Raw genomic sequence first — 131,481 nt, 5'->3', positions numbered from 1 at the left:
CTTACGCTCAAGACACCAGCAGATTCGTTTTCTGATGAGGACCTGGGGTTTTCTTCTAGGATGATACCTGTTGACGTAGCCTTCAGGGGGGATGAAGGCTGAGTCTTGGTGAGGTGAAAGGGACAGAAGAGCAAAAATGGACAGACTCACTCTCTCAAGCCTAACTCAGCTCCTGAAGACCACAGCTCTTAACTACTGCTGCACTGGAAATTCAGTCTCCACGTGAATTTTGGAGGAGAAACAAACATTCCCAACATAGCACAGTGTCAAAGACTTTATGAATCTATTTTTCAAACCACACTTCCTTAACTTGGAAAACAGGTCTTGATACTTCATGCTACAAATAGGATTCCTAACGTATTGAACAGCTTCACTGAAGAAGGTGTCTGGGGGACACCTCAACTTACTCTGTCTGAGGTATCCTAATTGTGAAGGCCCTCAACAGTCGTAGATAACTGTCAACCATGTAATCCAAAGTGGAAAACAAACAAAAATAACAGCAAAACAGAAAAAAGACAAAGTCCAAACACAATAGATTCATCATTCAAATTATCTTCCCTGAATTTCTGAAGAAAGGACAATTTTTGAAACTCAAGCTTTCATCTCAGAGGAGGGGAAAAGCCCTCCCTCGTTCCTAGGAGTACAAATTGCAAGAGACAGCATTGTGGCCATTGGATAATCATTAGGAATCAGGAAAAATAAACCCATCTGGAAAACTGAAACATCATTAGAACCAAACAAGAACTATTTGACATTTAGCTAAGTGAAAGGAAAAAAAGAAAAATGTTCTAGACTTCGAGAATGCGGTCTAGAATCCAAGCTCAGTACCCTGATTGCCTTGGTAGCTTTCCACCTTTATTAGTTTGGCAATCGAACCTGCAGCCTTGATCTCTTTTACTACTCCTACTGCTTTTCCTTTTGGAAGATCTGTTTCTTGTTTGTCTTTTAGTTCTAAAAGATGGGTAACCATTATCTTCCCTCCTTGGTTTGATTCTCGGATCTCAGGAATTTCTTTTGAGTCCACACTGGAATCTAGAGTCAGCTTCAGAGAACAAACCTCAGCAAGTCTAGCTAAAAAGAAAAATAATACTTTGTAAATAGCAGCAATATTAACAAGGGCTCTCTCCAACCAGTTTCACTTCCTTCCCTTAGGAGTAGACAGGCAAACCTAAATCCAAGCCTATTGCTCTCTCAAGAGAAAGAAGAAAAATCATAAATTAAGTGTCGGGGGGAAATTCTGCATCTTGGGAACCTGAAAAGGAAGAAGGAAATGCATTTAGAGAAATGTAGCCACGACTGTCCAGCCCTGGCTATAAAAGGGGATGCCTGCTGTGGACCCAGGACCTGATGGCAAGAGCACCGTGGTATTCGCTGCAACCCTGTAGCATGGAGTCGAGCAGACCCAAGTCTAAGAGCTTTCGGCTTATGAGCGTGGTGGGATCCTGGAGGCATCCCTTCCCACTTGGCCTCTACACCTGAATTTGTTCTAGAAGAATAAATACAGTGTTGATCCAAGTCAAATTAATCCTCTACCTCCCCAAACAAGACTGATTTATAACTTTACACCATCTGTTGGTGTTAGCGGTGTGATTCTCTCTAACGCTCATTAACAGCTCTTAAAGGACTCTACATACAGCTGAGGCAAACAATAACTTCAAGGATCCAGACATGAAATTCTGGAAGTTTCCACTGTGAAGGGATTAAGAGTTCATCTTGATCTAAACTTGTTTCCTTTTACATGTCCCCAAACCTGAAGGGATCCACCTGCTCACTTTGGGGACATTCAGGTCTCTCCCTTTTTATCACACCCCTGCTTGACTGTCATGTATCTACTCAAGTCTTCAGGGAAAGCTGTCAGGTCCCCTCACACTGGAAGGCAAGTTTAATAATATTTTTGAAGAGTGAGAAGTACAGTGTGGAAAGAAGATCAAATTAACACACACACACACACACACACACACACACAAAAGAAATTTCTTTTTCAGAATAAACATCCCACAGTATGGTGCAATAACCACAAAACTCAAGAGTCCTGATTAACTTCTGAAGTATGTATGACGCAGGAAAGGCACTTGACTTTCTGGTTCTTAGTTTCCTCATCTCCAATGAACCCTAAGGCATGTTGTCATTCTAAAATGACATGATTCTCTGTCAACATGCCCCAAAAGTTCCTGGCCATGTGATATCTGTCACTGTCCCTGAAGAACAACCAAATTATATTTAGCCATGGACATGACTCCTTTTGAGACCAATATGAGAACCTTCAAAAGGTACTTGAGAAATAGGCTGTCCAACGGCTGTGTGTCCAGGTGCCTGGGACCTGCGCTCTTCCCCTCCCCCCCCACCACTCTGTCCCCTCTACCCCTCAGACCTTCCCTGGCCCACATTCCCAGCACCCTTCTAGACCCTGAGTGGCAGGCAGAGTCACCAGTTTGTGCCGAGCCCTCCAGATCGGCTAGCCTCTGCATCCTGCCTTCTAGCTGGTGGAGGTGGCAGAATATCTTACACAATACAAGTCGGATCATCTGGTGGGAGAGGTAGGATTGTTTTTGGACATATTTAGTTAGTCCCTTTTGCTTCTCAAAATAAACATCTTTGTGCTCAGTTAAAAGCTTTCCAAGATGTTCACAAGGGAAAAGGGAATTCTTGCCAAAATCTTAAGCCCAGCCAGACAGGGATACTAAAATTTTGCTGCCTGTGGAAACACGTGACCAGGCAGGACTTTGGCACAAGAGCAGTAGTCTGTGCTTAAATGATGGCAGCGTGGACTTCGGGTGGTCCCGAGGCTGTGTTCAGGCCCGCAGGCTCAGTGCATAGGGTCTGACAACTGCTTTGACAGGTCCGTTCAACTACAGTTCACAGCTCACACTTGTCTATTTACAGACTTACAACTCAACAAACTTGAGTCCTTATGGTTGGAGGGGTAAAGAGAAGCACTTCTCTCATTCCTCTTTCAGTTTTCGTTCTGCTTCCAATTTTTTAAAAATAATTTTTTAGTTGTTGATAGACTTTTTCAATTTTATTTTATTTATTTATTTGTGGTGCTGAGAATCGAACCCAGTACCTCACACATGCCAGGCAAGTGTGCTTCTGCTGAGCTCCAGCCCCAGCCCCTTCACTTCCAATCTTTAACAGTTGCAAATGCTTCAGGAAATCGAGGACCCAGAGCTTTGCTGTGCCATGATCTTGGGCAAGATCCTTAACCACCTCAGCATTATGACATCTCATCAGCAAGACAGGGACAATGTGCGGCTTCCACTTCCTCCTGTGATCCTCAGTTTTCTGTGGCTGTAACAAACACCTGAGACAATTAAAAAGAAAAGGTTGATCTTGGCTTCCTGTCCTGGGGATCCCAGCCTGTGACTGGTGGGCTCTCGGCTTGGGCTTGAGACAGGCAGTGCCGTGGTCCGGCTGCAGCAAAATAACTGGGGGGTGACGAACAACTTGTGTAGATTGATACAGCAGGAGTGGGAGCCGTTTATTGTAGGACAGGAGGGGTATATATACATCCCACACAGCTTATCTTAATTAGCATAAACTAGATACAGCAGTCAACCAATAAGGAATCTCCACACTTAATGGCTCGCTGGCGTTACTTCACAAACCACTCCCTCTGCAAAATGCCAGGCGCCATCTTGACTTGTTTACAGACCCTAACAAGGCAGGACCTCAGGGTGGGAGGGTAGTGGAGTTAAATCACTCCAACCTGGAGGCAAGGAGCAAAGAGGGGAGGAGGCAAGACTGGGTTCCCACATCCTGCCAGGGGCATGCCCCTCAGGACCCAGAGACCTCCCCACCTCTTAAAGTTTCTACACCTCCCAGTAGCACCCCAGGGTGACCCCCAAGCCCTTAACACAAGAGCCTTTGGGGCACATTTAAGATCCAAACTCTGCACCTACAAGAGTGTGGTGACGCTCTAAGGTAATAATGTAAGTGAAAACACTTTGTACATTTAAAGGTGCTGTGTAAATACAAGCTATTCTAAGTCACCAGGTGTCTCCTCTTCCCGGTTAGTGCTTTATCTCACCTGTTTCTGTGTCCTTTGAGCATCTTCAGGGCCTTGTCTTAGTCCAAGATTCTCAGTGTGGTTATCCCTCAGCTACTCAAACATGGGCTCTTTGTTCACCAGTCAAACGTGTACTCCACAGCCCCATCCAGAGAGCGGTCTACAGCTTCTACCACGGCCTCTCCCAGCTCAGCACTATGGATCCAAGACTCCATGGCTCTGTGGCCCATGCTGAGGATACAAACCTCAGAGAGCAGGTCCAGCCCTGAAAGCACACACCACAAAATATAAGCGGCTTAGGCCCATCAGATGGGTCTGGAGAAGGGCAGAGTCTCCTCTCCCTGCAAGAGAATGCTGCTTCCTGGCTCTGATGGTCCTGGACAGTTTAAGGCAAAAGCAGCCCTTCAATGTCCCTCAGCCCTGCTGCTCTGGAGAAGGCAGGCTCCTTGATGCTGTGTGACACATCCTTTTGTTGACTCGCCCATACCTCCCTCTGTTTTCCTTGACTCAACACCTAATTCAACGTTGAGAGTTCACTGGTATTGGATTTCACGTGAGGCAACGAAAGCTAATTCCATTTCCATCCACGAAGCTTATCAGGACAGAGAATGGAGACCACCTATAATAACACCACTATTTGTTCTAGGAGAGTCTCGCCTACAGAGATAAACTGGTAGAGCAGTAAATAATTTCACTGTTTCATCAGGAAATTCCTGAAAAGCAATTTATTTGAACAATGAATTTACTCATATGGGCAAACTGCTCTTCTCAGGGCAATAGATTACTCACCTGGGCAAATGGTTCTCTTTTCAAACTCTTCACTTATCAAAAATTGCTTCAAGATCTTCTCAATTCTGGTGCCCATCAATACCAAACTATTGCAATTTTTCCCAGCCTTTCCTAGGTCCCCATTTGGAAGACTCCCATCTAGCTCAATGGTACAGCACGTGCTTAGCATGTGTGAGGCACTGAGCTCCAATCTACAGATGGGAAAAAAAAAAACAAACCTAACCCTAACCTCTACTTTTTACCCTCTTCTGAGGTACCACAAGGGCTCTGTCAAGGTGAGTGCTTGCAGTATGTTTAATAAATATAGCCACACTTAATCAACACAGTATTCTGGTAGCTTCTTGGGGAATTTTCATTTTACAACTTAGTGCGCCAATCAGTAAAGCAAAGGAAACAGATACAATTATTTTAAATTTAACATTTGTCATTTCTTTAAAAAGACTTCTATAGTCACCATGATGTGGAAGATTAGAATTTTCTTGGAGTTCCTTATTATGTGGTTTGGAATAGCTTTTATTCTGAATTGCACATGAAGTGGTATACCGTAAGTGTTTTATTACTTGGAGCTTCCAGAATGTTCCATTCAGCCCTGGTTACCTCCAAAGGTCTTTCCATCACAAAGCACATCCTTTTCTATCCACTATATCTCTCATGTTTGTTAAAAGTGATCACCTAGTTGTGTTCAAGGAAAAGTAACTGGCTAACACTTGAGGACTTTGACTGAAAGTCTTGAGAAGGGTTTTATTGGGCCTGGTTTGCTGTGTCCCGGTTATCTTGTAAGTGGGCATCCCATGGTAAGTGGAGTCTTAATATTGCCCCTCATATGTGCCTTTTATTTTTAGGTGTGTTTCATGAATTCCCAAGGTGGTACCATTTTAAGTGAGGATATTTTTGCACACAGGAAGCCACACAAGTTGTTTCCTAGACAGGTAAGCTGGGAATGCAAATGCTTCTTCAATACCGATGTGCTTTCCAGAGACCAAGATGCTGTCAGATGCGTTCATTTTGATGACAACCATGTAAGAGAGTATCTAAAAATCTCCCTATTTCAAAGCTGGTGAAGCCAAAGTAGGTTATTAAGACTTTAGGAGTAAGGGACAGAGTCTGCATGTACCTAGGTCCACTCGATTTCAAGGCCTCATCTTATTTATATCATACCACGTTGTCACAGACTAATTTCTAACCACTATTGATTGATTGCCTTCATCTTGAAATTTTATCATTAATAAGCATTAGTGAATAAGTCAGTTTCAAAGAATGTATAAGAGTTTTTTTAAAAGCGGGCACTTGGACTCAAATGATATCCTTATATACTGATATGCTCATCAAGACCTAGGATTAAGCAAACAGTTATCCCAAGATGTTGCTATGAACAGAACTCCCGTCTTACATGTGCTCATCTAATTGTCTTTGTATTACTGATGAGCACATGTCCATCTTAATGTTGCCAGGAAAAGAACGATTTCTTCCTCACCCATCGCTAGGTTCATGGCTGAGAAGCCTGTAACAAAAGGCAGATAAACAGGAGAAAAGCATATGCATTTATTCAATACCCATGGCACGGGAGCCCTCATACGACAATGAAGACAAAGAAAGAAGTGAACTTGTGTGTTTTTATGCCTTGGTTTGACGAAAAATGGGCGGTTGTGGAGAACTATAACTGGTAGACATAGAGTGTGCTCTCATAGCGAGAAACTGGGGGAACCTGACAGGACCCGTGTGGAGTCTGCTCTGTGTCCCACGTCTTCAGAGATAAGGACACTCCTTCCTTCCAGGAACCTCTTCGAGGGAGGGCACCTCTCAAACAGGGTCCTGCCCTGGGGAAAAGGGTGGGAGGTGAGAGTGCCCTTCCTGCTCCACCATGCTCAAGTTCCTTTAACTTAAAATATTCGATGGGCTAGGGTGGACTTCAGTGGGAGAGCACTTGCCCAGTGTGTGCAAATCCCCAGGTTCAATGCCCAGGACTGAAAAGAAAAAAAAGAAAAATCTCCATATGCCAGGACCTCCTATTTTAGGGTCATGTATCCTGAGCTGTTCAATGTAATTTCAGGTATTCCACCTCTGGAGGTATTAAAAGTGTTCTTTATCTTATCAAAAAGTCATTTTTCTAGGTTAGAAATTATATTTTACATCTTAATACATCTGGCCAAAGTATTATTTTTCAAAACTCTATTAATAATATAGTAGGAACCTATAGCATCTTTATTTAAAAAGAAAAGCATTTTTGATACATTCAGCACATCTGCATTTTTTAAAAAGTAAAGGTTCAAGATCCTGAAGGGAGGTGGTCGTATTGGACTCTTTCTCTTTTTAAATGATTTCTCACAAGTTCTGAGTGATGCAAAGGGCTTCTCTGGTGACACTTATTTCCGTCTTGTGCTTTTTTCCCTCTTGCTCTGTCTTCTATCCCATCTGATTCTCACACCTTCTTACTTTTAAGGACATTTATCACACCCTGCAAGTGCTGCTTCGCGTCTCCGTTCTGTTGACGAGAGGGGAATGTCACTGGCATTTAGTATTTCACAGCAGCCATCGTGAGCACGCGCCTCTCCGCCGGTTTCCTCTTCCCTTACCACTCCTTCCTCTTCACTTTGTGTTTTTCTGAAGCCTGAACAGGGAACCCACAAGACATTGAACACAGCTGACAGCTAGCGAGGGGTGGCCACAGTTTCGGGTGGGGAGAGTCCCACCTGGCCTGCAGCACTGGCCTGCAGCTGGGACCCGGACACTCTGGGTGGGAAGAGGGGAGCTGGCTCCCTTGGGAAGGGTGGGGGAGCGGGAAAACCCGACCTTCCCAGAGAGGAGGAATGTCCCTGGGGATTGACAAAGAGAGGCTCCCTGGTCACCCGTGCGGTTCTATTGGAGATCCAGAGAGGCGGTGCTCTTTTGGTTATTCGTTGGTATACTTCTTCAAAGCACATAAACAGGTGGCCTTCCAGAGGTAGAGTTAGGGTAGTGTCTCTGAATGGACAAAATAACGCAGCTGCTGCTACAACTCTTGCTCAGCACCGAGGTGATGGTGCCACCGAGCAGAGCACGTCTTTGTTCATGCAGGGCCACTCCAGCCCCTCTTCAGCCTCTCTCCCCTGTAAACTTCACAAGCCTCCGTAGTAGCTGTGACGGGTGGCTTAGGGAAAGCCAGCTTGACAAGGGCCACTAGAGAACTTCCAAGGCTCTAAATTACCACCACTAAGAGAACCTGGTGCATTTTTAAATTTTTCACAGTACCGCCCAAACTGTTCATACTTGTTTGTCAACAAGTATATATGTGGCGGGAAGTGTTGGGTGCAGATGGACACAGCAACACACAGGTGAACAAGGCTCCCCTGGTGGCTCCTGTTCTGGAAGAGTGTAGGATGAAAGTGACCACGAGTGAAGGGAATATTTCCAGGTAATGGATAGATACACAAAGACAACAAAGTGTTGCCACAGAAAATGACTCCAGAGAGGAGAGGGATCAGTCTGAGTGGTCACAGGGAACCTCTGTAAAGAGAAAATGGCCAAGATTTCCTAGAGTTGGTGCCAAACTTAAAATCCTATCTATTCCAGTGTCCTTACCTTTTAGACAAGAACACATAGGTCCTGGGAATGAGGGGGGAAAACGCATACATATATATGTACACAAACTAAAACTAATACAGGTTAAAGTCTTGTTGCCACAGGTACACGACTATCCCATTCAATGCCCGGGCAAGTACCATCCTCTAGGCAATCACTTGGCCATCAGGCAGCACCCTTGTGAGACGGTGCCCCTTTCTCAGGGCAAATGCCTTATTAAGGCATAATCTACACAAATGTATGTGACATTCTGGTTCATAAAACTCGTAAAGCTGGAACTTTGAGGTGACCCTGCTTCTCTGAGCAGGTAGAAGAGCAAATCGTGTAGGAACAGACAGACTTTCTTTAGGGAGCATGCAGGGGACTGGGGTCCCCCAGGTAGGTGACTTAGGGTGAATAAGTGCCGCTGCTCTGGGTAAGGGAACAGGGGAAATGTGGGGAATCTTTCAAAGACAAGCTCCTCATAATACCCCTTGGTATGCAGAGGGTTTGCCAAAAAAGAAACTCCTCTTTAACGAACCTCCCCAGGGAAAGGACTGACTCTTCTTACCTTAGATTTAAAATCAGAGAAACCTATTAATATGGACTGAAGAATCCTAAGCCTCAGTGTTGGACAGAAGCAAACATGAAATAAAATTGGCTTGAGGTATAAAAAGAGGGTACTTAGGTAGAAGGGAGGAAGAAAATTCATGGGTGTGTGTCCATCAGTGGCAGATCCCATGCATATGCCAGTCAAGAGCAGGTTAATGTGCAGGAAGAAAGACCCAGACAGTGGTTTAAATTAGACATGTTATGTTTTACTCATAAGAAGGAGAAGAAGTCTGTGGTGATAGTTCATGTCAGGGACCCAGGCTATTTCCGTCTCTCTGTTCTGCCATGTTTAACTATTGCTCCCGGGATAGCATCGAGGCTTGAACTTATATTCATATTCTAGGCAGCACTAAGGAGAAAGGGGACAAGAAGCACAGCTGAGTTCCAAGCATTTTCAGGTAACTGGATGGAGTGGAGAATATCATGCTAAGCAAAGTAAGCCAATCCCAAAAAACCAAAGCCGATGTTCTCTCTGATATGTGGATGCTAATCCATAAAGGAGAAGGGAATTTCCACATGGCACTTCTGCTCATATCACAATGAAGTCATGTGACTGACCTTGGTGCAGAGGAGGCTGGGAATTGTAGTCTGTTAGCTGAGCAGCCAAGTACTCAGGTAAATCAGAGGTCTGCCTTTAAAATGAAGGGAGAATGGATACTGGAAGGTAGCCAGTAGTCTCCACCATCCAGACCCAGGTCTCCCGGGTTGGACCTGAAGACTGTCAAGGGGTGATAACTGAAACAACTGGTCATTAGGAGACATCAGGATGAGGGTTGACTCTACCACCGACCAGCCTCGTGACCTCAAGCAATTTATTTATTTTTTAATTAATCTACTTATTTTAACTAGGTGTATATGACAGCAGGATGCATTTTGATTCATTGTACATAACTGCAACACAACTTTTCATTTCTCTGATGGTACACCATGTAGCATCGCACCATATGTGCAGTCACACATGTACCTAGAGTAAAGATGTGCATCACATTCCACTGTCTTTCCTGCCTCCATACTCCTTCCGCTCTACTCCCTCCCCTTTGCCCAATCAAGATTCCTCCATTTTTCCCATGCTCTTCTCCATTATGGATTAGCATCCACATATCAGAGAGAACATTCAGCCTTTGGTTTTTTGGGGATTGACTTACTTCACTTAGCATGATATTCTCCAACTCCATCCATTTACCTGAAAATGCCATAATTGTATTCTCTTTTAATGCTGAGTAATATTAAATTGTGTATATATTCCATGGTTTCTTTATCCAAGCATCTATTGAAGGGCATCTAGGTTGCTTCCACAGTTTAGCTATTGTGAATTGAGCTGCTATAAACATTGATGTGGCTGTGTTACTATTGATCAACAAATATATGAAAAAATGTTCAACATCTCTAGTAATTAGAGAAATGCAAATAAAAACTGCTCTCCAGTCAGAATGACAGCTATCAAGAATACAAAAAACAGAGCTGGGGATGTGGCTCAAACAGTAGTGCGCTCACCTGGCATGCACGGGGCACTGGGTTCGATCCTCAGCACCATATAAAAATAAAATAAAAATGTTGTGTCCACCAAAAACTAAAAAATAAATATTAAAAAATTCTCTCTGTTAGGAAAAAAAGAATACAAACAACAATAAGTGTTGACGAGGATGTGGGGAAAAGGTACACTCATACATTACTGGTGGGATTGCAAACTGGTACAGCCAATCTGGAAAGTAGTGTGGAGATTCCTTGGAAATCTGGGAATGGAACCACCATGTGACCCAGCTATCCCACTCCTCAGTCTATACCCAAAGGACTTAAAATCAGCATACTATAGTGATGCAGCCAAATCGAGCAATTTACATACCTTCCTTTTGCTTAAGATTACTTACCCAATGGGAGAATGAAGGCGATGACTATTGTTTACTGTTTCTAATGACTAAAGAGGGAATATCTGTAAGAAGTAAAGAATCTGGCAGTACCTGGCCTGTGAGGAGATTTTAGTAAATGATATCCTGTCCTTCAGCTTTGTCTACTGCACAAAGCTGAAGGACAGAATATCATTTACTAAGATGCTGTTTGGGGGACTTTTCTAAGCATCGAATCTAGAGATGAGCCTATGTATGTCCATCTTACCCTGTCCCCTTCTCCAACAATCCCAAAGTAGGTACTCAGGGAGATGCTTGTTCCTCAGAAGTCCTGCCCCAACAAGGCCATATCTGATGGCTCGGACATCACCTGGACCAATGTCCCTTTGGTGGACAGCCAGAAGACCAGCAACTAAAGACTGCCATGTGGTAATGGAGAGAGCTATGGTGTCCTGCACGGAGCACCCCCCGGGGGGCTGGAGCAGGGGCTGACCTCAAGCTAAGGTCCTCTCATGTTAATGGAAGAAAAAGGGAGACTTTCCTACCAGGTCTACCCGAGGGCAGCTCACACACCTGCAGGGGCCCTGTTTTCTGAACTCCAGAAAAGAATCTTCCCTGCCGCCCCGCGTCCTGCAGGTAGGGAAGCTGGTCCCGTCACAGCAGATCCCAACTTCAGCCTGTCCCCTTGCCCTCAGGGACCTGGCGGCCTTCCCCACTGCACAAACTGCCAAGCGGCCCAGCACAGACCCGCTGTTCCTGCTGGACCTGTCTCTGCAGCCCCCATTACCTGTGAGTGGCGAGGAGGCAGAGTGGTCATTGAGCTCCAACATTTTTTTTTCCTTTGAAAAAGGAAAAGGCAAAAACTTTGCGGGTTAAAAGTAGAAGTGTCAAGATGGTGTTACAATTATAGCACCAAAGTCTGGAGAGATGCCTCAGACATGGAAAGCATTAAAATATAGAAAGCTGGTTTTCTAAAATAGTTTTATGGCACCGATTTAAATGGTTGGGATTTTTCCCCTTTCAAGTTTATTTTACTTTTTTTCTTCTTTTGATTATAATCAGTCATCTAAAAGACAACTGGGCGAGGCCTTTGGAACAGGAGTTCCTAAATAATAAGATATCAAAATGACTATAGGAGGGGTCAAAAATGGAAGTGGCAAGTACATGTGACCCAGAAAGTAGCTATGAGAATGTTCAGGGGTGAAAGACTCTGAAGCTTAGGTTCAAGGTCATTTCCCATTGCTTAAAGGCTTGAAAACAACGAAGAAGAAAATTGCACAACCCCAAACAAAAGCAACATAAAAAGTGTCACCGAAAATCTCTTCCCAGAGGAAAAATGTCAAGGATGTTTCTAAGTTAATTGCACAAACCATCAAACACGACCGCCTCAGATGCTTCTCCTCTGAAAGCCTTCTGGGTGGATATCTCTAAACCATCTCTCCACAGAGGAATTTAATCATCGGGGCAAGTGTGCACTAAGCCACATGTTATCTCCAATTCTTGAAGTTTTTAGAGCACATGCTTTTGAGTTACCTGCTTAGGAAGACTGCTAACATAAGCAGTCACCCAGTCGTGTCCTGGAACGCCCTGGGACTCCACCGGGTGGGCCACTTTGTCAGAGTTCCTAACTTCATGCACATTTGTGATTTTTTTTTCCTCCGGTTCCACATCTTCTCATTACATTAATGAATGCCACCCACAATGAAAAAGCCACATTTTCTGAATTAAAGTAAGGTAAGATCCTAATATTGCTCATCAGTTCTCTTAACGACATATCGGCACCTGCAGCATATGCCATAGCATTTCCCGTTTCACGTAAATAGAGCCTCAAGAAGTGCTCTTTTTTGTCCTACGCCCACGTTGCAAAAAGATAAAAGTCAAAAATTTTAGTTTAAAGTTCATTTCTTTAAGTTTATGTAACCAATTTGTGGGGAGCTCGTATTATAGCCAGAGATAATTCAAGAAAGAACGTCTCGTTACAGTATACAGTACTGGAAAAAGAGGAGCCGGCAGATAAGTGTGGAATGTGCTCTCCCTGATAAATGATTCTTTGAGCAAAAGTGTCAGGCAGTTCACAAAGCAAAAAAGGCCAGCCATGAACAGCAGAGCCAGGGCAGCCTTAATATGCACGTGGCTGTTGGAAAAGCCTGCAGGGCATCAATCACATCCGTTGTACACACAGATACATAATATTGGGAACCTCTGTGATACAAGGAAATTGACAAATGTGCATAAACAAAGATTTCAGGCGCCACAAAACATACTAATGTGAATGGGTGGGCACTGGGTCCTGAAAAAACCACCACCCACGGAAGTCACCTATTCACTCATTCATTTAGCAAAGAGTCATTGGGTATCTACTAAGTGCCAGGCACTGGAAACTCACAGGACCACAAAGATAGAGAAAATATGACCGGGCACTATGAAACTCGGGTTTTCTTAAAACAAATACCATGTGCATGTTCTCAACAGACATGCATTCATATGTGTACCAAAAGACAGCACAAGAATCTCACCACAGCTCTATTTACACTTCCCAACCTGGAAATACCAATGCCCGTGGGTCTCAGCCTTGATAAACAGGCTAGTCTCACAGTGGAATACTACTGAGCGATGAAAATCCCATGGCCACAGCAATACGGGTGAATTTTACAAACAACACAGACAAATATCACACTGCGTGATTCCATTTATATAAAGTATAAAAGCAGCAAAAATAAAGTGTGGTGCCACGGGTCAGAGCAGGGCTTGCCATTCAGGTGAGGGAGGGGAGTAACTGGTAGGGGTTCCAGGAGGCTGCTGAGGGCTGCCCATGCTCTGATCTGGGTGGAAGGCACACATGCAATGTCCATGATTTATAAACTGAGAATTTTTTTTCAGTTTTTTCACATATTTTTTTCACATATTCTCCACTGATTTTACATTGAAAAGCAAGCTTGAACAATAACTAACAGCTGTTTTAAGGCAACCGTCTTGGGGGTGTTGTTGGTAGTGCTGTCACCCCAGAGGCCAGGGACAGGCCTCTCTGTGACTTGCCTCAGTGTCTCCATGTCTGACCTCTGTTCAAAAGAGAATGAGCGTTTGGAGAGTCATCATTGAAGATGTCGTTAAAGACATTTAAAGAATTACCGCTGGTCTTGCACTTTTGAAAAATTAATCACATTTTGGTAACGGCTACTCTAGAACGTCTATAATTCTGCTAAGAATTTACCCTAATGACAAATTAATTTACAAAAATTTGGCTAATTTTTTAAAATCAAATTCAGATCTCAAGTTAAAAGCTGGAGCTGTGGCTCAATGGTAGAGCACTTGCCTAGCATGTGTGAGGCACTGGGTTCGGTTCTTAGCACTGAATATAAATAAATAAAATAATGGTTCATTGAAAACTAAAAAAAAAAAAAATTAAAAAAGCTTATTTGAGGTTTGCTTCTTTCATATTAAAAACACATGGGGAAGCCGGGCACAATGGCTCACACTTTTAATCGTAGTGACTAGGGAGGCTAAGGCAGGAGGATCACAAGTTTGAGCCTAGCCTCAGCAACTTAGCAAGATCCTAAGCAACTTAGTGAGTCTGGGGATGTAGCTCAGTGGCAAAGCATCCCTGAGTTCAATCCTAAATACCAGGGGGTGGGGAAGGCATGGGGAGGATTTTTGTCAGGATTTTGGGGGTCTAAAGATATCTGGTGTGGGCGCAAGGAAGTCACAGCCTGCTGTGCACTACTTGGTAACTTTTGCTGGTGTGGGCAGAGGCTTTTGATAAAACCAAAATCCATCATCAAATGAGGTCACATTCTTCAGGCAGCTAAGGTCTGGGCAGAGCACAAAGATTTCTGTTTGCCCGGGCAAGGACCTTAAGTTGACAGGTTTCATCCACCTTAATTAATAAAGAAGAAAATGTCCACAGGGATTGTTCAGCTATCTGTGAACGTGTTCTCAGAATGAAATGACTTTCGTGGGCATTCTGGAGTTAACAAAAAAAAAAAAAAAAATAGAAAAGAAAACTATTTTGGTCTCATTTGTTTTCTAAATGGCCTGGCGTGGGGACTCATGCAGTGTTTAATTTATAATGCTGTCTACGTGGCACAGAATTCAAGAGCTAGAAAATGTTGTGTTACAGAAACAGTGAATAAGGAGGAAATAAACAGTCCTTCAACAACAGCGAATTATGATTCGGAAGCAGTGCTAGAGCTGGCCTAGCCTAATCAGGGCTGCATGTGGCCTTTAAAAGCCACTACTTTGCTGTACAACAGGAAGAAAAATTCTCAGTTTATAAATCCCAGGAAGCAGGCAGACTGACATCCATACCATAGCGCCCTAAATGCACCAAACCTTTTAAAAATATGTTTAATTATGGAAATTTCCAACACACGTGAGAGTAGAGAGAAAAAGCTGAACGGGACCCCAGGGCCCAAAGTCTTCGTTTCAACAAACATTAGCCTGGTGCCAGCCTGGCGTCCTGTGTCCCTTCCCGTGTACTCTTCTGGTCTCCTTCCTATTTTTCTTCTTCTCTTTCCTCCTCCCTCCTTCCCCCCTTCTTCCCTCCTTCCTTCCTTGTAGCTGAAAACTTCTAAAGAAAGTCTCAGACGCCAGGTTATTGCTCTTGTAAATACCTCCTCCGTCTACATCTCCAGCAAGACCTGTTTAAGATAGGATCACCGTAGGTATTATCATTCCTAACAAAATCACCACTGGTTCCTCCACGTCTGGCCCCGGCCATCCTCAGGCTGCCCAGGCTGTCTTTTGCAGTTGCTTGTTGGAATCAAGATCCACCAAGCATTTGGTCAGGATGGGTCTTAAGCCTCTAGGATCCCACTGGAGCCCCCACCCCACCTTTTCCTTCTGACACAACCATTTCCTTATAGGAACTGGTTCCTTCCTTTCTGTAAGATGTCCCCAATCTGCACTCAGCAGACTGTTCCCTGAGGTTAACTTGTTCCTCTGTCCTCTATAAAGGATGATCAAATCTAGAGGTAGATTAGCTTCAGGTTCAGGTTTTTTAATCCTTTTAATCCTTGATCTGCCCTAGTTTAATATGCTTCTGGACTCTGCGTCCTTTCCTGCTGTACCATGTTTTGGCTTTAGCTCCTACTTTATGAGGTGCTGTCTTCCGACAGTGGCCTCCTTTTCTGCTGATGGTCACCTGGCCACTCAAACCCGCAGCTAAGGCAACAGGACTGTTGCTGTTGCTGCAGCTGCTGCTGAGAATGTCTTTCCCGTTCAGTATCAAAGAACATGGAGGATGTGGCCAGAGGAGAGCACTTTCCAGCAGCTGCCCGCCGTCCGTTTAGCCCTCCCCTGGTCGGTGTTTCAGATCAGCCTGTGTGGCGTCGTTGCGACAGTCTCCACTCCTGTCCTTCTCCCGGTGTTAAAATTCCTTTTCCCCAAAGCTGGCAAAATGTTGGTAATTAGTGAAGTTAGATAAGAAGTCGTGGGGTTTGGTACAATAATCTCTTTTAAAATGAAATAATAATACTGAAGAGTACTTACGTTTTCTCCTCTCATTATGCCTGAATCAGGAGTCTAGGAGGCGGCAAAACCTTCAGGTGGATCATTGTCACATTGATTCAGAGGGTTTGGACGCTGTCTTTTGACTCCATGATTCAAACAAGCTCAGACCTCTTTCGGTGTAGAAAGACCACTGTATTTGATGCTATTTATTACAACCGAGCTCTGTTCCTCTGCTCCTTGTCTCTTGGAATCCCATTGATTATCAAAAGCTGCAACACACTTTATTTTCAAAGCACTCCACCATGGACAGGAAGTCTGCACTGTCCTAGATCAGGGGACTGTTGCTGGGCCCGAAAGCTGCAGGAAGACTGTACAAGGCCCCTCTCGGCGCTCTGCGTCGTCCTACCGGTGTGAAGCAATAAAACTCATCAGGCACATTTTTCCAAGTGACAAAAACATGTCATTTTGCATGCCTTCCCAGATCTTCAAGGGAGGATAAACAGGCATTAGAGAAGCAGCAGAGTTCGTTAACAGGTACCGAAGACCCTTAGAAGCAACGTGGGAAGAAACTCCAACGCCATCCCCTAAATGGAGCTGAATTTCAGAGAAGAGTCATTAAAAAGTAAAAAAACAAGTGTAAGTAATCAAATCTTTCCTAACCAAAAACATTATTCTGGGGGTTCTGGAATTTTCTTCATTTTACTTGTTTATTTTTTAACTCCTATTTTATATGGTGCTTTATTCTGGTTAGTAGTCTCTTCACAATTAAGTAGCTTTATGTTGGATAAGTTTGGAGCAAATCTTACTTTCTCCAGGATCTTTCGGGGCTTTTAAGATTAGATTCAGCCAGGTGCTGTGTTGCACACCTGTAGTCCCAGACTCGGGAGGCTGAGGAAGTAGGATGGCAGTTTTGAGGTCAGTCTTAGCAACTTAGCAAGGCCCTAAGCAACTTAGCAAGAACTTGTTTCAAAATTTAAAAAGGGGGAGGAGGTACTGGGGAAGTAGCTCAGTGGTAAAGCACCCTTGGGTTCAGTCTCTGGTACTATAAATAAATAAATAACCAGGTTCAGCTTCTGAATTTCTAATATTCAACAGCAAAGAAACAAGTTAACCACAAGGGAACAGTCTGCCAATTCAGAATGGGGACATCTTACAGGGAAAAAAAAAAGAGCCAGTTTCTATAACTAATTGGTATGTAAACAGAAAAAAGGTGGGGTTGAGGCTTTTATAGAATAAAAAAGACTTAAGCACCATAAGGAACAAATGCATTGCATAGAAAAATTTTAGATCCTGATTTCAACAAATCAACTATAAATTTTGTTGTAACCAGCATGGTGGCACCTTTCTGTTGTTTTATTGTACCTGTATCACACTACAGTGAATGTCGAGCTAGAAGTCATACTCTCATTTTAAAAAGAGTGAATGAAACATTGATAGCTTAGGTGTGATCTTGCTGTGTTTGTTGTGATCTTTGGGGTGGAGAGAAAATGAGCAAGTTAAAAGAAAATGAACCTGTTGGAAGAAAAATTGCTGTGTGCCAAGGCCGCTCATCTCCCCTCTTCTCACATACAATATTAATAACATCTAGCCAGGGACTTGTGGTGGGCAGCCAGGTTTTCCTGGACAGAGACCACAGTAAACAAGCATGGCCAAGGTTGCTTATTGTGACCAGAACAGCAAACGCTTTGATCCACTCAAAAATGGAATTGTTTGGGGTTGGGGACATGGCTCATTTGCTAGGGTGCTGGCCGTGCATGTACAAGGCCCCGGGCTCCATCCCCAGCACGGGGGGTGGGGGAGGTGGGGTGGTGTTGATCCAATTAAAATTCTACCTGTATTTGTTTTGGACTTGAAGATCTACACTTTCCTGGCATTTTTACTTAGATGAACATAAGTTTGCTGAAATTGGATGTTTGAGAATATGTTCATATTTGGGCAAGAGTTTATGACACTGGCTTACTTCAAAAATGTATTTTGCAGTGTTAAAATATTTGTATTAGCATTTAGAAGTATTTCAACAAATTCCTATAATTACTGATCAGATGTGATCATTACAGTTATTATTCATGTTTTTCTTCTAATTTAGCTGCCACTGGGTATATTTCAGAACAAGTTTAATAAACCTGTATTCTATTGGCTGGTTTTAATTTAACATGTATTTTGTTTTTCTATGCATTTTATATGTTCAATACACAGCAGCAAGAAACCATGGGTAATTTTCTTTCCCTGTGCAAAACTGAGAAATTTGAGATTGCATAAACCAAAGTGTAAATAACTGGAGTCTTAAAGCAGTTGCTGTGTGTAACCAGCATATGAGTGTCAACATACACATATAGTATATAAATATATACTGACATATTTGCTATAATAAAATAATCATTAGGGCTGGGACTGTAGCTCAGTGGTAGAACGCTTGCCTAGCATGCCTGAGGCACTGGGTTTGATCCTCAGCACATTAAAAATAAATAAATAATATAAATGCATTCTGTCCATCTACCACTACAAAAAAAATTAATCATCTTTACCTCTAACAAGGATATCAAGTGAAGAGTTTGGAGGTTCTTATTATGAATGGAGACTCTCATGAACTTAAGCTCTGGTGAATAAAAATAATAGAATCAAAGTGTAAGAGTTGTTCTCTAATATCACCAAAAACAGAGGCAAGGCAAGGAAAATACAAGCCAACTTTTGTCCAGATCTTGATAAACAATGGATATTTTAAGAATTAACTAAATTGTTCATAATATTTACAGTTTTTGCACTATACCTTTTACTATTTCATTTACTGCACTTAAACTATTAAAACAAAAGGGGCTCTTTGCAGAAGAAGAAAAAAAGAGAAATGGAAATATTTATTTCATGTGCACCATAAAGATGAAATTTTAAGAGGCAGGACAGGTGGTAACAGCTGCAGAAAAGAGGCCCCCTAGCCAAATCCCAAGGGCTTTGGGAAGAAAGAGCTGTTGGCTTGAGTTGAAGAAGTGCTCAGGAAGCTTTAAGTAGCGAGAGTCCTAATGTGTGTTCCTTAGGTGATGGTTTAAGGCAGTGATCCCAGTGCTGACTGTGCATCACCTGCGGAGCCTGCACAACAGACCCTGCTAGAGCAGAGCCCTTGGAGAGCCTGGTGTAACGAGGTTGAGGTGGGGCTAGGGACCGGGGGCTTTAATGCTCCCAGGTGTTTCTTGTATGGTATAAGGGTTTAGAACCACTGAGGTAAGGTTTTTCTCACTTATTATGTTTATTTTTGCAAGTTCAGCATCTGAAGATGTTTCCTTCCGTTTTCTTCTGTGTAATTACTGCATCCTGCTGTTACGTGAATGCTGAGCCTTAGTTCTGTGGACCACTGTCTAGGCTAAAAGTATAATAAACAGAAAAAATATTTAGCACACTTAAAATTGTAAGGGAAAAGTAGAACAAATGTACTTTAGCAAAACAGTTAAATGCAATTGCAATTGTTGAACCCATTTTAAACTAATATTTTAAATAAGCTTTAAAGAAATAAGTACTGAAAACTGATGAGACTCTTCTCACTAATCTGCAATTGTTAGCAATCAGTGTTTATTCTGAGTGAGGTTATTCATAATCACACTTCTTTAAAATGTTTCTTTTTACTGTCTTCTTATCTTGGAGATGGGCCTTATATTAAACACTGATGTCATCTTACATGACTCTTTTTGTTTCAATGCATTGTATATTTTATATATGTTATATATGTTCAATACACAGACACTGCCTGGTTTCTTGCTGCTGCGTATTGAACATTTATAAAGAGATGTTTCTACTTTTCAAAAAGAAAGAAAATTGAAATACTCATCCACTTGCAGTCTTGTGTGGGTCAAAACTTTAGCAGCTATGGAAAAAAAATTATTTTCACAATAATAGTCATGAAACAAATTCATTTCTATGCTATCTGCCATAAAAACTAATACATTTATTTGCTACAAACCACATTTTAAAAAAATCATTAAAGAAATAATAGAAAATTACCACTTTGAAACTGTCAGAGAAATAATTGATTCAGGCAAGAATCATCAGTGAATGCAAAAACCTCTGAGTTCAAGTTAGACGGTATTATTTACTTAAAGTTACTTCCCCACAAATAACACTGACAAAGGGGAAAGTGGGGAGGCCTGGCAGACCCCTCTCAACCAGGAAAGGGCATGTGCCTCCTGATGGGAAGCACCTGGAGGACACGGCCACCTGCCGCCTCCTGGAGGCTAGCTGGAACCTCCCCATGAAAAAGGAGGCCAGTGCCAGGCCCGGCACTCAGGGGACCTGCACTAGGAAAGGCCGTCAAAGAGCGCGGCCAAGAACGCAGCCCACCATCCTGCACCAGATTCTGGAGAGAAAAGTCCCTTTTCCTAGAAGGGACATGGCAGCAGCTGGTTGATGCAAATTTGCATATTTTTCGTGTCGATGTGGAATTTCCAAATTTGATCATTGTGCTGTAGACGTGTGATGTAAAGCCATGGCTCTCACAAGGTACATGCTAAGATTACTTAGGGGTGAAGAATCTGAAATTCATCCTCTAATTGTTAATATTGCATCAAAAGTCATAAAATTATATATGTGTGTTTTATATATATATATAGAGAGAGAGAGAGAGAAAGAGAGAGAGAGGGAATTTCTTTTATTTCTTTTTCTTTCATTAACAGATGAGGAGTATGAGGAAGTTCATTGGACTCTATCTGTAAGTTTTAATGATTTCTTTCAAAACAAAACATCTGTGAAACCCATATCAACAGAACACTCAGTGGCTTCTTAGGAGACAGATGTGGCTTTGCCGAGGTCCTTCTGTTTGCTTTTCTCCTCCGCTTCTTCTTTTATCCTCCCTCAAACAAACCTTCACTGATTAGTGGAGGACAGTGGAGCTCCAGGTGGAGTTCAATTTAAAGAAAGTCATTTAAAAATTGGGGCTGGGGTTGTGACTCAGCGGTAGAGCACTTGCCTAGCACGTGCGAGGCCCTGGCCTCAATCCTCAGCACCACATAAATAAATAAATAAAATAAAGGTATTGTGTCAACTACAACTAAAAAATATTTAAAAAATAAAAATTAAAAAATGGACAAATCTATTTATAGTTCAACAACCATCTTCTAAATTATTGATTCAATAAATTCAGGGTTTTGTTAGTTAGACTTTTTATTGTACTAAACACCCCTAGCATGGAAGTTACCATTTGAGCTGTGGGAATGGCGGTAAGTTAGTTCCCACCACTGGGCAGCCCTTGCTGGGTCCATCTCCAGGACCTGCTCACACCCACGCTAAGCCCTGCACCCACTCAACACCAACTCCCCACCCCATTTTGTACCTTTGTGTACTCTGTAGTATAGGAAACCTCATCAGATATGTGATTTTGCTGATATTTTCTCCCTTCCTGAAAGGCAATTTTTATGAAGTCTATTTTTTCCCCTTTGTTCCCTGGGCTTTTGGTATTTTTCCAAGAAATCGTGTCTATATTTTATTTTATTTCTTACGGGGCTGAAATTTGAACCCAGGGCCTCACACATGCGAGGCACTTGCTCTATCATGGAGCTACATCCCCAGAGCCCCTCTATTTTGATCTTTAAAGTGGTGAATGGCTGTAGATTTTTTCTTTTGCATTTTAGAAAAGGAAGGATAATCCAGTTGTTCCTGGTTGGTGAAAGGTGCAACTGATACATTTTGGCCTTTTTTTGTAACTAAATTCTTGCTGACCTATTTGCTGAAACTGGTTTTTTAAGTCTCCCAGTTGGCTATTTTGGGAAGTTTCTCAGGAGATTTCTTCACCATGCTCCACAACAAATTCCTCAGTTTGTTTGTTTTTCTGCTCAGGTCTCTTCATTTTACCTGAGCTGCCTTTGAGGCTTGTGAGAGATCTACTGGGCACAGGTGTCCCCCAGTTGTCTGCTACTGAGGCTCTGGCTTGCTGTCTCCCCCAGAGGGAAGAGGAGGCGGCGGTAGAGAGACCCCCCCCCCCTCACCCAGTCCCGGACCCTGGAGCTCCCAAGCTCCCCAGCACAGGCTCCAGCCTCAACTTCCCTTCCTTGTGGCAGATGCTGAGTGTGGCAGGTGCAGGAAGGGGACCTGATGGGCCATGTCCTGAGTTGCAGATAGAAGCATGGAGTACTGTTAAAGAAAATATTGACACTTGTTAAAACAATAAGGAATACTGTATTCAGAACAAGTGTGAGAAGTGTCAAGACTATCACAAAAAGCGAGAGAGATCGGGCTCCGCTCCAAGCACAGCAGGGATGAGTGGGAATTATAAGCACAGAACAAGAGTGTGCAAAGGGAGGTTGGAGAATGGAAAATTACCAAGAGGAGGCCCCGCCGGGTGGAGGGATGCTTGTTAAACCCACTGGATAGGATGCTTCCTGAGGTTGGCCAGGGTGATCCAGTGTCAAAGGTGGGGGAGGAGAAGTTTGATCCCATATGGAGAGTGATCCCCATCAAGGATAGGATACTTCCTCTAAACTGATTTAGCAAGCTTCATGCTGCAAATGGGATTTGCAGACCCAGGAGGAACCAGGCCACAGCCAAGGTCTAGCCCAGACCAGAGCCCAGAGGAGCCTGATTGGCTTTGGTCCTGGAGACTCTCCTTTAGTTCAAAGAAAGAACACATAATACAAGTTCATGTCTCCTCCAATTTTTGTTACTGCTATTTTTGTTTATTAAGCACTTGCTGAACCATCTGTGAAGACTCAGGAGTTAGTGTAGCCAACCCGAACCTCGACACCAGGACATCTTTTGATGTTGAAGTGAGAGCTGGAAACGGACCAACTTCTGGTTTGTAGTGGGAAAGTCTTGGGTGACATTATAGACACCAGTGTTTGTCAGGACACTTTCATGAAGAGCAGAGAAGATGCAGGTGACCAGTTAACACCCTGAGTGGGACACATAGCAGAGACTCCTGGCACTAAGGCCGCCCTCCTCCATTTCCAGCAGGGGCACTCGACCACTGAGCCACATCCCTAGCCCTATATTGTATTTTATTTAGAGACAGGGTCTTAGTTGCTTAGTGCCTCAGAACTGCTGAGGCTGGCTTTGAACTCACGATTCTCCTGCCTCAGCCTCCCAAACCCCTGGGATTACAGGCATGTGCCACCGGGCCCAGCTGGGCCTGGCTCTCTTAAAGACATGACAAACTATAACCCCAGTAATGGTCTGGGCAGGCAGGTTTTAGTTCTCAGTGACTCCAAGTTAGCAGTGTGAGAAAATTAATTCAGAGAGCTACAGCCAGATAGGTGAGAAGACAAAAAGAATAGAAATTTTGGTAAGGACTAACAAAATATGCAAAATAAAAAGTCAAAATACAAGGTACAGAATAGATCACAAAATTTCACAATGAACACCAGAATCTGATAACCCACAAGGGGTGCTAGAGTTTCTCACTGAAACCTGACATCTTTTTGTAGGGTCACTCACTTTCGGATCCTCTTTACACATAGGCTGGGCTCCCTGGCTCTGGCCTGTGGCTTACACGAGTGGAGCATGAATGGTAACTATTGCTTGGAATGGGATGTGTTGGCATTGAAAGTTTGCAAGTACTCACAAGGAATCTCAGTACAGAATTTTTAAAAGCCTCTGGAGGCCTGAAGGCCAAGCCAAGTCCCCTGACTACCTTCTTGCCCCACAATTTTACCTGCAAGGACCGTGCATTTCAGGCAATTCCTCTCATCTGAGGTCTTAGGGATACCCTAGTGCCCTCCACCTGTCAGAAGTGACCTTCCTTACTCACCTGGGTGGCTGGGAACCACGTGAACTACGGATCAAGCCACTTTTCCCAAGAAGGCTTCACAAGCATTGGCTCCATGAAGTCCCTCTTGGTTCCTCCAAGCCACGTGCTCACATGGGATCCCATCTCCATGTTCTCAAATGCGACCCTCCAATCAAATCTTGGTCATGTAATAACTTCCTACCGTATCCTGTTTCAAAGAAAACAGATCCACACTGAACTCATGTCAACAATTATACTGACATGGAAATAAGAATACTCAATAGGAATGTCTGTATTTTGAAAGGACAATGCAAGCAAAAAAATAAGTGTTTTGTTCCTGTTTACAAAAATAAATTGTTGTAACTTATAGATAACTTAAAAGAGAAAGGGGTTCTTATATCCAAAAAGGAGAACATGAATGTACAGACAACTTTCCAGACCCAAAGCCATAGTCATCCTTTATCAGTTCACTCAGTCCCATGTCATTGATTCCTGTCCTGCTTGATCTTGAACTAGCAGCTTCTCGACTAGACTTCTGGAGATCCTGGTTCAGTCTAGTGGTACAGTCTAGTGGTACGATCTCACAGTCTTGTAAGCCAGCCACCAGAAGCCTCTATACCAGGTACCTGTTGTGCCCCTTTCCTTGGTCTTTGAAACAGTCCTTTGGTTAAAATGAGCACTCTGGCATGCAGCTCATTGCAAACTCTCTCAGGAGGAAATCAGCGTAGAACCACAGCTAACTGTGGGTGATGAGACCTTTCACACAGCCATGACTAAAGGTCACCTGACAGTCTGTCCAACCAGGAAGTTGGGGTATTTCTGTGGCATGCAACTTTTTAAAGTAATAACTGGAATTGATATGAAACCAAACAGGTCACGGACAATGAGAACATTAACAGTTTTCTACGAGCTTCCTATAATTTCTGGAATATTTATATCACTGATGTTTAGCACATAAATAAAACCTGGAGATTAAAAATCTCTTTTTATTTGGTGTTTTTCATGAAAGTCAACATATTAGATAATCCTGATTTTTAAAAATGTCTCTCTTTTGCTGGGGTGTAGCTCAGCAGTACAGCATGTGCTTAGCAGGTACAAGGCTCTGGGTTCAATTCTCAGCATTAAAAAACTTTAATTTTAAAATGAAATAAGCACAGCTGGGCTTGTGGCTCAGTGGCAGAGTGCTTGCCTCATATGTATGAGGCACTGGGTTGGATCCTCAACACCACATAAAAATAAATAAATAAATAAATAAATAAGTAAAGGTGTTATGTCCATCTACAACATAAAAAAAGTAAAATAAAATAAGCAGCTGGACACGTTGGCACACGGGAGGGAGCGGCTTGGGAGGCTGAGGCAGGAGGATCACAAGTTCAAAGCCAGCCTCAGCAATTTAGGAAGGCCCTAAGCAACTCAGAGAGATCCTGTCTCTAAATAAAAAACAAAATAGGGTGGGGATGTGGCTCAGTGGTCGAGTGCCCCTGAGTTCAATCCCCAGTACCCTCCCCAAAAAATGAAATAAGAAAAAATGAAAACCTCTCTCTTTTTACAAAGGATAAGAACAAATTATTTGAGGTTGCTCAAGACTGATTTCATTTGTAATTCTATTTTGGGAAGGAAAAATTGTCAAAAATACACCTTAGATTAAATAAGACCCATAGCTACTGAGAAACAATATTTAGTCACTTATTTACCCAAGGTGCCATTAGAAGAATTGAAAAGTAAGTATAGGACTTAACATGACTATAAAACACTGTGGCAGTTTAAAAAGTGACATGATTCAAGTATCTTAAGCATTCAAAGACAGGACTAGTTAGCATCGAGCGTAGAAATGACTCAGGTCCTTCACAAAATCTTGGTTTCCAAGACAGATTCCACCAAAGATTAAGAACAATTTACAATCTCTTATTAAAATCAGTTTGATAAACCAAGGAAACATTTTCATTTTTCCCTGAGAGAAAATCAAATTCAGTTTTACGTCAGTGTGCTTTTGGTGGTAGACTTTCACTTTTTTAGGGCATCTTTAAAAACCTTATAAATAATAAATTCATCTGATCTTAGTCATTTTTGGCCACACAAGATAAGATTTCTCTTTGCAAATTCCTTTTCCATGAACCTTCTACAACTTTTGACATTCTTTCTGATTTTTTCCTTCACTTCTCCACTTTCTCATTCTGGAAAGGCCAGTCATTTCAATCTAGGACAATATTCCTCTCTCTTCTCTCAGCAAAGACATATCCTATGTTCCTCGAATACTTTACACACTCAGTTGTTTTTCTTCACCCTTATTTTTTCTAGTTTTATTTAAATATGTGGATTATAATTTTGAACCATGAGTAATCTTTACTTTTTTCACAGAAAAAAAACCTAAGAAGTGGACAATCGTGAATTGTCTGTCACATATCAGCATTCTGTGGCAGACAAGAAAATCTTATGAATATATACCATCTGACAATTTTTATAGGCATATGTTTCTTCATAGTACAATTTTCCAGTGTGGCGAAAGAACATGTTTATGAATAGATCCAAAACATTTAACCTCTCTATACTATGTAAAAAGCCAAAAGCACGTAAACTTAAACTTATGCTTAGTAAAGAATGTCTTAGCAGTTGCTTTACTTGGGAGTAATCTATATATTTAGTGAATATCTATTACTTAATATAACATTTTTATTATACCAACAGTGCCAAACTAGTCTTATTTATCAAGGATTCACTCAATTCATGTGAACTAAAAAAAAAAAAAAAAAAAAAGAAAAAAGTTTGGGTTAAGTTAGTTTCTTTCTCAAAGCTTTAGGAATATTTAATTTATACAAACACTTATTTATCTTTTTTAATTTTTAATTTGTTTTAATTATACATGTTATACATGACAGTAGAATGCACTTATGCACTTTGATATATTATAATTTCCCATTTTTCTGAATGTACCTGTTGCAGAATCATATTGGTCATGCAGTCACATATATACATAGAGTAATAATGTCTGTTTCATTCTACTCTCTTTCCTATCCCCATGTTCCCTCCCCTCCCCTCCCATCACTTCCCTCTACCTAATCTAAGCTAACACTATTCTCTCCTAGTGCCCACCCCCACCTTATTTTGAATTGGCATCCACATATTAGAGAAAACATTCTGCCTTTGGTTTTGTGGGATTGGCTTATTTCACTTAGCATGATGTTCTCCAACTCCAGCCATCTACTGGCAAATGTCATAATTTCACTCTTCTTTAAAGCTGAGTACATTGAGTATATATACCACATTTTCTTTAAGTTTGAATAGAACTTCTAAATCCTTTATGGGATTTTAGAAATTAACTTGATAATGCCATTTATTGGTCGAAAATATCATATCTACATAACATATACATTCACATATACACATATGGACAAGTACACAAATAGAAACCCCATAGCTTCATCTTAAATATTTGACCACGAGGGCTGGGATTGTAGCTCTGCAGGACAGTGCTTGCCTAGCACTGGGTTTGATCCTCAGCACCACATAAAAATAAAATAAATAAAATAAAAGTAAATAAAAGCAAAAAAAAAAAGTCACCAAGAGTTGGGTAAATGCAATATTTCACAATTTGCTGGCTTATGAGAAATAGTTGGCTGTCACCAGGGCTCCACTCTATGTTTTTATCTGAATTATGTTTCTGGCAAATGGGACAAGTGGAGGTTAACGGCTCAATAGAAGGCTAACGTGTTTTACCAGTATCTATGCAAGAAACTTATGGATTTTAGAATCTCAGCTTTTAGATGTTAAACTTTTAGAAGCTGTGGACTAGATTTAGGGGAGGGACTGGGGGAAGATCAAGAAGCGGTTTGGAGTCTCCAAAGCCCCCTGGAAGGATAAAATGTCCCGTCTGTTTTCTTTTCAGCTTTAGGGGGTGGCCTTCAAGGCCCCCTGTCTTGGAACCCCTAACAGGGTAAGGGACCTAAAGCTTAATGACAGTGGTTACTGAAGGCCAGGGGTGGCTGGGGAAGGGGATGGTGTAGTTTGAAGAGGAACTATCAGAGGCTTCACGGGAGTTGCCAGGAGGCTAAAGGGATAGAGGAGGAAGGAGGAGCAGATGGTATGGGAAGGGAAGGGCCTTAGGGGAGCCAGTCGGGGGAGATTCTAAGTTCCCTTAGTAAAATCACACCAGGAAGAGAAGAAGCAGAGCTGGTGCAGGGTAGCCGCCAGGCACAGAACCACCAGGGGTTGAGAAAAAGGTCCTGTCCACTGAGATGTTCCCATGGGAGAGGCAGGAACCAGCAGAGAACAGAGGCTTCTCAAGGAGCCAGTAAGCTGTTTCCAGCCCAAGAGTCAAGCAGCACCTCCCAACTTGAAACAAATGACAGGAAGAAGGACTTCCAGCCCAGGAGGTACCTCAAACAAGTATATTCAGCATCTTAAGAGTCAAAATCTGCCCTGACCTGCTCAGCAGGCTGTCCTCTGCCGAACCAGCTAGAAGCAGGACTCACCAAGGTGACCTCCAGTCAGTCTGTGAAGGCTGGAGACCAAGGCTTAGGTTCTGGGGAGACGGCCAGGCGCCCAGGGAGTCCTCTGATGCCATCAGAGTTACAGAACCTGACTATGCCGGAGGAGAAACTTACTCTGACACTTAAAATGACAGGGAGGGCTGTTTAGGAAGACTGTGCTGGGCTTCAAGAGTATGTCAACAGAGGGGAAAAGACAGGACCTGGCTCAAAATATTGCAAGGCCAAGTGCAGGCTCATGGTCAAGTGGCAGGGTCAGAGAGTGGGCGGTGGAAAGGCGCAGGGGGCCGACACTATTAGGGGTAGAGGCAGGCCAGGAAGACAGACATCAAGGGTGAGGATTCCCTCTCCACTGACTTAGCAGGATTCTTGCTACCATTGGGTAATGTAGGCCCAGAAAGCACAGGGGTCAGGTTGAAGCCTAGTGGAGAAGAGGGCTCAGAGGACCCTGTTCAAAATCTGGTCAAGGAGAAAGTCTTTGTCCGTCCCTACAAGAATTTGCATTTGCCCCATGACTGTCCTTCTGTCAGAGGGAGTGAGACAGACAAAAGAAAGATTGATATTTTAGTACAGTGTATTTAATGGCATTTTCCCCCTGCTTTTTGACAATGTCCCCTGCATTTTTATTTCTCACTGGGCCCTGCAAACTGTGTTGCCAGTCCTCTGTGCACAGCCCAGTTATGGCCTATTTCCTTGGGGCTCTATTTCCTTAAGCGTAAGCTCAAGAAAAGTTTACCCAAGCATCCTTTTGCCACAGTCCGGTCTCCTGACCACCATATGAACAAATGGTTGGACATATCTCCCAAGAATGAAATCATTTTTAGGCCTTGAGTCATTAAAATCCAGATTATACAGAAAAATATTTTCTGCCTCTGTAGAGGCACATGCAGCAGAGAATATACCGACCAACCTGAGCAGCACGCAGAGGGTTAGCCACCCTGAAGGGTCTGAAGTTGTGCTTCACGTCTTCCCTGGAGATCTGGGGACTAACTGGCCTTGGATTCATATTTGTAAAAAGACTTACCAACGTGAACAGAAGTAAGTAGTTGAGGGCTGGGGTTGTGGCTCAGTGGCAGAGTACTTGCCTCGAACGCATGAGGCCCTGGGTTCAAAACCTCAACACCACATAAAGATAAATAAATAAAAATAAAGATATTGTGTCCATCTACAACTAAAAAAGAAGTGAGGAGTTAACCTAAGGACAATCTTCAGTTCCTGCCCCCACCCAGAATGCAGACTCCAACCCTCAGATTGAAGTCTTCCAACTTCGGATACTTGAAGATCCAGCCTCTGCGTGTCCCTGAAGCAAAATCTTTTGCTGCTACGATTGTACTAAAATTCTTTGATTTTTATCTTCACGAGGTTTTATATTACGCACTTTGTCTTTGGGTCTTACTTTTTTCTGGCTTCTAAACTTGACCTTCAACTACTTCTCCACTTTCTCATTTGTAGAACAGAACAAATTTCACAGAAGTGAGAATGGGTAAGCAATTAAAATTATTTCCTCTCTCTCTCCTTTCTGGCTACATTTTAAATATTTATAAAAATGCATCCTTTTCCAGTTTCTGATTAAGTAAAACAGGGTAACAAATGGATTCAAAGTCTAGTGTTTTTGTTCTAAAAACACTACTGCTTTATGAAAACTTCATCTGCACCAACAGATAGTGTACTGAGTGACTATTCATTTTGCAAGCTAATCTTTGCTTTTCCAGAATATTTTGTTCCTTGCCCTAAATTCTTGCGCCAGTCTCTCCTGCCTCTCTACCAACATTTTCCCATTTTATCAGGCCTACCTACCGTTCAGTTGACATGAACATTGAGCTTTACAGTTTTTATGCCTGAGAATGGCACTGTGCTTGACATTTCATTTAGTTTCAAAGACTTCAGGGCCTTAACATCAGGGTAGCAAATACTAGAAGACTAACACCAACAGTTGATAGTGGCTCTCTGGAGAGCATTGGAAGTATTATAAGGCCACATCTGAGTTTAGCAAGACAGAAAATCAGTAGATCAGCTCTGTCTGCCCTGAGAATGGGACAGAAAGTGACGGCATGAAGGCCAGGTATTTCCTAACCCTGCATTGCCCAAAGGAAAAAACCTTTAGCAGAGACCCATAAGGAAGATAGTTTGGCTGGGTGCCTGGGTGCTGTGGTGCAGGCCTGTATTTCCAGCCATTCAGGAGGCTGAGGCAGGAGATTGCAGGTTCAAGTACAGCCTTGGGTGACTTATTGAGACCCTGCCTGAAAATGAAAAATATAAAGGGCTAGGGATGTAGCTGAGTGGTAGATCAATGCTGGGTTCAATCCCTAATATCAAAGCAACAGCAACAAAACTACTTTTTTAAAAAAAGAGTTCAGTTTGAGAAGACCTTCAATATCTTTAAAATCTCACTTGTGTCCAGACCTTGGGCTCCAGTTATGCACACTTGTGGCTTTGCTTCTCTCTGGTTGGGCACCTATGGTTGATTTTCCTGTTATCATTCATAACCCTCAATGGAATGGATGATAGAACTGCTTAGATAAGGTGTAATATAAATCTGTCAAATGTTATTTTTTTAATATTTATGTTTTTAGTTTTAGGTGGACACAATATCTTTATTTTACATTTATGTGGTGCTGAGGATCGAACTCAGTGCCTCATGCATGGTAGGTGAGCACTCTACCTCTGAGCCACAATCCCAGCCCCTCAAATGTTATTTTTTAAATGAGCCAAGATGGCCCATTTAATAGACCCCAAAGCCTCTTTGAAAATGCACATTTCTGCTGGATGTGGGGGCGCACGCCTGTAATCCCAGCAGCTTGGAAAGCTGAGGCAGGAGAATCATGAGTTCAAAGCCAGGCTCAGCAATGGCAAGGCCCTAAGCAACTCAGTGAGACCCTGTCTCTAAATAAAGTATAAAATAGTGCTGGGGATGTGGCTCAGTGGTCGGGTACCCCTGAGTTCAATCCCCAGTACAAAAGAAAGAAAGAAAGGCATGTTTTTCTAGAGTTTTGTATTAGAGGAGATAGAATGACCAGAGATCAAGACCAGAGGGTAGATTAACACGTGTATTTGAAGATTCTAGAATACTGTTCAAACTAGTGGTGGGTGATCTGATTAAAGTGGAAGGGAAAAGGGGGAATCAAGAGCCTGTGATAACTGGAAGACAGACAGAGGATGAGTTTAAATCTGGGATGAGGTTTGTGCTGGGCATGATGGCACACATCTATAATCCCGTGGGCTCAGGAGGCTGAGGCAGGAGGATCTCAAGTTCAAAGCCAGCCTCAGCAACTTAGTGAGGCCCTAGGCAACTCAGTGAGACTCTGTCTCTAAACAAAATACAAAAAAATAGGTCTGGGGATATGGCTGAGTAGGTAAGTGCCGCCTGGGTTCAATCCCCAGTACATCCCCCTGAAAAAAAAAAACAAAAAAAAATGAGGTTTGTGAGACAAAGTGATTGCATTGTGAGGTGTAATCTAGTCTATCCTAGTTTGAAGAAACTGACTGGGTGGGAATTGTAGGCAAGTGGGGTGTGGCTGGAAGTGATTAGTGACCTAGAGCTTCACGATATTTAAAAATAAGTGGCCTGTCAATTTTCTTGAATATCTTGGCTTATCATTTGGTTGTCATTTTAACCTATCAAGATGGTGATGTTTCTCTGACATGAGATTTGCTTAAATCTGGCCATCTCATGACTCCTTTTGACATTGCGGTCACTCGGGTGCTCACCAGTCTTCAGTGGCAAAGCCGTGACATGTAAACCCAAGTTCTTGCACAGCCTTCTGCTGACTTTGAAGACCTAAAAGGAGTGGGGAAGGGAGAAGTCTGGTTTTGTTTAAAGACTTTGCAGGAATTAAAAGCCAGGCCAGGTTCTCCGCAGACTGCCTTTGAATAAGGTTCTGATCTGAGAATGGATTCATTCACATTAACTCTAGAGACCTCAAGATTGCTGAGACCAAATCAGAGTGAGCCCAGAGTAGACGGAACAACTAAGGCAGGACCTGAAGTTCTCCACGCTCAAGGCTGCCTCAGTTTCCCCCGCATGAAAGCAAGCTGCCCAGTGAGTGTGTATCTAACTCATGTGTTGAGTGAACTCTGGGAGTGTGGTGTTGGGTTAAAGGGCATAAGCCATCCTTTTACTCATGTGTGACGGCTCTTCCTTTTAGACTCCTCAAGTAGAGAGGACCCCGAGGCAACCTCTCCACAAGGTGAGGCCTGAGAAAGGCCGTGTTGCTCAACTCTCAGGCTTCTGAGCCATATATCAAAGTATTGGTGTAAGTTACTTCCAGGAATCCCTCATGCAAAGATGTCTATAAACATTTTCATTTTCTTATAAATGCTTTCTGTAAGGAGAAAAAAAAACAAAACAGAAGAAAACATTTCAGCATCCTAGATTCTTGGGCCCATCCAAATCTGCTTTATAAAGTCTCCATGGAAGAACCAGGAGTCTGATTTTAATGGGGCTGGGTGTGTTCTTGCATTTTAAGTGTACAAAGCAGTGTGTTGAGAAAGCTTAGTGCTCTGAATCACCCAATGTACTTTATACATTTATTTAGAGAAGAATAGTTTAGTTTTAATTATTTATGATAATAGCTCTCAACGCACTAGTAAATGTCCTTTGGTGCATATTTTGTAAAAGTAATGAAGTCTTTGTAATGCGAGCTTTCTCTTCTCTTCAGCTCTGAGCTGCCCTCTCTTTGCTAAAGAACCAGGGCAGCAGAGTGTGTTTGTGTTGGATATAAGTGTGTACATAAATTACCAGGCTTAAGGTTTAGCAAGGTGCCATTGAATTGGACTGAGGATTTCCCAGAATTATTCCTGAATGTACTCACTGCCCCCATCCCCCAATCGCTCTCCCAGCCATAAAAGTAGCAAAGAAAATATCACCATGAAGGAGACCGGCAGACTGTCCCTAGTACCTGTTTTTGGTTTTTTCTTGTTGCTCTGTTGCTATAATCTTATGATATTCACTCAAACGGAAAGCAAGAAAGAACTTTCTATATTTCCCTCTGGCCCACATTATACCTACTGTACTTTATGGATTCTTCTCATTGTGTCAAGGAACCTTGTCTCTTCTTTTGCATCTGTCTTTTGCCCCATTCTCCTCTGCTGCCTAGGATTAAACGGTTCTTCTCCTCTAGGAAAAAATCAGGAAGTGTCCAGACGCAGAGTCAGTGTCCTGGTTTGGATGTGACGTGTCCTCCCAAAGTTCCTGTGTTAATGCAGGAATGTTCCAAGATAGTGATTGCATTGTGAGGTGTAATCTAATCGTCTATCCTAGTTTGAAGAAACTGAATAGGTGGGAATTGTAGGCAGGTAGGGTGTGGCTGGAGGAGGTGGGTCACTGAGGATGTGCCCTGGAAGGGCCCATCTGCCCTGTGGCCCTCCCCCACCCCCTGCTTCCTGTCACTCTCACAGCTGAGCACCTTTCCTCCTCTGGGCCCTTCTGCCATGATATTCACCTTGGGCCCAGAAGAATGGAGTAAGACCACCATGGACTGAACCTCGGATACCATGAGCCCAAATAAACTTTCCCTCCTCTAAGTTGCTCCTGTTGGGTATTTTGGTCACAGCAACAAAAGACTGACTAAAATAGCCTGTGTGTGTCATTCAGTTAACTCATAATTTTAATTTGAAGGAGTGAGACAGGTTCTGTTATATACTTTTTTTTTTCTTTTTTGCAGTACTGGGGACTGAACCCAGGGGTTCTCCACCACTGAGCAACATCCCCAGGTCTTTTTATGCTGTGTTTTGAGACAGGGTCTCACTAACTTGCCCAGTCAGGCCTCAAACTTGCGATCCTTCTGACTCTTAGAAGAGTTGGGATCACAGGTGTGCACCTCCATGCCCAGCTTTCTTACCCTTTATTTTTAGTAGCCCTCAGAATGTCGTTAGGGGTCTAGCAAACCTAGACAGCCATAGTAACCGGTGATCCCAGTAAGTGAACACGGCCAGCCCTCGGACCCTTTGAAGCCACGTTTGCAGCGTTAGCCAGGCACCGCCGCCCACACCTGTGATCCCAGCAACTGAGCAGATGGAGGCAGGAGGGATGCAAGTTTGAGGCCACCCTCTGCATCAGTGTGAGAACCTGTCTCAAGATCAAAAATTAAAAATAACCAGGGATGTAGCTGAGTGCTAAAGCACCCCTGAGTTCAACCCCAAGTCCCAAAAAAGCAAAACAAAACATTGACAGCGTTGCTATTTGTGGGGGAACTAACGGGTCCCAGTGTGTTGCGATATGCAATAGGAATCTCTGTTTCATAGAGGTTTTATAAGAATTATATGAGATGATGCTTGTAAAGTACTTTATAGGAAAGAATCAGCCAAGCTTGAGAACTGGTGGGTGAGAGTCACTGAGTGCACAAACGCAGACATCGCTTAATGACTGATGTTGGAATGTGGGTCCTCATGAAGCCTCGAGGAATATCCCTTACAATCTTGCTATAAAAACTATTCCATTTAGTCTTACTATCACTTACTGTCACTTTGTAAGCTCCAAAGATAGAGACTCATTATTTGAAGGGCTTTATGAAAGTGTCTCATTTTCAAATGAGATTCCAAACAAATCATACTGTCCAGTCAGGAAGCCAGCTCTGGTCATTCAGGATCATCCACCTTGGAGTCCCTGTGGCTTCTGTGCCAGTGAAACGTGCTGACGGATTCTGCTTCAAGTTCTTCTGTCTCCGTTGGTAGGGTGCTTGCCTCGCATTCACAAGGCCCTGGGCTCCATCCCCAGCACCACCAAGACACTTCTTCTGTCTTGGGGGGTGAACTCTTGGGGAGCCTACAAAGCATGGGGTCCATGAGGCTCTGCCAGGAGGGACGAGGACAGGCACAAAATGGGCGGCAGCTTCTCCAACAAATGGCACTGCCCACCTGCTCCTCAAGTTGGAATGTCAGTCACGGAGACAACAGAAAGGCAACGAGAATGACTTTAAAAATGCTCCAGCACTCCATTCATGAAGTACGCTGCTGCGGTCATGTACTGCCATGGAACTCCTCCAAAAACCGATGGCCTCAACCACACCATTTCACTTATTTGCTTACAATTAATGTTTAATCCATGAGGTCACAGTGAGATCTCCCCCCCACAAACGCAGACACACAGACTTCTTAACCATCTCTGGAAGATGCTAGGAAAACTGACTGTCTAAAATCTGGTTAATAGACTTAAGAATGTATCCTATTCTTTCCTATGATCTACATCTCGGTATAACTGAATATGTGATGAGGAGACATTTTCTCCACAAAAGTACCCCAACTAATAAAGAAGCAATAAAAAAATTACCATTTATAACCCCTGATCAACTACTGACTCTGTTGCCAAAAGCTCTGCCGTTGTCCCTGATGCCAATTCAATAACAAGGACATGGTTTTGAGAAAAATGAAAAAGAAGGTTTATTGCTTTTCTAGCAAAGGAAAAACACAGGAGCCTGCTGTCCCAAAGGCTGGGATTCTGCCCCTCTGTGTGAACAGGTGAGGTGACTCAGAGAAAATGAGATGAGGGAGAAGAGATCAGGGAGGAGAAGAGAGGGAGAGAAGTTTAGAGAAAATAAGATCGGGAAAGACTAGGGAAAGAACAGGGAGGAGAAGGTCAGGGGAAAGAAGACCAGGGAGAAGTTTAAGGAACAGACCATCGGGGAGAGTTTAGGTAAAAGAAGACCAGGGAGGAGAAGGTTAGATAAAAGAAGATCAGGGAGAAGTTTAAGGAAAAGAAGATTGGGAAAAAGAAAAAAAAAAAAAAAAACGTAAGCTTCAAAGCCACAAGGGATAGAGTCCAAGCATCCAGTGAACCCGTGACAACTGCAGGAGAAATGGAAGCCCCAAAATAATGTTTATAAGAGGAACCTAAGTTACCCTGGAGGGGGAAATTTTGTGACCAGATCTTGAACTCTGGGAGATAAGGATAGTTCCTCTCCACCATAAAATCTGTAAGAATGTATGGTTAAGAATCCAGTTACAACCGGTCAGCAGGGGTCAAGGTGACCTAGAGTTGCCATGACAACGAGGACTTGAAAGTCTGATGTCACCATGCTATCAGTCAAAAGTCAAGAGGCAAGGCTGGGGACAGAGCTCAGTTGGTCGAGTGCTGGCCTCGAATACACAAGGCCGTGGGTTCAATCCCAACACCACCAAAAAGTCAAGAAGTGGACCTGGGTGGAACTTCCCGGAAGCTTCTCTGGAGGGCAGGAGAGGCCTGTGTTCCTTGGAGAGTGCCTACTTTCCCTTTCTTACTATTATAAGAACTTATTCCTATTGCTCAGAGTGATAGTCTGAAACCTTCTCACTGATCACAAGAATTGTGGTTTGAAGAGGGTGTTCTGACGGTGCCTCAGCTTCTCAGAAGTCCCCAGCTCCATAACTCATGTGATACAATATTCTGTGTAAGATTTCTTCAAAATGATCAAGGATGGGGTCAGAGATGGGAATGTAGATGAAAGACAATTGGCTACTTATTGATACCTGGTAGAGCTAGGCAATAGGTGCATTGGGAAATTCATACTTATCTCTACTTGTCAGTGTTTGAGAAATTCTGTGGAAATTTGGTTTAATCAATAAAAACCACTGAAGGAAATAAAATATCATAGCTTCCAAACTGAGGGAGGGAGGACAGAGAAGGCAGGGGAAAAAAAAACAGAAAACTATGAACCTAATAGCTGGCAAGAAAGAAGGGAGAGAGAAGTTGCCCAGGAGTCTGCTCCTCCCTGCACCTGGCATGGCCTGCTTAGACGTCCAAAATCCAGGCTGGAGTGAGCTGCCCTCTAAGCCAGGGCCTGGGCGCCAACCTGGCCTCCCTGAGGGAAGTCGCAGGGGCTCCCGAGCGAGCGGAGGGGAGCCCTGCAGGATCCTCAGGCTGTATTAGGAGCTTGGACTTCCTTTACCCACTGACAGCTGGCCTGGCTGGAGACTCAGCTCGCTGCCACAGAAGAAGGCAAAGCCAACTGGGTCACATGAGGAAGTAACCTGAGCCCTTAGGGCAACCTGTGAGCCCAGTTTCAACTTGCCTGCCGCTGAGGTGGCTTTGCAGGAGCCACTCGGACCCATTCCAAGAGCAGCAAGTCTTTTACAAACTTTTGAAGTATGATTTGGTGCACGTTGAGGAAGAGTGACTTGCAGCCTACTAGAATAAAAACAAATGCTAAAAGAGGGGGAAACGGGTGGGAGGAGTGAAAGCCACAGAGATGGCCGCCCTTCTGTGACCACGGTGTCAGGGGGGAGACAGGTCTTGACAAGTCAGAAAAGTTTTCTCCCTTCTCTCAAACATTGTTGTGAATTTGAAGGTCTTTTTTTTTCTTCTTCTTTTTTTTCTTTCTTTCCAGATTCACCCCATCAGCTCTTTCTAGTTACTTTCCCACATGTCCTCTGGTTTTTCCTTTGCCCTTTGATTTCTTGTTTTCAGAGTAGAACTCTGTGTATTGCCATCTGCTAAGCACGGCATGGATTCCAATCCCTCCCTGGATATGCAGGCTTCTCATTTCTTTTTCCATCTCCATTCCTGTTCTCCAAGCTCTTTGTTAAATCTTGCTCTTAAAAAAATAAAATAAAATCTCTCCTCTACCTTTCCTCTGAATTTCTGTACCTTATTCTCTCCGGAACTCTTATCCTCTTCTAGCTCTTGTCCCCTCTGGTGTGTATAACATCCGTGAAAGGATCAAGCAGTGAGAAGCTCTCTGACAAAGGTCAGAGTGTGTTCCGATGTAAACAGCTTCTGCAGGAACTGTGTTTATTGGTTGAGGTGGCTGTCTCTTTTTATCCTCTTGGAACATTTACTGGGCAAAACATCTGGATCTTTCTTCATTTTGCTAGTAAATCTCTAAGGGATTGACAAGCCCAGTTGCTTTTTCCTTCCTAACTTGACTCTGAGTTCAATTATCACCTTAAGGGACATCTAGTTTAAAATGAGAAGAAAAAAATTCAGAGCAAAAAAAGAGAATGGGGGTAGGGGACAGGCAGTGACCTGGGTCACCTACCAAACTCCAACTTTGATGACCTTAGAGCTAACTTTTTTGTGCGGGAAATTGAGGTCCACCAACACAAATGCTGAATATTATATTTTGATGCTGATGGAGATCTAGAACTCTTCTAAACAGGGAAACCACGTGAAAGTACAAAAGGAAATTAGGACCCCAGAGAGTGGACCTCAAATTACCTGGGTAGAAATAACTAAGCTTTCTACATTAGCGCTACGTACTTTATGTATATTCATCCACTAGTAATTTTGTCCACAAATTTAGGGGGCAGGTTCTATTACGAGTCCAATTCTGTAGGTGAGAAAACGGAGGCATGGGGGTGGGGGGTTAGTCTTTTTCTCAGGGTTACACGGCTGGTGAGTGGTAGGCAGCCTTGGGATTTGATTACAAGCGGTCTGGCCACAAAATAGTTCACATATTAACTACTGTTGCATTTCAGGGTTTTAAAAATAGAGTTTGTATTTGTTTTCACTAATAAAGTTTAGTTTTTCAATAAAGATTCGTTCTCGAACATTTCACACGCACACACACAAAAGAGTTTTAGGACCTAGTTTTCCCAAAATTTTGTGTGACCCCCATCACATTCCAAGACTTTTACCTAATATTCTTAGGTTACAGGCAATGCCAAAGGGGAGCCAGAAAGAGCAGGGGTCCAACAATAACAAGAAAGCCTCAGTTCTGAGAGCACTTTAGTTAATTGTTCACAATTTTTCTCTATCACACAGAATCCTAATATGTTCTTATAACCAAATCTTTGCTTCCATTCATGATTCCAATAAAGTTATAATAAATACTGCTTCAAAATAAATCACATCATTTTCAACAGCAGCAGTCAGGAACATAATTGTTAGATGATGGTTTTCAGAGACAATAATTTTATGTGAAAAGTAAACCCATAACATACAATATAATTAAATTTTTTTTTGAAAGGACAAGAAGAGAATCTTTTACAGTTAAATTCTAAAATAGTAAGAAATCAGAACATATATACTCTAAGTAAACAAGTGATTTTTAAACTCAATATGCAAAATGTAGAGGAAATATGATACAGAAACAGAGCTATACCATGAATACAACATGATGCATGTTTTACAGATTTAATTATCAAGATGCTGTGGTGAATTTACCAGTGCTGGTGGTAAATAAAATATAAATTTAAAGCCAGGTTTACAACCAAGTTATCAATTGTCACTCACAGAAGAAATTATCTGTAAAATGTTAAGAATTTGAGGAGGAGCCAGAAAAAGGCCTTTGAACCTCTCTGTTACTCTTGTTCCTGGGAGACTAAAGAAAAGCTGGCTCTCTTCTGTTGTTTACAGTGAATGGTCTGTAATCTTTTAATGGCTGGCAATGAATTTGCTGGGATTGCCAAATGGTTCTCAGTCCTTACACTCCACAAATCAATACTCCATCATTAAACTTTAGACATAGATTTCAGCTGGCTGAGCAGGTGGTGTGGGCACTAGCATGGCTAAATATCCTGTACATTCCAGAGTACCCCAGGACATGGAGGGAGAATGAGACCCTCCTCTTCACTAATTGAGTCCCACCTCTTCACTAATTGAGTCCCATCTGCTCTACTTACAATAGATGGATGTTTTGTAGGGCATGCAGGTCTAGCTCTATCCTGGGAAATTCTACCATAAACACTCTCTCTCTCTCTCTCTCTCTCTCTCTCTCTCTCTCTCTCTCTCTCTCTCATAATATAAGATTGACTTAGTGCCATGATGGTACAAAATTCTCTGGATATGTATGAACAGTGTGTTTCATACATACCTGCTATTCCAATTCTATATCACAAGTATTCTGAAAATTTATTTTTCTTTATGTACCCATCAACTTTGAAAGTTTAATTTCCTCAGTTTGTAAATAGTTCATTTATGTCATTCATAGTTTAAAAAAAATGTATGTGCACATATTAAGAAGTCTTCCTACATCTCTCTTCTCATCCTAAACCATCAGTGCCTGATCTTGCAACAACCAATGTTCTTAGATTTTCTGTATCCTTCCAGACATCATTTATACAAGAAAAAGTCTGCTCAGGCACACTCTTGGGTTTTTTTGTTTTGTTTTTCTTTTTTCAAACAAATAGCAGTCTATTTTGTATATTTTTAAACTTACTTTTCTTTAGGTAAAATTAACTTTTGATATCTTTGGACACTTCTTTTGCCTTGGCTATCTTTGGTCTCTTCTCTCACTCTCCTATTTCTCATTCCTAATCTGCAATTACTCTGCACATTTGTAGGCCAGAAGCACTGAATTCCATTCACTGATAAGTGCTAAATCATGTGCATGTGTATCTGCTCAACACTGTCCATTTAAATGCAAACCCCTAAATAATGTGATACACACACTTATGTCTTTTTTTTTTTGTATAGGATTAACATAACACCAAGAATAATTATGAGTTTAATAAATGCCTTTTTATGACTATGACTTCTGATTTCTTTGCCACCCACTTGGTATTTTGAAATCAGTTCTATCTACTTTTATGACTATATAATTAAATCTTAGCTGTACAGATAAATAACATGGATTGGCCGGACTCTGATAGAAGAGATATATGACTATCCCTTTATTAAGCCAGTCTGTTAGGAAAAGAGATCTGAAATAATTATAAATCTCTCAATTCTTTCTAATTATATCTGTAAACTCAGTACAATTCTAATCAAAATATCAATGACTTTTTTTTTAACTTGAAAAACATGTCTAAAATTTACATGAAAAAAAGATACATGAATAGTTAATTTTTTCACTACTGGGGATTGAATCCAGGGCCACTCTACCAATGATCTACACCCCTAGACAGGGCCTTCCTAAGTTGCTGAGGCTGGCCTTAAACTTGTGATCCTCCTGCCTCAGCCTCCTGAGTAGCTGGGATTACAAGCATGATCCTCCATACTGAGGTAATCAACTTAATTTTTAAAAAACAAGAGTAAAGGGATATTAAGATATGTTATAAGGGCTTAGTAATGAAAACAGTATGGTATCAGTACAACAACAAATCAATGAATGAACAAAGTGGTCAAAGAGACACCAATTGCAATGGACTGAATATTTATGTCCCCTCAAAATTCACATGTTGAAATCCTGATAGGATGTTGATATTTCAACATGTGATAGGATTAGGAGGCAGAGCTTTTGGGAGGTGACTAAATCCCGAAGGAAGAATTCTCAAGAATAGGACTAGTCACCTTGTAAAAGAGAACCCAGAGATGTCTTGCCTCTTCTGTGTGAGCTTGTAGTAAGACATGCCCATGTATGAGGAAGCAGGCTCTCACCTGCACTGAATTCCCAGCCTATAGAATCGTGAGAAGTACACTTCTGTTATAAGCTACCCAATCTGTGCTATTTGTTATAGCAGCCCAAACAGACCCTGAGACACCAGCATGTATATGGGCACTGCCGTTGATTTTGTGGTATCACAAAACAATAAAGAGAAGAGAGGTGAGTGAATAGTTTAGGAAAAACTGACAATATATATATACACACACACACACACACACACACACACACACATATATATATTTGCATATATAACTGTATATATATTTTGTACAAAATATATAACTGTTATATACGCAAAATATATAACTGGATATGTACAAAAATATATAACTGGCTGAATATCTGCCTAAAACCACACCACATACTAGAATAAAGACCTACATGTAAAAAGTACAATTATAAAATTAACAAAAGAAAATGTAGGAAACTATTTCTTAGGAAAAAGAAAGAATGAGTTTTCCATTTTTTTCATGCTGAGAATTTTTCAGTATGTTCCTAAATAGTAAGAATAGAACAAATAGCCTTCACCCAGATTTTTAAAGTAAGTAGGATTTTGCTACATTTTCTTTTCAGTCCCACTTTTTAAAAATTCTTTATACTTTCTTACTTTGCCAAAGCATTTTAAAGCAATTCCAAGATTTCATATCATTTATCCCACATCACAGTGTACTTTTGACTATTTTCAATATAGCTACAATGCCATCATTGCACCTATAAAAGATAACAATAATCAGGCAAGAACTTCTAAAACAAGATTTCAAAATGCAAATACTGGTGCACTTGATTACATGAAAATTAAGAATTTCTCCGCAGGAAAGCACATAATGAAGAGATGACAATGCAGAATAAGGAATATGTTTGCATTATCTAAAGTCTTTACGAGATTAGGGCCTAGACTATACAAGGAACTCTTGCAAATTGACAAGGAAATGAAAGCGAACTCAATGGGAAAATGGGCAAAGGCTACTAACAGACAAAGGATAACAAGGTAGACTTAAAGCCCACGGAGCATGTAAAGAGATGCTTGGAGTAACCAGAGGAACTCAAACCAAAGCAACAACAACATACCACCTTAGGGGCTGGAGTTGTGGCTCAGTGACAGAGCACTTGCCTAAGCATGCATGAGGCACTGAGTTTGATCCCCAGCACCACATGAAAATAAACAAATAAAATAAAGGTAGTGTGTGTCCATCTACAACTAAAAAATTTTTTAAAAAACTCTTTATAAGACAATAAAATTTTTAAAAAATACCACTTTACACTGAGGAGCCTGGAGAAAATTAGCTGGTTACTGCCGAGTGTTGGTGGGGATATGTGTAGTTGGTATGTAGATGTGTGTAATCTGGAGAGGCAATCTCGCCTTACTTAGTGCATAACATCTAAAGATATTCCAGGGTTCAGCAGTTCTTCTTCAGGGGGTGTACCTCAAACAAGTTCTCACACAGATCCACGCAGGAACACCCATGGGGTGTTTGTTGTTTGTGGCTGTAAGCAGATGAGAGCAATCCGGGAGAGTGCATAGGTGGAATGGGGAGTACCATTCCCTCTAGTGCCCCAGCTAGAAGCAATGGACAGGTACACAGGAGACCCCACGGATGGACACTGAAAACAGAGTGAGTAAAAGAATGAGATAGATATATGATACACCACATTAAACCAAGAAAACCTGGACGCAAAACAACATACATGTTGCAAGAGCATGTACAACCCAAATAACACTCATTAGGATTGATCTCTGGAGGGGACTGGGGAACAGGAGGATTGGGATGAAAGAGAACAAGTAAGTAGAATAAGAGCAGAAATTTGCATAGTGCAGTGATAACAATGCTCCAGGAGCTGAGGAATATGGTTAGCTTATCTTCCAAGGGACAGGGACAGCCAGACAAGGGACAGGGGTCAGAGACGGACAGCAGAGACAGTTGAAATCTTTAGAGGAACCTAAATTGACAGGTACCTTTTAACAAGATTTGACAAACCAGACCCAGGTGCCTAAAAAGAAAATCTCTCCTCTGCCTGAATCTCCATAATAGAGATTGACCAACTAAAGATTCTTTCTTAGAATAAAAGGGGATTTCATGAAGAGCGCCAAAACCCACTTTGACGGAGAGGTGTCCAAGGAAAACTGGAGCCAACCAAAGAGGTCCAGGAGCCAAAGCTACAATAATGAAAACAAACAAACAAACAAAAACTCAATTGCATTATAACTCAGCATGAACTACCCAGAGTCCAGACCAATATCAACCCATGATGGACACAGTAGCAAGCCGGGGATCCGGGGACAGGGCGATTTCTCCCACTCCCCTGCAAATCACCAACGTAGGTGGCTGCCCCCCGGCACCGCCGCAGTGTGACCCCCACTCCCGGGCCGGGCGGGGGCGGTGGCTGCTCCCAGACTGCAGGATGGAGGAGGTGGACGGGGCTCCACTCTGCGGGAACTTGACAGGCTCTTCCTCAGCGGGCGCTCCAGGACCTCAGCAGGCGCGGACAGCACCATGTGGTGGCCTCAGGGGCCTCAGTGTCCCCTTCCCAGCACCCACGACCTCAGTCTAATTGTGAGAAAGACACTGCAGACTTCCAACGGGGAGCACCTCAGACCCACCTCGAAACTGTGCGTCGTCCAAAGCAGGCCTCGGAGCCACTGCAGGGCCAAGAGGCCCACAGGGACTACAGCAGGCAGGATGCCATGTGCCCTCCTGAAACCGGAAAAGAATGTGAGGTGGACCATAAAGATGCCCAAGCCCAGATGGCCTTCAGACAGGAACAAAGGGCCCATCTCGGCTCCTGGCCGCAGGTGCAATACCAGAGCAAGGTGTGGATCATAGGCAAAGCCAAGGTCAGGGCAGAGAAACGGGGGGAGCCCTCTGCGTGGCCTTCTTAATTTTTCTGTAACTCTAACTCCATCCAAATAAGCATTGTAAATCTAGGCGTGGTGACACAGCCTGCCGTCCCATGACTCAGGAGGCTGAGGCAGGAGGATCACTTAGGCTCAGGAGTTCAAGGCCAGACTAGGTGACATATTGAGACCTTATGCCTTAAAAACCTTTTAAAAAATAAACAAAAATTAAAATGGGTCATGAAGTCAGTGGTCAATAGAACACCTTGTAAAAACGCCCTGATCTCCATCCTCATCCCGCTCTGTGTACCAACAACAGCAAAAAGCTTCATTTATCGTTTTCCAGCTATGGGAGTATTTTTTTGTTTGTTTTGGGGTTTTGCTAAATATAGGAGAGGTCTTTGCTCAAACATACAGAGAATGCCCCCTCCTCCTGCCCCCAAATTTGGTATTGCCATTGATCTTGCCACAGTCGAAGGCAGCTGCGCCAGGACCCTTGAGTAGGTAACATAATTACTAGATGATTTTCTGGATCCGGATGGCCGGTCACTTTTGAATGTTAAAACAGATGACTGACTCCTTCACCCGCTCACAGTTCAACCAAGTGCAATTAGGTAGTTGTAACACATCTGAAGTAACTTTGGTGTCTCTAGTTACAGGATCTGTGAGCACAAGTGTTCAGATGGGATTACCTGTTGGGCTTTCATCTCCCAGTCCTAACCTGGTGGCTGACACCCAGCAGTGCTTAAAAGTGTTCATTAAGTGAATGTCAATGTTCTCCCAAAGTTCAGTGAGGAATTACGACACTTCATGCGAGATTGTAGTAAAGCCAAGAGCTGTGGAAGCCTGGCTGGAAAAATAATTATCACCTAAAAAAAATGTATTACGCACCTTCTAATTCATAAAATTTGCCCCTTATTAGCTCATCTATAAGTTTCAAACTTCTGATAGCAGAATTATGACTTTTATTATGGGACTGTTGGATACTATGTCACTTGAAAGATATCATTCCCTAAGTACATATTAATGTACTAGCTGGGACTCAGAACTAGCCTATCAGGAATGTTTAATGTTACTCTCACGAGAAACCTTGAAGCAGTTGAGTGTTACCATTTTGTGTGTGTATTTTTTATTAGCTCCAGACCTTGCCAATTCACTCATGCTAATCTGCAAGTCCTGTAATTATCACAAAAAAAGTACTCTGGCAAATTAAACCCACTTCTCAATGCAGGCTTAATAGGAAAGAGAGCTATTTTGAAAGCTCAATGGATTATAAGCACTACTTTGCAAAACACACTGCGACACACTTATTTGAGATATGACCTTAAACAGTTAAACATGGCTGCTGACAACAGCCGAGGAGCTTTCCGTTGCTGATTTTTCCCCATTGACTTCATTACCTAAGATGTACCTGACCCAGGCTGGCAGAGGGCCTCCCGGAATTACACAGCCATGGGGGAGAGAAGCAGAGGAGCTCTGCGTGTGAAGGAGAGAGGACATCATGGGAGACGAATGCGACTCAAACAACAAGCTTCCCCGGAATGCTACTGAGGAAGAAATACTTGGTTATAATCAGAGGTCATGTAGTGAATCTGTGGATTCAAAGTAACTAATAATTGCTGAGTATTATCTGAGACTCAGAAAGATCCATGATGAAATAACTACAAAGAAGTCGCATCAAAACGCAGTCTTGGATGTTTTCCTCACTGAGGCTGGAACAATGGGGAGAGCCATGAAAGCTTATCTCTCCAATAAGTACCCGCAGGGCTCAGTGAGTAGAGACCAAAAGCAGACTTTCAGAAGAACTAACTTCAAAAAAGTCTCTCCGTATAATAAGGGTCATTTTAAATGAAACGGTCAAGACCTCCTAGGGATTCCAGGTCATGCCTAAGCTATCTCAGTCCAGTTGGACATTTATGGAGCTTTAGTACACGAACCATTTCACCCTTGGCCCCACGTAGGTCAGGCTGGGCACTGAAGTTCCCATCACGGGTTGGACAGGGTTCAGGACAGCCCCCTTCCACATGTGCTCCGGACACTGCAGCACCCTGGGGGCAGGGGGCTATTGTTGGAGTGGGCAGTGCAGCCAGCTTGTCTGGTGAGATCAGACCTGAAGAGAGCAAGATAAGGAGTGAGATGAGCCATTAGTCACCTCTTTTAACTAACTCTCTGAAGTTGGCTGGCTTCACACCAGACCTGGTGATTAATGGTAAAGAGATGGCTCTGGCAATCCAACTTCTGCAAGTGGAAGGAAATTTAAAGCTCCCCCCAAGCACTCGCTTCCTCTTTGAAGGTCGCCAGACTGGTCACAGCTTCCATAGGGGATGCCAGTTCTGGTGTTATACAGGGTCCTTCTGGGGAACACAGGGCTGCCCGTAGGACAAGGCCCCATGGTCTTGGGTCTTCACCGCAGGCTCCTAAGGGAACACTAGAGTCACAAAATCTCTGGACAAAATCACAGCCCCGAGAGGCCACTCTGCTGTCTGCAGGGACACATAAGCTACTCTTGTGGAGGGGAGAAAACAACTCTCTGTGTTTTATGGGACAGTCTAGAGTTTGCCAAAGAGGTGCTCTTGCTTTAAGTAACTCTTACAGAAAAGGATGAAGGTAAAAGTTAAGAATATTCAATCCTGAGAGTCATTTAGGGGGGCTTTGAAAATGTTCCTGATGTAAACACAAGTCTTAGTCCTGGAATGACGGTTACCCGGCTCTCAGGGATGATGTGGTGAGAGCCCCTACCCACTCAGCTGGTTCCTCCCTCCTCCCACCCCTCCCACCCCACCTCAGTTCTCTCTTGTAATTGATTTAACTTCTCTTTCTCCATGGCAGTAATCTAGTCTAACTCACACCGTGGCTCATCTGAGCTATTGCAATGACCTCTTAAACAAACTCACTCTCTTTCCTGTGCTCTCCTCCATGGAAGCCAGAGAGAGATGCTGAAAACCCAGGTCACCTCAGGACATCCTCCTGGGCTTCCTCTCCAGGCTGAAGCTCTGCCTCTGCTGACCTCCCCCTTCACTTCCCCTCACACCCTCTCCTCCTGCCAGTGGCCTTCACAGCTTCCTGCCTGAGCCAAGCCCTTGCATGCCTTGGGGACTTTGCCCTGTTCCTCTGGCTGGAATGCCAGTCTTCTCACTGCGGGTTCTGTGTGTGTGCGATTATTATTTTTTTGAACTCTTTTTATTATTAGAGCTTTAGAGTTACACACATGCTTGGGTTCATCCCTAAGAACTCATACATGCATGGAATTCAATTTCCATTCATGATCCCCCCTTATCCCCTTCCCTCCCCTCCCCTGTCCTCTTTCCCTACTCTCCTGGACTTCCTTTTGCTCGTCTATCTATTTATGCATGATTGGTTCTTTCTACCTGTGCGTGAAGGTGAGTTTCCCTGTTACGTGCACCTAACATGATGTTTTAGAATTCATTCTGCATCGCCTCCCCTTTCCTGTAGTTCCACTCTGCCTCTCCTTCTCCTCCTTCTATGCTACCGATCTTCCTCATACCTTAGCGATATCCTATCCTTCCCTCCTCCTTTCCTTTATTTTACTCTAGCTTCTACATATGAAAGAAAACATTCAACCTTTGAGTTTCTTAGTGGCTTATTTCACTTAGCAGAATGTTCTCCATTTCCATCCATTTACCAGCAAATGCCATAATTTCATTCTTCTTTAAGTCTGAGTAGAACTCCACTATGTACCTAGACCACAATTTCTTAATCCATTCATCTATTGTCAGGCACCTGGGTTGAGTCCATAATTTAGCTATTGTGAGTTGTGGTGCTATAATATGCTGATTTTAGTCCTTTTGGGAAAATACTGAGAAGAGGGACAGCTGGGTCCTATGGTGGGTTCATCTCTAGGGTTTTGAGGAATCCCCTACTGCTTTCCAGAGCAGTTGTTCTAGTCTTCATTACTGGTTCTTTAGGTCTTAGCATAAACTTCATCTCCACAGTTAGGCTTTCCCTGGCCCGTGTCTAAGGTAGCCTCTCCTTCTCTACCTGTTTCCTAGTCCTCTCTCCTTCTTGTGCTTATAGCACTGAGTTGTCCTGTTTATTAGTGAATATGTTTGTTGTTGGTCCATTCCCATCAGCAGTAGAATCTAAGCTCCCAGGGCAGGAACCACATTTGTCTTATAATGTCGCTATATCTCCCTCACTTAGAACCAACCTAGACCAGTGAATGTCTGTTAAAAGAGTGAAGAAAAGTCGGAAGGAGATTACCAGGTATAAGTGTTGGCAAACTTTTTCTGGAAAGGGCTAGCCAGTAAGCATTTTTAGGTTTTGCATATCACTTAAGATCTCTGTCACCTATTCTTCAAGTAAAAATCATACTTAGGTCTCATAGAAAACGGACCATGAAAAATATTTTTTTTAAATGAGGAAAAGAAAAAAAAAAAAAAACAAATAAAAGCCAGACTACAGTCTGGATTTGGTTCAAGGGCCATAGTTGCCAATCCCTGATGTGGATGAAGAAGGAAGCTTGACTATGACCCTGGTTACCTCTAGTGTCTGAATTTCACATGCATGCCAGAGTTCCAGGTTGTAGGAGATAAACGGGGGAGCAGCTGTGTCAGCTGGGACTTCTGGACTGTTATCCTCTCTTTTTTCTTTTCTTTTTTTTTGGCACTGGAAATTGAACTCAGGGGTACTTGACCACTTAGCCACCTCCCCAGCCCTATTTGGTATTTTATTTAAAGACAGGGTCTCACTGAGTTGCTCAGTGCCTCACCACTGCTGAGGCTGGCTTTGAACTTGTGATCCTCCTGCCTCAGCCCTTACCCCCGAAGCCATGGGATTACAGGTGTGTGCTACCGTGACTGGCTGTTATCCCCTCTTGGTAAACCTGTGTCCCCCACTGTTCCTGAAGAGGCATCTCTGGACCACCCAACACTTTCTACTTCTAGCTCATGACTTATTATTGTTCTAGGTCACCCTATGGGATGATCTCTTTATGGAATTTGGATTTGGGCCACTGAAATTGAGCCAATCAGGTGCTGATAAACACTTGAAGCCAGGCATGCTGGCACATGCCTGTGATCCCAGTGGCTCAAGAGACTAAAGTAGGTGGATTGAGAGTCAAGTCAGTCTAAGCAACTTAGGAAGACCCTGTCTCTAAATGCAATATAAAAAAGGGCTAGGGATGTGGCTCAGTTGTTAAGCGCCTCTGGGTTCAAACCTCGGTATCAAAAAAACAAAAAAACAAAGAAACAACAACAAAAAATACTTGAAGTAAGATACTTGGGTAAGTCCACTGAAAACCAAAGCCAAAAGTAAACCAGGCATGGTGTTGCACATCTATAACCCCAGGGACTTGGGAGGCTGAGACAGGAAAATCACAATTTTGAGGCCAACGTCAGCAATTTATCAAGGCCTTAAGCAACTTAGTGAGATCCTGTCTCAAAATTGAAAAATAAATAAAGAAGACTGGGATTTAATCCCCAATACCAGAAAAAAAAAAAAAAAGCCAAAGGCAAGCTATATTTTCAGGAAATTAAGATGCCACAATAAAATAGAGGTCAGTCTACTCAAAGAAACTTGAGAGAAAAGGAAACAAAATCACATACCTGAAGCCACTAGGTCTTCAGAGGGTTGGAAGGACTAGCCATGTGTCCCAAAAGCCCAGTCTCACGTCTGTGGTCCAGTGTGCTTTTCTTATGCCCTTGGATACCTACGACATGGTTGCTATATCTCTTCTTAACTGAGCTACTTTGAGAGAGTTCCAATTCCTAACCAGAGGGATGGTGTTTCAAGTTGCTCTTAGACCTACCAATCAATGCACAGATGTTTGGTGGACACTGAGTCAATGACAGGGCACAGATGTGTGGGAGAAGCCAAGTGAGAACCCACCATATGTGACTAAGGTCTTCTAAGGCTCAAATTTTTAAAAATATTTATTTTAGTTGTGGTTGGACACAATAGCTTTATTTTAATGTGGTGCTGAGGATCAAACCCAGGGCCTCGAACATGCTGGGCGAGCCCTCTACCCACCAATCTCACTAAGTTGTTGAGGCTGGCTTTGAATTTGTGATCCTCCTGCCTCGGCGTCTGAGCCAATGGGATTACAGGCATCTGCCATCATGCCTGGCTTTTTTTTTTTTTCTTTTTTTAGTAAGTTCATATAGGTGATGAGGTTGTTAGGATTTATTATTTCTTAAAGTGCAATTTTTTCTAAACCGTTTTATTTTAAAAGGAAATAAAGATGGGAGCAGTACTCAGACTGATTGCCTCTCATATCACTGCACGGAAATTTGGTATATGTATCATAATCTACTATTTGGTCCCTAAACAGTATTTTTCTTCCTCTTCTGGGTATGAAAAACAGTCTGTGAGTTAGTAATAATTTTTGTTCGTGTGCCAACACTGACAGTTTTATACCAGTTAACTAACCAAGGTGGCTGCCTTCTCCAGCCGTCACGGTAGACACAGCGATATGACAGAAGAGAGGTTATCCATTCATGAGTTTTTCTGCCTAAGAGCCAGTATAACCCTCCTCAGTGTCCTTCAGCTGACTCTCCTGTCTTCAGCCACTTGCTGAAGAGAGGGAAGAGCCTGTTGGCTTACAGGAATCAGGATTTGCTCCTGGGGCCAGTCTGGGCCTGGGCCTGGCATCCTCAGAAGCTAGAGGGGTCTTTTTTAGCAAGGCAGAAAGTGTGGAGGGTAGGTGTCTTTGGGCAAGTAACCACTGGTGGCAACTGCTGGCTTCATCATTGTAGAAGCTTCAGTTAAGTCCCACGTCTACTTGAGAATAACCTGAGAGGCAATGAGCTGAGCTGGGACCCCAGGACAGGACTCCAAGATCACTGACCTTGAGGGAATGAGTGTAGCAGGGGGCAGCTGTGAAGGGCACAGAAGACCACAGCGGCTGAGGTCATGTGTGCTCTGGGAAGACAGTTCTGGGTCCAGTGCTACCTGGTCATTAGCTCTCATCATGAGACGGTCACTCGGGTTTTCTAAGCCCTAGTTTCCTCCTCTATAACATGGAGGATACAATGATACGCATTTCATTAGTGTCATTAAGAGGGAGGATTAAAATATAGTATGTGTAGTTAGCACAGAATCTTTGATAAACGAGGGTGATTAAAATATTAGCTTTAGTATTAACAAGGATCTGCTTCAGAGGTGGAACAATAATCAGATGTGATAGAAATGTCAAGAGAAGTTTTTAAAGTATCTGTAGAGATAAATACTGGGAAAAAAAAGTCAAAGATAAGAAATATCACAAAATGCTAGAGTGATCCTAGTCACATTTTTTAGTCTCTAATAAAAACCAAATCCACAGATCGTACAAACTCTGGCCAAAGGAGTTCTTTCTCTCTGTACCTTTGTAGCCGACTGTAGGGCTTGCGTTTTATCCATTACATTCTATCTAACGAGATCATTTGAATCTGCAATCAATCATTCTTACATTAGAAAACTTTTCCGTTGTTAATGTCATCTGTATATTTAATGTATATGTCGTGTCTATTTTTAACTAATCTTATTATAACAGAAAATGGAGAATCCCTTCTCTCTAAGCTGTAAAATGAGTATGATCATATTTATTTCACATGATGAGCAGATGAGTCAACATGCCTCACATGTAGATGATGCTTAGAGATTTTTTTCTAATTTCCTCCTTCCTCCCTACCTCACTCTTTCTTTCTTTCCTTTTTAATATTTCTTTCAAAAACCTGCTTTAATGTATTGCCTCACCTATCAAGAGAAACTACGACGAGAACAGTGCACTGAGTTCCAAGTGGACAGAACAGATGAGCCTGAATCTCTTGCTTTGACTCGGGGGATGCCTCGTAAGGAGGGGATTGAGGCTCAATCGCCTTTTGTGTGCTTTTCTCTTGATTCCTTAGTGCCCCCCACTCGCACACTGCCCTCTCCTGGTACCCAGCCCTGAACCTCACATGTCCTCCAAGTCCTGCACCTCCCACCCTCTAAAAGTAGACCACAGTCACTTTGTGTTAATAGAAAAATAATTGAGTATCTTACAATGTGCACAGACCAGGTTATGGCCAGAGATAAGGTATTCGTGGCCCCCAAACATTTTGTCTTTTAGGACCTAGTACTTGGGTTTAACACCTTCGGGCTAGAGTCTTCATTTTCCTGGAAATCAACTACGTCATGCTAACAAGGGTGGGGTGCGGGGGGGGGGGGGGGTTAGAGGAACCCTTCTGCTGGATTGCTTCCCTCTTTCCCAGGGACCATGCATGTTCCATTCATGGACAAAACTGTCAACAACCGTTTATTAAGCCCTTATTGTTTGGGGAAGAGTTATAAATCCTGGGAATGCTATGGTGAGCAAAGCAGACAGGACCCTGCGCTCATGGAATCGGCCTTCTAGAGGTGGGGAAAACACAGGAAAATACACGGCAGTCTTCAGAGCAAGTGTGGTGTGCACTCTTTGGACAGTGACATGCCACAGTGGGACTGTGTGGCTCCTTTAGACTAGATGGACAGGAAAGTCCCCTCTGGGCAGGTGACAGCTGAGACCTGAGTCACAAGAAAGAACTGGTCACATCAAGATCTAAAGGACATTCTAAACAAGAAACATCAGAGCAGTGCCTAGGGGTGGAACAAAATCGCTGTGGTCAGGGGACCCGGAGGAGGAGGAGGAGGAGGAGGAAGAGGAGGAGGAGGACAGTGCATGTGACACACGGGAGGAGCCAGGGACCTGGTCACATTGTTAGGGTCACCTGGGGAACTTTAAAACTATGTGGGCCCTCCTCCAGAGAGTCCAGCTCATTTGATCTGAGGCGGCCCGGTATCAACAGCTCCCAGAGGGTTCCCGTGTGCAGCCTGGCTGGGGCCCGCTGAGGTCTGGGTTTCATGTGGGATACTGTCTGCATTTTCTCCTAAGCGTGATGGGAAGCCACTCTCAGGCATTAAGCTGAGGAGTGATGGGAGTTGAGTGGTTTATTTAAAAGATCCTTCTAGCTGCTGTTTGGAGACTGGATTGTAGCGGATCAAGAGAAAAGGCAGGCTATTATTATTCAGTTCTTTGGGGACATATGATTTCATTTTTCTCAGGTAAATACCTAGGAATGGAATTGCTGAAAACAACCCGAACATCCATCAAAAGGTGACTAGATAAACAAATTGTGATCTGTTCATAAAATACCACTCAACAACAGAAATAAAGAACTACTGATACACAATAACATGGATGAATCTCAAAACATTAGGTTGAGCAAAACCAGCCAGACACAAACCAATATATGCTATACTATTTCTTTTATGAGGTTTAAAAGGTAAAACTAATCTACAGCAACAGCAATCAGAAGTAGCTGCCTCCAGGGCATGGGGATGACTGAAAGGGGGTTACTGAGGAATTTATTAGGGTAATGGAAATGCTCTGCATCTTAATTACATGGGTGTGCACATTTATGGAAACTCTAAATTGTACATTTAGGACGAGTACGTTTTACCATGTCAGTTTTGCTTCGATTTAAGAAGGAAAAAAAACAAAACAAAAACTACCATACTGTATACCTACTATTTTTTTTTTTTTTTTTTAAGCAAAGCGCAGCAAAAACCAATACCAAGATCTGGAAAAGAACAGCTAAAACGTCTGTATTACTGGTGGGGATGGGTTGCCACACCCAAGTGGAAAAACAGTTTCATAATTTCTTCTATAATCAAATAGGTACTTACCATCTGACCCAGCAATTTCACTTTTATTTACTTAAGAAAAACTAAATATGGTCACACAAAGACCTGTACATGACTTTATTCATAATAGTTGATTTTTTTTTAAGAAAAGAGAGAAAGAGAAGCAGCACGGGTTATAGGTAGGAGGCCATTTCAATGGTCCTGGTGAAAGATGATGGCTTGGTCCAGGCTGGTAGGAGAGGAAGAGAAGCTAACAGATTCAGAATGTGTTCAGGAGGTAGGGCATCGGCCCTGGTGTGAAAAGAGAGGAAACAAGAAAGGCTGTCAGCCAGGTGTCATGGGACACGCCTGTAACCCCAGCTGCTGAGGAGGCTGAGGCAGGAGGATGGCAAGTTCAAGGCCAGTCTGGACAACTTAGTGAGATTTTGTCTCAAAATAAAATTAAAAAGGCTGAGGTGTAGTCAATGATAGAGTGCTGAAGTTAGGAACTCAAGTGTGAGGCCCTGGGTTCAACATCCAGGAGAATCGGGAGGAAACAGAGGAGGAGGAGGAGGAGGAGGAGGAAGAGGAGGCACAAGAGAAGAAGGAGAAAGAGAAACAAGAATGACTCTTAAGTACTTGGTATGAACAACTGGATGGATGATGATGCTATTTATGGAGCCTTGGAAGATTTGGAAGAGTCAGCTAGACAGAGGCAAATCCAGAGTTCTCGTTTAGCCATGTTAAGGCTGAAGTGCTGATTAGACTTCATGGACATTTTTAGCAGTGGGTTTCTTGGAAAGGAGCTTCCATCTTTGATTATTAAACTGTAAACTCAAACTGGTCAACTGGAGGATTCTGTGATTGCAGGTGGCAAGAGAGTGTCTTTGTTTGAAACAGTGAATGGAGTCAGGAATAGGTCTACAAGACACAGAACTTGATGTAATTTCACAGCTCTGTAGAGTTACGGATGCAATAGAAAGCATCGGAAAAGAATTCAGGATGGGACAAAATGACAGTTAAATCCAAGCAAATGAAATAGTCACCTGAGGTTTATACAAGCTAATCAGCCTTGAAAAGTACGCAAATGATATGATGTAGATTCAGGGATGTGAGTTAGAGTGACCATTCCATGTAATAAATTACCCCCAAATTCAGAGGCTGAAAACAGTAACATATTGATTATCTCTCAGGGTTTCTGTGGATCAGGAATTTGGAAGCAGCTTACTGTTTTGAGGTTGGCCGAGGGAGTGGGTAGGGAGACATGGCAGCTTAGTTTTGAGTCATGGTCTCTCATGGGGTTGCGACTGGCTAGCGGTGCTGGTATCTGTTATCCAAGAGCTGGGCTGGGGCTACAGGATCTGCTCCCCAGAGCAGGATGCACACTCGTGGCAAACTCATGCTGGCTGTGGGTTGGAGTGCTCAGTAACTGACCACAAGGCTCATGAATCAGCTTCAGCGGCCACTGGTGGTGATCCTCACAATATCCTATTAGTTCTACAGCTTGGCCCTGCTCTGAATAGAGATGTCAGCCCAGGGGAGGGACTACTAGGTTGTGAGAATATTGGAAGCCCTTTAGGCTGAAACTTCTTTTTAGGTTTTGAAGTTCATGACATATTAAGAGAATAAAGGGAATTGGGGGGGGGGGGGCACATTGTTTAGTGGTAGAGCACTTGGCCCTGGGTTCCATCCCCAGTATAGAAAAAAAAAGTACAGGGGCTGGGGTTGTGGCTCAGTGGTAGAGCGCTCGCCTTGCGCATGCGAGGCCCTGGGTTCAATCCTCAGCACCACATAAAAAAATAAAGGTATTGACAACTATAACTAAAAAATAAATATTAAAAAAAAAACAGTATAAAAGGACCCATGGTAGTGCTATGGTGGCATGAACAAAATTTCCTTGGATGTACGTGGTTCCCAACCTCCATTAAGACCTCAGTAGCAATCCAACCAGCTTGGAAGATATGCTCAAAAGAACTTGAGAAAACAACCCCCCCCCCTCGTTTTTTAAGCAGTAAATATTTGTATAAAAACACTGGAAAGGTTTATAATTAAATATACAAATATTTGAGGAAAGCACACACATTGTATTAGAATTTTTGCATAGAGGAATCTGTGGATTTAGTATTGTATTTACATTTTAAGGAAATATGGCCTATTAGAATAATATATTAGACATGTGGCATTTATTTAAAATGTATTATTCAAGTAATTGATTTAATTTGTGATTTTTAAGTGGAACTATTTCAAAATGTAGATACAATATAAGACATTTAAAAGAACTCCAAATTAACATATTTATAGGATTATTGGATATATATGAATTACTTAAGTAGTTGGAAAGGATTTTTTTGTCAGCCATACATTTTTAAAAAAAAATATTTTTCTTTAGTTGTAGATGGACACGATGACTTTATTTATTATTTTTATTTTTTTATGTGGTGCTGAGGATGGAACCCAGTGCCTCACACATGCTAGGCGAGCCCTCTACCACTGAGCTACAACCCCAGCTTGTCAGCCATACGCTTAACAAATAAATTGAATATATTAAATGTATAAATGCAGTAAAATATTTAAAGTAGGTTAATTAAGGGAATTTGCAAATGAGACCAAAAATTAATCAAAAGCCCCTTAAAAGTGATTGTCTTAGCCATATTCATAAAATTTGTTTAATTTACAAACTTACAGAAAAAATTCCTTGGGTTTTGATTCCATAAAGTCAAATATTAATTTTCAAAACCAAGTAGCTACAGAATAATTGTTTCTACACCCAAAAGACACCTGTGAGTAAAGAGACCCCCTCAGACATCAGGTAAGAAGCGGGAGGAGGCTGTATCGTCAGCTCTCCATTCCTTGGGAAAGATACCTGAGGTGCTGGACCTAAGAGGAGGAAAAATGCGTTTGGGCTCCTGGTTTTGGAGACTTCCCTCTAAGTTCCCTTGGCCCTGGCTCTGGTTTTGAGGAAGAAGAACATCATGGTAGGAGTCAGGGGGTGGAGCAAGGTGGCTCAGGGCAGGCCAGCCAGAAAGCAGAGCGGAAGGGGCCAGCTCCCCCACACCCTCGGGGGTAGGCCCCCGTGTCCCCCCTTCCTTCCACCAGGCCTGGCCTCCCAGTGTGTCCACCACCTCCCTGCAGCACCAGAGGCTGCCAAGCGAGGAGCCTCTGGTGCTGCAGGAGACTTTGGGGATATTTAAGATCCAAACCCAAGGGGAAGAGAGGTCCTAACCCGTGCTCCAGGCCTGCTGGGTAGCTTGGGCCTGGCTCCGGCTCCTGCCTCCGTTGCTGAGCTGCTCTCGCTGTCATCTCCTCAGTGCCAAGGCCAGCGGGTGGAGGAGGGAAGCAGGGAGCCCGGGGGCTGCCTGGCTCGGTCTGTGCCCCCCTGCCTGTCCTCACTGTGCTCAGTGCATGCAATAAGCGAGGCACTGGCCTTAATACCCATTCACAGCACGGTTCTTGTCTCCAAAGAAGCTGAGCGCATGGCATAATGGTCTTTCTTTATTAACTTGCTCTTTGATTGTCCAAGGGACTCCTAACTGACCTGCAGGATTAATCGTGGCTGTATGAAGCAGAGCACAGTAAAATCCTGAAGAGGGCCCTGGGCACAAAAGCTGCAAATTCACCACATTGTGGTAATATGACTGGTTAGTATAAAACCAAAATACAGCCAATTATTGATTAATAGTGGGCAGCAGAGTCTCACATTACATTTTTTTGCTATAATATTGTAGTTTTAAAATTGGCTATAACCAATCTTGCTTCTGAACCCCCGACTCTGTGGGGCTTTGGATAGGAGTGCTCAATTTCCTGTCCCTGAATTCTCCATCTTCCGTCAAAATTCAACTTTTTGTTTGTGCTGCTTGTGTAGGATGGCATCGGAAGTCTCTAACTGCTGGAGTGAGGGGCTGCTCTTTGATGCAGGGTGGTGAAACTTGGGACTTACAGAGTGCCCCCTGGGCTTTAGCACACACTGAGAAGCCTCCAAGATCTCCCAGTCACTACTTCTCCCCCCCAGGGCCTCCTCCTCCCCACCCAGGCCTGTGCTGCTGTCCAGGGCCCAGTTTCAGCGGTGGTCCAGGTAGGAATGGGGAGTCTCTTGAATCCCTCGGGAGTGGCCAGAGAGTAGGGTTCACAACTGGCAAACACCTTTGAGATTTTGCCTTCCTCATAGGGGCCAAGTTGTTTGCAGACTCTGTCTGACAAGACCTGCCCCGTTTTCTTCCTCCTAATTTTGTCTTCCCAGGTCTAGACTGGACTGGCTTGGGTTTCCCGTGCGTCCGCTCAGCCCTGTCTTTGGTCTGTTAGCATTTTCTCCTCTACATGGGCAGAAGCCCCTCTGTGCTTGTTCTTACATCCCAGCTACAATCTCTCCTCCTGGGTACTTGGCAGTGTGCCCAGGCCCTTCTTTTTCTTACCTTTGTCTCCCCCTCCTTCCCATGGCACTCAGGGCCTGAGCTGATGGGCGTCTGGCAAGACATCTTTCCTCCAGGCTCTATGTGGCAAGGCCCAGCCTCCGTGGCAGAAAAGGGCTCTCTTCTGTGCAACAAGGTAGGTTTGAGTCCGTGGTGTGAGTGGTGAGTGTGAGAAACTAGGCCATACACTGGGGACCAAATACACTGGTATTATATCTGTTGTTATATTTTTGTTGAAACTAACTTCATATATCATTCTTTGTGGGGTCTTTTTTTTTTTTTTTTTTTGTACTGGGATTGAACTCAGGGGCACTCAAATTCTGAGCCACATCCCTAGTCCCATTTTGTACTTTTGATTACAGACAGAGTCTCACTGAGTTGCTTAGCACCTCACCGTTGCTGAGCCTGGCTTTGAACTCATGTTCCTCCTGTCTCAGCCTCCCTAGCCGCTGGGATTACAGGTGTGCACCACCGGGCCCAGCTTCATTATTTGTATTTTTAAGGGGATGAAAATGAAAAACAAATTCTATTTAACGAAGAGTCACTACCTGATAACAATGGACAAAGAAAGCACCAGACCCTGTCTATAAGGAACTCACCCCTTAGAGGGAGAATATGCTTCCACGTATCTTCCCTAGAAGACAGAAGATGACAAACACTGAAAGAAATCCAGACTACGTGCCCCAGAAGCCTGAAGACGGGCAGGCGAGCTCTGACGAGCTGGGTCCCAGAGGCCTCGAGGACCCTCTGTTGTCAGGAGGCCACAGGCCGAGGCCTGGTTAGGCCAAGGAAGCTTAAGAAGGATGTGGTTTCTGCTTTTGAGGATTCACCGTCTGATGGCAGAGACCGGCATGTGGGGTGGCAAAGGGGACGCTGGAGCCAGAACTTGAAGGAGGAAAGATATGTCACAACTTCAACAAGCTGAGGTAGGTAGAGAATGAGAGGAAGAGGACCTTCTAGAAAAAGGGAAGCGTGGATACCATGGACCTGTGGTTTCTTCCCCTCCCCGCTCCCAGCCTCTTGCCCTCAGGGTCACCGTGGGGATGATCTTCTTGGTGCCACAGGAGCCCAGCTCTGACCACACGTGACTGGTTGGTGAACGTTGACGGAGTGCTGACCCAGCAGGCGGCTACTTCTTCCTTGGTACCTCTGGAACTGTACCTGGGGAAATTGGTCAGTTTCCTTTTGGGTATCAGAGGTAAACAGGGAATCTACTGATGACTTAAGAAGCAGGGGAAGAGAGAGTGACAGTGACAACATGGGGGTGGAGGGCAGGGAGGAGAGGAAGAGGAAGAGAGAGAACATGGATCAGATCCAAAGGGGGGAGCATCAGAGGGCGAACATCTTGGTGGTCTTCGCGCCTCTGATTCTGGACATTCCCAGGGCTCTGCTCCTTGGTTCTGAAATATAAAAATATATTTATCATAATTTCTTTTTTTCCTCAAGATAAATTGGGCCTTTGCTTGGTTTGGGGTATTTTCACTGAAAGTCTCCTAACCAGTTAGTTTTCGGGTGCTGCTCTTCCAATTGCGGTAAATAGGGTAGCCTACAACGATGTAAGTTTGTTGTCTCGCACTTCTTAAAGGTAGAAGCTGAAAACCAAGGTGTCAGCAGGGTCCTGCTTTCTCCAAAGTTTCTTTTTTGCTTTTCTGCTTTGGGGATTGAACCCAGGAGTGCTCAACCCCGGAGCCACATCCCCAGTCCTTTCCATTTTTAATTTTGAAACAGGATCTCACTAAGCTTCTGAAGGTCTCCCTAAGTTACTGAGGCTGGCCTCAAACTCTCAAACTTCCTTCTACTCAGCCTGGAGTCTCTGGGATTACAGGTGTGCACCATCATGCCTGGCACGTCGTCCACCGTTCCTGAGGAAGAATTCTTCCTTGTCTTTTTCTAGCTGCAGTCCTTGGCTGATAGTCTATCACTCCTTCTTCACGGGGCCATCTTCCATCTGTTGTGTCCTCTGTATCGTCTCATGGCCTTCTTATAAAGACACCCGTCATTGGAATTGGGGTCCATCCTAATCCACAAGACTTGATCTTAACCAATGACATCTGCAAAAATCTTCTTTTCCTATAAGGTCACATTCTGAGGTTTCAAGCAGACATGAATTTTGTGGAGATACCATTCAACCCAGTTCAAAGTACAGAGGCCTGGAGCTCGGGCTGTGTTTACAGTCGGGTAGTTGGAAGCTTGAGCGTTGGGCTGGGGAGTTGAGGTTTGCTGTCTACACAGAACGGGGATATCAAGTGTTCTGAGCAGGAGAGTATCTGGTCAGAGTTCCTCTGCTTTGGTCACAGTGTATAAAATAAATTGGAGCAGGGAGGGATAAAGAAGCAAGGAAAACAGTTATACCGTTTGAAAAGTCAAGAAAGTTTGGAGTCACAAGAGCAGATGTAGGAATGAGGATAAAGGTACAGGTGGGTAGCTGGGTGCAGTGATATACGCCTGAAATCCCAGCGGCTCCGGAGGCTGAGGCAGGAGGTTCAAAGCCAACCTCAGCAATTTAGTGAGGCCCTAAGCAACTCAGTGAGACCCTGTCTCTAAATAAAATACAAAAAAGGGCTGGAGGATGTAGTTCAGTGTTTGAGTGCCCCTGGGCTCAATCCCCAGTACCAAAAAAGAAAAGGGACAAGTGCATGACATTGTCAAATCAAAGGTAACCAGATGGGCAGTTTTTGCTGTCACCGTGGAGTAGAGGAGAGCGGAGAAAAGGAAGCGTCTAGCTGGACTGCACATTATGGGTGGCCCAGAAACGTCACTGAATAAGTTGCCACTTGAGAGCTGGTACATGAAGAGGAAGGCGAGACTTGAGGGTGCCCTGGGGTGAACCGGGTGGAAACAGCAGGGGGGACAGGAGCAGCAGGTGAGTTCTCTCCATTTGGATTACTTCCATGAAAGTTATTCAATGTTTGTATAACAGGATTCCCGGGCATATTCCTTACCTGCTTTTGTTTGGTTTGGTTTTTAACTACTCCACACTGGGGGTCTCATCTGAATAGTGTATTTTTGTTTTAATAGAAGTGGCCAGTTGGCTCTTGGAAAAGGCCATGACCGCGCCCTCTTCCCCTGGCACCGTGGGCGAGCTCCTCCCTCCTTTCCCAACATCACTAGGTATTTTCACTCTTTACTTTTTGCTCTTTGAAAACGTGACTTCTTTTATTGACAATAACCTATATAGGTTATTGACATAACCTATCACATCACCATAACCATCACATTAACATAACATATATAAATTAAACATGTTTTGCTTTTGGACAGTTAAATCACACCCCCCACACACACACACACAGCTTTTGCTACAATAAAATGAATAGTGCAGAAATGAGCATTTGTATATGTAAATCTTTTTCCATCCAATCATACCTATAATTTGAAAAGAGAGGACATAGGTGTAGTATCCCCGGGTTCTTTGTTTTCCTGTTTTTATTCCTGGGTGCCCTCCTCTTGCTCACTGCTGATATTTTAGGTGCAAGGGAGGAGTACAAGAAAGGGAAAGGGGGCCGGGGCCATGGCTCATGCCTATAATCCCAGCAGCTCAGGAGGCTGAGGCAGGAGGATCCCGAGTTCAAAACCAGCCTCAGCAAATAATTGAGGCACTAAGCAACTCAGTGAGACTCTGTCTCTAAATAAAATACAAAATAGAGCTAGGGATGTGGCTCAGTGGACGAATACTCCTGATTTCAATCCCCAATCCCCAGTACCAAAAAAAAAAAAAAAAAAAAAAAAGAAAGAAAGAAAGAATTAAAGCAAATAGACTAGTTGTCTTTGAATGTTACTTATATATACTGTTCCTGTTCTTCATTATCTAAGTGATCTTAGAACATCTACTAAACCATTATTAATTCTCTAGTTTTGTCTTATGCATAAATGAAGTTTCTCCTTTTATTGAGGGAGGGACAAAGGCAAGTATGTCTAGCATTGTCTGTAGCCAACCAGGGCAGTGTGACTGTCTTCTTAGACAAAGAAACTTTGGATAGCATCAACCTTTCATTTCATGTGGGAAAAAAAGATGAAATTTATATCTTGATACCATGAATGGTTTATATTATATGACTGGATAAATAAACATCCTTTTCTATAGTCTTTGCCTTTAAACTTTAGGTATTAGAGTGAGAATGCTTCATTGCAGAATTTTCACTTGAGCAAGATTTTTATATAACATTATTCATATTCTTGGCCTTGGATGCCAATTAAGTCTCTTAAGTCTAAAATTGCTTTGTTGGCTTTTAAGAGAAACCTGCCCACCTTACAGACCTACAAGTTAACTAACCAGCTTGTCCCCCCCCCCCCCCCCAGAGGACTTGGCTTTGTTGGTTTCCTGCCAGCTCTTACTTTCAAATGGAAATAGTTCAGTTTCTGTTTCTAGAACACAGAATTCATTACCCCTGGATCCTTGCCAACCATGTCCCTCTTATGTTTTTAAAACTAAGATGAATGTGGCAGGGTGACCTAGTGGGCCCAACCCACAAGGAGAAGTCAAGCGATAATCTATTAGATGTCTGTATGGAAGCTGAGTTCTGGCTGTGAGGTGGCCAGGGGCAGGGGACCCTGGAAGGGTGGGCAGGGCCTTCCAGGTCAAGCCTTGGAGACCGGAGTGAAGAAACACAGCCAAGTAAGATTTCGCTGATGTGAGGTTAGACCAAGATTCTTCCCTTGCCCTCAGGTCCCTGGTGGGTCTCTACCCCAGAAAGGGCACAGTCCTTCATTCCTTTTGGTCATTGAGTAGAAACCAGAAAGCCAGTTGACAGGATATTTATAAAGGGCTCCAAGAAGGATCACTCTCTGAATGTTGTCCCACTTTAAGTGCTGCTTTTCTCTCTCCACCTCTGCAGCTGTGCTGACACTCCTGTTTCTGTTGTGCTGAAAGGGTGTGTCTTCCTGCATCAAAATCCATGTCTCAGGAACCTACAGAAGGGCAGAACCTGCGGCCAGGTGAGCCTTTCATTCACGTAGGTCTGTTGAATGACATAGGGAAATTGCCTTATCTTTTAAGTTACTTTCTAGGAACATTTTAGTGTTTTTCTTCCCTCTCTCTTAATTGGCTATATATATTTAATCACACTTTTAATTTTAAGATAATTGTGGGTTAGGGGGGATAGTAGGGGATAGGAAAGGTAGCAGAATACAACAATTACTAATAGGGCATTATGTAAAATTGTGGATGTGTAACCGACGTGATTCTGCAATCTGCATTTGGGGTAAAATTGGGGGTTCATAACCCACTTCAATCTAATGTATGAAAGATGATATGTCAAGAGCTTTGTAATGTTGTGAACAACCAATAAAAAAAAAAAAGATAATTGTGGGTTCACATGCAGGTCTCGAGGGAGATCCTGTGTACTCTTGACCCAGTTTTCCCCAACAGTGACATCTCTCACAACTATAGTACAACATTACAACCCAGACCCTGACATTGATGGAGTCGAGTTTCATGAAAATCCTATCATCACAAGGAATTCTCCGGTTGCTCCTTTGCAGTCCCAGCTGTTTTTCTCCTTCTCTGCCTCCCTTGTCATCCCTGACAACCACTCATCGACTCCCCATTTCTATTATTTTGTCATTCCAGGAATGTCATACAAAAGCAGCCATGCAATGTAAAACTTTCGATATTTTTTTCTTTAAATTCAGCGTAAATGCCCAGAGATTCATGTATATATCTACAGTCTGTTCTTCCTTATTGCTGAGTAATATTTTGTGGTGTGATGTACTGTAGTTTATTTTACCATCTGGTTTATTTCTAGTTTTGGGCTATTACAAGCCAAGCTGTAGGCTGGGGGTGTAGCTCAGTGGTAGAGTGCTTGCCTAGCTTGCATGAAGCTCTGGGTTCAATTCCTACTACCCCAAGAACAAACAGAACAAAGTAAAGCTGCTATGAACATTGCTAAGTAGCCTATTCTAATGAGTATAAGATGACATTTCTCTGGGGTAAATGCTGAAGGGTACAATTGGTGGGCCATTGGTAGTTGTGTTTCTACTTTTTAATTCAGCAGTGCTGGAGATCAAACCCAGGACCTTCTATGTGATAGGCAAGCATGCTACACTGAGCTCTACCACCATTCCTGTGTGTTGTTTATTTATTTTTTTAATGAAATTGCCAAACTGTTTTCAAGAGTGTTGAACCATTTTCTTGATTCCCACCAGCAATTATGATGATCCTGTTCCTCCACGTATTTGCCAGTATTTGAGGTTGTCACTATTTTTTACCATAGCCTGTGCTAGTAAGCTTTGCTTTGTTGTGACCAAAATATCTGACAAGAGCAACTCAGAGGAGGAAAAATTGATTTTCGGTGCTGTTTGCGATTCCTGGTTGACGGGTGCCATTTGTCTGGGTCTAGGTGGGGTAGAAGACCGTCTTGGTGGAATGGTGTGGCAGAGCAAAGCCACCTCTCCATGGCGGCTGGGAAGCAGAGACAGAACAAGGAAGGGCTGGGATAAGAAATACCTTTCCAGGCATGCCCCCAGTGACCCTTTTTTCCACCATCTCCCAATAATGCCTTCAGCTACAAATCTCTCAAGGGATTACCCCACGGATGAGGTCAGAGCCCTCAGAATCCAATCATTTTCTCAGATACCCACCTCTGGACACGGCTGCCTGGGGGACCAAGCCTTCAACACATGAGCCTTTGGGGGACATTTCAGACTCAAGCCGTAACACAGCCATTCTATAGTGATATCTCATTGTGGTTTCAATCTACATTATTTCCCTGATGGCTCATGATGTTGAACATCTGTCCACGTGCTTCATTGACAGTTATGTATCCTCTATGGGAAATATCTGTGCCTGCTTTTTGGCCATTTTCCAACTGAATTGTTTAATTTTTTGTTTGTTTGTTTAATTGTTGAACTTGGAGCATTCTTTATATATTCTAAGTAGTAGTTCTTTGTTGGATCCGTGGTTTACAAATACTTTCTTCCAGGCGGTGGATTGCTTTTTTATTCTTCTAACAGGATCTTTCAGAAAAGTCTTAACTTTGAGTGATCCAGTATGTTAATTTTCCTTTTATGTGTTGCATTTTTGGCATTAAGTTTAAGGCTATTTATTGCCTCAGCTGGGCCTGGTAGCTACACGCCTGTAATCCCATCTACTCTGGGGGTTGAGATGAGAGGATGACAGGTTTGAGGTCAACCAGGGCAACATAGTGAGACAGTCTCAAAATGAAATAAAAAAGGGTTGGGGGTGTAGTTCAGTGATGGAGAGCTTCCCTAGCATATGGGAGGACCTGGGTTCAATTCCCAGTAAGCTTTTTGCCAAGCCTGATATCCTGATGAACTTCTCTGATTTTTTTTCTCTCTAAAAGTCTTAGAGATTTGCATTGTACGTTGAAGTCCATCGCCATATATTTTTAAGTAGCTGTTTAGATCTTGCTTGACATACTGACTCTGAAATAAGTCTTAGCATGCAGAATCCTTTCTGTTCTCATTCTCTTTCTCAAGCATCTACTGAGTGCCAACTATGACTCAGGTCACTGATATCAAATTGTGCATACAGCTCCTGATTTGTACATGATTCTGACTTTGTAATGAGGCAGTTGAGTGATATACTGAAGAGCGTGGGTTTTGGAGCCAGACTGTCTTGGTTCAAATCTGGTGCCACCTTGAAATAGGTTTATCATCTTTAGCAAGTTACTTAATCCCTCCGAACCTCAGTTTTTTTCATTTCATATCACATCTGGATGAAAATCGTAATACCTACTTCATAGGATTGTTATGAAAAGCAAATGAAACATTATGCGTAAGTTTACCACAGTGTCCAGCACACACGTAGAAAGACTCAGTGATTGTTAATACCCTCCTTCCTACCCCCACGCAAAGATTCTTTTGGTACCTTCCCCAACTCATATTCTCCTTCCCTGCAGTCACTATTTCTTTCGCTTTACCTCTCTTAGTCCTAATTATTCCATTTCTTTTATGAAATCTTCTCAACCAACTTTAGCCCTGGCAGGATTTTCTATTTCCATTTTTCTTTTTTGGTATTCAGATAAATGTAAAGTTACCTTTATTGTTCATGAGTATATCATAAATCTCCCCACAACTATGTATCTTCTTGTAAGAATGACATACCCCAACCCCTCCCCCACAGCATAGTGCCATGCGGGGCATGTGGTAATAATACTATACAAGCCCCTCACACACTGGTATTGGGCTCTAACTTAAAATGTGAAAGAGATTTGGCGAAACACATCCAACAAAACTTTAAACCTTTTGATTCAGTACTTTACCTTTTTCAAAATCCACCTAAAGAATGGTCAGATACTTGGATGAAAACAGGAATATTTCTTGGATGACATGGAGCTACAGCCCCGGCTGTATATATTCCTATATTTCTTATCTTTAAAATAAAGGATTTAGGGGCTGGGGCTGTAGCTCCATGTCAGAGTGCTTGCCTGGCATGTATGAGGCATTGGGTTTTATACTTGGCACCACATCAACATAAACAAATAAAATAAAGGCATGCTATGAATCTATCTACAACTACCATTAAATAAAGAAAGAAAGAAAGAAAGAAAGAAAGAAAGAAAGAAAGAAAGAATGAATTTAGAAAACTAAATATTTACTAGTGAAAAAAATCACGAATCATAGCAAATTCCATTTATATGGTGGAATATTATAATGTCATTTTGATTTTGTTCACAATAAGTTCTGTTTCCTGGATTATATAGCTGTAAGGATATTTACTAAGGTTCTCTTCAAGTTTAGCATAAAAGGTAAAAATAATGTCCAAGTCCAACTTTGTGGATAACTTAAAGTTGTCACAACATAGAATCAGGATTTGATCTCATTCGTCTAAAAATGTGTGTGCGTGTATGTGTAATTGCGTGCAATCATGCAAAAGACAAGGAAAAGACATGTCAAAATTTTAGTGGTGATAGTCTTTGATAGCTTTTTGGCGATTTTCATTTTAGTTATAGCTTTTCTAAAATAATTCATTTGTTGACTTTTAGCATAAGAAAACAGGAACATTGGGCTGAGGATGTAGCTCAGTTGGTAGCATGCTTGCCTCACATGCACAAGGCCTTAGGTTCAATCCTCAACACCACACACACACAAAAAAAAAATCAGAAAAATATGAACATTACAATCTCTTTTTAAAATAGTTCTAGAGGCTATTTAATTACATAAATATAATGGCAATTCATCTCTCTCCTTTAAAATATGTATTAAGTGCCTACTATTAAGCCCAGTAGTAGAGTCTTAGGTACACAATGGAGAACATAATTGACAAAGTGCTTGAATCCCAGATGGGTCTAGTGAGAGGTCACAAGAATTACAAGACAGTACAAGTGCTGAGCCTCTCAGAAGGATACAGAAGGGTAGGGTTGGTGGGGTAGGATAAAGGTTTTGTTTGTTTGTTTTATTTTTTTGTTAGAGTGAATTAGAGCCTCAAGAAAGGGTGTGATAGGGAAGAATGAACCAAGTTTAGGCTCTGAAAAGCTGGGCGGTGGAGGAGTTGGGGGAGGGGAGCGTTTGAAGGAAGACTGGCAAAAGCAAATAGGAGCCAGGTGCCAGGGTACACACCTGTAATCCCAGAGGCTCAGGAGGCTGAGGCAGGAGTATTGCAAGTTCAAAGCCAGCCTCAGCAATGGTGAGGCGCTTAGCAACTCAGTGAGACTCTCTCTAAATGAAATACAATATAGGGCTGGGGATGTGGCTCAGTGGTCAAGTACCCCTGACTTCAAACCCTGGTACCAAAAAAATAAAAATAAAATAAAATAAAATAAATTTTAAAAAGTAAATGGGGGAAAATGGCAATTCAGCATTTTAAACGGACATGGCGTGATCACTTACGACCTTGATCAAATAGCACGGTTTTTTGCTCCAGAAGGATCGAACTGGCTATAAAGTAGGGAATGAATTAGAGAAAGATAAGATTGGAGGCGGGGAAGCCAGGTAAGCCCTGAGGCGGTAACAGTAGCTATAGGGGTGCAGAGGACCTGCTGTGGGGGTGACTGGATGCTCTGCTGGACTGGTGGTGGAGGAAGTGGGAGGGGTGTTTTGGCAGCTGTGTTGACAGTTTTGGTTGGTGGTATCACTGATTGAGATGGGGAGGCTTAAAGTGGGGCATACTGGGTTTGAGATGCCTGCGGGAAGTCCCAGGGGGTATTCAGGACACTGTAGAAAATAGGAGTTGAAGGCAGGTGCAAACCTGGTTGTACAAACACGTATTTGGGGGTTCGTGGGAGATGGCTGAAAGACACAAGATGCACTAAGGACACAGGTACAATGAAAAGAGGGCTTAGGACAGAGCCCTAAAGAAAGCTAACATTTTGGAGGCTGAGAGTGAGAAAGAAAATTGACTCAAACTTGGTCTGGGACAGAAATTTTGTGTGTGATGTAATTTACAACTCCTGGGAAGCAATTAGCATCCCTGATAAAGTGTGTGAACAGTTTTCTGAGGGACTTTAATAAGACTGAGAACTCCTTCTGGGAAGCTCGGGTTACCCACCCAGCTGATTGACTAGCCTAATAATCTTTAACCAGATGTTCTTCTTCTTCTTTTTTCTAAAGTCCATTCTGAACATGGTTAGTGAGCCATTCTTTCTCTCCTTATAAAAAGACTCAGTCCAGATTACTCCTTCCGTTGGATTTTTCCAAGTCTCTTCTCCTGTGCTTAAAAAACAATTTGTGCAAGACACTGCTTTAACAGAATGGAAAGAGGAGTCTGTGAGAGAATGGGCAGAGGTCCCAGAGGTGGCAAAGAAACCAGAAGAACGTTGGCGTTTTTGGAAGCCAGGTGAAACTATTTCAAGAAACGGGGTATGAATGCACAATACTGTCAAATGCTGGTGAGAGGTCAAATAAAATAAGGAGGAGAAATTGACCCTGCATTTAGCAATAAGAATGTCAGCGTTGATCTTGGGAAACTCACTTTCACAGGGTTGATCAAGGCACAACTCAAATTTCAGTGGACTCAAGAATGACTAAAATCAGGGGTGGTGGTCCATGCCTGCAATTCCAGTGGGCTCAGGAGGCTGAAGCAGGAGGATCACAAGCCAGTCTCGGCAATTTAGTGAGGCCCTGAGCAATTTAGTGAGATCTTGTCTCAAAATAAATAAATATGAAAAGGGCTGTGGATGTGACTCAGCTGTTAAGGGTCCCTGGGTTCAAATCCCAGTACCAAAAAAAAAAAAAAAAAAAAAGCAAAAATGTAAACTATTATTTCAAAAAGTGTGGCTGTAGTTGGGCACCATGTAATCCTATAACAGTGGCCCACTTTATGCTTTGAGTATAACCCTGGCTGCTCTGCTCCTGCAGTTTATTTTTAAAATGGACACCTTTCTTTCTCTTCCTCTCTCCCTGCTCCTCCCTAATCTCTCCCCCTCCCTAATCTCAGGGGAAACAGGATTACCTTTCTTTCCCATCCTAGTCAGATTATCATTATCATCCCTGAGTAAACACTTTACCATAGGAACCAAGTAATCCAGACTTGGGGGATGGCCCTAGAACATCTCAGAAATGTCTGTCTCCCAAGTTAACAAGTGAATTACAACTCCAGACTGAGAACGCGAGGAATGTAGCCTTTGAGTCACCTATTTAAATGCCCCCTGTTCCTGCTGATGAGCAGAATCAATCTCTGGACTGGAGTCCCCTGTGTTTCTCCTTTGCTCCAAAGCAATACACTTTCTTTTTCCCCTTTCTCAAAACCATGTCCTCGTTATTGGATTGGCATCAGGGACAAGGACTGAGCTTTTGGCAACAATCCCCAGCTACTCAGGAGGCTGAGGCAGGAGGATGTAAAGTTCAAGACCAGTTTGTACAATTTAGCAAAATCTGTCTTAAACCGGGCACGGTGGTGCACGCCTGTAATCCCAGTGGCTCCAGAGGCTGAGACAGGAGAATTGTGAATTCAAAGCCAGCCTCAGCAATGGCGACAGGCCAAGCAACTTAGTGAGACCTCGTCTCTAAATAAAATATAAAATAGGGCTGGGGATGTGGCTCAGTGGTCGAATGTCCCTGAGTTCAATTCCCAGTGCCAAAACCAAAAACCAAAAACAACAAAAAAGCCCCACAAACAACCTGTCTTAAAAAAAAGAGAGCGAGAGCTGGGGATGTAGCTCAGGGTAGAGTACCCCTGGGTTCAATCCCCTTTACTGGTGGAATCAGGGAAGAGATCTGCAGAAAGTGCTGAGGTAGACAGCAGTAGCAGATTGGCTGACCCAGGACAAGAAAGAAGCTTTGAGATGGAATCTGGGGAGAATGAATTACCTTTCTGATTAGGAAATGCCTGATTCAGGGTGCTGTGCAGGTGGGGATAAGGGACAATATGTACTGGAAGCAATCAGCGAGGGTCTGTGAGTTTCTCCAAAGGTGTTTAGAAGTCCTGATTCAGGCTCTAAGATGGCTAACATATTTGCATTATTCTGGGACTGTCTTCAAGGAAACCACTGAAGTTTTGCAACTTCCTTGTCCATCTTTTAATCAGGTCTCCTTAGTTTCTAGCCTAAACCCAGATTTCTCCTCACTTTATAGACTCCTCCAGCCCATCTCGTCCTCTTGTCTCTTTATGCTGGTAAATCCTAATCCAGGATGGGCAGCCCAGCCCTTCTTTCCAGCACCAGCTCCAGGTCCCATCTGGCTCAGGTATCCTCAGATGGTGTCCCTGGGCACCTCCAGCAGTTGTTCGTGTCCCCACTCTTGCCTTTCCTGTCGCGGACAATGAGTGTGAGCTCCGGAGGAGAAGGGGTTTACTTGTCTGGTTCACCACCTTGGGCCCTGGGCACAGCGCTCAGCAAAACTCTGCTCAATAAAAGGAAGGAGTTCACTCAGTTCTCCAAGTCAGAGAATTCGGAGTCATCTCCAACTTCCTCACCCTGTCAACCAACCCATCAATCTTGCCCACACCTAAAGACGCCTCAGGGCAACACACACACACGCGCGCGCGCGCGCGCGCGCCAAAAAGTGAAATTTTAAGCAGTTTTAATGCAGAAACCCAACAGCTTTACCTCTTTCTCTGTGCTTCATTAACATTTAAACGAAGCCGTTGGGAGGGAAGCCTCCTCCCCGCTTCCTCCTCCTCCTCCTCCTCCTCCTCCAGCCCGCTGGGCCCCGGGAAAAGCGAGCCCGTTTTTCATTTGCTAATGATTGGGCTCAGGTTATAATGGGCCATTAAGGTGCACAGCGAAAGAAAAGGGGGAAGTGGCGCTTTCCGATACAGAGACTGCGGGTGGCGACCCGAGGGACTGTGCAGGCCTGGGCTGCGGCGTCCGCAGGTGGAGAGGGGGTCGGGCCGGACCCCTGCGGGCTCGGGTGCCCGGCCTCGCCCGGCTCTGCGTGCAGGAGGGAGGACGCCGAGCCCCGGGCCGGCCCTCCACCTGCCGTCCGCGCGCCGGACCCTCTCCCGTCCACCCGGCGGCTCTCCTCCCAAACCACCGCCCCTCCCCGGCGGGCCCCACTGCCACGGCCGGGGGCGCGCAACTGGGCGATCCCCAAACTTCCCAAGACCGAGGCCAGTTTGAAGCCTTCGTCGCAGGCCTTGGCGTCGGTGGGCCTCCCGACTGCCCACCCGCCGCCTCCCCAAACAGCCAATTCGCAGGAAGCCTCAGGGTGGTGAAACGTCGGGACCCGACCTCCTTGCTCCCCCTCGCCCGGCTAATGCCCCTGATCCCTTAGATGTCACTTATCCTCCCCGTCTGCTCTGACCACTCTCACCACCGATGGAAAATCAGGCGTCCATGCCCTGCGCTGCCCCCAAATCCTGCAGTTGGCTCTGACCTTTTTTTTTTTTTTTTTTAAGTATTTTCTACTCACGGGTGGACAGAAAATTAGCTTAACTGCCTGCATTTTCACTGGGGAAGAGGTGTCTTTGCTGGGGATCAAACCCATGGCCTCCTGCTTGCTAAGCATCGTCTCTACCACTGACACACCTGCCGCCCCAGTCCCTTGCCTGTGTATTTGTCTCCTTGTCTCCAGTTTGTTTATTTGTCCCCTTGTCTCCAGTGCCTAGTCCTGTGCCTGCAAAATAATAATTGCTTGATAAATAGCTTGCTGAGGAATGATGGACCATACGTAAAGAAAGTTCAGAAAATAGGATGAAAGTGTGGCTGGTGGGAATGAGAGCTACATGAGTGGTTTTTTACTTGAGTGTGGATGAGAATTTCCTGAAGACCCGTTAAGTCTTTTTTTCTTTTTTTAATATTTTTTTGTTTGTTATTATTACTTTTTATGTGGTGCTGAGGATTGAACCCAGTACCTCATGCTTTCAAAGTAAATGCTCTACCACTGAGCTACAACCCCCAGCCCCCATTAAGACGTTTGATTCTCAGTAGGTCTAGGATATGGCCCCAAATAATGCATCTGAGCAGCTCTAATGTTGCTTGCATCTGGTGGTGGAGATCAGGGATCACCCTTCTGCTTCTAGTAGGAAGCGAAGGCTGGAGGGCTAGAGTGATTTTTCAGATAGAAAGTAAGAAGGGTGGGACACAAAGGCTTTGGAAGTCTCAAAGGTAGTGGTCAAAATTTCTTGGTCTTTGACATCTACCTTGTGCTAAAAGTATGAATATCCATAAAATTAAACAACCAACATAAAAAGAAGCAAAAGAAAACAAAAAGTAAAGGAAGAGTCTCAAGAAAAAAATAATGTGGTTGATAGTGACAGCAATGAAAACTGTATTTGCTTTACAATCACTCCATGTATTTGAATGTTACAAAGACCTATCTGGAGGGGCCAAGGACTGTTCAGGACAGGTGACCTCGTCACCTGGCCAGACAGGAAACTCCAGTCCCAATTTCTTACCATCACCTCCTGTTTCTTCTCATAGGGTTCAGACAGGTATTAACTATGGTTCTCAACTTTACTTATTGAACTGGATCCTCCCCCTATAATATCACTCGAAAAAGTTAACCAAGCTACTCTTGTCTATCCTGTAGTTGTTAAAATTATTCTTAAAAATCTACTCGACAACCCATGTCCTCTTTATAACAAGGCTTATTTTGGGTACAAATGCAATGTTCTAAAAAAAAAAAAAGTAAATACAAATAACCTTTAGAACATAATACATTTTATTCAGGGTTGCCCTTGTGCATTAATTTTATTTATCTGTATGTTGTAAGATATACCAATCGGCAATGGTATTTACCAATAAGAATTTATTTCTCAGGCTGAGGATGTAGCTCAGCTGGTACAGTGCTTGCCTCACTTATACAAGGCCCAGGCCTGGGTTCAATTCCCAGCACCAAAAAAAAAAAAAAAAAAAAAAAAAAAAATCTTCCTCATTTCCCTAAAGGAATGAGAAAATGAAAGACTTCAGTAAATGTACCTCTTCATTTCAAATAGAAAAAAGGCTTTTTCTTTGTGTGTGTGGTGTTGGGAATTGAATCCAGGGTTTTGTGTATGCAAGGCACATGCTACTACTGAGCTAGATTCTCAAGGTTCCCCAAACATGAACAATTGTGAATCTCTTGTTAAGGACTTGTAATTCTTTACCTATGGAGACTATACAAAATGAAATGACCAGATAAACATTTAGAGGTTTAATCATGAATGGTTTCAAAATCAGAAATATGAATGTAAATATCCAAGTTTTTATTCCATAAAAATCCAAAGAAAACAAACTATATATGATTATAGCAGAATGTAAGGATATGTAGAATTGTGATTATCACAATGAAAACTGATCAGTTCAGAAAAGATGAGAATCTTGGTATTTTGACTGCCTTGTGTCTATTTCTTGGAATGTCCTCTCATCTTTTTTTTTTTTTCTTTTTAAGTATTTTTTTAGTTGTAGATAGACACAGTAACTTTATTTATTTTTATGTGGCATTGAGGATTAAACCCAGGGCCTTACACATGATTAAACCCAGGGCCTCACACATGCTAGGCAACCTATCCCTGTAGAATAGCTTTTTTTTTTTTTTCTTTATTTTGTGGTGCTGGGGATTGAACCCAGGGCCTTGTGCCTGCAAGGCAAGCACTGTACCAACTGAGCTATCTCCCCAGCCCCTCTCCCCATCTTTGATAATACGGTGTGAATTACCAGAATATTCCAGAGAGGAGGAAAGAGTGATCCTGAGTGATTTGCAAGGAAAGAGTAAGTGACAGAGTGGAATAAGAAACTCGTTTTCCTAATTGTCAGTTTAATACTTATTCTAGGCTGCATTATCTGTGTTGCTGCAAGGCAAACCATGTCATTGCCTTTCCCATTTTAGAAAGAGATTCTACAAAAGTTTCCTTTGTGGCCTGATGGCAAAAGACACCTATTATTTTAAGAAATGCCAACTGCTGATCATTAATGACAAAATGTTTTTACATGTTCCTCATGGATTCAAGTTGGTCTCCATTTCTTTGAATAGCTCCCTTTCTAAGTTTGGTAAGAGGAATCAGAGATTACTGGCTGTTAAAGAGGAGAGGGACCTTAGATATTAGTTTTCCTGTTGTCTTGGTGGAGAAAGCAGGCCTATGGAGATCATTCCAGAGTCACACTGAGTTGGTGGGTGTCTTCTGACTTCCAGGGCAGAGCTGTGTATAGCACAGAACACCGACTCCATGCCCAGAATCTTAAGCCATAGCATAATGAGAGGATGATCATGGGACCCTCAGTCCTGATCAGACCATCAGTGCGGAGAGTCTGTGTGTATTTTACCTTTTCATTTTTGTCATCTGTTTATTAAGTGTGCTTTGAGTTTGCTCCCTAATGTTTTAGAGGTAGGAATAGTCAGAAGGAACAAACCAGTAAGTGACAAATGCAATTTTAAAATTTATAAAAAAAAATTTAAGGAAAAATGAATGAAGTAAGGCTGACTGGAGTTAAGTAAAATTGCAATTGTCCAGTATCCCAAGGGAGTAGACAACCTCTTACTATCAAGACCTCTGCTCTTTCGTTCTGATGGGGTTATTTCATTTCTCTTAAACAACTCTTCAGGTTAGGGGACAGCAGTTAACCTCATTCTATTACCCAGAAATAAACTGAAGCCCGGAGTTCTGTAACTTACCAGCCGGCCACTCAAGTTGGTAACTAGTAGTGGAGGCAGACCTAACTGTTTGGCTATGAAGTCTTTGTACTTTTTCTTCTACACAGAGTGTGTGTAAGGTGAACCAAGGAAAATAATAACTGTAGGCAATATGAATCTCATAATAGTTATGATGATGGTTAAATTAGTGCTTTACATATGTGCTCTCTGTGAAAAGGATTAAGAGAACACATGAATAGGACTGGTAGGGAGTCTGCACTCTTCATTAGGGAAACAGGAGAGGCAAAAAGAGGATATATTTTAAGATTTCTATTGGTTTACTTTGTTTCCTGAAAAATAATTGGAAGGCTCAATTAGTTTTGTTTTGCCATTTATCAGATTAGAATGTTCTGGATGTAAGTGGGTGGGTTGGGTGTGATTGTGTGAGATCAAATCTGATTTAATCAGAATTATTCCAGTGTATAAAGTATACCTTTTGGGTTCAATATTAAATTTTGCAATTAGTAATCACTGTTCCTATTTGGTGAATGGGAGTTTTAATCTGTACTTTTTTCCTTTTGAAGATGAATGTCACATACAAGGTTATTTCCTTTGCAGATGCATGGAGGGAGTACTTTACCCTCCAAATAAAACCAAGTTTACATTCATTCTGTGGGAAATCAGAAACTACTCAGTCTTACACACACACACAAATCCCGAAAATGAATCTTCAAGAACTGATTTTTTTATCACTCTGAAGTCCCAATGTTAGCATTAGGCTCGATCCTCATATTTGGAAGGAGATGTTCAGTTGTTACCCTGTGTAACATAACATGGAGATGGTGTCCATTCAGAATCGCTATCTTTTAACGGCTCATTTGCAATTAACCAGTTCAATACAGATTTAGGTAGAGATGGGGTTTGGGTTCCAGAATCGGGATTATCTATTTAAAAATGTCACTTGAATCCACAACTCCTTAAAACTGTTACTACGAAACAAAAGAACTATTTATCTTGCCATTCAGCTTCAACATAAAATCTTTCACCGAAGTCACACCCCTCAAGAGCCACGTTTTTAATCTACTTAATTTTAAGCTAATTCGAAAGAATCCATCTCGACGTCAGACAGGAGTTGGAACTGGGACAGCAGCTGGAAGGGGTAAGCTGCAACCCCGCTTCGCGGCCTGCGGACGGCTGGGTAGCTCCGGGCTCGCGGGCAGGTGACGGCAGCGCTGCGCGGCCCCGGCGCCCCCGCGGCCCCGGCCCCCGCGCGGGCCGCCAAGAGTTAACGCGGGCCGAGCCCCCCGCGCCGCCGGCGCCTCGCGCGCTCCCTCCGCCCGCGCGTCCCCATCCTCCGCTTTTGGCAAGGGATTAAAGTGCTCCCCCCTGTGGCAGCAGTGACCCAGAAATGAGTTGGATTCACACAGTCCTTCCTCCATAACCAGCCAAACGCCCGGCCGGGAGCGCCTCCGCGCGCGAGTGCCGGCTGTGTGCGCGCCGGCGAGGGCAGGGGCCCGCCCGGCGCCCCGCGCGTCCGCCCACCGCGGCCCGGACTCATGCGGCGCGGCGCGAGCGGGCGGCGCGGAGCCCAGCGCCTCGGCCGGAGCCCTCCGCAGCAGGTACGCGCGCGGGCCCCGGGGGCCGCGGGGGGCGCGCCGCGCGTGTGTCCGCGCGTGTCCGCGCGAGGGTCGGGGTGCGCGTCCCGGCCCCGCGGCGGCGGCGGCGGCGGCTGCAGGACAAGCCGAAGGCTCAGCCATATTTGATGGTTTTGTTGCTTTGCTCGGGAGTTCTCGGGAGTAATTTAATGCCGAAGGTCGCTGCCTAGTGGAAATAATATAGTACGTCATTAATATGGCGCCAAAAGATTGGGTTCTCGATCCGTAGCGAGGAGGGAGGGAGGCGGCCGCCGAGCGCAGTGTTACTATCCCACCAGTAACTTGGGCTTTGCCGGGGCGGGGGCCGGAGGAGGAGGAGAGGATGATGTCTGGATCCTGAGAATTGATCTCTGTTGGATTAGTAAGTTTTATTATGATTATTTTTCAATTGGGGGGGGCGAAGACTCGGAGCTTTTTCTTTTGAATTTGCTAAGAACATGCGGTTTTCAGGTGAATCATCAATTAAACGCGTTCAGCAGCAGAAACGCAGTTTAGTTCATAGAAAAATTTAAAAAGCCAAAGTGCATTGGGCTGCATGAAAGTGGAAAGCATAGTAACAACTTGGTAGACAGATGGCAATGGCAGAACGCAGGTTCGCGTACATACATGAATCCAGAGTGTGTGGCCCTGTGTGTCTGGGGGAAGGACTGTATTTGTCCGAACATAGGTGCGAGTAGGTACATCTTTGTGGAGCGGCCGCAGCCCTGGCCCTTGTCACCGCGTCACCACATGTCCAAAATATTCATTGCATCAATTCAAGGGCAGTGAGAGGGGTGGAGGGACACCTTGGCAATTAGATTCTTCCAAATTGGGTTTCCAACGACCAGACCTGTACTTACAGTGAGACCGCCTATGAAGTGTAAAACCCTCCATCGGTGGAATTGGGAAGGAGTGACATCGATAGAGCAAAGTACCGATTAATCATGAACTTAAAACGGATTGCAAATTGCAACCTTTGGCACCATCTGCAAATTGTGGGGGTGGGGTCTCTTGGTCTCCTTGCTGCTTTAAATGAACATGCAGTGTGTACCCCGGGACTGCAAGTTGCAAAGCCCTCCACAGTGCACGTGTCCTGTGCCTGTGAGTGTGTGTTCGCGAGTTGGGGGCTGTTGTTCAGTAGCCAGCAGGCTTTCCGGGTTGCTCGGCGCTGGCTTGCAAATGCGGGAGAGGGATGGAATGTGGAATGTTGACCGGGGAACCGAATCCTGTCGGAACGGTCCCATTTGCTGGAGAAATTCGATCCCTTCCACCTCCTTCCCGCTCCCCCCCGCCCGCCTTCGGGCAGGAGGCGGGGCCGAGGACGCGGCTGCTGCTCAAAGTGGCGGAGCGCGGCGGCGGGAGGCAGGTGCACGGCACCCGCCAGTGGGGGTGCCTCAACTTCCGCGGGCGTTTAAATAGCAGCCTCTCTCCCCTCCCACCGGTAATAGGTGACCTGGCGGCCGAGGGCGGCGGGGGGAAAGGACGGGGGAGACCCGGGAGCGAGCCTCCGCGGCACGTGGGCAGGTGCTGGGTGGCCTCGGGGCCAACTTTTTGTAGCCCGCCTCTCGTGTTGGAGGAGAGGCGGCCCGGTGTGGAAATGGGATCGGGCGGCGGCCGAGGCGTCACCTCACGGCCCCGCGGCGCTGCCGGGGCCGGGGCGGGGGCTGCGGAGGCGGAGACGCCGGCCCGCCGCGCCCGCGCCGCGGGAGCCCCGCACAAAGCCCGCGGCGCGGGGGCGGCCGCCGCGCCCCGCCGGGAACGGCCCGCAGCCGCCGCGGTCCCCGCGCCGGTTCCGGCGGGCGTCCGCGGGCGTCTGTTTGTTGGTTCCGCGCCGCCTTCCTCGCCGGATGGCTTCCTGTGACAGAGGTGATCCACAGTTTCCAGAACTGTCTGGGGGGGCGGGAGCCGAGCCGAGCCCGCTCGGGGCCGCCGCCTCCGCCGCCGCCGCTCGCAGCCGTTTCTCGCCGGCCGGCCCGGCCCGGCCCGGCCCGAAGGTGCCGCCCCGGAGCGGCGCGGGCGGGGGCCGGCGCGGCCGTTTCCAGCGGCGCTGGTGGCTTGTGCACGCGAGGGAGCGTTTGATTTGCAACTGGGGCGGAGCGGATTGGTGCAGCGGCGGCGGGCGGGAGCGCGGCGGCGGCAGCGGGGGTGGCCGCCCCGCAACGGAGAGGGCGGCGGCGGGGGCGAGCCGCGGAGGGAGCGGGTCGGCTCGCGCCGCGCCGAGGTGTCACCCGGCGCCGGGCCCGGTCGCGGCGGGGGCGCCGGCATCGCTCCCCGCCTCCCGCGCCGTTGTCTCGGCCGCCGGGGAGCGGCGGAGGGCGGGGCGGGGCGGCGCGGGCCCTGCGCACTCCGGCGGCGGCGGCGTCTCGGCCCGGCCCCCGGGGCCTCGCCCGCCGCCCGGTGGATGCTGCGAGCAGACAAAAAAGCGGGCGATTTGAACGCGCCCTCGGAGCCCGTTAGGAATGCGGCGGCGGCGCGGGCCGTTTGGAGCCGCCGCCGGCTCGGGAGCGCAGGGGACGCGGCCGCCCCGCGCCGCCGCCCGCCGAGAGGCGCTCGGCTCCTCTTTGTAAAGTGCTGGTGGCCGTCGCGGCTCGAGGCGGACGCTGCGCTCCCGGGGGCGGGGGCGGGCTGCTCGCGGGGGCCTGCGGCGGCGGCTCTGCTGCTGCTCGAGCCCGGCCGGAGCCTCCCGGGCCGAGGAACTTCTTCTAAGATGCGGAAGAGAGTTTCCCCGAAAGCCGACTTTAGGTAGTGACTCCCCGGAGGGAAGAGATGCCGCAGGAAGTTGCATTTCGATCCGATGGCAGCTGATGGCTTGAACCCCCTCCAGCCGAGGAAGGCGGGGTGCCGGGGCCCAGCCCTGGCCTCTGGTGGCGAGTAGTTCGTGGGGGCAGCGCCTGCGGGGGAGTCCGGGGCCGGCACCCAGCAGACACTGGCCTTTTTATCCTGGAGGTTTTAGTCCCACGTACTGTCGCTTTAAAGTCAGATAAAACTTTCTTATTATTTGGTGTTTTTGCCTTCTTCTTGAGTTTGTGTATTTTTGTAAGGGTATTTGACCTGGTATTTCCATTCCAACAGCTAGAACAAATGTGATTTAGAGCTCTCTAAGTGTTGGGTTTCCCCATATCTCCTTTTGTCCCTATACTAGCAGCGATAATGGGAGTTGTCTGAACCTGCAGTTGAACTTGAACTTGATTTTGTCAAGATTACAGGCTACTTTCTAGTACGAAAGGTTGAGTGGACTCTACAGAGATTTAAATTTTGACAAAGTTGGGTGTATGTGCATTTAAAAGGAAGAAAATCTTATTATTCCATCACTTTACAGAATTTCTGTATAAATGAGTCTTTGGTTACCAAGCTTGTTATAGTAGTTATGTAGTTATACAGAATGAGTGAAAGCAGGGATTACCACTTGGACTTTAAGGAAATGTCTTATTTTAGAAAGGAGCTGTCCCTTAGCTCATGAAGTTGATGTGAAGCTGACTTGGAGACTTGGTCAGAGTTAAAGCAGAACCGAAATCTTACCTGTTGATCTGAAAAAAACACTACAGAGATGGTCTTACATGTACATTTCTGAAAACTAGAAAAAGAAGCAAATAAAATAAAAATGCTCTCTTGCCATCCAGAGATCACTGTTGTACCACCTTCCAGATAATTTCCTGTGCATGTGTGTTGGAATCAAAGTGAGACCATGCTGTAGATGGAGTTCTGTAAGGAGCTTTCTTCCTGACAGCCAGCTTAGTAAACTTTAATCTCTTGTATTACTGGCATATGTTCAGATCTCCCCATTTGGCCCTCAAATGTGGCAGAATAACTTCGTTCAAACCATTGTCCTCTCAAAAACCATTTATTGCATCTGGTTGTTTCCCTGAAGTAGATTCTTCCTCATTTTTTGACAGGATATATAGGACTGAGGAGACAAGCCTTTGGAAATGTAGTTGACTATTTAAACAAAGTTGGAAATCTAATATTTAAATAATGTTTTATAATTTGGAAACCTTACATTAGGAGATCACTTTTCTGAAAAATACTTTGTGGAACCCAGGTCCTCTCACTTGGTTTGCAAGCGCTCCATTGCCCAACTATAACCCCAGTCCCTTTCGTTTATTTTGAGACTGGGTCATTGCCCAGGCTGGCCTCAAACTTGGATCCTCTTGCCCCAGCCTCCCGAGTAGCTGGGATTTCAGGTGGACACCACTTCGTGGAGCCCAACTGGTGTATTTATCCACAGATGGTTGGAAAAAGATTTGTCACATGTTTGTGTCTGAGGTGGCTGGAACAGCAAACAAGCCATTGGCTGATATGTCCTGGGGCTGGGGCTGGGATGAGGACCAGCACGGGACCTGCAGGTTCTGCTTGCTTCTGCGTTTTCCTGTTGCTGAAGCTCTGCCTGACCCTTGAGTATTTTGAGGCACCTCTTATACCATTGCAGTTAGTGGTCTCTCAGAATTTGCATTATAAACCCAGTTTTCCTGCAAGGTTTATAGAATGGAAATCCTCTGGAGGAAATTAAGACACCTTAGTCAACACATCTTGCTTTTTGTATATTTAGTTGTAGATGGACACAATACCATTATTTATTTGTCTTTAGGTAGTGCTGAGGATTGAACCCAAGGACTCACACGTACTCTACCACTGGGCCACAATCCAGCCCCCACACCTTGCTTTTTATTTAAGTTGGTGTGGAAAAGTTTGACTTGATAAAACAGTGAGAGTTATATCGGTTCTAAACTCTTGTTCAAACCTTTAACTTAGAAAATTGGCATTACGTTTCCCAATTACAGCCACGCGCCCCCTCTCCCCATTTTTGTTGGAAAACTATTTTAATTCCTGCCTGAGACAGGTAAGTTGTTTCCTTGAAAGTTTTAGCCTTCAGTCTATTCTCCATCTTCAAGATCTTGTAGCAGACTCTGAATGTGTATTTAACATTTAGTGCTGGGGAGGCAGCTCAGTGGAGAGAGCACTTGCTTAGCATGTCACAGGTCCTGGGTCTGGTTGCCAGAATTGTAAAAAACAAAAACCAAAAAGATGGATGATTATTATGTTTTTATCTCAATAGAATATAGTCTCAAAGTTGAGATTTAATTGAAAGAGTCTGTTATTTGTGTACTCTTTTGGGGGGATCCTGGGATTGAACCCAGGGGTACTCTACCACTGAGTTGCAACCCCCCCTTTTCTGAGATTGGCTTCGAATTTGTGATCCTCTTGCCCCAGCCTCCTGAATTGATCAGATTATAGGCAATTCACTGGTGCACCTGGCTTCTGGTGTACTTTTAATGCAAAAATTTTGGTCTGGCCTGTAAGCCCAGTGGCTTAGGAGGGTGAGGCAAGTTCAAGGCCACTAAGCAACTCAGTGAGATCCTGTCTCTAAATAAAATACAAAATAGGATAGGGTGGGGGGTGTGGCAGTTAATCCCTATTGACCCCCTCCCCCAAACAAGCAGAAACTTTGTTCTGTGATCAAGAGGATGTATATGGGGCTGGGTTTGTGGCTCAGTGGTAGAGTGCTCATCTAGCACATTTGAAGCCCTGATTTCAATCCTCAGCACCACATAAAGATAAATAAATAAAGGTATTGTGTCCAACTACAACTAATATCTATCTATCTATCTATCTATCTATCTATCTATCTATATAAAGAGGGTGTATATGTATATATATTTGCTTTTTTGAAGTTGGTGGCTCTGAGGAAATGAGTTTCTTTGCCTTTCTAATAAATGCAAAAAGCCCTGGAGTGCCCTTCTCCCTGCAAGTGGAAGGGACACATAAGTTTGAGGTTCAGAGCCAAGGAACAGAGTGGAGGGGATTGTCGCTGGACTCCTAGCCCAGGACACAAACGATTACTAAGGCTATTTTTCATCACTTCCATGTAACAAAAATAAAGATCATAGACCTGAGATAGAAAGCTCAGTCACTGGGAAAGGGCTGCATAGTTTCCTTTTTCGGAGATCAGGTGAGATTGGTTGAGGGAATGTTCAGGTGGGTATGGTTGTAGACTACATATTTTTTTTTCCTTTTTTTGGGGGAGGGTACTAGGGATTGAACTTGGGCACTCAACCACTGAGCCACATTCCCAGGTCTGTTTTATATTTTATTTAGAGACGGGGTCTCACTGAGTTGCTTAGTGCCTCCCAGTTGCTAAGGCTGGCTTTGAACTCACGATCCTCCTGTCTCAGCCTCTAGAGTGCCTCCCAATTGCTGAGGTTGGCTTTGAACTCACGATCCTCCTGTCTCAGCCTCTAGAGCCCTCTAGGCGGGCACTTGGTGCATATTTTTATTTTTAATTTTAATTGACTCTAGACCATTGATCTACATTAATATTCAAAGACCCAACTATTGATTTAACACCAGTTCAATATTTTTTTGCTTTGGTTCTTCAGATAGTCAAGACAAACTCAGGTGATTGAGGAACAATTGAAATTTAAGTTTGTTAAAGTTTTTGTTTTTAATAATTGTTTTGGTACTGAGAATTGTGAGCTACACCCCAGCCCAGTAAGTGTTTATTTCTGTAACCTTGTGTTTGGCTTGGGAGATATGGCTTAGTGGTCAAGTGGTGAAGTGTTATTTTAGCATGCATGAAGCCCTGGGTTCCATCCCCAGAATCACGAAAGGACAACTCTCTCCTTCTTATGGCCTTTGGGGCTTGCTTGTTTGTTGAAATTAAACCATAGTTTGCTCTTGTTGAAAGCAGTCAAAATTAGTCCAGTTAATTTGTTTAATATCTCCTACACAGGAAATCCTATTAATATGAAAATCTATGTTTCTAAGATAGTTTCTAAGCAGTTATTTTAAGTGAGGATTTCAGTGGTGAGGGTTCAAACTGAAGAATAAATTGGGCATTTTTCCTTTACTTCTTACTCTGGAGTAAGGAGCAAGAAATAGCAAGGTTAGCAAGTTGCCTGAGGTTGAATTGCATGGTTTGCTTTTGTTTAGCACAAAGAACATTTAGATTCTTGATTGCACACGGTCATCTTCACAAGCATCAATGATCTCAGTGTGGAAGTGAAATGATGCATTTCAGATCCGGAGGCTCAGAGTCTTTTTTTTTTTTAATTTTTATTTTTTGTAGCCGTGGCACATGCCTGTAATCCCAGTGGCTAGGGAGGCTGAGGCAGGAGGATCATGAGTTCAAAGCCAGCCTCAGCAATGGTGAGACCCTAAGCAACTCAGACCCTGTCTCTAAATAAAATACAAAATAGCACTGGGGATGTGGGTCAGTGATTGAGTGCCCCTGAGTTCAATTCCTGGTACCCTCCCCCCAAATTGAAATTTTTTTGTAGTTGTAGATGGACACAGTGCCTTTATTTTATATGTTTATTTTTTATGTGATGCTGAGGATCGAACCCAGTGCCTCACATATGCTAGGCAAGTGCTCTGCCACTGAGCTACAGTCCTAGCCCCTCGTAGTCTTTTCCAGGTTGGACACTCTTGACCCTTGGAACCTCTGCCTTGGAAATGAGTATGTGCTAAAATGTGCATGTTAGTTAATTCAGGGGTTCAGTGGGTCCCAGAAGCATATCCTTGAAGTCCAGTTAATTTGTTTAAGCTCTGGTCACTTTTCAGTGATTTCTCACTGATCTTACTGTCACTATTAACCATGTTTAGTTAAATTCCTGACTAGAACAGTCATTTTTCTGTTTTATTGGATTATTTTCTGTTATTAGCTTGAAAATCAGGTAAGCAGTGTGTTTTTATTGGTGCACACTAGTCTCAAGCAGGAGGCCCAGGGATTTTCCTTTGAGGAAAACTTGTTGGTTTCTGGAGCTGGCCTTGGTTAAAAGTGCTTGAAGCTCCCTGCCCTGCCTTGTTCCTTTTGAGCTTTGCTGTTCTAGTGAAGGGCTTCTTAGGGAATGAGTGTTTTTGGTCCTTGGCTTTGAGCTTTGGGTACTTAACCAGGACCTGGTGATTGATTCACCTTTAACTAAGTATGTATAATGTTGGTTTATGAGCATTGTATTGTCAGTCTATTGATTTGTAGAAGAACAGTAGAGTTCTATTGTAAAGGGCCAGATAGTTTTCTGGGCCATATGGTCCACCGCAACTGCTCCATTCTGCAGTTTTAAAGGAATCATGGACAAAAGGTGAATTAATGAGCATGGCTGTGTTCCAATAAAACTTTATTTATGAATACTGAGATTTGCATTTTGAATGCTTTTCATGTCATGGAATGTTCCTTGACCTTTTCCCCCCTCAACCTTTGAATATGTGAAACCTTAAGGGCATTAGAAAAGGGGTGACCCCTGATTTATAGCAACACAGGGTAAACTGATCAGCTGGTTCCCGGGCTCAGTTTCCTTTCTTACAGGAACCTGAAAAAACAAATTACAATTAGAAGTTTGTGTGATAAATATGGGGGGAGTTGGCTAGTCTGAGGGCTGTGTGTGTGTGTGTGTGTGTATGTGTGTAATATCTTAATTGGCTTTATTATGTGATTCTAGACTGGGGCAGCACATTATTACATAAAATGGAACGTGTTCTTGGCCATGTGTATTAACTCTTGGTTCCTAGATCCCTTTTGAGGCTAGGATGTGTACCATGGGGGCCTGTATACCTAGGGAAGAACACCTAGGGAGTCACTCATGCCCATTAGGGGACCAGGCCAGGTAGCCCTGAGTAAGGGGATATGTATTATGGAACTGGACTCCCCTGCAGAAGGAGATGATGTCAGGTAGGGTGTATGTGCCACGCCAGTCAGAAGTTAATGCTGCTGCTCTGACAACTCTCTCCTGTGGCAGCGCTCAGGAAGTGCCCCACGTCCTTCTAGCCCTGTCTCTCATATGCCTCACCCAGCAGAGTGGCAGTCACAGCCCTCTTCCCATCATTTTGCCAGGAAACCATGTTTCAGTTTTTAGTTAACAGACTGTTGTTTGTTGATGCCATTTAGTTTTCTGCTCCCCAATAATTTGTCATGGCTATAAATCCCAGCAGTCATCAGGAGGGCAGTGCCTGTGGTTCAGGTGCCATGAGGAGTTGCACCCAACTGCTTGGAAATTGGTCTCTGGTTCTTTGTCTGAAAAGCTTTTTCACAAGCTGCTGACCCTCTCCAAGATGAGAAAAGGTGAATTATTTTGTTTTATTTCTGAAATCTTCTCTAGCACTGCAATTGTGTTTTTAAGGTCTCTTGGAAGACCCCCTGGAGACAGCCCATGTTGTGAGAGTCCTTTCAGCTTTAGCCTCAGAATGTTTTTCCGACCTTGCTGCCAGGGTCTGAGGGCATCTTAATGTCTCCATGACCATAATATAATAACAAGACTCCTACAATTGGGGCAGAATGTTTGTTTTCATGTGTAACTCAAGTGATGTGCGAACGCAGGTTTTGTTAAGTGCGCTGTCTGGGTTTTCCAGTATACAACATCGGGAGTCTCTCTTGCTCTTTTGTTATAACAGTACTTTTAAAAAATTGTTAATGGTAACTGATAGTTTCAGACAACCAGCTATAATCAGGGAACAAAGTTCCTGAAAAGCAGCTGCATTTCAATCTGTGCACAGTGTAATTGTCATTAGCTGCTTGAGTCTGGTTCCTGCAGAAACTGTTTTGTGTTTCCTGTACAAGAACATCTGGTTGGAGCATTTAAAAATCTTCTGAAATTACCCTGTAGAAACTTTGCATTTATTGGTTTATTCCATGGAATAATAGGTTTAGATTCCTTCCCTCCTTCACCCTTACCTTGGTTCATTCAGAAACTATCTCTTGCCAACACTTTTTTTTTTTCTAGAATGTCATTCTTTAATGAACTTTGAGTATGACCCAAAAGTAGGCATGTGTATGTGTATGTGTACATTAGTTGGTATGTGTGCGGCCAGGTGCTCTATAAATTAACACCTGTTTTATCAGAGAACCCAAGGCAGAATAGAACACACTTCTTATTTCAGTGAAATGCTTTAGAGAATAAACCTTTTTTTCTGAGGTTAGGCTTACCTTGGTTTTTCCTGGTAAATTGTCAAAGTTTGAGAAGAGGAATAGGACTTAGAGAGCAAATAGGCTTTGTCTCTGGGGTGGTAGCACAGGTAAGAAGGGTCAGGTCGTTTCTGGGCTGGGTAAAAGAACCACCTAGTCTGCTGCGGTGGAGGCGATTCCATGTTGGTCAGCCATCTCTGGAATGTGGCCTTTTACTTGTATTTTTTTCCAAAATAGTACTACTTTCAAAATAGGAAGTTGAAACGCTTTTATTTCTTTATTTTTTTGTAGTTATAGATGGATAGCATGCCTTTGCTTTATTGTTTACTTTTATGTGGTGCTGAGGGTTGAACCCAGGGCCTCGCACATGCTGGGCAAGCCCTGTCACTGAGCTGTAGCCCCAGCCCCTCTTTTATTCTTTAAAGGTAACTTAAGCCCTAGTTGTTTTCCTCTGGGTTTGTTTCTTGTGTTTTGAGTGACCTCCTGACATTGACTATTTTATTTTTAAAAAACATTTGCTTTTGAAGTGTGTCTGACATAATCAGGTAGAATGGGTGACTTTTGTGGTGGTAGCTTTACTTTTCTTAGCTTTTCCTTCTCTGCCTTTCTCTCAGGTGGTACTTTAAAGTGAGCCTTCGGTGTTCATCTGAGGAAGGAGGTGGGACGCACAGTTTATTGATGCTGCTTATTTTGGACTGGGTTTTGCTTAGGGCCAAGTTGTTCCCCCTGGGAACTTCCATAGAGTGAGAAGCAGGAAAGGAAGGTTCTAAGATTTAATTCTGCACTATTTTAAGTGTAGTATGCGGTCATGGTCAAGATTTAAATCCTGTTTAAAGGTCAAGAGAACCATGCTTAGAACCACTATGATCTTTTGTGTTCTTCCTGAATATTTCCATGAATACAAGAATACTTAGTGTGTGTGTTCTTCCTCTTCTTTTGTACATAAATGGGCTAATGGTTTGTTTGTTCCCCCACCTCCTCATTTTGTCTGCTTTATTTTTTAATTTTTTTGTGGTAGGTGGACAGAATGCCTTTATTTTATTTATTTTTATGTAATGCTGAGGATCGAACCCAGTGCCTCACACATACCAGCCAAATGCTCTACTGCTGAGCCCCAGCCCCAGCCCTGCTTTTCTTTATTAGTATGTTTTGGGCATTTTTCCATATCTGAGCATATAGATCTGCAGAGGGATCCTGACTAATGGAAATAGGATTGGAGGCCAGGGTGACTGACTGTTGTTTGGTGTGAGTTAATTCATTCCCATGTCAAGGGCAGTTAGCAAAATGCATTCCAGGTACTAGTGAGTGCAGTGTTTTGTCATAACTGCTCTTGGTTTGGTTGCTAACTTAAGGGGCGTAATAGATGGTCTTTGGGGCCCCTAAGCAAATGATTGTGTTATTTATAACCTGCTAACTGAGCCTGTTTGTGATTGATTCAGAACCTCTGAATCAAACCTCAGAGGTTTCTTAAAATTCTGAAAAATGCTTTTGTTGGCTTTTAAAATCTGAGTTCAAGAATGATCTGTACATTTACTGTGCAGTGATGAGTGCTGGCACTCAGGTTTGTTGGTGATGCTCACAGGAGGGAGTGCTGTACTCATGACTGGTCAGCCATCACAGTCTTTTCGTTTGGGGGAGGGTTTATTGCTGATTAAAAACTCTTCCACTGAATATTTTCAATTTTGGTCTCTTTCTGAAGGTATTGTAGTAGCTTAGGCAGCATTTTCTTTAAATTTTGATGTATGACATTATAAAGAACATATTTTTAAAAGCTCCGTTTATTTAGACAAGGTAAAAAATTTAACACTTAAGATCTACACTATTTGTCAGTTAAATCAAATCTTTTTTTTTTTTTTTTTTTAACTAGATATAACCCTTTGGTTTAAAACAAGAAATTTGGGTTTGAGTTATAGTCATACAATATTTTTAGACTCTGCGCATATAAATTGTATAATGTTGCCAATTTGAAAATTTCTTAGGAAATTAATGTTTTCTTTAAAAACCGAGTAAGATACCACTGTGTCCTTTGTGTTTGAGTTCATGGAGAGTTGTATACTCCTTGGAAGAGAATATTTTTTGGGGGGATGATTCTAATGATTACTAACTACTCAATCAAATAAAATGATTGGGTTAGTCAAAGTATTCAAAGTGTGAATTTAGCAAACAAAAAGGAACAGCTAAAATACTTTTTAGCTTCCCGTAGGGACCACCTGGTGTCTGAAAACACAGACTACTCAGTTTCTGGAAAGTGCACTTTTTCGTAGAGTATACTTAGGCATTAAATTTTCACTGTTTGACAGAGAATGGAGGACACCAATAAATTGAAGATGAATGTTGACAGAAGTTACTTCAGCTAACGGTCATCGAGAAGTGAACGTGAAGCCATCTCTGTTCTGTAAAGCTGAGAGTCCAGGATGCAGTGTGTGTATGGGAGGTGGTTTGCACATTTAGCCGTGCCTTCAGTGATAGTGTAGAGGAAGAGTGCAAAGGGTTTTGGTTGAGTACCTTCTGTGACTTCTTGGAGTGAAATAAATAACAGTGAAAACATAGTGCATAAGGTTGATACTTTGGGGAAGAAATCAGCCTTTTTACGTCTGAGGTGTGAGATGGTTCAGATCACGTGGTGTGATCCTTAGTGTGGTGGTAGAGTTATGGCCTGGTCACAGTCCCTGTTCCTCAGCTGAGTGCTGGCAGTCTGTGTTGCTCAGAGCCGTTTCCCAGGAGTGGCGCTGAGCAAACACCCTCAAAGTCTTCAGCATTATTCCCTGTGTGGCCCTGGCGTGGAACCCAGGGGCCTGGCACGTGTCAGGCAGGCTCCCCACACGGAGCCACTCCCTAAGTTGCTCAGGCTGGCCTCGAACTTGTGATTTGTCCTGTTGCTTCAGCCTCCTGGTTTCCCCAGTACGTCACTACTCTTTTGTCAAGTTCCTTTCCCCTGTCCCTGGGGTCAACCTGCCCAGGGCCCTAAGTTTACAGAACTTCCTGCGCCTGGGGCTGGTATCTGGGGCTGCTCCCAGCTTGTTGCCTGCGGAGTCTCCTGCTTCAGGGGAGGCGGCTCAGGTTGCGGGGCTTTGAGTGCTTGGTGACTCAGTGATCAGCAGCTTGGAGGCTTCACGGCCAGGCCTACTGAGGCAGCTGTCACTCCTGCCTGCCCTCTCCATGGCCCAGGGTTCCTGGGACTCTGTCTTCACATGCTTTGGCATTGAACTTGATGAACCGCTCCTGGATGAATGTGGTAACTGTGACAGGGATGGAGGGAGAGCCGTCTGCTGGTCACCTTGTTGGGCTTCTTGAGGAGCCCGGGCCTGTATACCACTATTACCTGAGCCCCCTGTGTCCAGCTGCCCCCTCAGTCAGCCACTCTGGGCCAGATTCTCACGGAATCTTGACTTGCTAGCCACCCTCTCTTCCTCTTTTTGGGCCTCCTCAAATGCCCACCAGTTAGTATTTTTGTCTGTCTAGTTTTTCCTCGTGGTGAACGGGACGCTGCAGGGTCATGTACATTGAGTCACTTTGAGTCAGGTTGGTGAAGTCCAGACAGTATGGAGGTGAGTCTTGCTGAGTACTGGCCCAGAGTTCTGGGGGTGCTTCTTGTAGCAGCCCTGTGAGGCCCTTTTGACCAACAGCTGGCCCTTCCACCTGATGTCTTCACGTCATATTTAGCTTGAGAAAATCTCTGAGCTCCAGAAATTAGGACGGTCTCTGTAGACACACATGTAGGAGCCCACCCCTAAGTCCTGATGCAGAGCAGGCATGAATGCACACTGTGCTCCTTTGATCCTCTGCTTGAGGAGAGGAACCTGGGCGTCCTGAGGACTCCTGAGGGCGAGTGGAGGGGATCTCCCTGCCCTTGGCATCTGACCTCCTTCCTGTCCTGGCTTGCCCACAATCCTCGGGAGGCCGCCAAGTCGGAGACTGCTTATCCTCAAGGCTTCCTCCTGCTATTGCTCCCACTGAACCCGCCCTGCTCCTGGGATATAAGTCCCCACTTGTCCCTTGGTGACTGAGTTGAGTTCATCTTGCTCCCCGACTGCTGCAAGGCCCCATTGCAGTAGTTCTTAACCTAATCCTTTCTCTCCTCTCCCTTGAATAAAATCTGCTTTACCATCTTCAACTAGTGTCACCACCCCCCCACACTGACACTATTAAAAAAAAATAACAGTGAAAAAGAAGGCCAACAGCTTGTAAAAGAAGAACAAGTTTGAACTGAGCCATGGGCTCTCAAGTGCTCAAGAGTTGGGATGGTGGATAAGATATTTGGTGGCTTTTGATGGAACCCTGGAGAAGAGGTGGGATTGGGTAAGGAGAGAAACAGAAGCAGCATTAGCGGCGGTGAGAACGACAAGGAAGGGTTTTCTAGAGAAGAGGCCTGGCCCAATGGAGGTATGTATGCTAAGCTGGGGCTTCCTAGGATGGATGGGACGGGGTCAGAAAACTTGGGAGGAGTTTCTCTCTGGACAGTTTGTACTTGGACTTGTTTGCAGGGGGACCTCAGGGAGAGATTTTCGAAGTAAATGGCCTGATGAGTTCACCTCAGGGTAATTAATTACTCCGTTGTAACTGACAGTGGGAAGAAATCGTAGGCTTGGAGAATGGAAGGCACAAAAACAAACAAACAAAAAAAACCAACTAGGTAAAAGTGATGTCTTATGTTTCCTGGTGCTGTAATAGAGCACCGTGGTCTGGTAACTAGATCGAGGGGCCACATCTGGTGAAGGCTTTCTTGCTTGGTCATTTTAGGGTAGAAGGCATTAAAATGGAGGTGACCCAGAGGGGGCCAAACTGACAGCACTCTCCTAACAGCCCACTCTGGAGCTCTGCCTGCCCCATCTGGCCTAGCTCACCACACTTGCTTGGGGATCTGGTTTCCAACACAGGAACTTTTGTGGGTGATTGAAGACCAAACCGTGGGGCAGTAGGGGGACTTGGTGTCAGTTGGTAGGCCTTGGCAGTTGCAAATAAGAAGGGATGTGTATTAATAAAGAAACAAACAGGTAGATAGGATGATTCTGTGTTTGCTTTGCTCCAAATGTGCTCCCTTCTCTGGCTGTCTCCCCTTTGTTCATCCTCTCCTGACTCCATCCACTGCCAGCGTTCTTAGAGAACCATGCATTTGTCACTCAGGTACCATCGATGGCCAATTCCTGTTGCTTGCCCGTTTCCTCAGCGAGGCCAGAAGCCCCATGAGGCCAGGGACTGTGGTTTTCTTCCAACACCTCCTAATACATTAGATATTCCCATCTGCTATTACACTTGCTGCTTTCTCTTGAGTGCTTGGAGGAGCCCTTTTAATTGATTATTACTTAATCCTACTACCATCTAGGTGGATCCGCCACTGGCCCAGAGGGTCAGGGAAGGTAATAATGCATAGCCACTCTGCTTTCTCCTGCTTTTACTTGACAGCGTTCGAAACGTATACCCACCGCATTGTGGTATTGTGTATGTTGGAGAAGGTAACGTGGACTTTGATTTTCTGATCCAGTGAGTAACCTTGGGTGTGATAAATCAGCCCAGTGCCAAGGTTTAAGTACAGTAGGGCCACAGGGGAAGAAGCTGTGCAGGGCATTAACACCATGACTGCCAGCTCCCCTGGAGGAGCAGGGTACAGATCAGAGGGCAAGTGCAAGTGGGGTTTGCTGGAAGGAAAGAGCTGCTTTATTCCATGGGCATGGTTTTGCTAGAGGAAAGGGTGTTGAGGAGCTTTGCCCTGTGTGGGCCGGTGCTTGCGTTTGGCCTTTAGTGACTGACTGTCCATATGCCTTCCATGTGAGTTTTGTTGTATGCTGGAAGGAAGGCGTTTGGTTCGAGGGGTGTAGGTTCTCCAGGCTGTTCTGTTGAGGCAGATTGAATGTCTGAGCAGAGAAGGCGAGGCAGGCTCTGCTCTTGTGTGTACCTGGGAAGGGCTCTGAGCCTCTGCTCCGTTCTGTGCCTGCTGGGGAGGAGGTAACTGCACCCTGCCCTGTGGCAGCACACCCTCACTGAAGGAGGAAGTCCTCTGTAGGTCGTATTTTGTATTTGTTTTCTTTTTTAAAGGTCTTCACAATAGGCTTTGGGGAGCTGAAGAAGCTCTTGTCACCAATGAGTGGGTTTCTCTTTCTGTTTGTACTCCCTTTGGGTCCCCACAGGACCAGGGGTGTCTGCCAGATGGTGGAGGAGGCCACCACCAGCGGTTGGTGTTGGAGAAAACAGCAGGAGGGAGTCTTTGCAGTTGGGAAGTGTGTCACAGGTGTTGGATGGCCTGAGCTTTTGGCAGGAATGGTCAACTTGTAGGGTTCTGGGTGAGAGGGACTTTGGAGACAGGGGCTCTTGGAAAAAGGGGCAGGTAGGATTTTAGGATTGTGAGCCTGCCCTCAGGTGAAACCCTGTCCCACAAAGCATGTTCCTGAGGCAACTTGTGACCTTATCAGGACTCAAGTCTTGGCTTCATTTTGGTAGATTCTTTTAGTGGGTTTTTTTGGGTGTGTACTGGGGATTGAACCCAGGGGCGCTTACCCACCGAACCACATCCCAGTCTGTTTATATTTTGAGACAGGGTCTCACTAAGTTGCTTGCTAAGTTGCTGAGGCTGGCTTTGAACTCATGATCCTCCTACAATCCTCCTGCCTCAGCCTCCCGAGCCACGGGGATTACAGTTGTGTGCCCCTGCACCTGGCTTCTTTTAATGGTTTTGAGCAATTGATAAGCAAAATCCCACAAAATTTTAACTGAGTTGAGTTTTCTAGGAAGAAATATAAAATATTGAAATGGTAGGTCAGGGGCCTGAATGTTTGAATGGGTCACGTTGATCTGTTTCCTAAGGGGAAACATGCCTGTGAATTAATAAGGTGGAGATCACCAGAGAAAAGACTCTACTGATGTTTATGTGCTTTTACTTAGTCACCAAAAAAGTAAAAATCCCCCTAGGTGGTCAGACCTGGGGCTTATCTACAGTGTAAAATTTGAATTCAGGGTGATGACTGGTGAAGTGACTAGTCACAGCCTGAGGGGATGGGGCTTCTAGGGAGGCAGGCTGGCTCTGGGAAGATGACCACCAGGCTTGTGTGGGCAAACTAGTGGCAGAGGAGGGTTGTTTATTCACAGGAGCTCTTTGTTGGGGAAGTTTTCTCTACAGAGGGAGATTTCTGCCCTTCTATTCAGCTAGGCAAAGGCAGTGAGCCCCCTTCCTGCCACTTCTAGTCGCCTTCAGACCCAAGTGGTGTAGCTGGGTCCCTTTTTAGAAGGACACAGTCTGCTCCTTGAGACTGCGTCTTTACGGGTTTGGTTTTCAGTTACTGTCCTGCTTAGCACGCTCTTCTCCACCACTCTGCCACGGTGTCACTGGAAACACGCGCTGCGTGTTGTGATTCCCAGGGAGGAGGTGGTGGGTGTGCACTTTCTGAGGGGTGGGGGGCAGGTGCTGGGCCACCACACTTCCTCTGACTTGGAAAGCTGTCCTTCCTCTTGGAGAATTCCTGATCCTGCAGTAAGATCAGGGCTCTGCAGGGGTCAAGGAGATCAGTAATTTTAGTTAGAAAAAACTCTTGGATTTGTTTAGTGCTTTCCTGTGTGGATGTAACTATGATTTCATCTGCGAAAGCTCAGTGACTGTTCAGTCTCTGCCCACCTCCTCTTTCCTAAATGCAGTCTTGCTGTCACTTGAGTGGTGCTAGATGCCTGTCACCACTAGCTTCCTGAAAGAGTGGGCCAGGTGGGCTGGGAATTTGTACAAACCCATATTTTAGTTTAGTGGATTTGCTTGTACTGGGCCTGAAAGGAGTTGGTCAAGGGAAGACACTGGACTGAGGGTCCTGAGCTCTGTGCCATGGTGTGACCTTGGAGAGACCTTGGAGAAGTTGCTCCTTTTGGCTTTCATTTCCTAATGGGTAGAAGAGAGGGGTCTGCACTGAGGGTACGGCGTCCTGCAGCGAGTTGCCGTGAGTAGAGAGGGATGGGGGGACATTTGTCTTCCCGTGAACCCTCCTGGTTTGTTTCTGGAACTCTAAGTCGACTTGGCTTTTAGGATTATTTTAGCAGAAATTTGCCAGAGAAGTGCAGTCATGCCCAGTGCAGTGTAAAAATTCAAACATGCAGGCACCACCCTGTCCCCTGCCCCCCAGGGACACATACAAAGGGGAAGTCCATAGCAAGGAGGGAGTTGGTTGCCCTGGGTCTGCTCCTGCAGTGCTTGCTGCTTGTCAGCTAGAGACTCCTGGGGTGCTTGTAGCAGTGGTCTCTCAAGGGACTATAGAGAGAAACCTGGCACCTTCAGGAGACCTGCTGACAAGAGCGCCCCCCCCCCCCCCTTAACCTGTTCTGTTAATTATTGCAACTAATTATGCATCTTTGGTCTTTTCACCGTTTGCAATTCAAAATGCTACTTAAGCATTTGTTTGCTTTTGTTTGCTGCTGATCCTGGGCCACCATCTGAGCACAACTTGATGATTGTGTGTTATCATCTTGGGCTAAGTGCTGTCTCATTGCCTTGCAGGCTGCCTGCTGCTTCCGGGGAGATCATGAAACGAGGTCGCCTTCCCAGCAGCAGTGAGGATTCTGACGACAATGGCAGTAAGTCCTGCTTTGTTGTCCCTGGAGCCTTCCAGGGTTTGGGGCAGTGTTAAAACATGATTTTTAATGTAATGCTTTAAATAGCTGAGTTCCTTTGCATATCAGCAGGTCAGGGGCAGCCCCAGGCTGAGCACACTGGAGTGTGATACTGTAGGTCTGGAACCAGATCTTTTTTCCCTGTGAGGTCGATTGCATACCTGAGGCTTCCTGTTTGTTATCCAGGGATGAGTAATCTGGTTCCAGGACTCACTGGTGTGGCTGTTTTTCTTAAACATCATTTAAGGTACTTTGCAGTTGCTCTTTATGAAAAGGGAACTTCATCCAAGCCAGGTGATTATTAACCAGTTCCATTCCTTCGCTGGAGGTTGAGGGCCACCTGGTGTGACTGGAGCACGCAGGCAGCCCAGTTTCCCGTAGGCTGAGGCTGCGGGCCCGCTCTCCCTGGGCTTTCTCTGAAGGTGCTTGCTGCTTAACTCTGCTACTCTGCGCCTGGCACCCTCACATTTCCACCAGAAGTGAGTTGGCTTCCAGACAGTCAAAATAAATGTCACAGTGTCTGCATGGAGACGCCAACAGGCTCCTTAGGGAAGAGCTCCCCTCATGCAGCAAAGTGCCTGAGCTCTTGCCCTCTAGCTTCTGTTTGTTGTACAGATTAAACTGGGGGCCACCTGAAGGGGAGGATGCTGTGCTGTGGGATGGGAAGGAATGGGCCTGCTTTCAGGGTAAAATCTGCTCTGAAGGAAGTCAGTTCCAGAGCTGTCTGTGTGATGTGCTCTGGAAACAGATATGCACAAATATGGGGGTGGGGTGGGGTGGGGACCCCGGATGCTGCTAGAGGACATGGAACTTGTGCTGTTCCTGAAGGATGAAACAGGTTTTTGGCCAACACGCTGTCATTAGTTTCTTGGTCTCTTAATGTCAGCAAATTAAAAGCTGCAAATGAGGATGCAAGGCTTTGCTGCCATAGTGGGCTGCACTGAAGCCATGGAAAGCTGCGGAAGGGCCTGGGTGCAGGCATGGAGTGCTGCACCTGGAACTGCTGGCCCTGGGAGGGGCGGTCAGTTGTTTGGGGATATGAACCCAGGTAGACTGACCATGCCTGAAGGGCTGGGGTAAGGCGCTAAGGGAATGGGGCCTTTGGGAAGGCAGCAGGAGCCGCTGAGTTGGCATTGGGAGCAGGGAGGGGAGAAGTAGGGAGCCTACTAGTGCAGCTCTGAAGAGAGGGCTTTTTCTGGTATTTGAGGGACAGGTACTGAGGGCTGACTCACCCGCAGGCAGGTGAAGCCACCTGTCTAAGTGTTCTGGGGTGCTGCCTTCTGAACTTGAGCCACTTAGAGTTTCACAGCTTTTACTCCTTGTTTTCTCCAGTGTTTACTACTGCTCAGGAGAAAGCAGGCTTCGGTGTTTCTTTCCAGTCCCCCACGGGACCTGTCAGTGCCCTCCTGAGTTATTAAGTACTCAGTAAACCTTGCTGCTTGCTTGGGTTTGCAGTTTTGTCCTAAAGCAATTAAAAAAGAAGCCTTGCTTTATAGGTTCAGAATTTATCAGAAGAAGGTCTTATGAATCATCTCCACATACTAATAGTGCCCAATAAAAGGCTGAAGTTCTGTGTGCGTGTGCGCTCGCTTAGAACCTGTCCCTTTCTAGACCAGCATTGTCTAGTGGCGTGGAAACGTGTAGTCTAGGGAAACTGAACTGAAGTTAAACTTCTCCATTTTAATAAGCACAGATTTATAAATCCCTGTGCAGCTAGTGATTTCCACTTGTGGCCGCCACTCTGTGTAGTGCAGCTCTGGACACACTTAGACTCCTGTCTAGAGGCTCTTGCTAGCTTCAAAACCCCTAGTATTAGTTAGCTCAGGCTGCCATGACAAAGCACCATAGGCCTGGTGAATTAACAAACAGAAATGGATTTTCTTTTTCATAGTCCTAGAGTTGGAAATCTTAAGATCAAAGTGTTGGCAGGCTTGGTTTCTTCTGAGGCCTTGCCCACTGGCTTTTTCCTTGCTGTGACCGCACATGGTCTTTCCTCTAACGACAGTGGTCAGATTGGACTAAGGTCCATTTAAGCCTGTTCTTCCCAGATGTCCATAGTCTGAGGTATGAGGGGTCAGGGCTTCACAGTAATGGGCATAGTGCAGTCCATAGCAGCCCCGAAGGGAAGATGCCTCATCTGAAAGATCTGAAAGTGCATCAACCAGTTCGAGATGGAAGAGGAGGGGTCCACCAGAAGGGCACCTCCGAGGTGGCCTTTCCTGTGGGCCTGGGATTAAGGGAAATACGTCTAGGATGCTGGAGTTGGGTTCGCTGCATAGGTGCCGAAGCCCAGTTCTCTCCTATCCCTGGCCTGGGCATGGGAGAGGAATGCTGGTTGCTGGCAGAAGGTAGGCCGTGCTTTGGTCATAGGGTGGCTCATCGTGAGAGGGGTGCTGATGCTTTGTGGCTGCCTGTAATCATGGAGGTATGATGGTAGTGGTGAACAAGCAGCTCTGGTTGAGTGCCAGGCCTCATAAAAACATTTGCATATTCAGACCAGGAGCCCGCCTTTCATTCTCCTGGGGCAGCTGGTTCATGGTACACCAGCCCACTCAGTTGCACTGGAGTGCCTTCTTTCTTGTATGTACTGGGGACTGGATGGGCATGCCCACTGCCCCTGGTGTAGGGTCTTATAGGGGGAACGCCACCGGATACAGTGTTTGCTTCCATTGCTGCTCAGCTGGGCTTGGCCTGTGCACTGGGCACTCCTGGCTGCTCCAGCCTGCAGGCCTGACAACATTTGGCTGTAGTTCCCAGCTCAGTGCAGAGCATGTGTCCAAGTACAGGAGAGGCAGTGGCTGACGTCAGCATGGGGCCACAGCATTGCCACAGCCATGCTGGGCCCTGCCTTCTTTTAGCCTGGAGCCCATGGCTTTGTTTTCTGGCTTGGCCCAGAGGAGTACCAGTGTGGTATTTACAGTTGGGGATAGATGGCGCTTTCTGTGCCAGGCACAAGCCCTCGTCCAGCTGCAGGCGTGGTCCTTGCAGTCTTTCTCCAGGCGCCCTGGAGGCCTAGCTCTGCAGTGGGATGGAATAGTGTTGGGTTTGAGGCAGCTCTGTAATTGCTGGGCTCCTGAGACCGGGTGGCTCAGCCGAACTCTGAGGTTATGCATCATGCCAGGGTGTGGCTCAGGGAAACAGGCCTTTTAATTTCCTGCTTCCCATCCAGGAGCCTTTGACCTTAGGGGTTTGGCAAATGTGGGAATTGGTTCCACCAGTATGTTCATTATTTCCAAAACTTAAAAGATTTCATTTTATCTACAGAGGATAATTCAAACATCAAGTGTCCCTTCTTTTGGCAGGAATTATATGTTACTGGTTGTCTGGCCAGTTCATAGCTCTGATCTGTATCCTTCGGTATTTTTCCTATTAAAATGAAGATTAGTGTTATCTGGCAAACCCCCACCCCATCCAGGTCAGGAGGTTTTTGGTTGGGTGAGGTAGCCAGATACAAATGGGGTTTTCATTGGTTCTGGTGGTTTTGTTTGGTGCCTCAGAAAGAGGGAAATTGGTTCCCTTTTGCAAAGGCTGGTGGAAGGGCTCTGATCATGTGTGGTTGTTCCTAAAGTTGTGAAGCATGGCTTCCCGGATAACTTGCTAAATTTCAGGGTTTTGTTGACCTCCTTGTGGAAGGCAGGCTTATCGCAGGTGTGGTGAGGCCCTCCAGGGCCTCCCAACTTCCATGTGAAACTCGTGCCTCAGTTAACACCTGGGCTCTGCTCCATCATCTCTGACAGCGAATGGGCGGAGAGGGGAGTGAGCTGAAATCCCAACTCCCTGATTTCCTGTTAGCAGTGCAGGCTGCGATACGAGCATGAACTTTCGCACTCGTCATTCTGGACTCTCTGGCTGTACTTTCTGCTTTGGGCGCTCATTCAGTGAGCCTCACTTTCTTATATCTGACTGGCTGTGCTTGGTCACTCACGTGCCTCTGTGATGGTCTCCTCTAAAGGGCACCTCCCCCTCCAGTTCTTCTCCTGTTGCGACTCATCCAGAGATGAACCTTCTGGGTCCTGGGACTTGGCCTTGGGCAGGAGTGCTGGGTGACTATGAACATGCCTGTGTGTCAGCTGGCTGAAGACCCATGTGTGTGCATTTCAGTCCGCTGGTGCAGGCCAGCTCTGAGTGTGTGAGATGTCTTGTTTTTCAGAAGGTGGAAGTGAGTAGGGACCACAGGGGTCAGCTGAGCTGGGGTGGAAGAGCCCAGCAGGTGTAGGGTCAGCTTGAGATAGCAGCGGCAGTTGAGGCAGGCCTTGTTTTCAGTCCTGCGGTTAAGGTTGATGACCAGCAGAGCTTTAGGTATGCTCTGTCGAGGCAGGAGTGGCAGCTTCACTTGCCTAGGGGTAGCCAGCCCTCTGGTGGCGCACAGGGGCTGAGACGCCAGACTGTTGGACCAGAGTTTTGCTGTGCCTACTGGTTAGGGCTCAGCGGGTTTAACACAGCAGGATGCAGCAGCGTGTCAGCGTGTCATGTCCAGAAGCTGCATCTCCAATGTGGGAGGATTGTGTGCAGCCAGTGACAGATGGTTTCACAGGCTGAGTTTCCTGGTGTGTGCATGGACCCTCCATTATTCCAGCTTCATAACTCTTGCTGCGGGTGCAACACGCGAGCTGGTGTGCTTGGAAGGTGCTTGAGCTGTGTTTAGAGCCACTCCTTATTTAGATCTAGGGCAAGATAGAAGGCTGTTTTTAATATTTCAGAGGGGAGTGTTAGATGCCTCTGCAGTAGGACCAGAAAGAAGGGCCAAGACTGTTGTGCGTGGCAGGGTCCACACTGGCTGTGATCTCTAGAACTTGTATTATCCCCGGAGGTTCTGCCTCGATGGAGGCTGGGGATGTTGAAACAAGACAAAACCTTCCCCCACACTCATTTTTTCCCGTGTTTAATGTGAGACAGTTTAGTATAGACTTGTTCTTTGATCAGTGTACATGTCAAGAATTTTATGTCTCTTAAATTTGTCACTGGAGTGGACTTGACCTCGGGTGATAATCTTACCTTGTGTGTGGTAATAAAATAAGGTTAGTCATTACTACATTTTTAGGGTTCCTGGATTCTCTCCTAAGAGCCCAAAATGAAGCATTTTGCTAGTCATATTCCTCATCTAGTGCATCATTAAATACCAGCATCTGGAAACAGAAAGTGCAGCCCAGCCCCGTGTGCTCTCGGATGACGGTTTTCAGCCAGGGCCTGCGATTTAACAGAGTATGGATGGCCGTCCCCTGTCCTGCTACTGTTTTAAATAGCATCATTTCAGGTTTGAACTTGCACCCCTGGGCTTGTCATCAGAAAGTGTTTTGTAGCATGGCTTTTGTTTGGCGATGCTGAGGTTGGATGGGCTGTGAGCAACACCCCCAAACCCAACTTTTTTTTTTAATTGAAAAGGAATGCAGATTATTTTTGCTTTGATAATATTCTGGGAGCTTCCTGGCTTGGTATGGAAAGAGTGTGGCTGTAGGAAGGGATGCTGGTGGATGAACACCATGCCTGTCACTGCCATGAATGTGTCCCTGGATGGAGGTGCTTCCTAGGCAGGAGGCAGTGGCCCCCCAATGGATCTTTGAATGTCGCTCTCTTCCTTGACCTGGTTTTCTTCTGCTAGGTAAAATAGGAGTGTAGTCCTGGCTGCCACCTTTAGTTCCAGCCACTCAATTTTTTTGGTCTACTTTTTTTGAAAGATTTGAAGTATTAATTGAGAATTTGCTGTGTGTTCAGCAGTGACTCAGCTATAAATTCTGTGCCTTATACTGGGGGCTCTTGATAGAATAACTGCTTTTGATATGAGCACAAAAACCAAGAGAAAGAGAGATCTCCAGCAGTTGTGCCCTGCCACCGGACACAGGCTGAGTAGCTCCCTGAGTCCCTTTGACCAGGTTCTCACCTGGTTCATCAGTGAAGTCTCAGCTTTATACAAACCACCCATGCAAGATAAGATAGAAAAGTTCCTTTTCCTTTTCCACTGAATAATATCTCAGTGACAATAGCATATATTTATTTAGTTTGGTACCAGGGATTGAACCCAGGGGCCTTCAACCACTGAGCCACACCCCAGCCCCCCTTCCCTTTTAAAAAACATTTTAATTAGAGACAGGATCTTGCTAAGTTGCTTAGGTTGCTGAGGCTGGTCTTGACCTTGTGGTTCTCTTGTCTCAATCTCCTAAGCTGCTGGGATTATAGATAGGCATGTGCCACAGCCCCGGGCTGACAGTAGCTTTTAAATAGCTTTATTGAGGGATAATTGACATAGCAACTGCACATATTTAAAGTGTACACATTGATAAACTTGAACATGTTTACACCCATGATACCATCAAAATCAAAGTAATCCTTCCCACTTTCCCCACTTTTCAACTACCGATCTGCTTTCTGTCACTATAGATTAGTTTGCATTTTCCAGAGCTTTATATAAATGGAATAATACAGTATGATCCTTTTTTTGGTCTGGCTTCTTTTCCTCAGCATAATTATTTCATTATTCATCCATGTTGTAGGTATTAATAGCTCATTTGATGGCTGGCTGGTGTTCCAGTGTATGGATGTACCACAGTTTGTTTATTCATTTGTAGTCTGGTAGTGGATTTTTTTAGGTTGTTTCCATCCAGCTTTTAGCTTTCATAAATGAGCTGCTGAGAACATTCCTTATGTCAATGATAAATTAAATTTAGCTTTTCTGGTGTTTCCCTTGCTTTAAAGTGAGTTTTCTTATAAATCAAATAATTTTTTTTTTTTTTTGTAGTGCTGGGCATGGAACCCAGGACCTTGCACATACATGCTGTGCATATGCTCTACCACTGAGCCACATCCTAGCCCATAAAGTGGTCTAATAGAATTAGTTTTAATTTCTTTTTCTCCTCTGCATTATATTAGCACTAGGTAAATGAAAAGGAACAGATTGTTTTCGGATGGACTAGAGTTGCCTTGGTTAATACTGTTGGATATCAGATTTGTAGCATCTTTAAAGATATGTTTTTTGAAAGCAAATGTGGTGCAGACACTGGTTTTCAAGACTTATAAAAGCAGTCCTGGGAAAAGCTTCCAAGTGAGGGTTTGTCACTGGGGTGCATTCTGTGTCCTCAAAGCTATAGGCTTCCTGTGAACCCTGGAAACTACAGATCCCAGAAGAGGCAAGAGGATCATGGACCCAAAAGATTAGCAAATTTATTTGTTTTAACCCTGAAGGTATTTTTCTCTAAGGACCCTCCACGTTCTACTTCATGTTGATTTTAAACTACAGCAGAGGGGTGATTCTTTTTTTTTTTTTGAAAGGGGGAGAGAGAGAGAGAGAGAGAATTTATTTATTTATTTATTTTAGTTCTCGGCGGACACAACATCTTTGTTTGTATGTGGTGCTGAGGATCGAACCCGGGCCGCACGCATGCCAGGCGAGCACGCTACCACTTGAGCCACATCCCCAGCCCCTGAGAGGGGTGATTCTTAAGATTTTAGCTTTGTTTCATTTATAATCCTTCCCATGGTAATAGACGGTGAAGGAGGCCTCCCTTCCTGCCTCGGTCTTCTCTTTCCCACCCTGGACCTCCTGGGACTCTTCTCCATGCAGTTAGTGTTGTTCTCTCTCTTGAGCCTGCAGACTGCTGGAGGATGTCCTGTAGGACCAGCGGGTGGAGAAAGGGCCTCTCTGAAGAGTCGAGCAGCCCAGCTATTCTCTCTCTAGGCTTCTAACGTGGCTTCTGCCTTTCCTTCTTCCAGGAGTGACCAATTTAGAGCCAGCTGAGCTCACCTTAGTGCGCCCAGAATGTTTCTTTTCAATGTGAGAACGAAGCATTCTTGTTCAGGGTCTAAAATTATAATTATTATTTTTATTATTTTGGGTCCTGGGGATGGAATTCAGGCCTGTGCATGCTAGGGAAATGTGCTACCCCAGTTCCACTTACTACTTTTAAGGAAGAATTTTCTTGGTGGTTTTTGTGCTGGCGATTGAACCCACTGAGTCACATCCCCAGCCCTTTTTATTTTTTATTTTGAAAGGAGGTCTAAGTTGTCAAGGGACACACTAAGTTGCTGAGGCTGGCCTTGAACTTATGCTTCTCTTTTCTTTGCCTTCCTGGGTCACTAGATGATGGCGTGTGCTACCATGCCCAGCTAGAAAGGATGTTCTACAACATTTACCAAAATGCCAAGGGGTTGCTTGAAGGAAATCTCATTCTGCCAATGTAACTACTCAGTTGACCTAAGAACAGCTCAGGACTGAGGCTCAAAGGTGGCACTGATGCCTTCCCTGTCAGAGTGAAGCTGGAAATCCCTTGGTCATAGCAAACCTGATGACAGGCTTAGGTGCAGGATCTACTTCTTAATGTCCCCAAGGTCTTACCAGTGCTTTGATTCCATGTTCCCCTATTTGGATTCTGTAGAGATGAGGGCGTCTGTTTGAGTGACAGGTGGCTTAACTGGTAGAATGGCAGTTCCTTCAGACACCTGGCTTTTAATTTTTTTTGGATTTTGTTCATTTCTGGGAAGTGGTGCCACCTGTTTATCAAATCAGGTGCTGCTGAAGATAGACATTGGAGGTGAGTTCTTAGGAAGTTGAACAAAACCTGCAGGTGGCTGTGAGTGCTGTTTTGGATCTCTGGCAACAGTCTGGCATCAGTTGTCCATGTAAGGCATTAACAGGAGGCAGTGGCAGGGGTGGAGGTGTGGGAAAGTTGGGTGGATGACTGGGCCACTCACAGGACTGGAGGTGTTCTGAGCAGGAGGTTCTAGGGTGACTTGAAGGTTTCTGACCTCAAGTAGAAATGGTGACGGTGTTCATCACAGTAGGCATGAGTGGAGAGGCAGAGCAGGTTTGGGCGAACTGGAACTCAGTTTTTGTAATGCTGAGTCAACAGACTCAGCACCCAAGGGTTGGTGTCTGACATGGAGGGGAGGCTGGGTCTGGGTCTGGAGCTTAAAGGTCTGCTGGGTCCTCTGGGTGTGCCAGGGTGGGAAGACCAGTGTTCACGGGTGCACAGAAGCAGAATCCACAGTGGGTCCCCGCTGAGGAGGACAGCCTCTGAGGCAGAGGGGGTGTGACAGCAGGATGGAATTGTTGGTGCTGCAGAGAGGTCTCAGGTCAGAGCAGCGCCCAGCTTTGGCAGTTAGGAGACCCGGGTGCCATGAGGGGGAGAGGCCGTTTGCTAGGATGGAAGTAAGGGAGGGAGAGAGCCCGTGGTGTCTTCATGGAAAAGCAGAGTGGGCAATGCTGGGGTTCCTTGCAGGCTTTCTGTTCTGGGAATACTGAACTTTTAGGCTCTGTGGCGCTGTCTCCCCCTGACTTTCCTTTTTCAATGTTTAGAGCATTGTCTTAGGGTTCAGCGAACTGATCTTTGCATTTAGAAAGCTTCATGAAGACATTTTTCAGTTTGTATGTAAGAATGTGAGACTTAGAGCCTCTTAGGAAGCACAGGCACCATCAGCATTGTGTTCTGAAGTGCTCTGTCCTTGTATGTGCTGTCCCCACACAGCACCCATGCACTCTCTAGGCTAGGGTTGGCCTTCGGCGTGCTTGGAAACGACTGGCCGGGATAGAGGAGCTCTGGCTGAGGTCCAGGGGAGGGCATTGGGCGCTGTCCCCTAGGTGAACTTCGATGAGCTTGGGTCAGGAAGCTCCCGAGAACCCAGTGACCCCTGTTGGGATATTTGCTTTTTTCCAGGCCTGTCAACTACATGGTCCCAGAACTCTCGTTCCCAGCACAGGAGAAGTTCCTGCTCCAGACATGAAGACCGGAAGCCTTCAGAGGTACTTCCTGCACGCCTGCCTGGCTCTGCATGCCATCCACGCGTGTGCATGAGGACATGCTGCCCCCAGACACCTGTTTGGCCGATGTCTGTGTGCAGTCCTGGGCACGTTAACCTCTCTGTGCCTCTGTGTACAGAGCTGTAGGAGGGGTTACTCAGGTCTGTGCTTCGTAGGGTTCTTGTGAGTGATGACTGGGTTAATACGCAGAGGTGCCTACATGCCGAGCACGTGCACTGTCCCCGGCACACAGAGTGCCAATAACGGTTAGTTGTTATGATTAATTGTTTTCTTTCTTTCCTTTCCTGTTCCATCTTCGCTGGCTCCCAACAGCTCTCCCTCTGGCCAGGAGAGGAGCGGTTCAGCTGCTGCCAAGTCACTGCCAGCCTCAAGTTAGTTTTAGCCATGAATTTGTGGCTTATTTGGCAACAATCCAACGTAATCTGGGAGTTTTGCTTGGGGATTATGCTAAGGCTTCCCCTCATTCCTAATTTGTTTCTCCTCTTCTTCTGTTTCCCCCGCTGCTCCACATCTTGTTGTGTGTCTTTCTACCTGCACTTGTTTTTAGGTGCATCTTCCTCTGCTTTGTTAGAGATCCTACCTGTCCTGGGCTGTTCTCTGTGACTACCTCGACTGGGCTCGGAGGATTCCGAGTGAGCAGGTTATGGAAAGAGCTTGTGGTTGGACTCTGGTTTTGTGCCGCCTCTTGATGGAGGACTTCAAAGTAGGCCCCATTCTGTAGTGGCCCCGTGGAGAGGTGTCCTCAGAGGGTCTGTGGGAGCTCCCAGAGGTGCTGTGTGCAGTGGAGGAGTCGGCTGGTGTGCAGGGACACCCTCCAGGAAATCGCGCATGTCCTGTAGGATTGCAGAGAGCTGCCCAGGAGGGGCCTCTGCATTAGGCCAGATGCTGCTGAGGAGGTGGCCGTTCCATCCCTTGGGTCGTTCCAGGCCTTTTGCTTTCACTTCCTTCTAGGGTACTGGTGTCTTTGGTTGTTTTTATTTCTTCTTTTTGATCCCTCGTGCTGCCTCTGATGTTTCTGATGACCTCAAGAAGTACCTTTCTGATGTTTACACCGTGCTGCTGTTTCAGTGCAGGTGTGCAAGAGCCCCACAGAAGCTGGTTGGTTCCCTTCCACACCCCTGCGGTGCCTGCACCAGGTAGTGAGGGGGAGACTCTGAGCAGCAGGGACCTCGTGCCGGTCTTCTCCCTGACCTGTGTAACTTTCTCTGAGTTCAGACCACTTTTTTTTTTTTTTTTTTTGTGGTGCTGAGGATTGAACCCAGGGTCTTGTGCACGAGAGGCAAGCACTCTACTAACTGAGCTATATCTCCAGCCGCAGACCACATTTTAAGTAAAGCAGTCACGTTGAACTGTCAGGGACTTTGGAAGCTTAGATCATTTGAGGGTGTCTTTCAGCTCTTGATCAGAGCCTCCCCGGCTCTCAGTAGAGGATGGTGGCTGCCGTTTCTCATCTTGTTGCTGCCGCTGGGTTCCCCTTCTTTGGCAGACTTCCTTGCTTTGTAAGGGACTGCTTTGAGGGAGGACAAGACAATGCGCTGGGCATCTGGTTCAGGACTCTGGGCTTGACAGGAACCCAGGATGCATGTAGGTCTTCGTGGAAGGCGTGTGACTAGGTTTCTTGCTTACTGATGGGACCATAGAGATGAGGAGTAGTCCAGGGAAAATAAGCATAAAGATGGCAGTGTGGAGAAGTGGCCTTTTAGTTGAGACACTGCCTCATTGTGTCATTGCCTTATTGTGGTGAAGTTTATTAAAGTGATCACCAGCCTGAAAAGCTACCAGGAGAAACAAATATGGACCTATTAGCAGGCATGTGATGTGAATTGTGCTTAGCAGCATAAGAAAGAACTTCTTGTCCTGAGAGGAGAGCTCGGCACTGTGACTTGTGTAAACAGAGGGCAGCTCACAGATGCATGCCCCATCTCTGCCAAACCCAACTTTAGAGCCATGTGGACGCCAGGGTTGGGCTTCCTTATGCAGCTTGTAGTCTGCAGTGAGCCGAGGCCTGAGAAGGAGTCAGTGTACACCCTCGGCTGGGAGGTGCGCTCTGCCCTCACATGGTCAGGCTTGCTTGACACTGCAGGCCCGTGAGCGCAGGGGCAGGTGCTGGGGGGCCCTTTGCAGGTCCCTCCTTTTGGTCTGTGATGAGGAATTGGGGTACTGTCTTAGAAGAGGGTAATTTGGAGTCTTGTCGTTCTTTTTTTCTTTTTTGCAGGGTAGGGAGAGGGCTCTCTTCCCCTTTCTCCCCTCGCAAATGGTGCTTCCTGGGCAGAAGTCACGCCAGGTGAAATGGCGGTGTGGGAAACACATGCTGTTACTCCACGCCTGTCCTGTCTTGCACCCCAGAGGCCTGCTGCTGTTTTTCTTCCAGTGTTTTTCCAGGCATGTGTTTCTGCCTGGTCCTAGTCAACCTGGACCTTGCCCTCCTCAGACTCCGGCCCAGAGCCTGGTGTCCAGGAGGTAGGGGCTGGTGGGGGTGGCGAGTGCGGAGGAAGCGGCCTTGGCAGTTCTAGAAGGTTTTGACTCGAGGTTGTTATGGTTAATGAGTTTTATTTTTAAACATGTACCCAGAGAGCATCCTGAGTAGCGGGTGTCATTGGCTTCCTTGGTGAACAGAGAGTTCTTAGAAGTTTTCCAGAGGACAGCAAGGTTTCTTTGTTGATGTTGGTGTAGTCACTGCTGCATCTGCCTGTGTTGACAGAAGGGGCAAGAGGGCAGTCCTGCCAGCTGCTGCCACTCCAGGCCTGTGAGGCAAAGGGCGTGTCAGGTGCAGGGTTTCTGCAGGATGTCAGCCTTGTTTTGTGTTGATACAGCGACCTTGTTACCCTGCAGCTCCATGGTTACCCTGCAGCTGCCATCGCTTTGGGAAAGAATGCAAATATCAAATGTCAGTGTCCCTTTCTGTCCCTTGCAGGTGTTTAGGACAGACCTGATCACCGCCATGAAGTTGCATGACTCCTACCAGCTGAACCCGGACGAGTACTATGTGTTGGCAGATCCCTGGAGACAGGAATGGGAGAAAGGGGTCCAGGTGCCTGTGAGCCCGGGGACCATCCCGCAGCCTGTGGCCAGGTAGAGGTGCCCCGAGGACAGGACTGTGCCTCTGCCCACCCTTGCGTCTCCTCCTTTCCAGCCGGGAGCCCGAGAGGAGAGGGTTCTAAATTAGCATCCAGATAATGTGAAGTCTCAGTGAAAGTGGAAGTGTAGCAGAGCCCAGCAGGCGGCGCACACCAGAGTCCAGACACTCAGGAGGCTGAGGCAGGAAGAGCAGTTTGAGGCCAGCCTGGGCCTCAAAGGGCCTTGTTTGTCTCTGAGTCACAATAAGAAGGGCTGGGATGTATTTCTGTGGTGCGTACCCACCTAGCATGCTTGAGCCAGGACTGCAGATGAGTGGGTGAGCGAGGATGACAGACAGTTCAGGCACAGAGAGTCGGGATCAGCCACCAGGGGGAGGTGCCCAGGGCACTCTGGGAAGTGACTGGTGCCTCCCTGCTGCTCTCTGCCGTGCTCTGCATGGGCTCTGGGGATGGCTCTCTAGGGGAGGAACCAGTAAGGGCCGTAGCCTGCAGTGGTTGGTCATTCCCCTGGAGAACAGGCGAGGAGACCTGCCATGCAGGGTTTATTTTATTAAAAAATATTTTGTTCTGTAGTTGTAGATGGACAGAATGCCTTTATTTTATTTATTTTTTTATGTCGTGCCGAGGATTGAACCCAGTGCCTCATGCATGCTAGGCAGGCGGTCTGCTGCTGAGCTACAGCCCCAGCCCTTATTTTTTAATACTGTGGATTGAACCCAGGGCACTTAACCACTGAGCCACATCCCCAGCAGTTTTTATTTTTTATTTTGAGACAGGGTCTTTCATCTCATTGAGTTCCTTAGAGCCTCACTAAGTTGTTGAGGCTGGCTTTGAACTTGCCATCCTCCTGCCTCATCCTCCTGAGTTGCTGGGATTGCAGGGGCGGGCCACTGCACCCCGCAGAGCAGGGTTTTAGAGGAAGAAGGTTTTTGAGTCTGATCTCTGTATCCACTGACAAATCCCCACCTCTCATAGGGTGAGTCCTTGCTGACTCCAGGGTCAGGCTGCCTCCTGGTTGCTTGTTTCCCCCTCGTGACCTGGAGAGACTGAGTACCTGCTCAGCTGCAGGCACTGCATGGAGGTGCCCCGAGGCCGCCTGGAGGCCGCCTTCTCTGTTGCTGAGCATGGCCTGTCCTCACCTCTTGGCCCTCCTCGTTGTGTTTCTTTAGGCGTGTGATTGGGTATGGTTGTTGCCATTAGGGATCTCAGACAGGTGTCCATATTATGTTGCAGTCCATCGTGGATGGGCAGGCTTGGGTCGCCTCCAGGAGCCACCAGAGCTTGTAGGCTGAGTTCAGTCTGTGGAGCAGTGCCCGCTGGGCCCTGCAGGGCACAGGCAGTAGACACTGCCTCCTTCCCCGGGATGCGGCCCAGCCCAGGCGCACTTGTGGAATTGCTCAGGACAGAAGCAGAGAGCGCGCGCCCTCGTGGGGCTTTTGTTCGGGACCTGCTGTCTCTTGAGTAGGAGGGAGAAGTCCCTTCTCTATGCTCATTTCAGTGCCCTGTAGAAAGAAGCATCATGTTAATTTAAGGAGGATGAAAATGCTTCTGTAACTTGTTGGGCACCTGTTGACACTGCTGCAGACTGTGGAAGCACAGTTGTGGAGGACGCTGGGGCCCGTGGCTCCTGGCTGGAGCGGGCTTGCCCTTACGTGCGTAGGTTGAGGTGGGCAGTTGGTCTCCAGGTGCTGACAGGTTGGGGGAGAGAGTGGGCGAAGAAGACACCTGGGCTCCTGTTCTGGGGCCATAGGCTCACATTGGGAGAGTCCCCTGCTTGGCTGGAACGTTGTGTGCCTTAGATTTCTTTAATGGATGGCTAAGGCCTAATTCTTTCTCTTCCAGTCCCCTTAGTAAGATGAGACCAGGCCCTCCTCCCCCGCCCGTTTTCCAGTATGTGCTGTGTGTCCAGCTTGAGGGGCCATTTTTGCTCCTGCAGATGTTCTTGAGAAACCAGTGCTGGCAGGTGACCTCCAGCAGGGCTGGGCAGGCCTGGTTGTGGAGGTGATGTGATGACTGACCCTGGCAGCAGGCCTGAGCCACTGGAGTTGTAGTTGGTGCAGGCGTGCTGGTGTCCTGTGAAGTGGTTTTGAAGACTTCTGCAGTGTTTTCTAGTTGGGCTCTTGTGGTGTTTGGGTTGTAGGCCTGTGTTCTCTGTGAACTGGGGACAACCCGGGCATCTGGGCGTCAGAGGAGCAGGCTCCACCTGGGGCCTTCTGATAAACCTGCTTGTAGGTGGAGAACGGGTAATGTGGCCGCCTTCTCTTCCTGTCCACCAGGGTTGTGTCCGAAGAGAAATCCCTCATGTTCATCAGGCCCAAGAAGTACATAGTGTCCTCGGGCTCTGAGCCTCCTGACTTGGGCTACGTGGACATCCGGACGCTGGCCGACAGCGTGTGTCGCTACGACCTGAACGACATGGATGCCGCGTGGCTGGAGCTGACCAACGAGGAGTTCAAGGAGATGGGTGAGAGAGCATGGCACAGGGCAGGGGCCCACTGTCAGCCCTCCCCCTGGGCTTCCAGGGCTTGTCTGACTGCAGCGGAGGTGATCAGGGGATTGGGAGGCTGCATGTCCCTCAGAGTGGCACGGGGTGGTCCCCTGGGAGTGGAGGTGGGCTCCGGAGGCTGCAGGTGGCATGACTTCCCATCCATGCTGTGTCCCACCCGTCCCTGACTTCCCTGAAGTGGGGTGTCTTTCCTCTCATGCCCCTCGGGCTCCTTCCTGGCCTCTGCCTCTGGGCGAGGTGAACCTGCTGCAGCCACTTGTGTTTTTGCCCAGTGACTCTTTGGTCCCGCTGCAGACCGAGCTACCTGTTCCTCTTACCTGTTGGTCGGTTCCTGGCTTCTCCTTGAGGAAGCCTCACCTCAGCCGATCAATCACGGTTTCCTTATTAGCGGGCGCCGCGGTTGGTGGAGTCTGGGGTGGGGGCAGTGTCCTCCTGCGCACGGGCCTGACTGCTGAGGTGGCCTTGAGGGCCCTGACAGCGAGAGGAGGATGGCAAGTCCAGACTCTTGACAGCGGAAGTTCACAAGGGGGTGCAGTTGGTGTCCCGGGCACCTGGTGGGAAGGTGGCGCTGGCTCTGTATTTATCATCCAGCTCATCACTGTCACAGCCTGGAAGGACAGCCACTTTGTGGTTCCCATGGAGCCTGGCAGGGGCCTCCTGTGGTAAGGCTTGTCCTGTCTCGGCTGGTTCACGGCCCAGTGGGTGGTGACAGGCATGCCTTACTTTGGCTTGGTGACTCGGCTGTTGTGACAGACAGTGGATTTCCTTGGTGGCCATTGCTTTGGTGGCCATTGCTTTAGTGGCCACATAGCAGGCTGGAGTTGCTTTACAGGCTCTGCTCAGAAGCGTTCCAGTGGTCTCTTGGAGCTGAGCACTCTCACCTTTGTGAGTGGTGAACCTCTGCCTTGAGCAGCATTGTGAAGACCTGAGCACTCACCTCTGTCCTGTGAAGCCAGAGGTCTCAGCCCGATTCCTGGCTTTTGTGGATGGTTTCATTAATAAGAACTGGGCTAATTCATCAGGTTTAAAGATATTGCTGAATATTTTGGCAGGAAAAATTATGTAGTTGTATAACATAAGTTGAATATGTGCGAAAGATGTTTGTTTTAGTTGCTATTGGTCTTTTTAGATAAAAATTTAATTATAGGGCATAGTATTGTATTTCCAAAGTCAGTGGTGTTTCCAAAACCAGTAGGAGGTACTGGGATGAAAAGTTGGCTGTGGAGAAGCCATTTCATAATTGGATAGATAGATGGCCCTTTGCATGTATGGGGCTGTTATCAGCGTCTAATACAGTTCTTCCAGTTTTACAAACTTGGAGGTTTATTGATGGTTTTAAGATTTATGCTAATGCATTCAAGTTGTTGTAGGCTCTAGTAACATTTCCAGTGATTTTTCTTCCTTTCTTTTTTTTGCAACTTAAATGTCCTGTTTACTTTTTAACTTGTTGTTTTCCTCTCTGCACAAGTATTTTCATTATAGAAAGTGTGGAAAACAAACTTCTGCAAACAGAAGAAAATAAATTCTCTCCCCCTACTAGCTCAGACCATGATAGCCACTTCAAATTTACTTTTGATCTTTCTTGAAGAAGAGTATGTTTTACTTGATCCACAGTGAACTGTCTTCTTTGCCCCAGATATTTTCCCATGTTGGTCATTTCTGATTAACTGTATTTCAGCTTGATAGAGTCTGCAGTGTGTGGGAGGGATGAGCCAGTCGAAGAGAATTGAATGCTTGTAGTGAAATTTGTTTTTCAGAGTACTATTTTTAATTTTATTTTTTAAAGCACAAGAAAGGAATTAAAAAAAAAAAAATACCCAAACTCCTAGTATGTGGCTATGGCTTCTGAAAGTCACTTACATGCTGGTGGTTTTGTATAATAACTGTAATGAAATGAATTATGTGACACTACATGTCCTTGATCCTTGAGTCCTTCTCAGAATTGTTGATTGCTTTTGTATTTACTCTGTCTTTAGTGCCTGACCACAGGGAGCAAACTATTGCCTGGAAGAGCTTTTCTGTGGAAGGGTCTGAGAGGCATTCATTAGAAAATTCTGGGACGCTCAGGGATAGGCTTAAGTTCTGTTATTTATCTATTGTAAATTATAAGTTCAAATACAACAGTACTGTTTCATTACAAAATTATCATGGATTTCTTAGCGTGAGCTTTGTGGTCTTTCTCTCAGGAATGCCTGAGCTGGATGAGTTCACCATGGAAAGGGTCCTGGAGGAATTTGAGCAGCGATGCTATGACAATATGAATCATGCCATCGAGACTGAAGAAGGCCTGGGCATCGAGTACGATGAAGACGTGGTCTGTGACGTCTGCCAGTCCCCTGATGGTGAGGACGGCAACGAGATGGTGTTCTGCGACAAGTGTAACATCTGTGTGCACCAGGTAGGTGGCCGCCCGGGGTGCCCAGAGGGCACGCTGCTGGAGCCCCGTCCTTCCTCCGAGGGGGACCCCTGCCCCGCCTTGCTGAGGGGCCTGCAGACTGGAGCTGCGGAGTCCAGGGCGCTCCAGGGTTTGGAGCCCGTGTTGCTGCCTCCACAGCGGCAGCAGGACCCAGCTAGGAGCGCTGGAGGACCAGCACGCAGGCGGCTAGCTTGTGTTCAGAGTTCCACAGTTTGGGTGCCTTAAAACACTAGAAGCCTATCGTCTTGTATTCTACAGGCTGCAAGTCCAAACGAGGTGTACACAGGGCCCGTTCCCTCGAGGTACACAGGCAGCTCTCTGGCCTCCTCCAAGCCTGGTGGCTTTCAGTCCTGTGTGTCCTGGCTTGCAGCTGCTTCTTTGGGGTGTGCCCCTGTTGTCTGTCCTCACAGGGCTGTTTTCGTGAGGAGCTGGGTTGTGTTGGTGTCAGAGACCCAAGTCCTCCAGTTACTCCAGTTTAACTAATTATGCCTGCAATGAGTGTTTAATAAGGTCACGCTTTGAGTATATCTTTTGGTGCGACCTGGAACTTTGCTAGCATGTGTTGATCTGTAAATGGAGCTGTTGAAGCACAGGAGGGTTACTGAAGATTTTTTTCAAGAAAAGTAGGATTTGGTGGCAGTAAGATTTGGTAGCTGCTTGCTACTGTCCACAGAGAGATCTTAGGACGTCAGTGGGGCTGGCTCTGAGTGATTCTAAAAGTTTCGACTGTCTCCATGCTCCTAGGTTATTCATTCTTCAGGCATTGATTGATTCGTGCGGGCGGTACTGGGGATTATCCCAGGGTTACCATTTCCCAGCCCTTTTTACTTTTTATTTTGACGGTCTCAAACTTGTGATCCTCCTGCCTTAGCCTCCAGAGCAGTTGCTACTACACTTGCTCCATGAAAGTTCTTTCTTTCTTTTTTTTTGGCACTAGGGATTGAACCCAGGGGTGCTAAGCCACTGATCCACATTCCCAAACCTTTATATAACATGTAGACACAGGGCCTTGCTGAGTTGCTGTGAGGCTGGCTTTGAGCTCACGATCCTCCTGCATCAGCCCTTGAGCCGTTGGGATTACAGGCGTGTGCCTGGGCCCAGCTCTGTGAAGTTCTTGATTGCCATTTTCTTAGTAGTCTGCCTGCTTCCTGGCTTCACTTCTTGTCTGAAGACTTCACCACCTTGTCCAGGCTCTGCGGAGAACTGGTTGAACTCTTGTTTCAGAAATGAGCTAGCCATCCTGGGGAGGGACCTCCTGGGGCCTCCTCACAGGAGTGGTGGCAGAGCTGGCCCTGGCACTCAGCGGCTGGAGACACCGCTTCCCCACCTCCATTCTTTCTGCCATGCTGTGTTGTCCCTTTCCTCATTTTTCCTCTGGGAGGCCCCCTGGCTTGTCTTGAAGGCATACTTTATTCAATGAGCTGAGATCGGCTCTAGAAGGCTTGATGTAGGTGCTTACTGTTTGTAAGAGTGTCACCCAGCAGCACTATGAAGGGTTTGTTTTACCCGCCAGGGTGCTGGCGTGGCCTGTCGGTTCCTCGCGCTTGGCTGAGCTGCAGGGTGCCCCCCTCGCCCACCTTGCACCTGAGGTTTCCTTGTGCATCCTGGGTATGTAGCGTGCCCAGGGCTGTTCTCTGCCTGGAGAGCTGGAGCTGTGACCGCGGCTCGACTCCCTGCTCCAGTTCATCGAGGATGCGGTTCTGATGGCCTGGTCTTCAGAGGCCTCTGACTGAGCTTCTGTTCCGCCCTGGCTTCCTTCTTCCCCTCGCTCAGCTCACATTTGCCTCTTCTCTCTTCCAACTACCTTCATCATTTCAATTGTAATAGCCTTGATTTCTGCAGTTGATGCCTCTAGTGTAATTTGGCCATCTTGTGCAAGACAGGCTTTATTTTTTTAAACATCAGCTAAAGAGACTGAATTCTCCCTTTGTCTGGGATGTCTGTTTTTTGGATCTCGGCTCCTGTGGGAGAGTGTTGGGGTCTGGCTGGTGGAGGTTGCCCAGCCTTGGGAGTGAGGTGTCCTGGTTTATTTCAGTCCCCCGCCACCACCTTCAGTCTCATTTAATAGCACTGCCACCTCCCCTCCCTTCACCCCTCTTCGTTGATGAAGCAGGGTGGGTAGCTTCTCCCATCTGACTCCTTGGGACTTTGAGCACTCACTGAAACCCCGTCTAGAAACTTGGTATAGGTGGGTTTTGTAACAACACTACAGAGCAGATTATTTAAAAACTTGTCTGTTTGGAGCTTGCAGGACCACCCTGTGCTAAACATATACGTGTTTTGTGTGTCTTTAGGGCACACACCCATGCAGGACTTCCTTGTAGTGGCCAGTGGTGTTTCCTGAGGGAGAGGGTCACTGCTCAGGGGACGTGGGACTGTTTGTGTTGCCTGTGATTCCGTGAAAATCTTTCTAGGTGTCTTTAAATTAATTGATAAAAATGGGAACAGTAAATGATTTTCTCTCCTCTCCTTGGGGATGTCCTGTGGCATTACAGGCCTGCTATGGAATCCTCAAGGTGCCAGAGGGCAGTTGGCTATGCCGGACCTGTGCCCTGGGAGTCCAGCCAAAATGTTTGCTGTGTCCCAAGAAGGGCGGTGCTATGAAGCCCACCCGCAGCGGAACCAAGTGGGTCCATGTCAGCTGTGCCCTGTGGATCCCTGAGGTAAGCGTGGTTCTTACTAGCACCTCATTTCAGAAGGCCCTGGCTGGTACTTGGGTCTGGGCATGAGGAGCCATGTGTATGTGGGCAGCTTGTAGCTGATGGGTGAAAAGATACCTTTACTTGCTGGGACCTGCAGCATACCACCCTGTTGTCATGAGTGTGAATTTGTAGCAGTGCTGCCTGGAGGTTCAGTGAGTGAACTCCAGAGGGCAGTGCCCGGTGGCTTCACCTGTGCCTAATCATGGCTGACGCCCACCTGCAGGGTCAGGCCTGCAGCCTCCATGGCTGTGGCCTGGGCCTGGTAGTGCCCTCCTGTGGATCCTTGTGCTTGGCAAGCCTCACACTCGACACCACCATGGTTAAACATCATGCTCTAGGTTATACTTTTGTGGTTTTTATTTAAATTCTTATTCAGTCTCAACCTTTATAAATTCAGGTCTGGTCTAATTTACTTCAAGTCCCAGACTTTAACTGATTTAATTTGCACGGCTCACTATGAGAATATCATTTGTGATTCAGATCCCACCATTTTTTGGTGTCTGATCTGGTTCATTTTCCCTCTTGAGGAAAACGACATAGGGATGGTGGTGGTTTCTGATCTGAGTCTTGGTGGTGCCGGGTCTCCTGGTTCTGCATTAACAGGATACATACAGTTCAGCGACCTCACTGAACGTGGGTGGAGTGGACTCCTGTTGACTTTGGTGGATTTCCACTTTGAATCTAGTCTGTGTTACAACTGAAGAAAATGGTTTTCTTTAGTGAGAGAGATTAAAATAGCTTATGTGTTTACTTACTCCATTCTCGGTCATCTATTTAAATATATTTAAGATGGCTTTTTAGTCTTGACACATTCCTCGAATCAGAGGCATAGTAGATTGCATGGTCCTGACCTACGAGAGTCTTGGTCATCGCACCCTTAAATGATGAATGAAAATGTTTTGTCATTGAACTTGTCTCCATCAGATGGGGACAGGGCTGGGGCTCTCCTGTCTGCCCCTGGGGTCCCTGAGGGCTCACCTGTTGCAGGAAGTCAAGAACCTGTGAGTCTTGAATGGCCACACTTGGCCCTGATGGCCTGTCTCCGTTCTCGCTGTCTCTGATTTCCAGGTGAGCATTGGCAGCCCCGAGAAGATGGAGCCCATCACAAAGGTGTCTCACATCCCCAGCAGCCGGTGGGCGCTCGTGTGCAGCCTCTGCAATGAGAAGTTCGGGGCCTCTATACAGGTACGTCGCTTAGGAAGAAGGGCTGGCTTCCTTCCCCGCTGTGGGTAGCAGGTGAGGGAGACTGTACCCTCAGGCTCCTGCGGGAGGAGCTGCAGGACCCAGGGTGAGGGGTGGCCGCCCTTCCCAGGGACGGGATGGCTCCTGTCCGCAGGAACACTGTCAATTGGCTGATAATCGTCACACAGTTACCTGGAAGTTTGCCTGAGTGGCGAGGCAGTTCCAGATTGTCTTGGTCCTTCCCTTGCTACCCCAAGCCTGGTGTCATAGCCCCTCTGTGCAGAGAGACACCTTCCACAGACAACCCAGTTTTCTGACATGCCTCACTTGGGGCACGGGAGTCTCCCCGCCTGCAGGCTCAGCATGCCACGGCACACCTCTGCAGCCACCTCTCCAGGCTGTGGGGTTGGGTGCTGCCGCCACACTGGCAGAAACACACTGCTTGGCGCCTGCTGGGTGGAGGGGCATCCGAGGTGCCCTGCGGGTGCTCTTGGCCCAGGTTGTTGTCTGATCTGAACAGTCTGGTTCCTCGATTCTTCACGGCACCGTGGCCGTGAGTGCGCGAGGGACCAAGAGCAGGACTCCTGCGTGTCCAGGACAGGTCAGCGGGTCCCAGAGCTGGTGGATGAGAGAGAGTGGGGCGGCGTGCGTGCTCCCGGCTTGTCAGGGTGCCTGACAGGACTGCTCCGCAGGGGCCTCTGGTCCTCAAGCTGGCCATCAGACGGTCCTCACTCAGGCCTGCGAGCGGTGTGGAGTTCCTGGAGCAGAGACACTTTGAGGGCAGCTGCAGAGAATAGCAGCTCAGTGTAGACAGTGCCAGGCTCGGGGCCCTGGGGCTCAGAGATACATGGCTTTGTTGACAAAGCGAGTTTTAAGTTTTGGCTGATACCAAAATGGCTGACTGGGAATAGAATCTTAAAGACTAAAGGGCAGAAATGCCTCTGGTTTGAGAATTGAGTTGGGCAAGGAGAACAGAGAAGTTAGCAGGCTTCCAGTGGGTGTGTGCGTGCGTGTTTTGTGGGAGGCCCTGGTGGCCTGCTGGGGGGAAACCATTGCTTCTGGGGTAGCTGGTGTTCTGAGCGCAGAGTGGACGTGCTGTCCTGCGCACCCTGTCCTGGTCCTCAGTTGAATTTAAGAGGCCTGCAAATGGGCGCTGGGCATCCCTATGAGGAGAGGATGCGGTGTCTCTTCTGCACTGTTGGCCTCTTTTTCCCAGAACATTAATTTGAAGAAGAGGCCCGGGAGGCCGATGATTTTTCATATCTTCCCAGAACGGGTGATTTTATTAAGAGTTCCTCTCTGTGGTGTGTGCAGCTGTGGAGGCTCTGGTGCTGAGTCAGCCTGCGTGGGAAGGCCCCGAGCACGGCCTCTGGCCCTCCCAGCCCTGGGTGTGCACAGCGGTGCTTCTCTTTAGGGGCAGACGGCTGGGTTAAGTGTGGCTTGAGCCAGACACGGAGAGTGTCTCTGGCATCTGTCACCACTTTAGCCTCCCACTGGTGCATGCTGTGGGAGGAACACCCTGACTCTGATGACAGTGGCCAGGTGTGTGTGTGTGTTTTGTCACCAGAGCTGCTGTCACACACTCCTTGGAATTGAGGTTATTTACAGATAGAACTAGGAGTTTATTTCATGTGCTGTAGGTGAGGGGGATGGGGGATGGTGGAGGGGGATGGGGGATGGTGGAGGGTGCTGGATTGCTATAGCAGTGGGCAAAATCACGGCTGGCGTGGAGTGAAATGCTGAAATGACTAGGAGTACGTGCCTCGCTGCAGCCCCTGCCCTCGTGGCTCTGTGACTCAGCCTGTTGAGTGAGTTCAGCTGCTCGGTGGCCTGGGGCCACGGGTTCTGCTTCCCTGCCCGCTGGCATGCCCTGGGGTCTCTTGGCCTCACACAGGCAGTGTTGCTCTAGGGGACTGACTTCAGCCTCCACCAGGAACCTCCTTCCAGGGATTTGCTCAGTGAGATCAGAAGCCGCTGATCGCTGGCTCCTGCTGGGCCAGAGGCTGTGGTCCGAACTGTAGCGGGCGCTGCGGCAAGGCGGTCACCAACCTTGCTGTGGCCTGGCCTTCAGAGTGACTTCCCTGTGGCCGTAGGACGTGGTCCCTGGTGGAGCCCATCTACCCCTTGGGCTCATGGGAGCCTGCCTCCATCCTGGGCTGCGCCTTCTGCTCTGACCCCTGGGCCCTGCTCCAAGGGATTGTGGCATGTATCTTCCCACTTGTGGGGTCAGAGTGAGGATTCACTATCCTTTTAAAACCCGACAAGTAGTCATTGGTCCTGGGGGGACTCTTGTCCAGATCGTTCCCACAAACACCTTCCTCATGTCCCTGAGGAAGGCCAGGTTGGTGCTCCAGCGTGTGCTCTGCGTGTTGAGCAGCTGCTACTTTGAGCATGATGCACCCTTGTCATGAGTGTCATTTGCACGGTCACGGACATGGTTGTTCCTAAGAAGAGGGCAGTTTGGTTTGGTTCATGAGCATCCATCTGGAGAGCCCCTGAAGTCCCCACCTACTTCACATGGCACCTGGCATTGTCTGCCAGGGCCCAGCCTTTTGTCACGCTCTTCTGCCACACTGCATTCTTGAATGCGCCCCTGGGGGTCCCGTGTGGGTGCCCAGCACCGAGGGCCCTGGGCTGCTGCTCCTTAACAGTCCTCTCTCTGCTGTGTGTTCTTTGCAGTGCTCCGTGAAGAACTGCCGCACGGCCTTCCATGTGACCTGTGCTTTTGACCGGGGCCTGGAAATGAAGACTATCTTGGCAGAGAATGATGAAGTCAAGTTCAAGTCCTACTGCCCAAAGCACAGCTCCCACCGGAAGTCTGAGGAGAGCCTTGGCGAGGGGGCCGCGCAGGAGAACGGGGCCCCCGAGTGCTCCCCCCGGAATCCGCTGGAGCCCTTTGCCAGTCTGGAGCAGAACCGGGAGGAGGCCCACCGGGTGAGCGTCCGCAAGCAGAAGCTGCAGCAGCTGGAGGATGGGTTCTACACCTTCGTCAACCTGCTGGACGTGGCCCGAGCCCTGAGGCTGCCTGAGGAAGTGGTGGACTTCCTGTACCAATACTGGAAGCTCAAGAGGAAGGTCAACTTCAACAAGCCTCTGATCACCCCAAAGAAAGACGAAGAGGACAATCTAGCCAAGCGGGAGCAGGATGTCTTGTTTAGGAGGCTGCAGCTGTTCACGCACCTGCGGCAGGACCTGGAGAGGGTAATGATTGACACTGACACCTTATAGTGACTTAGAGAAGAAGATGCAAAGAGGCGAATGCTCGCCCAGAGCAAGAAATAATAGCCAGTCCTTGCTCCCAGCCCCGTGCGCACCGCAGCATGAGGTGGTGTTGGTTAATGAGTTCACGGGCTGTCAGCTCACTGTGCACACGTGTAAGACTGCCACAGAGCGGGAGCTGCTTTGCGACCCCTTTCTTTAAACACTTTCCCATTAATCTTTATTGTTCTGCAAGATCAGATGGGTGCATCTTTCCCCTCTTTTCTAGAGCTGGAGGGAACTGAGCCCCAGGAAAATGACCAAGGGGATGACTCAATTGTTTGAGACTGATTTTGAAAACCGGAATGGATTTAATGCAGGGGGAGGGGCCAGAGGTAGGGAAATGTCTTGTCAGCCTGGGGAGATACAGGTGCTGGTGAGGGCTGGTGTGGAGAGCCACGTGCTGCCCTCCCTGGCCCCCCTTGGCTTCTTGGCTGATCTCCAGGGGCCTTCCAGCATTGTCACCCAGCAGAGCAGGCTGTGTGCTCACGTGTGCATGAACTTAGCAGCACGCACATCTGTTACAGAAGACACTCCTGGCAGTGAGGTGCTAAGTCATCCCAAGGCTGTGCATGTGGCTCATGTGCCTGCGTGTGTGCGTCTGTGCGTCTGGTGAGGGTGGGATCCCGGTGCACGGGACTTCAGATCTCTCTGAGGAGCCCTCGTAATGCTCGGCACACTACAGATACACCCGCTGTGGTCACACCACTGGATCAGCTGCTGCTGCTGCTGCCACCGCTGCTGCCTCCCCCACTCTCCATTGCCCCTGGAGTCCGCCTGGACCCTCCTTCCCAGCACAGGAGTAATTAGGAGAGGGCTGCCTCCCCCACCGGGGCGTGGGCTCCTGCTCCTGTGGGTAGGGTTGGCTGAGGCGTGCTAATTGGGGATGTGTCTTAGAGCACCTTCCGTCCAACTCCCCTGGCTGCTAGCTACTGATTAAATTCATTAGTGTGAAGGAGACAGCATTGAGGTTTCCTGGCCCCGCAGCCTGCACTGTAGGGCACCCCAGTGGCCGCACACAGTTAATGCATTTCCCCCAAGCACCTCACTTATTAGTGAGGAGTGAGTCACAAGTGATAGGGAATCAGAGTGGAGGCAGAGGAGGGAGAAGCTGCACAAGGGCTTTAGCGGAAAGGCCCAGGGGTCTGAGAGCCGTGTGGCCCTGTCAGCCCTGTCGGGTGGTGTGAAAGTGCAAGTTGAATGCTCACCAGAGATCCTCTTGGGGATCAGTCTCCTCCAGCTTATTGTGCTGCCCCTTCCTAAACCAGGGTAGGTTCTGGGCAGGCCAGGTTTCAGCCTCGGGCACCCGGAGCCAGAGCAGGCTGGTGAGGCTGTTGAGCCCCCACACGCCCCCTAGTGGTGAGTGTAGAGCCCTGGCTCCCTGCACGTCCTCCCCTGCGCTGTAGATGACGGGAAGGGTTCTGGAGGTTGAGCTGGAGCCCGTGAGGAGCTGGGACCCTGAACACTGCTGTCATCAGGTGCGTGGAGGCAGGCAGTCCTGGGAGGGGAGGGCGAGAAGTCTCATGTTTGGCCTGTGTTTGTCTCAATCACCACAGAATAAAAGTGTAGAAAATGCTTGTGGTGTACTAACTCTTTTTCTGTACGTAAGTCACTCAGATTAACATGCACTTACAATTAAATACTGAACTTTTTTTTGGAGTTGTCACTTGCTTTTTAAGTAGAACACCGCCTATCATGTATGAGAAACAGGGAATAAATCAGGATTTGTGTGTGTGCGTGTGTGGCATTGATTACATTTATTTATTTCATTATTTAAAAACTGAAGGGAATTTAGGGGACTTTAGCATAGGCTTAAAAATGGGCTTATTATAATGAAAAACCTTGCCCCAAATTTGCCATGAGCCCTCTGACAATGGAGGTTTTAAGAAAAGTCAATCTTTGCCATACCCCAGAGAGCGCAGTCTGTGATTATGAGCCTAAGTGTACCAGGCCAGCCGATTCAGGGCAGGGACGACAATGAGAACAAATCAGAGGTTGGTGTTCTGCCTACGTCTCCACTGTGGCAGGCCGACACCAGGAATAGGTGCTACGTGAGCATAACGAAGCCACATGGGACCGTTCCTGAGCTGGCAGACAGCCATGCCACGCAGACTGCTGAGTGGTTGTGGTAATTGCTCTTTCCCGCAAGTTCACGCCTTGGGGCCTCGCACTCCTGGTCACCAGTTCTGGATCAGAAAGTCAGATGACAGGAGTGAACTTCAGGAGGTTTTGGGAATCCACAGCTTTCAGAAGACAAGGTTGCTGATGGGGCAGGTGGCCACTCAGATCCCCAAGACTGTCACTTCACTCTGGTGGGACTTTTCCCCCCGAATATCTTTTTAAAAACACGGAGTAAATATGCGTTTGGAAAATGAGTGCTTGTTGCCATAAAAACAATCTCCCTCTGCACTCTGGTTGTACGTCAGGGGGACAGTCCTACTTGTAAGTCACTCAGCAGAATGGTCATCTTTGAAAATGAAAATCTGATAGAGGACACAAACAGTCCACTGATCTAAAGGCATGTTAAGCTTCAGTGTTGCAAGCAGAGTTTGGGATTCCAGAAAACCCACTGGAACCTTTAGATTCTCAGGGCAGTGTTCTTGGGGTGTGGTACCTGGGCAGCAGCAGCAGTTACTGAAAACAGAACTGCAGACTCTCGAGTCACAGGTGGGATCTGCAGTCTATTTAGGGCCCTCGTGTGTGTGGGAATCACTGCTTTAGGGGAAAGTGTAGGAGGGTTTTACGTGAGTGTGTACCGTGAGCTGGTTGGTTTTTGTTTTTGGTGTGTCCTTGAGGGCCGCTGGGGCAGACGGTGGCAAGTCTGAGTGGAAGGAACAGTAGGATGAGCCTGGAGAATGCATGACCCTCAGTTCAGCTGTTGAGCTGTCTGGCAAGGGCTGCTTGGTTCCTAGGAAGGGGTTTCTGAGTGTGAAAACCGTCGTGTTTTCCACAAGTGTGGAGCTGGCCTCTCGTTTCTGAGCTTCCACTCCTCATCTCATCTGGGTGGAACAATGACTAGTGAGGAACTCGGCCAGCCACCGCATCCCATGGTGGTCAGGATTTCTGTAAAGGTGCCTACTCCCTGGCTTTGGGGGGTGTGGCTGTTAGAGAAGGAAGTTCCTTTAACCAGGCTGAAGACACATGAGGTTTACTCAGTGATTTTCTTCTCAGTTCTTTAATAAAAAAAAAAAAAAAAAACAGATATGGGTTTAACAGTGAAGTATTAGTAACATAAGGGATTGATGTAGGAACAAAGATAGGAAGACCCTGGTGGCCAGGTGTGCAGGGCAGAGCCAGCTGACCTGGCCGTTTCCTGCTGGGGCCAGGAGATGGGCCCAGGATGCACGTGTCAAGCCAGCCAACCTGGGCTGTGTCTCAGTCCGTGTGTCACGTTCCTTGGCAAACAAGACTGCCCTGAACACAGCTTGAATCACGGCGGCTGACAGAGGTCGGAGACGAACGTCAAAAAAATTGTGTCTGTCCGGTGTGTGGCTTGTCCTTATGCCAGAATAAAAGGGTGGAGGCCTTTGAGCTTTCTCTGTTGAAAGCTGCAGGGGAAGTTTCGGGAGCGTGAGGGCATGCACTTGTCCCTCCTGCGGCCGGGCTGAGCTGGCCAGCTGGTGCGCCGTGGTTGACACTGGTGCTTTCAGAACACTCAGCCAGTGAGGATTGCTAGTAGACTTCAGCACGGAGGGTCAGTGGGGTCAGTGGCTGATTCCCTAGGTCTTGGTGCTGTTGGAGTGATGGCAGCTGGCGGAATGCTGACCACTGAACTTTGAGTCACTTGCGTGTGGCTTAGTGAGCGCGGGCATGACCCGCCCCAGCCACACGCTGCCTGTGAAGCGGAGCTCTAGCATTGGCGTCTCGGTTACAGAGGAATCAGGGAGGGGGCAGCGTCAGTTTCCAAGAGACAAAGATGGAGCTGGACTGGAGACTGGCCAGTTACGGCTGGCAGAGCAGGAGGGAGGCGGCCTGGTGCTGCGACACCTGGGGGCCAGGTCTTCCAGTGGCGTTGAGAGTCCAGTGGACAAGAAGCTTCCTGGAGTTGTTGGTGACTGGTCTTCCAGGGGACCCTGTGCTCACCTACTTGAGGCACAGCGGGGCACAGGTGGCTTGTGAATGGCGCTGAAGCTCGTTGGCAGTAGATTAATGGGAAGACGATGGCTGGCGGCTGGAAAGTGGAGCCTGGACTGGATGCCAGGGCCTCCCCGGGGCTGGGCATGGGAGCCGGCAGGCTGTGTGCGGCCAGGCTGCAGCTCCCAGCCCCAGCTCTCCAGACTCTGCTGTCCAGCTCGGGGGAAGGAGCAGAACCTTCTTGTCCTCCCAAAAGGAGATAAGAGATTGGGCAAAGTGCTGAAAGTGCATTTTGATTTCAAATGTCTGTTGAGGCCTGAGTAGAACCAATTTCTCGCAGTTAAAGAAAATTTTAAAAAGCACCATGTATCCATGATCATGACTGTATCACTCACTTAGAATCTTTGTCCTCTGCGTTTTAGGTTCGGAACCTCACTTACATGGTGACCCGCAGGGAAAAGATCAAGAGATCTGTGTGCAGAGTCCAGGAACAGATGTTCAGTCTGTACACTAAGCTCTTGGAGCAAGAAAGAGTTTCAGGTAGGCATCATGCCCCAAAGGCCGAAACATGGGCAGGGTCTGCCCTCCACGCCAGCTGAGGGACAAATGCTTCGCTCTTTGTTTGATAGGGAAGAAAAAAAAAAAAAAAACAGGCAGCACAGATTTCCACATTTACAGAGGATCTTCAGGCATTAGAGGCATCGCAGTGCAGGGGAGCAAGGTGCAGACTGGGTGTCGTCTCCCTGAGCCCTGAGTACACAGAAGCCAAGTCTAATCCTCACCTTCTTCCCCCTGGAAGGTGGGGATGGCGGCTCGACCCCCTTCTGGAATGGTCAGGAGATTCCAGGGCAATACGCAGTCAAGGCAGAGCTCTGGATACATGTATCCTGGGGACACAGACGGATTTGTTTATAGATCATCTAGCCTTTGCAGCTACCTGCAGCGTATTACAAGTATTGTCTTAAAAGTGTGCTTATGACACTTGTTCAGATGACATCCACAGTAGCCTTTTCTTTGTGTGGATGGAGTTTGACTCTCTTCCATTGAGCACCAGGTGTTATTTAGTGCTTTCTATCTTGTGTTGCTCGGGGTGACGCAGTACAGAAAAGCACACAGGGATCTACATCTGCTGTGGAAAGTGCATCAGTTACTGGGAGATCAAGGGCAAGTTGGGCAAGTTGTTTTATCTTCCTGGGATTCCTTTGCCTGGGAGAGGCTTGGGGTAGAACCATGACCTCTAAGTGCCTCTTGGCCCTAACATTCTGTGATCCTAAACCCCAGAACCTGGCAGCACCAGGACTTTAGAGATCTGAGGTTAGCCTTCCGTGAGAGGCAGGGGTCTTTGCCTTGGACTGTTTTAAAGTTACTGCACAGCATTCTAGACACATGTTTATCCTCGTAACAACCCTGCTAAGGTGTGGACACTTGGGAGAAAGAAGTGTCTAGAAGCCCCAGCTTGCCCTTTTGTGTTCCGGTCCCAGCGGGAGGCTGCTGGCTGGAGACCAGCCCACTGCAGGGTTGCTGTAACCAGAGGAGGGAGACGGCAGCCAGGGACCAGCTGACAGATCTTGCCTGGATTCTTCTTTGAAAATTAGATCAGTTATTTTGTCTGAAGAAAAATGTAGTCCTTGGAAAGGATTTTTTTTTCCTGTGAAGAATTATACGGTTTTTCAGCTACTTTAGAAAAAAACTATGCATATCAAATGCAGATTCTTAAGACAGAGTAGGTGTCCCTGTGTCGTGCTTTTGGAGGGGAGAGTTGTGTCAATTGGGTGATGCCGAGGATCGGACTTTCCCTGTGGGTTTGCCCCTGGTGACCCTCCTTTGTTGTGTTCACAGGTGTGCCTTCTTTTTTTTTTTTTTTGAATTTTTAAAAAATATTTATTTTTTTTTAGTTCTTGGCGGACACAACATCTTTGTTGGTATGTGGTGCTGAGGATTGAACTCAGGCCGCATGCATGCCAGGCGAGCGCGCTACCGCTTGAGCCACATCCCCAGCCCCTCTTTTTTTACTTTAAAAAACAAACCTATTTTAGCCCGGCGTGGTGTCACACACCTGTAATACCAGTGGCTTGCCTATAATCCCAGAGGCTCGGGAGACTGAGGCAGGAGAATCCCAAGTTCAAAGCCAGCCTCAGCAACAGTGAGGTGCTAAGCAACTCAATGAGGTCCTGTCTCTAAACAAAATACAAAAATAGAGCTGGGGATGTGGCTCAGTGATTGAATGCCCCTGAGTTCAATCCCTGGTACTAAAAATAATAAAAAATAATAATAATGCATGCTTGTAGGTTAGCCACATATACCTATATTAAACAATTAAGTCTCATTCTTCTAGTTTTAATTTGGGGTATGTTGCATGTTTTTGTATACTTTTTTCTAATATATGTGCACATCTATAAATTCTTTTTTTTTATTTTATTTTATTTTTTTTTTTCAGGTGTGCCTTCTTCTTCCTGCTCCTCCTCCTCGATGGAACACATGCTTCTGTTTAATAGTCCTTCTGTGGGTCCCGACGCTCCCAAGATAGAGGACTTGAAATGGCATTCTGCGTTCTTCAGGAAACAAATGGGTACTTCCTTGGTTCATTCCCTGAAAAAGCCCCATAACCGAGACCTGTTGCAGAACAGCAGTGGGGGTGAGCGCAAGGCCCTGCCCCGGCAGCCAGAGCTGTGCGGCCTGAGGGAGGGGCTGGGGGTCCCAGAGAGCTTTCTGAGTTTTGAAAAGACCTTTGCAGAAGCACGTCTCATATCAGCACAACAGAAAAATGGTGTGGTGACACCAGACCACGGGAAAAGAAGAGACAGTCGCTTTCATTGTGATCTCACTAAAGGAGACTTGAAGGACAGACCTTTGAAACAGAGTCACAAGCCTCTCAGGTCCACAGATGTGTCCCAGAGGCATCTGGACAACACGAGAGCCGCCCCCTCCCCTGGAGGGGGGCAGTCCGCACCTGGAGCCAGGAGGGACATGGTGCCCAGGTGCAATGGCTCCCTAGTCAGAGTGACCTGTAGTCAGACCACAGTCCAAGTGCCTACAACACCTGCCAGCCCAGGGAAAGACTGGGGGGGGTTCCGGATTCCAAAGAAGGGGGAGCGGCAGCAGCAGGGAGAGGCCCCCGAGGGCACCTGCCACCAGCACTCAGACTACCCCTACCTGGGCCTAGGCCGAGCTCCAGCCAAGGAACGAGCAAAAAGCAAATTAAAGCCTGACAGCGAGAATGACGGGTATGTCCCCGATGCAGAAATGAGTGACTCGGAGAGTGAGGCCTCGGAGAAGAAGTGTGTCCATGCCAGCAGCACCATCAGCAGGAGGACAGACATCATCAGGAGGAGCATCCTGGCCTCCTGACCCCTGGCCTGTCGCCCTGTGCCGGGGAGGTCTGGTGGTGGGGACAAGCAGAAGCCCTTTATTCCTTAGCTACACAAACACATTTTTACAATTCAGATTGAATTTTTTTCCAGTCATTTATAAATCATCGTTGTGAGAAGTTTGTGTTATTTGCAGCTTGTTGAGGAGACAGAAGAGTAGATTGTAACCGTAAGACATGGTAGATTAGCACCTGAATTAAACACTACACAGGATGAGTGGAGTCAGTGTGCACGAGGGCAAGGCTTACCCACGCCTCGTGGATGTCTGTTGCCCTCTGCATTCTTCCCAAAGCACAAACTCCTGGTTCCCCGAGTACACAGAATCAGATAGAACTCTAATGAATTAATACATTTATAGAAACAAAGCCTCTCATACCAGTTGTAGCCCACAGAACTCGTTTTCTAGGACTGTGGTCAGCCTTGAAATGGTGTGGCCCACGAGGCGGTTCTGCTGCATAGACAGAGGCAGCAGCTCTGACCCTGAGCGACACTAGGAGACTCGTGTAACCCAGCAGCCAGGGAAGAGAGAATTCATGAAAGGTCATTACTGGAGTCACTGTAGGAGGGGGAGAGCTGCTGCGCCTGGAGAGGCCTCGCTCCTGAAGCCTGTGAGTGGATGTGGGATGCAGGACTGGCAGAGAGTGAAGCCACCTAGAAAGTTCTCTGTGAGAAAGGGCAGCTGGAGTCCCACTTTCACCAGTCCTTCTGACCTTCCTCTTCCTTGACCACTGGCTCTTGGGCCAGCTTAGGTTTCCCCTGGCCATTGCCAGGACCTGGCCACCGGGCTATTCAATTCAAGTGATGAACTTCAGACTCTGGTGACTGGTACTTCCCAGAGCCCACCACTAGTGCATATGTTGGGGATCTGGGCTTCCAACATGAACGGATTCCTTAATAAAAAGGGGAAAAAAAGAAAAAAGAAAAAAAAAAGAATAAAGTGAAATAGGTTATATTTTAAAAACAATAGAAAGGCAATAACTTGCGATAAGCTCTTACCATTGACCGAGGCTGAACAGGAAGGAGACTGAGGTGTGCCCTGCGCAGGTTTCCTGGAGTCAGAGCTCTGCACTCTCATTTGTAACCTGGACTTTCTAATTGCAAATGGCAATAACTAGTAAGTTATCAGCAATAATTTAGCATTCAATTTGAGTACAACGTTCTGTTTTTGCACTCGCTGGAGTGTGTGTATTAAGACGGTGGATAGTGTTAAGGTACTGTTAATTTTCTTTGGAATCCAGTGTAGTTGTGAATCAAACTTATGAGAAGGAAAGTTTAAATAGTAATGAGATTTAGAATTATGGGCATTTGGAACAAGCCCAGCTTTCCCTAAATTACCCCTTAGTTTGTTAATACCAGGATTGAGATTCCTGATTCATTTACACATCTGTTTCCATGTGGCAGGGACATTCTGATGCTTAATGAATAATGCTTTGAGTTCTGTAGTTAACTTTCAAGTCTTCCAGATGATTGTCAACAACAAAAAGGCTTATTGAATTCCATCTTGCTATGCAAGTTTTATCAGATGATCGAATAGTAGATCCAATGCACCCCATTGTGTGTATGATGTTTCCAAACCAAGTCTTGACTTCTCAAGTACATTGTAGTAGCTAATTCAGGGGAGGGGAAAGAACGACCCAGGTTTTTAGATTGACTATTTTTGAGCTATGGGGCTCAGTTTGAAAGACTGCTGTCCAGATCAGCTTTTTGCTACGGACATTAGAAGGTTCTTAGGAATCCAAGTTGTACATTTGCTCGTAGCATAATTTAAAAATTAAAAAGTTTTTTTTTTTTTTTAATATGAGCAAAAACCTTTTGCTGGACACAGGAGAAGGTTGGACTCTATATAGTTATGAACTTTTGATTGCAGCAGCAGCTCTGGGTGAGAGTAGGATTTATAGAGGGATAATTTGTTAAGCCATAGAAAGAAAATCTAAATTAATCTAGTAAGTATATGACCTCTCACCATTTTAAGAGGTATCAGATTCATTTGCACTATTAGGAATGCTAGTTTTGTGCAAAAATAATGCCTTACCTGTTTTTCCCCACATTTAGGTTGAAAAGCTTTCAAATGTTCCAAGTTATGCTAAACCAAAAAAAAAAAAAAAACAAAAAAAAACAAAACAAACAAACAAACAAACAAATAAAAAAACCCCACACAAAAACAAAACACAAAAATAATAAAAAGCCCACACTTTTTATTCCTGCTTCAAAATGCAAATGGTATAGAGCACGGTTTCTCTGACAGTGTAACGAGAGCTTTGTAGGTTAGTCTCGTGTCGCCCTGGGAGCTCTGTGTGAGTGGCCATAGCAGCAGCCAGCCTGGCCCACCCACTCACATTCTATTAGTATGGAACCATTTGCTTTTTCTTTTCTTTTTCTCCTTTATCTTTCCTTGTGCATCCTGACCAAGAAATATCTTTGATTATGATCAATGTATTATGTCAAAATGTAGGCTAGTTAAACTTTTGTAAAGTTGCCTGGAATGTCATTTGTTAGGTTATAAACACAAAATCTAAATGAAGGGTTTTATGTGTTGTGTACAAATCTTAATTATTTTGAAATGGACAAACTTGTCATTACATTTGTAACCTTGTACAGAGGATTTTTCACTATGTGCCTAGCTTGGTGTCCATTCAGCTAAAATTGAAAAAAAGGTGCATGAAGAGTTAAAAATCAGAAATTAAACAAAGTATATGTAGAGATGACTATTTTATATTACATGGCCCTATCCTGTATTTATTTCTACCCCCCTTTTTGAAAGTATTTATAAAACTAGTTGAGGACAGCTGTATTTTTTTGTTGAACTATTTAGTAGAATTTGTGCCTTTTTGTCTGTATGTGAATAAATGCTGTACATTTTGCAATACATTTTTAAGTGTCTTGAAATCTGCTTTTGCTACGTATTTAAAGGCCTATGTGACTTAGCAGCCCCAAATGGGTGTTTACTGTCTTGCAGTTCAGCTCAGGGATGAGTTGAAGGGGACGCTGCGGATGGCAGGAGATAGATACAGGTTCCCTGGGCTGCTTTCTGGCTCAACTCTGGTGGCTGATGATAATGGTGGGTTTTAGTTTTTCCACCTGGAGTTCTTATCCCCGGAATACAATTTCAGATCTGAAAAAAATTCTACTTGTAGAGGCTACGTAGACTTTAGGATCAGAGAGACCGTTTTAAGGCTGAACTAGTTTACCAACCACGCCGTGATTTTCCCATCTGTAAAAGAGGGTGACATTTTGCTTCTAACTAGGGTTGTGACAGTTAAAGCAAATTCACAAATTATCTCAGAGAGAGCATGCAGCAGTAGGCATCTAGTAAGTGTGGGCTGTAATTTTTATTACTAGGAACAGGTCGCTCACTGAACATTACTTTTTAACTGATGAGGCTGCTGAGGCAAAAAATGTGATTCCTGAACGATGGGAAGGTCGTACTCAAAGTGCTTTAGAAAATAATTTTTCAAAGAGTGGTTCCATTAAGTACTCTTGATGACAGACGGCTGGGACATGAGGATAAACAAGAGCAACTGTATCCCACAAAGACTTGTGCAGGGTCACAGCATTAGGCCTTGGCAGAACTGGGCCTCCTAGTTTTCCTTCCTGGAAGTCAGCCTTGCATAACCACTATGTGAGAAATCACAGACACCGAAGTGTACTTTTCCTTTTTGTTGCCTGGACAGCAGGACTGGTG

At 45.8% G+C, this 131,481-nt stretch overlaps 1 protein-coding gene across 8 annotated transcripts; it reads left to right on the top strand.

Moving 5' to 3' along the window:
* The first annotated feature begins 76,793 nt into the window (after positions 1-76,793).
* Positions 76,794-129,924, top strand: JADE1 (jade family PHD finger 1). Of its 8 annotated transcripts, none has more exons than XM_081303097.1 (11): positions 76,794-76,981; positions 95,356-95,432; positions 105,113-105,198; positions 108,131-108,288; positions 110,570-110,757; positions 112,986-113,197; positions 115,711-115,878; positions 116,986-117,102; positions 119,779-120,300; positions 124,854-124,971; positions 126,869-129,924. In XM_081303097.1, exons 2-11 carry the CDS (start codon positions 95,381-95,383, stop codon positions 127,777-127,779), a joined length of 2,532 nt encoding a protein of 843 aa, XP_081159223.1. In that variant the 5' UTR covers positions 76,794-76,981; positions 95,356-95,380; the 3' UTR covers positions 127,780-129,924. The 8 variants fall into 8 exon arrangements, with proteins under 8 accessions (XP_081159223.1, XP_081159221.1, XP_081159217.1 ...); XM_081303091.1 differs by lacking the exon at positions 76,794-76,981 and adding an exon at positions 78,123-78,437; XM_081303092.1 differs by lacking the exon at positions 76,794-76,981 and adding an exon at positions 78,321-78,444.
* The last annotated feature ends 1,557 nt before the right edge of the window (positions 129,925-131,481 follow it).

Source organism: Spermophilus citellus (assembly GCF_964194105.1).
Source record: "Spermophilus citellus genome assembly, chromosome: 8".
Taxonomy (NCBI): Eukaryota; Metazoa; Chordata; class Mammalia; order Rodentia; family Sciuridae; genus Spermophilus; species Spermophilus citellus.
Note: the sequence above shows the minus strand (reverse complement) of the source record. Positions and strands in the feature narration are given on the sequence as shown.

Bases quoted from the DNA above. Each gene is read 5' to 3' on its own strand.
- JADE1 (XM_081303098.1), top strand. From the start codon at position 95,381: ATGAAACGAGGTCGCCTTCCCAGCAGCAGTGAGGATTCTGACGACAAT. The intron at 105,199-105,528 runs GTACTTCCTGCA...GGCTCCCAACAG, and splicing joins AAGACCGGAAGCCTTCAGAG to CTCTCCCTCTGGCCAGGAGA. The intron at 113,198-115,710 runs GTAGGTGGCCGC...GTGGCATTACAG, and splicing joins GTAACATCTGTGTGCACCAG to GCCTGCTATGGAATCCTCAA.